At 34.8% G+C, this 144,179-nt stretch overlaps 1 protein-coding gene and 1 pseudogene across 2 annotated transcripts; one reads left to right on the plus strand and one right to left on the minus strand.

Moving 5' to 3' along the window:
- The first annotated feature begins 15,114 nt into the window (after nt 1-15,114).
- On the plus strand, nt 15,115-15,870 carry LOC308617939 (phosphomannomutase 2-like; annotated as a pseudogene). Its single transcript has one exon. The product of its transcript is annotated as a phosphomannomutase 2-like (transcript).
- A 25,996-nt stretch (nt 15,871-41,866) lies between these two features.
- On the minus strand, nt 41,867-116,696 carry BCHE (butyrylcholinesterase; the record flags this gene model as incomplete). The annotated part of the gene is made up of 4 exons (XM_081234671.1): nt 41,867-42,474; nt 48,713-48,879; nt 108,886-110,410; nt 116,582-116,696. 4 exons carry the CDS (start codon nt 116,694-116,696, stop codon nt 42,350-42,352), a joined length of 1,932 nt encoding a protein of 643 aa, XP_081090797.1. The 3' UTR covers nt 41,867-42,349.
- Nucleotides 116,697-144,179: the final 27,483 nt, after the last annotated feature.

Consider the following 144,179-nt stretch of genomic DNA (forward strand, 5'->3'; position numbering starts at 1 on the left):
AGAAATTTTTTTAGTTTAGTTTAGTTTTGTTTTGTTTTGTTTTGTTTTTTGCAGTACGTGGGCCTCTCACTGTTGTGGCCTCTCCCATTGTGGAGCACAGGCTCCGGATGTGCAGGCTCAGTGCCATGGCTTATGGGCCCAGCCGCTCTGCAGCACGTGGGATCTTCCCTGACCAGGGCATGAACCCGTGTCCCCTGCATCGGCAGGCAGACTCTCAACCATGGTGCCACCAGGGAAGCCCTAGTATATTTTTATATGTAGCCATTATGGTCTCATAATTCTGCAGGTTTCTTCTTATTGTTATTATAATTATTACAAGTTGCTGTCACTTGACATTTTCTGTACTAAAAAAATATTTTTAAAACAAAATCACAATTAAGATGACATTAGGAGCCTCTCCTCCTATGAACAGAGCTCTCTGTAAATAAAAATAGAAAGAATAAATACCACTGTGGAACAACTTACCACTTCTAAATGATCTGTTATTTGTGTTATCTCATTTAATCATCATAAGATAACTGTAAGCGAGGTATTAAGATGAGGAAACAAATGGCTAGAGAAATAAAGCATTTACCTGCTATCACATGGTTACAGAGCAGTGGACACAGCATTCAAATCCAGGTGTCTGTCTTGTTTCAACATCTGATTTAATTCTTACTATATTTGTCTTTATTTCAAGGAGAATTTGAGTTATCTATAGCTGAGGTTATGTGTAATTGAGACAAGAAAATGTTTATTTCATTTTAAGAAAGATCTTCCAGTAGCATTGAGGTATCATCAAATGTTCTTCAGGGAAATAAAATGCTCTGTGTTGGAAACACATGGCAAACACATCCACAGACTTTGTAGTAAGTGCAGCAGAAATTAGGGAAGTTGCAAATTATATTTTTAGAAGTGCACTTGTGACAGATAAGATTCCTGAAGACTAGAAAATGGTTGTCATAACACACTTATCAGAAAGTCATTAAGTGATGACAAGTATAGGAATAGAAAATTGGTTGGCTTAACATAAATTATGGGGGAAACTATATCAGAAAATCAAGTATGGAGAATAAATGCTTACAAAGATATGCCACATTCAAAATGAAAAATAAAATTGCTTCAGTATTGCTTCAATAACTTATTTTTGTTATCATTGTAAGACAGTACTTTCAGTCACCTGTGGGATATACATTTATACCTGTACTAGTTTCCCACTTAAAACCATGAACTTGTAGTTTCCAATATAGCAAACGTGGTAATGGCTCAAAATAAAGAAGCATATATGGATATCAGTAGTGATGTTCAACTTGAATACATTAGTGTAGCTTCGTGCTTGGTCTTTTCACAAATATGTTTGACTATCCAGTTATATAATAAGGAAGTGCTAGATGTATACATTAATTATTGCTGCATATCCAACCACCCCAAACTCAATGGCTTAACACAAAAAATACTTATTCTCATGCCTCTGTGGATTTCTAGAGTTTGATAATATAGACTATGCTTTGCTTCAAGCTGTTGGTCTGATTAAGCTTAACTGACAGCTCTGCTTTAAGCATGTTCATCTGGGATCCAGGCTGTAGAGATGGTAGCTACTGAAATATGTTGGCTAATTCTAGGTGTCAACTGGACTTGGCTTAGTGTACCCAGATATTTGGCCAGTACTATTCTGAGTGTGTCTGTAATAGTGTTTTCAGATGAGATTAACATTTGAATCAATAGACTGGCTAAAGCAGATTGCATTCCCTAATGTGAGTGGCCTTCACCCAGTCAGCTGGAGATCTGGTAATAACAGAAAGGCATACTTGCAGGTAAGAAGGAACTCCTCTCCCTGACTACCGTGAGCCAGGACTTGGGTCTTTTCTTGTGTTTGGACTCCAACTGAAACGTAGATTCTTCTTGAATCTTAAAACTGTTGACTTTCAGATTTCAGGTCTTGGGATTTCTCAGTCTTCATAATCATATGAGCCAATTCCTTGTAATATACATTATATATTATATAGTAAGGAATGATAATATGTAATATGTAATGATGTTATATAATATATATTAAATATAATATTATATTGTCTTTATACATATAAATAATATACATGTATCTTATTGATTCTATTTCTCTGGAGAGCCCTGAATAATATAACCAAGGAATATCTTCTGAAGAAAAGAAGAACTTTCTTAAGCCTTAGCTCATTGATACTTTCATTTGTATTCTATTAGCCAGAACAATCAGACGTACAAAAGTCATGTCCTAAAGTCAGGGAAGAAGAGAAGGACACTATACTCACTATGTGGCCATGGCAAGGATGAAGATTTGGGGCCATCCATTCATTATACTTCAATATAGCCAAAATTTTAACATGAGGATCCATGAGCATTGATATAATGTCTACTTTTTAGCCTTTCTGCTAATCAAGATAATAAAACTGCTCACCTGTGGAATATATTTCCATTACATAAAGTGTAAGGATCAGACATACAATTTAGAAAATTGTGTTATAAATACGATCCCTCTCCAGTATTTAGAAGGTACTCTAGAAAGTAAACTGACAAAAATATAACTGTAAAATTAAGAGGTATTAGCTGCTTTAGAGGATTAAAATATTTTGCATTTGGTTTTGGTTTTACTAGATATGGTCATTAAACCTGGAAATTTTAATTTTGCCTTCACTGTCACTCACTCCTAAAACCTCAAAATATACATGATGGAAATGCTCCAACTGAAAGATACAGACAATTAGAAAGAGAGAGGGAGAAAGGAGGGGAGAGAGAGAAAGAAAGAGAGGTATTGAGAAAGTACGCAATTTTTCAAAAATTATAGTTTATATTCTCAAAAAGAACAAATATTGCATACAGAAGCAAGGAGTGTGATATCACAATAAATCACAGTAAATAAATAAATAAATAAAAGCATTTAGAGAACAAGAAAGATCTTAGGATTTACAATATCATGGCAGAAATATAAAATTTAATAGACTGAGAAAATAATTTGAACAGACTTTCTGTAAAGTAGAACAACAACAAAAAGAGATGGAAAGTAGGATGTTAGAAAAATTAAAGCATTGACCCAGGATGTCTGATATCCAATATTAATCTATTAAGATTTCCAGAAGGCAGAAACATAAAAAAACAGAAGTCATCATTCAATAAATAATACAAGAATTCTGCCGCTACTCTCCCCAAATCCTCCGAACTGAAAAAAAAGGAATTTTATCAAACTTTTAAGGTAAGAATATGGCCATGCTATTTAAAATGTTCCACAATGCAAAATAGAAAGGGAAATTTAAAAATAAATTGTTTTAATGAAAAAAACCCACACTATACCTAATAATGATTTTTTTTTTTTTAAAAAAGGAAAACATTGATTTACAATAGGCACAAGTATCATGAGTCAGTTGGGCTGAAGTATGTGTGTAGGAATAAAACATTAAAGTCTCTGAGGTGAAGGAAGCATGTATTATTGTGTACTTAAAAAAATGACAGTGTTAATATAGCAAAGACAGGACGGATGGATAACTGATATAAGAAAAGGCTGGAGAAATAAGCAGAGTAGAAAATGTAAAATCTTCTGGGCTTGTTGAGAAAGTTGTCATTAAATACAATAGGATGGCATGAGAGTGTTTTAAGAGTGGAAAGAACTGATCAGATGTGTTTAATTATGAAGTATGTTCAATTATAATAATTTCACCAATTTTGCAATCTTGAAGAATCCTTTTGGTGTCTAATCATGGGTCACAGAGAAAATGCATACTTGCTCATGATAATGAATCTGATAATGGACAATGAGAGTTAAGTTACATATAAACAGAACAGGTGATAACCTATATTATATAATTTCATAGACAAATAGAAACTACTTACCTAAAATATTACATTACTTCATTTATTTACTGATACTTATAATGTATTCAACATGGCACACATATGAAAGTATCATCTTATTCTTCCAATCTCCCCACCCCAATACCCCAATATGGCTTTAGAAGAGACAATACTTGTTTTCAATTTATACTAAAGAGAAAAAGACTATAAAAAGCCTTTAGATTGTTTTATCAAAGTCGACCAGGGATTGAACTCATGCCCCCTACAGTGGATGCGCAGAGTCTTAACCACTGGGCTGCCAGGGAATTCCCTCAAGGTCCTTTTTTTGAGTCAGTTTTCCAAACCTTTCTTTTAAAGGTCTGGTTCTTGCTTACATTTCCAGGCTTATCTTTTGCCTTTTTATCTTTATACATCATGGTCTTTTGCTACAGCAATTTTTTTGCTTTCATAGGAACTTGAATGTCAATTACTCTTTATATATTGTGAGTTGTTTGGGGTCAGAGATAATAACTTTTTATGTTATGGTTATTTATGAGATATATGTCCAACATATTTCTTTGTCAGATACTATGCTGCAGACCAGGGACAAACATATATTATATGGTTTTGTCTTGGTTCTAGTAGTACTGTTCTATAGCAAGTGCTAAATATATATTTCTTGACTGTGTTATTAAGAAAATACTGTGTTATTAAGAAAAGAAATACCAAATAAATATTTTTTGAATGAATTTTACTCTCAATTTTCTTTTTATCATTTAAAGCTTAAGTTTGAATAGATAGAGCTGTATTCACAGACAAAACTTTATTTGATAGCTCTTTCTTATCAGGAAATATCTCTATATTAGGCAGAATTTTGTCCCCATGGCATTTGGCCCTAGTGTTACATCAAAGAATACATTATATTACATGGCAAAAAAGACACTGGAGCTGTAATTAAGGTTACTAATCAGTTGAGTTTAAGATAGAAAGATTATTTGGGATTATCCAGGTAGGCACAATGCAATCACATGAGCCCTTAAAAGCAGAAAAGCAAGTCAGAGAAATGTGGATAAAGGGTAAATCAGAGAGATTTGAAGCATGAGAAAGACTTTGCCTCTTACTGTTGGCTTGAAGATGGAGGGAACCACATGGTAAACATGAGAAGGAAATAAATTCTGCCAATAATTACTAATCTTGAAAAAAGACCCCAAGCCCTAGGTTGAATTGCAGCCCTGCTGACATTTTGCTCTTGGCCTTGTAACACACTGAACTGAGATTTCACCTATGTCATGCCAGACTTTTGACCTACCAAAACTGTGATATGATAAATGAGTGTAGTTACAAGCTGCTATATTTGCAACTGGTTATGTAGCAATAGAAATCTAATTTACTATCTAAATTGATGTTCATTGCTATTGTGTTTTTAGTTCCCATGACAACACTTTAATGTTAAGAGATTTAATCACATAGAAAAACCACACATGTAATTAAATTTAATTGTGTGTTTAATAAATTTTAAATATGACACCATTTTTACTTTCAGTGAAAGCATAGTCAATGTATGGGCAGTATACAGATTTGCATCTGTTTCTGAAGAGATTTTGTGTTATATTAGAAAAAGCACTGGAAGAGCAACCAAAATAGCTGATATCAAGTGCAATACTGGCCACTTGAGCCTACAAAAATCTCATTTTCTCTGTAAGTAATATTTCTCATATTTAAAGTGGGGGTCATGTCAGCTCTCTCCCCTCTCACGGGGTTGTGAAATTCTAATGAAATAAGATGTATAAATACACTTTGTAAAACATAAAACATAATGCAAATGTGACTTATGATTATTATTAGACTACTGCTAAGTAGTCTAAGTGAAATATTCATGTTTATGTTTTCTTAGTGCAGATTAGTTTCCATAATTGCATAGTAATTAGGCTTATAATCAATGTAGCCTTCTCAAAAAAGTAAATGGATCAATGAATGGATAGATGGATAGATTGTCAAAGGTATATGCACTTAGATTTTTTTAGAAAAAATATTGTGCTCTAAGGAAGCTTTAAAATGTATTTAGAAAACTCCTCTTTCTGCATAAATTATTTTAGAGGGTTAATATAATTGGAAATGTTTCATCTCACTAAATGTCACCATATAATTTATATACATTTTTTAAAGCAAAGTTGCTCAAGCAGCAAATTCAAAGAACAGGAATCTTTATATTATATATGTGGCATTATTAATTTTGCAGCATCTCCAGGAGATGCTAAAAATAGTATGTCATTAAATCATAGGTGTATATAGAGTTTTTTCTAAGGTCTAGCTACTCACAAGTCTAAGCTCACAAAGAAAATATAAAGGCATTAAAAACTCATTAATATAAATAATAGAGTGAGCAAAACAGATATTGCCTTAGGCAGGACATTTATTGGTCAATAACTCTTTATTAGTTGTCTATGTTATCATCTCTTTATTTTAACCCTTCCCTTCTTATCCTTTGATCTGGTAATTCCTTTTTACACCATGGACCCTTGTGTTATTTTCTGGCAAGGAAACTGACATAGAAAAGATTCAACATAATTAATCTACACTTAAAGGTTTTCACTATATCTTTATTAATACTGAATGTTTAAATTAAATAGTTTTTTTCTTTTTCAATGATTTTCAAACTATGACTATAATGTGCTTTTCTTTATATTTATGCTTACTGGATTTATTGAACTTCTTTTATCCTTAGGTTCATAGTTTTCATCAAACTAGGATATTCCTTGGCCATAATTTCTTAAAATATTTTTTCTTCTACCTTCAGTCCTTATTCCCTTTGTGCTTCATTCTATTACTGTGTTCAAGCACACTGATCTTTTCTTCTGTGGCATCTAATCTTCTGTTAACATGAACCAGTGTACTATTTATTTCAAATATTGTTTTGTACATCTAAAAGATTTATGGACTTATTTTTTAGAAGCTTTGGTCTTTTTTGCTATCTTCTAGTTCCCTCCTCATCATATTCATAGTTTTGTTTATATTCTGAGCATCTGGGACATATATATTAGGTATTTTAATACATTGTCCACTAATTCCTTCATCTCTGTCATTTCTGCATCTCTTTCTTTTGATTCATTTTTCTGCTGATTAGCAACCATATTTTCTTCCTGCCTATTTGCATACCTAGTATTGTTGTATTAGATCTTAGAAATTATGATTTTTACATTGTGGAGTGATGGATTTTCTTTTATTTCTTTAATAAGTTTTGGATTTTTCTCTGTCATGTAGGTAAGCTACTTTTTTGATCCTTTTGGGACAGCCATTAAGCCTTGTGAGGGTGAGTTTAGAGGAGTCTTTACAGCTAATTTGACCCAACTTCTAAAGTGATACCCATGTGTGAACTATCTCTTATGCCCCGTAAAGTAAAATGCATTTCTGCATTTGTATTTTTGAGCTCTAGGATTTGTTTAGATTGGTATTACCCCAGCCACCTCACGGAATATCACCCTATTCATATTCAGACAAGTAATAAGGTAAATATGCAAGAAAACCTCTCTGTAGTCCTCTGAAGCTCTCTCTCTGTGCTGTCAACTCCTCCCCCATATTCTTTCAGACACATTGAGCCTCCTCTACCTCCTTCCACCCCAACCGCTGGCTCTTCAGCTGGTTGAGATTACTTGGCTTTGTTTGGTTTCTCTTTCCCTGCACCACAGCCTGGAAACTGACTTCAGAAAGTAATCCATGTTAAGCATAAGGCTGGTTTATTTGTTTTCTTTCTCTCAAGGATCACAGTCCTGTTCTGGCTGTTTTCTGATGTCTGAAACCTGTATATATATATATGTGTGTGTGTGTGTGTGTGTATATATATATATATATATATATATATATATATATATATACACATACATGTATATATATATATGTTTTTATAGCTGTTTAAAGAAGCAGAGCTATTCTTAGAGCAGTGCTTTATGGGCAGAAGTGGAAATACGCTTGAAGTCATTAAAATTTTTTTTCTATTTCTTTCACTGAAAAGGCCCAGAAATAATGATACATCATAAACACAAGGATACCCAGCATCCAGATCCTTGTTTTAAAATACTATTAATCACTGAGATGAAACAAAACCCCTTATGGCTGACTTCCAATTTCCAATTGACTGATTACAGATATGGGACAGGAAAAGTAAGAGATGAGGCTGGAAATTCTTATTACACTGGCAAGTAAAAAATGCTAAAAAAAATGATGACAGTATGTCAAAATTTTAAAGGTGTCTGAACAGCTCATATATCAAACATTTCAAGAATGCCAGTGAAAAAGAGATGGGCTAATGTTTTAGGAGTAAAGGTTTTTCTCAAATTATAGAATGACTTTGACATTGTAGGAAAAAATGAATAAATATAGATTCACTTTAACAAAGCCTAAAATAAAAACCTTCACAAGATAAAGAGATCCACCAATAATTTAACTGCCTGGTAGAAAAAATTCAACATTCTTCTGATGAGGATAACAAAATTAAGATTTTCTTCAATATAGCATCTATAAAGTTTTATATATAGTTAAAATTTTAGACATGTGAAGAGGCAGTAAATTTGAATCCATAATAAAAGGAGAAAGCAAGTGAATAGAAAAAGATACTCAGATGGCACATTTGTTGGAAATAGCAGCCAAAGTCTTCGAAATTACTATTAAAAATATGTTAAATAATTTACAGTAAAAGATGAATAGAATGGTAAAGATATAAGTAATCTTAGGACAGATTGAAATCTCTTTGAAAAGTACCAAAAATAAATCTGAGAACTAAAATGATACAATATTTGAAATAAAATTATTAGATGGGAATAATAATAATACAGAGAAAAGAATCATTGTACTTGAAGACCAGTAAATAGAAACTATTCAATCTAATCTGAAGCACAGATAAAAAATATATATATATTAAAAAATAAACAGAGCCACAAAGACAAGGGGATGATAAAAACAGTCTAAAATACATGTAATTGTTGTCCCAGGAGGAGGAGCAATACTGGGAAAGAAAAAATATTAACAGTGACTAAAAATTTTAGTAGATTTTTAAAAAATCAATCCACAGAGCCAAGAAAAAAGGAAATTCCAACCTGGACAAATACAATAAAAACCACACCAGGTCTCAGTATGTTCAAACTGCTAAAAATGAGATATAAAGAGAACATCTTGAAAGCAACCAGTTAAAAAAGAGAGAGAGAAAAAAAGAAAAAAGGGAGAGAGAGAGAGAGAGAGAGAGAGAGAGCAAGCAATGCATAAAGTAGAGAAGAATAAACAGGACAGCTAATTTCTCAGAAGAAGTAATGGAGGGCAAAAGGCAATGAAATGACATCTTTAAAGTGCTTAAGAAAACAAAAAGTGCCCTCCCATCAGGAAACTTGCTCAAGCCTCTTAGATAGCCTCATCCACCAGAGGGCAGAAAGAAGAAGCAAGAAGACTTACAATCCTGCAGCCTGTGGAACAAAAACCACATTCACAGAAAGACAGACAAGATGAAAAGCCAAAGGGCTATGTACCAGACGAAGGACCAAGATAAAACCCCAGAATAACAACTAAATGAAGTGGAGATAGGCAACCTTCCAGAAAAAGAATTCAGAAAAATGATTGTGAAAACTATCTACAACCTCAGAAAAAGAATGGAGGCAAAGATTAAGAAGATGCAAGAAATGTTTAACAAAGACCTAGAAGAATTAAAGAACAAACAGAGATGAACAACACAATAACTGAAATGAAAACTGCACTGGAAGGAATCAGTAGCAGAATAACTGAGGCAGAAGAACAGATAAGTGACCTGGAAGACAAAATGGTGGAATTTACTGTTGTGGAAAAGAATAAAGAAAAAAGAATGAAACGAAATGAAGACAGTCTAAGAGACCTCTGGTACAACATTAAATGCAACAACATTCGCATTATAGGGGCCCCAGAAGGCAAAGAGAGAGAGAAAGGACCCGAGAAAATATTTGAAGAGATTATAGTTGAAAACTTCCCTAACATGGGAAAGGAAACAGCCACCTAAGTCCAGGAAGTGCAGAGAGTTTCATACAGGATAATCCCAAGGAGAAACATGCTGAGACACATAGTAATCAAATTGGCAAAAATTAAAGACAAAGAAAAATTATTGAAAGCAACAAGGGAAAAATGACAAATAACATACAAAGGAACTCCCATAAGGCTAACAGCTAATTTCTCAGGAGAAACTCTGCAAGCCAGAAGGGAGAGACAAGATATACTTAAAGTGATGAAAGGGAAAAACCTACAACCAAGATTACCCTACCCAGCAAGGATCTCATTCAGATTTGATGGAGAAATCAAAGGGTTTACAGACAAGCAAAAGCTAAGAGAATTCAGCACCAGCAAACCAGCTCTAAAACAAATGCTAAAGGAACTTCTCTAAGTGGGAAAAAAAGAGAAGAAAAGGACCTACAAAAACAAACCCAAAAACAATTAAGAAAATGGTAATAGGACATACATAACAATAATTACCTTAAAGGTGAATGGATTAACTGCTCCAACCAAAAGACACAGACTTACTGAATGGATACAAAAACAAGATCCATATATAGGCTGTCTACAAGAGACCCACTTCAGACCTAGGGACACATACAGACTGAAAGTGAGGGGATGTCAAAAGGTATTCCATGTAAATGGAAATCAAAAGAAAGTTGGAGTAGCAATACTCATATCAGATGAAACAGACTTTAAAATGAATAATGTTACAAGAGACAAGGAAGGACACTACATAATCATCAAAGGATCAATCCAAGAAGAAGATATAACAATTATAAATATATATGCACTCAACATAGGTGCACCTCAATACATAAGGCAACTGCTAACAGCTATAAAAGAGGAAAATGACATTAACACAATAATAGAGGGGGACTTTAACACCTCACTTACACCAATGGACAGATCATCCAAAATGAAAATAAATAAGGAAACAGAAGCTTTAAAAGACACAATAGACCAGATAGATTTAACTGATACTTATAGGACATTCCAGCCCAAAACAGTAGAATACACTTTCTTCTCAAGTGAGTGTGGAACATTCTGCAGGATAGATCACACCTTGGATCACAAATCAAGCCTCAGTAAATTTAAGAAAATTTAAATCATATCAAATATCTTTACTAAACTAACTGCAACATTATGAGATTAGAAATCAATTATGGGCTTCCCTGGTGGCGCAGTTGTTGAGAGTCCGCCTGCCGATGAAGGGGACGGGAGATCATGCACCAGTCTGGGAGGAACCCATATTCCATGGAGCCTCTGGACCCATGAGCCATGGTCACTGGGCCTGCATGTCTGGAGCCTGTGTTCTGCAGCGGGAGAGGCCACAGCAGTGAGAGGTCGGCGTACCGGAAAAAAAAAAAAAAGAAATCAATTACAAGCTAAAAAACGTAAAAAACACAAACACATGTAGGCTAAAAAATACATTACTAAATAACCAAGACATCCCTGAAGACATCAAAGAGGAAATCAAAAAACATCTAGAGACAAATGACAATGGAAACATGATGATCCAAAACATATGGGATACAGCAAAAGATGTTCTAAGGGAAGTTTAGAGCTATACAAGCCTACCTCAAAAAACATGAAAAATCTCAAATAAACAATCTAACCTTACACCTAAAGGAACTAGAGAAAGAAGTAAAAACAAAACTGAAAGTTAGCAGAAGGAAGTATATCATAAAGATCAGAGTGGGAATAAATGAAATAGAAACAAAGAAAACAATAGCAAAGATCAATAAAACTAAAATCTGGTTCTTTGAGAAGATAAACAAGATTCATAAACCATTAGATAAACTCATCAAGAAAATGAGGGAGAGGACTCAAATCAATAAAATTAGAAATGAAAAAGGAAAAGTTACAACAGAGACCACATAATTAGTAGTCTCTCCTAAGAGACTACTACAAGAAAGTCTATGCCAATAAAATGGACAACCTGGAAGAAATGGAAAAATTCTTAGAAAGGTAAACCTTCCAAGACTGAACCAGGAAGAAATAGAAAATATGAGCTAACCAATAACAAATAATGAAACTGAAACTGTGATTAAAGTTCTTCCAACAAACAAAAGTCCAGGACCAGATGGCTTCACAGGCGAATTCTACAAAACATTTAGAGAAGAGCTACCAACCATCCTGCTCAAACTCTTCCAATTAATTGCAGAGGAAGGAACACTCCCAAATGCATTCTATGAGGCCACCATCACCCTGATACCAAAACCAGACAAAGATACTACAAAAAAAGAAAATTACAGACCAATATCACTGATGAATATAGATGCAAAAATCCTCAACAAAATACTAGCAAACAGAATCCAACAACACATTAAAAGAATAATACACCATGATAAAGTGGGATTTATCCCAGGGATGCAAGGATTCTTCGATATACACAAATAAATCAACGTGATACGGCATATTAACAAACTGACAGATAACAACCATATGATCATCTCAATAGATGCAGAAAAAGCATTTGAAAATATTCAACACCTATTTATGATAAAAACTCTCCAGAAAGTTGACATAGAGGGAAACTACCTCAACGTAATAAAGGCCATATATAACAAACATATAGCAAACCTCATTCTCACTAGTGAAAAACTGAAAGCATTTCCTCTAAGATCAGGAACAAGACAAGGATGTCCACTCTCACCACTATTATTCAGCATAGTTTTGGAAGTCCTAGCCATGGAAATCAGAGAAGAAAAAGAAAGAAAAGTAATACAAATTGGAAAAGAAGAAGTAAATCTGTCACTGTTTGCAGATGACATGATACTATACATAGAGAATCCTAAAGATGCCACCAGAAAACTACTAGAGCTAATCAATGAATTTGGTAATTTGCAGGATACAAAATTAATGCACAGAAGTCTCTTGCATTCCTATACACTAATGATGAAAAATCTGAAAGAGAAATTAAGGAAACACTCCCATTTACCATTGCAACAAAAAGAATAAAATACGTAGGAATAAATCTACTTAGGGAGACAAAAGAACTGTATGCAGAAAACTATAAGACACTGATGAAAGAAATTAAAGATGATACCAACAGATGGAGAGATATGCCATGTTCTTGGATTGGAAAAATCAATATTGTAAAAATGCCTATACTACACAAAGCAATCTACAGATTTAATGCAATCCCTATCAAATCACCAATAGCATTTTTTACAGAAGTAGAACAAAAAATCTTAAAATTTGTATGGAGACACAGAAGACCCTGAATAGCCAAAGCAGTCTTGAGGGAAAAAATGGAGCTGGAGGAATCAGACTTCCTGACTTCAGACTATACTACAAAGCTATAGTAAACAAGACAATATGGTACTGGCACAAAAACAGAAACATACATCAAAGGAACAAGATAGAAAGCCCAGAGATAAACCCACATACCTATGGTCAACTAATCTATGACAAAGGGGGCAAGGATATTCAATGGAGAAAAGACAATCTCTTCAATAAGTGGTGCTGGGAAAACTGGACAGCTACATGTAAAAGAATGAAATTAGAACACTCCCTAACACCATACACAAATATAAATTCAAAATGGATTAGAGACCTAAATGTAAGATGGAACACTATAAAACTCTTAGAGGAAAACATAGGAAGAACACTCTTTGACATAAATCACAGCAAGATCTTTTTTGATCCACCTCCTAGAGTAATGGAAATTAAAACAAAAATTAAGAAATGGGACCTAATGAAACTTCAAAGCTTTTGCACAGCAAAGAAAACCATCAACAAGACCAGAAGATACCCTCAGAATGGGAGAAAATATTTGCAAATGAATCAGCCGACCAAAGATTAATCTCCAAAATATATAAACAGCACATGCAGCTCAATATTAAAAAAAAAAAAAAAAACAACCTAATCCAAAAATAGGAAGAAGACCTAAATAGTCATTTCTCCAAAGAAGACATACCGATGGCCAAGAAGTACATGAAAATCTGCTCAACATCACTAATTATTAGAGAAATGCAAATCAAAAGTACAATGAGGTATCAACTCACACCAGTTAGAATGGGTATCATCAGAAAATCTACAAACAACAAATGCTGGAGAGGGTGTGGAGAAAAGAGAACCCTTTTGCACTGTTGGAGAGAATGTAAATTGATACAGCCATTATGGAGAACAGTATGGAAGTTCCTTAAAAAACTATAAATGGAATTACCATATGATGCAACAATCCCACTACTGGGCATATACCCAGAGAAAACCATAATTCAAAAAGACGCATGCACCCCAATATTCATTCCAGTACTATTTACTATTGTAAATAGTCATTTACAATGGAAGCAACCGAAATGCCTATTGACAGATGAATGGATAAAGAAGATGTGGTACATATATACAATGGAATATTACTCAGCCATAAAAAGGAATGAGATTGGGTCATTTGTAGAGATGTGGATGGATCTAGAGACTGTCATACAGAGTGAAGTAAGTCAGAAAGAGAAAACCAAGTATCGTATATTAACGCATATATGTGGAACCTAGAAAAATGGTACAGATTAACTCGTTTGCAGGGCAGAAATTGAAACACAGATGTAGAGAACAAATGTATGGACACCAAGGGGGGAAAGCGGCGGGGCTGTGGGGTGTGTGTGTGATGAATTGGGCGATTGGAATTCACAAGTATACACAGATGTGTATAAAGTTGATGACTTTAAGAACCTGCTGTATAAAAAAATAAATTAAAAAAGGGATAAAATTTAAAAAAGAAAACAAAGTACATTTACCCTTATTTTTAGGAAATGCAAATTAAACTAATATTAGTGGATAGAGGGTCATCATGTCTGCAACTTACTCTCAAATGGTCCCAAGAAAAAGAAACAGGTACATATAGCAGATAACGCACATATGGTAAAATGTTAACCTTTGGGGAATCTGGGTGAAGGATATATAAAAATTCTTTGTACTACCTTTGAAAGTTTTCTGTACACAGTACAAAGTTAGAAAAAAGGAAAAAAACTGTACATTTACCTAGAATTTTATATCCAGTGAAGGTATTCTTCAAAAAGGAAGCCAAATAAACTTTCAGAAAAACAAAACCAAAGAAAATCTAGGACTAACAGAGCAGAGTTGCAAGGGTCACCACAGGAAGTGAATCCAGCTGAAGAAAATGAGACTGGAAATAATTCTTGCCTTATATGAAGTGGTATGATGTTAATTCAAGGTAGGTGAAAAGTTAAGGAAGCATATTGTAATCCCTAAAAAAATCACTATAAAACTAATTGAAACAGTGAATAATAAAATTCTATGTAGGAGATCAAATAGAATACTAAAAACAGTCAATTATTTTCATTATTTTAACAGAAAGTAGGGGAGGGGATGGAAACTAGGGACTTGAGGGCTCCTGGCCCAATGTTCTGCCTCCTTGGTGTGGACTGGACCCTGCTGGCCCCTCAGCAGAAAATTACTAAAGAAATAAATGGCATTCTACAAAAATTGAGGCAGAAGATCAAAATCTGAGTCGTAGGCGGGTTGAATTTCAATATAGTGCAGGTGAAGCTGGGAAATGATATGGTTAAAAAATATAATTATGTGTTTCCAGGAAATGGCTTGGTAGCATACAAAGATGGGCAACTCTTATATAAACAGATTATTCAAGGTCACCTTGGTAAGGCCCTAATCCAAGATTTAATCAATGACTGTCTGAGCTACATTGTAGAAACCAAACTCCTGAAGTAGAAGGGGTGCTTTCATTGAAATTCTAAATGGGTTGTGAATTCATCCTCTATTGAAAGAATCTGCAGCCCCAAAGAACACATGGAGTTCTATACACATTATAAAGAAAGAAAATATAAGACAAAAATGTGTAGCAGATCTGTGGAAAGCATTTGCAAATAAAGGCCTCACCTTTTCTGTAGGAGGCCAGATCAGCTTTGAGGTCTTTCGGGATAGATAGAGCAAGAGGTATTGCCTGGGACATGTGGAAAATCATGGTTATAAGACCATTTCTCTCTTTGGAGACAAAACTGTGGCAGGTGGGAACGACCATGAGATCTTCACAGACCTGGGAACTGCAGGCCACATGAGTCTATGCCTGAGGACACAGGCAAGATCTGTGAAGAGCTCTTGTACTAATGGTCATTTTCCCTGTGGGAAGAAGAAGGAGCTAATGAGCCTGACAGGGTCATTTGGTGGCCAAAGCCAAGGTCTCCCCTTCATATGCCCACACGACCCAGCCCAGGCCAGGCTCTCCGCAGGGTTCAGTCATCTCATAGGGTCCTGACAGTGATATCCTCATGCAGCAGAGAAATCTCCTCTATCCCCAAACACATGAGGCCTTCCACCTCCAATGCCAGAAGAGAGAAGAAAAGACTTGTCAAGAATGGAACAAAGGAATAACCCCACCAATAGACTTATCCCCCAACTTCATATTTGTAATCACAGTATGCCTGGGCTTTTGGGAAACTTCCTATCATTCTAGAAAGATAGAGAAAGAACAAATGTGCTGGGACCCTCCCTCTTCATGGGTCCTGTGATAAATGTAACAGATATTTATGTTTGGGCCCCCTGCATCAATAACAGAAAGGGGGATTTGTGATGAGAAAGAAAGGACAGTACAATTACAATGATTCAACCCTGGGACAAAAGTCTAGAAACACTTTCTGAAATGAAGCTCCCTCCCGAGCGCCAGTTTGATGGGGCTTTGAAACTGAGAAGAATGTGATCACTGTGGTGGTATTCAGTTAAATGACTGTACAATCTTTCTTTTCCAATCCTGCTTCCTGTTTATGAGATGCAGACCTCAGTACGGTCTGCTGACAGATGACTGGCCAAGTGACCAATGACCACAAGTAGTTTGCACTCAGCTCTTCCAGAAGGCAGATCAGCTCTGTATTCACTACACCTTGAATACCCTGGCTGGTTCTCGGTAACCATGGAGATGGGAGGAAATAGAAACCAACAACCCCTGGTTAGAGAACTGGCACCAGCAGAACAGTCCTTCCCTTGGATGTAGGTTCTGATCCCAGGTCTGGAGAAACTAACTTGGGATGTTAAATTTTACTAAAAGTATCTTCTTATTGGACCTGGCTGGCTTCCCAAAGGCATTATTTGCCTCTAGTTTCTCAGGTAAGAGCTTAGATTATTCATAGGAATAGGAGCTGCACGTTATCTCTCTGCAGACATTTTAATAAAAGTTGTCCACCCAGGCCCTCACCTAGACTTTGACTTAAGGGGTAAGAGCAACTGAGGTTGGGACCCTCTCTCCTCCCTTCCACAAGGGAGTTCTGCAAGTTCTTTGTGAAACTGGAGGCAGCTCAACGCCCTAGTTCAGAACACAGCTGAAGAGAGCTCGCAAGGTAATTGTTCACACATCACTTTTCAGTATTTGGCAATGTTGAGACCCCCAAACCCTGCACAGATAGGTGCTGGGGTCAGCTTTAGTCTACAGCGTGGCCTCTACTGGGAGTCACCTACCTGAATCCTGGGCCAGGGGGAGCCCTGTGCTCTGCCTCCCCTGCCTCCCAGCCCCCAAACAGTTGCTTGCATCAGATAAACCTGGTTCCCTCCAAACCTGCTGGCTGCTCAGTCTTCTCTTAGCTCAGGATTGGGTTGGGAGAACAAAAGAAGAAATGCTGGCCTATGAAGTCTGCCCGACTCAACCACTCTGTTTACTACACACAGGACTGTCGTTTCTCAGTGATTCCCAGGCATGACCATCCAGTGGTATCTTTCCTTGTAGAATTTTGCAAATGATACTGCAATGACCTTTCAAAGTGAAAAGTAGCAAATTAAAGTGATTTTGTTTTTTCCTAAAAACAAGCAAAACAAAATAAAAAGGCAGTGAAGGCTAAGCAAAGGACAAAGAATAGATGATAAAAAATAGGACAGGGCTTCCCTGGTGGCGCAGTGGTTGAGAGTCCGCCTACCGATGCAGGGGACATGGGTTCGTGCCCTGGTCTGGGAGGATCCCACATGCCGTGGAGCAGCTGGGCCCGTGAGCCATGGCCACTGGGCCTGCGCATCCAGAGCCTGTGCTCCGCAATGGGAGAGGCCACAACAGTGAGAGACCCAGGTACCGCAAAAAAAAAAAAAAAAAAAAAAAAAAAAAAAGAATAGGACAAATAGCAAGAAGGTACAGTTAAACCCCCAAATATCAATAATTATACTAAATATAAGTGGACATAATGCTCCTATTAAGGGTCAGAGATTGTTAAACCAGATAAATAAGGAAAACTCTGTCTATATGCAGTATACAGGAGATGAGGTTTTTGTTTTGTTTTGTTTTGTTTTTTTTTTGCGGTATGTGGGCCTCTCACTGTTGTGGCCTCTCCCACTGCAGAGCACAGGCTCCGGACACGCAGGCTCAACGGCCATGGCTCATGGGCCAAGCCGCTCCGCGGCATGTGGGATCTTCCCAGACCGGGGCACGAACTGTGTCCCCTGCATCGGCAGGCGGACTCTCAACCACTGCGCCACCAGGGAAGCCCCAAGAGATGAGTTTTAAACACAGTAAAGTTGAAAGTAAAAACATTGGAAAAGTTATACTATGTAAATGCAGCGAACTAAAACTGACATGACTATACTTATATCAGATAAAGTAGACTTCAGGACATGGGGTATTTCCAGGTATAATGAATATTCATAATGGTAAGAGAGTCAATTTAACAAGAGGATCTAAAAATATTAAATTGTATGTACCTAATAACAGAGCTCAACAAAATATAAATAATAACTGTCAGAACTAAAGAGAGAACTAGAGAAATCCATCATTATTGTTGAGCATACTGTAGGATTTTATTTACATACATTTCTAGAACACAAAATACTAATCTAATCTGAGGCAAATCTCATTAATCGTTGATCATGGTGTGGATTTGATTGTAAAAGGACAAATTATATTTTCTCAGGGTGTTGAAGATACTTTCTTTCTTGATCAGGATCGTGGTTTCACAGCAGTACACATTTGTCAAACTCTTCAGGCCATACACCTGTGCTTTTTATTGTATGTAAATTCTTTCTCAACAAAACCTCAAATCAATGCCCAATATTTTCCGTAATGCCCTTTTGTCACTTACCACATTTAATATTGGATTTTCTACACATTTAAATATGTTATTTTCCCTATTGGAATTACAGAGTCCTGCCTGAGTTGTTTATTTACCTTAGCAATTTTGCAGCACTTTTCCCAATTTGGATAATCAATAAATACCAATTGAGCAAAAAAATATGAATTATAAATATTGAATCCAGTATTTTAAATTGGATTAAGTTTATTTTATATTGTAGAGCAGGGGTTAGCCAATGCTGCCCAATGGGCTAAATTGGGTGCACTGCTTGTTTATGCATGGCCCTCAACCTAGGAATGGTGTTTACATTGTAAATGAAAAAAAAAAAATCAGGGCTTCCTTGGTGGTGCAGTGGTTGAGAATCTGCCTGCCAATGCAGGGGACACGGGTTCGAGCCCTGGTCTGGGAGAATCCCACATGCTGCGGTGCAACTAGGCCCGTGAGCCACAACTACTGAGCCTGCGCATCTGGAGCTTGTGCTCAACAACAAGAGAGGCTGCGACAGTGAGAGGCCTGCGCACTGCGATGAAGAGTGGTCCCCACTCACCACAAATAGAGAAAGCCCACGCACATAAACGAAGACCCAGCACAGCCAAAAATAAATAAATAAATAAATAAAATTTAACAAAAATCAGAAGAAAAAAATATTATGTGATAAATGAAAAATGATATGAAATTCAAACTTCACAAAATATAAATGGAGTTTTATTGCAACAAAGGAAAGTAAAAAGATGAGAAAAGACATACCAGGCAAACACTGAGCATGATGAAAAGCTGATATGGTTTTACTAGTATCAAATAAAGGAGGCTTTGGGGGCACAGGGTATTACCAAATATAACTGAGGAGAATTTACAAAGGTAAAAGGTGAAATAGAGATTTTTACTGCGCTGACATAGAGCCCAGGAATCTGAATTGTACCAAGCCCTCTGTAACAAAACCTGCTGTAGAGTAACTGGAATAACAAAATAATCCTTAGTCATGAGCCATATAAATAATCAGCTATTTCACAAGATACAAAATAACAGATGGGGTCACACAGATTTAGTGAGAGGAGTGCAAGTGATTATGTAGGCTACAGGAGAGGATACAATTTGGAAGGCTGTGAGATAAGGAGATAACTGGTTTCTGCCTACACAGTTTCAGCAGCTTTGCAAAGATGAGATTTATAAATACTTTATAAATTAAAGAAATTAACTGCAGCATCACTAAACTGAAAGTACCACCTACGCCACTTGCACAGTTTTCTATTAATAGTGAGTGAAGCATTATCTGCCACGGCCTTGGAATAAATTATTATGGAATTAGAGCTTGCAGAGATGAGCTATTGCCTCTCATATACACATTATTGTAGCAAGAAAATACCATATTTGGAGTCAATCTCTTGGAGAGTCCAAAAGCTACACACATTTACATTGACATAAGAGCTTAGACTTACAGTCTTATTAATGTTTTACAGAATGGGGTGGAGAAGATAAAATGGATAGTAATTTAAATGAAGATGAGATGGTTCTTCAGTACTTCTTAATCCTTTTGGTGTCTCAGCTACTTCTAAGAGTACAAGAAGGCATTCCTTGTTTTAAGAAGAAACACATCATTCTATAGCATTATTTATTAAGGAGGGAATAAATTCAGTATTAACTACATGAAAGATTATAGTTAGAAAATAGTTGAGGTCCACATTTAATAAATTGTCATATAACTCTATAATGTGGGTATAAAGAGGTTTCTGATCAGGATCATCTACCTATAGTTAATAGAATAATTATAACTCTTACTGGCAAATAACAAACACATTGGGACTTGCTTCATCAAAAAGGAACATTTATTAGCAGAGTAGAATATAAGGGTAATTCACAGGTCACAAGGGCCTCATGTGGCCAAACCTCAGGAAAAGAACTGGAACCACCAGTATGACTGTCATTAGAGCTTTCTCAGTAATGGTCACTTTGGGCTGTTTCCTTGTTCAGTCTTGCTGCTGAATAAGCTCCTCTCATACCTGAAAATGGCTACTGTTAGCTTTCAAGTTTAGAATCCTTATTGTGGAGGGATGCCATGAAAAAGTTAAATGTCTGGATGCCTTGCTAAGGAACTATTTGGTCTAGTTGGTGTCAGTACCTCTCCTAGTCTAACCACAATGGGTCCTGCTACTGTGTCCAGAGAAAGAGGTCTCACTATTCCAACCTGACAAGTTATCACTAGTCAATCCAGAAAATATAGTAATAGGGCTAGATTGACAAGATATCATTTGTCTAAAAAATGCCCTCATCCATAAAAACAATGTTTGATTTTCATTTATTGCCCTCAACCCACCAACCTGGGAAGCTATTGAGAAAATGAGGATAAGAAGATGAGCTTAATATGAGTCCATGCTGTTTTAAAATTAGAATATAGATGCATTTGTCAGAATTCATTGAAAGGATACTAAGGGTTTATGCATTTAAGGTATATAAATTTTACCTCAACAGCAATAACAAAAAAGCACTAGAAATAAATATTGAACTCTGGTTAATAATATGCCTGTTGAGATATTTGTGGAACCATACTGATGTCTGTAACTTTGTTTGAAATGCATCAAAAAATAATATACATGGATCAATGGCTAGAAGGATGTGTAGATGAATATAGACAAATAGGTCTATGATAAAGAAAATATAGTGAAATGTTAATTGCAGCACTGACATAGTATATATATGAATTTTTACAGAAAAATTCTTTCTACGTTTTTGTATGTTTGAAAATTATCCAAATGAAATATTGGAAAAAAAAACTAAATGAATCAGCACTTCCTCACATAATGCATTCTCAGTTAGTATTTCTATACACTTGAGAATCTAGAACAATCTCTATGCCTACTACTTTAGATAGTATTTTACATTGGTTTAAACTCATTTGCCTTTGGAGTTTCTAAGTTCAACGTGTACCTTTCTCACTGATTATAGTGGGTCATCTTAAACATTCCTTTCAAGTTTTTAATTCCACAATGAAGAGTTATGCATTTTTAAATACAAAAGAGCAAAATCTGAAAATATAAATTATCTATATACTCACTACTCAGAGATATGTGATTATGTTCTTCTAGAATTTGTTTTAATAAATGCCCTTTTAAAAGTTGGAGAGACTAAAGTAAATATATGGGAAGCATGTATTATCTTTGCCATTTAATAGATCTGGCCAGAAACACTGCTTTTTAAAATCTGAATTTATCATTTCCCACCTGAAACTTGTCATGACAAATATTTGTTTTTATCCTTCAATCCTTTCTCATTGACCTAGTCCATGGGTATTTTATGTTCTATTGATTTTCTCAGCTAGTACAGTATTCTACATGTAGTTCATAATACAATATTATTGGATTGTACTGTCTCAATAGCTTAAGTACTAAGATGTTTATCAAGTACTGCCTAATAAGCACCACTATGAATTATGCCACAAAAATAATATAAAGGGAGTAAAACTTATTTTAAAAAATAGAATTATGCCACAGAAATAAAATAAAGTGAGTAAAACTTATTTAAAAAAATATTAAACAGGTCATTTTGTTGAATGGTTAAGACAGGTAACTAACTACCTTGAGCCCCAGTTCTAGAACATTAACAGTTTCAAAGGAAGTAAAATAAGATACTTGTAGCACTTCCTCCACTGCACGTCACATGCTCAGTAAATCTAAGTGGGAATTGCCATTAGTATAAATTTGCATATTATTTAAATTTGCATATTATTAGCATATTCACAGACTAAAATATGCTAAAAATGTCTGTACTTAAAAGAGGTTTCAATATTTTCCCATAAGTATTTTTTACATTATTGATATTTTTATTAAGCCCGTTTTCATTGATAATGCAGCCCAACTTTAGCTTAGACAAGTTATGACAGCACACAGTCTGAATTTTTTGATTCTCAGTAATTGAGATTTTGTTATTTAAGAATCTAAGATAATGAACCTCACTTAATGTTTTAGAGTCTTTGGGACGACATCATTCTTTTATCTCTATACTGGACTAGTGACTCTGGTACTTCATTCGTGTGTAATGCATCACTAAAAACAGTAAAATCTTTGTTCCTCAAATGATACAATATTATTTATGTTTTCTCTTTGAATTAAAGTTTTTCCATTTGTCACAAAACAGCCGTTACTAATCTGTTCAAATCATTCGTATAATTCTCACTTTCCGTCCATGTTTGCTATATTTTTTCAATCAAAAAGAAGAAAAAATTATCGATTAATTTTGCTGTCCTCCTTACCTGATGGAATTTCCCTTCCAATTCCCCTTATGTGAGTCAACTGACATGTGGCAAATACCCTCCTCACAGATGGATGGGTAATAGCAATTGCACAGTTGCTGAATTTTGCAACACAGGTTCTTGGATGGGCTCTGCTTGCCTGCCAGCAATATACAGATCTTGGCAGTCCCCACACAGTTGTAAAAAGAAGCAGAGGAAGAGCACACACTCATTCAGCTGGCACTCATCCTTTTCTGCACTGAGGCCCACAGTTGAGCCATACTCACTGCTTTCATTGCCTCTTAGCCCCTGAATCACTGTCAGATTCTTGACCTAAATCTGAGACTTGCAAGGAAACCATTTGTGTTTAATTACAAATGTGCAAATTTAACATAGAAATAATGTGTTCCTTCATGCAATACTTACTACCAACAAACGAGTGGGAACTGAGAAACTTGAAGATAGTATTTTTTCTTCCTAATATAAAATGGAATGTTTCTACAACAGAAATAAAAATACATTTAAAGTGAGGTTTTCTTTAATAAAAAATCATATATTTGCTATTGTTTCTAAATTAAACATTTGATTTTCCAAACATTCCTTGGTCTTATGTACTCGAAGATGTACATAGAGAGAATGATTGCTATTTATATATGTGGGTGGGTTTAAAATACAACTTGTGAGCTGTTTTTCAGCATGAGAATGTAAGAAAATTTGTCTGTAGTGAGAATTTATGCACTGGGCAAGTTTCCAGAAATCTTAGTACAAATTAGAGACAGACTCACACTTGAGGAACACATGGTAGAGTTGATGAAAATGTTAGTGTGATACCTTCTTCTAAAAAGAAGGAATAAAATGAAATGATACTTGTGGGGGAGTGGCAGTTGTGCCTGATAAGGGCCAAGGAAAGCAATAGAAACAAACTGATATATACTTGGGACTTATAGGATGTGTAATACTTCTTTAGGAACGTGTGCAGATGTAGATAGTTTGGACAAAGGGAAATGGAAGAGTAGGTTTGTTTTGGAAAATGGGATTTACATGTGTTTGTTAGGATTAACTAGAGATGTGGTTCCAGAGATCCTCTTGGATCAGAAATGAAGAAATAATAATTTTTTCTAAGGATTATGAGGTTTATTTAAACATAGGCAGTGTGAATGATATGTCATAAAGAACACCTGATTTACACCCTCAACTAATGAACTGGCTCCACTTCTTGAGTTTCCTGATCTCAGCTGCCCCATCTCACCTCACCATAATACACTGAGTTAATCAAAACAAAAATCTTAGATTCACTCTTAAGTCTTCCTTTTTCTTCATACCCCATATTCAATCCATTAAAAAGCTCTGATGTTTTCACCTTCAAAGCGTATTCCACCTTCTCATCCAAACTTTCAAGCCATAATCTTTTCTTGTCTGCAGTATTTTAATAGCCTCCTTATTGGTCTCCCTGCTTCTGTTTGGGGCACCTTTCCCAGGGATCTTTGCCACACAGAAGTCACAATGATCTTTCAAAATCTAAATCAGATCATGTCATTCCTCCACTTATTACTGTTCTAATAGCTCTCCATTGAATTTATAATAAAATGCAAAGACCTAATGCTCTTATATGACCCTACATGATTCAACTTCATCTCCTGTGGCTTATGATATTCTTCCTAAATTCTAATCTTTTCCTCAAACACAATAAGCTTATTATGGCCTTGGGGTCTTTGCAGTAACCTAGAATGCTCTTCCTCAGACATCTGTGTGATGATCTCATTCTTGTTATTTTCATCTCAGATTTAGATCACTGACTTGGGGGGCCATTTGTGACCATTCAGCCTAAGTCATCCTCCAGGCATACGGTATCAAAATGCTCCTCTAAATAAGACCTTCTGAGTAGTTGGAAACATAAATAAGGAACTTGAAACAGAATGGAAATCAAAGCACTGCTTTTTTTTTTTTCGCCATGAAACACTTTAATTCTTTTGCTTTATATATTTATATTTTTGCTTCACAATGGTGTATTAGTTTCTCCTTTATAACAAAGTGAATCAGTTATACAAATACATCTGTTCCCAAATCCCTTCCCTCTTGTGTCTCCCTCCCTCCCACCCTCCCTATCCCACCGCTCAAGGCAGTCACAAAGCACCAAGCTGATCTCCCTCTGCTATGTGGCCACTTCCCACTAGCTATCTAGCTTACGTTTGGTAGTGTATATATGTCCATGCCTCTCTCACGCTTTGTCACAGCTTACCCTTCCCCCTCCCCATATCCTCAAGTACATTCCCAAGTAGGTCTGTGTCTTTATTCCTGTTTTACCCCTAGGTTCTTCATGACATTTTTTTTTTCTTAATTCCACATATATGTGTTAGCATATGGTATTTCTCTTTCTCTTTCTGACTTACTTCACTCTGTATGACAGACTCTAGGTCTATCTACTTCATTACAAATAGCTCAATTTCGTTTCTTTTTAGGGCTGAGTAATATCCCATTGTATATATGTGCCACATCTTCTTTATCCTTTCATCGGATGGTGGCCACTTAGGTTGTTTCCATCTCTGGGCTATTGTAAATAGAGCTGCAATGAACATTTTGGTACATGACTCTTTTTGAATTATGGTTTTCTCAGGGTATATGCCCAGTAGCGGGATTGCTGGGTCATATGGTAGTTCTATTTGTAGTATTTTAAGGAACCTCCATACGGTTCTCCATAGTTGCTGTATCAATTCACATTCTCACCAGCAGTGCAACAGTGTTCCCTTTTCTCCACACCCTCTCCAGCATTTATTGTTTCTAGATTTTCTGATGATAGCCATTCTGACTGGTGTGAGATGATATCTCATTGTAGTTTTGATTTGCATTTCTCTAATGATTAATGATGTTGAGCATTCTTTCATGTGTTTGTTGGCAGTCTGTATATCTTCCTTGGAAAAATGCCTATTTAAGTCTTCTGCCCATTTTTGGATTGGGTTGTTTGTTTTTTTTGCTATTGAGCTGCATGAGCTGCTTATAAATTTTGGAGATAAATCCTTTGTCAGTTGCTTCATTTGCAAATATTTTCTCCCATTCTCAGGGTTGTCTTTTCATCTTGTTTATGATTTCCTTTGCTGTGCAAAAGCTTTGAAGATTCATTATGTCCCATTTGTTTCTTTTTGTTTTTATTTCCATTTCTCTAGGAGGTGGGTCAAAAAGGATCTTGCTGTGATTTATGTCATGGAGTGTTCTATGTTTTCCTCTAAGAGTTTGATAGCTTCTGGCCTTACATTTAGGTCTTTAATCCATTTGGAGCTTATTTTTGTGTATGGTGTTAGGGAGTGATCTAATCTCATACTTTTACATGTACCTGTCCAGTTTTCCCAGGACCACTTATCGAAGAGGTTCTCCTTTCTCCACTGTACATTCCTGCCTCCTTTATCAAAGATAAAGTGACCATATGTGCATGGGTTTATCTCTGGGCTTTTTATCGTGTTCCATTGATCTATCTTTCTGTTTTTGTGCCAGTACCATACTGTCTTCATTACTGTAGCTTTGTAGTATAGTCTGAAGTCAGGGAGCCTGATGCCTCCAGCTCCGTTTTTCTTTCTCAAGATTGCTTTGGCTATTTGGGGTCTTTTGTGTTTCCATAAAAATTGTGAAATTTTTTGTTCTAGTTCTGTGAAAAATGCCCTTGGTAGTTTGATAGGGATTGCATTGAATCTGTAGATTGCTTTGGGTAGTAGGGTCATTTTCACAATGTTGATTCTTCCAATCCAAGAACATGGTATATCTCTCCATCTATTTGTATCATCTTTAATTTCTTTCATCAGTGTCTTATAATTTTCTGCATACAGGTCTTTTGTCTCCTTAGGTAGGTTTATTCCTAGATATTTTATTCTTTTTGTTGCAGTGGTAAATGGGAGTGTTTTCTTGATTTCACTTTCAGATTTTTCATCTTTAGTGTACAGGAATGCCAGAGATTTCTGTGCATTAATTTTGTATCCTGCTACTTTACCAAATTCATTGATTACCTCTAGGAGTTTTCTGGTAGCATCTTTAGGATTCTCTATGTATAGTATCATGTCATCTGCAAACAGTGACAGCTTTATTTCTTTTCTGATTTGGATTCCTTTTATTTCCTTTTCTTCTCTGATGACTGTGGCTAAAACTTCCAAAACTATGTTGAATAATAGTGGTGAGAGTGGGCAGCCTTGTCTTGTTCCTGATCTTAGTGGAAATGGTTTCAGTTTTTCACCATTGAGGACGATGTTGGCTGTGGGTTTGTCATATATGGCCTTAATTATGTCTAGGAAAGTTCCCTCTATGCCTACTTTCTGCAGGGTTTTTATCATAAATGGGTGTTGAATTTTTTCAAAAGCTTTCTCTGCATCTATTGAGATGATCATATTGTTTTTCTCCTTCAATTTGTTAATATGGTGTATCACATTGATTGATTTGCGCATATTGAAGAATCCTTGCATTCCTGGAATAAATCCCACTTGATCATGGTGTATGATCCTTTTAATGTGTTGTTGGATTCTGTTTGCTAGCATTTTGTTGAGGATTTTTGCATCTATGTTCATCAGTGATATTGGCCTGTAGTTTTCTTTCTTTGTGACATCTTTGTCTGGTTTTGGTATCAAAGTGATTGTGGCCTCGTAGAATGAGTTTGGGAGTGTTCCTCTCTCTGCTATATTTTGGAAGAGTTTGAGAAGGATAGGTGTTAGCTCTTCTCTAAATGTTTGATAGAATTCACCTGTGAAGCCATCTGGTCCTGGGCTTTTGTTTGTTGGAAGATTTTTTATCACAGTTTCAATTTCATTGCTTGTGATTGGTCTGTTCATATTTTCTATTTCTTCCTATTCAGTCTTGGCAGGTTGTGCATTTCTAAGAATTTGTCCATTTCTTCCAGGTTGTCCATTTTATTGGCATAGAGTTGCTTGTAGTAATCTCTCATGATCTTTTGTATTTCTGCAATGTCAGTTGTTACTTCTCCTTTTTCATTTCTAATTCTATTGATTTGAGTCTTCTCCCTCTTTTTCTTGATGAGTCTGGCTAATGGTTTATCAATTTTGTTTATCTTCTCAAAGAACCAGCTTTTAGTTTTATTGATCTTTGCTATTGTTTCCTTCATTTATTTTTCATTTAATTCTGATCTGATTTTTATGATTTCTTTCCTCCTGCTAACTTTGGGGGTGTTTTGTTCTTCTTTGTCTAATTGCTTTAGGTGCAAGATCATGGTGTTTACTCGAGATGTTTCCTGTTTCTTAAGGTGGGATTGTATTGCTATAAACTTCCCTCTTAGAACTGCTTTTGCTGCATCCCATAGGTTTTGGGTTGTCGTGTCTCCATTGTCATTTGTTTCTAGGTATTTTTTTATTTCCTCTTTGATTTCTTCAGTGATCACTTCATTATTAAGTACTGTATTGTTTAGCCTACATGTGTTTGTATTTTTTACAGATCTTTTCCTGTAATTGATGTCTAGTCTCATAGCATTGTGGTCAGAAAAGATACTTGATACAATTTCAATTTTCTTAAATTTACCAAGGGTTGATTTGTGACTCAAGATATCATCTACCCTGGAGAATGTTCCATGAGCACTTGAGAAAAATGTGTATTCTGTTGTTTTTGGATGAAATGTCCTATAAATATCAATTAAGTCCATCTTGTTTAATGTATCATTTAAAGCTTGTGTTTTCTTATTTATTTTCATTTTGGATGATCTGTCCATTGGTGAAAGTGGGGTGTTTAAGTCCCCTACTATGAATGTGTTACTGTCGATTTCCCCTCCAGATTTGGGGATCAGAACCCGACTCCCTTTCGATTGGCTGTGGGCAACATAGGCCATCACCCGTCCCTTCGGAACAGTGCTCGCTCATCTCTCAGGACCAACTGACCCATGTTCAACTGCTGTTCACATGGAATCCTTCTCCACTTCGGCCTTCAAAGTTCTCATTTGAATATTTGCTACTACCACCAAGATCTGCCTCTGCGGCGGCTCCACCTGGGCCCACGCCCTAGACTTCAAGGCTCACTGCAGCGGCCCTCCTACTCGTCACGGCATAGCATCCACGGGGGGTGGGGGTGTCCCACGGCGGGTGGCATCGGCGAGCGGCAGTGGTGCAACCTCGGCGAGCACCACCACTGCCACGCACACATGCTCACGTGCTCACTCGCTCGCTCCCGTCCCTCTTGCGCTCGCTCGCTCCTGTCCCTCTCGCGCTCTCTCCGACTGCTGGCAATGGCCGAGTATGGGCCCGACGCTCCAGCGCCATCCATTTTCAGGGTTAGTTGATTCGGCAGGTGAGTTGTTACACACGCCTTAGCGGATTCCGACTTCCATGGCCACCGTCCTGTTAATGCACTGCTTCTTGATGGAGAAAGTTTTGCTGTATAGCAAAAAATAGTATCTTATGTATAAGAGTCATACTTGCTTTATTCAGAAACTGTAGAAGTGAGTATGGTAAACATTCTAAGAAAAAGTGGCTTTATTTTGATCAGAAAACAGACCTGATTATCTGACAAAGAATCTTCCTGGGCATGGTATTATGATTATTTTGCTTTTTGTTAACCTCCTCTTCTATCTTATCAACAGAAAAAGGGAGGAAGGGAATGTATAAGGGTAATAGAAGGTCAAAGAAATTCTCTCTGGGCGTGGTTGTTATTCAAATTTTGATGCTTCTTTTCCTTTATCTTTTAAGGGGGTGAAATGACCTGGGTTTTGGGCAAGTCTTCACATCCGTTTCATCTGTTCCAAAAACCCAGGATATAGGTACATTCTGATACTGATTGAAGCAAACTGTAAGTGCTCATTTTGGAAATTAAAGACTATAAATTGTATTTTCATTTAAAGAGTCCTATTGGCTATATATATATATATATATTTTTTTTTTTCCTGTAAAAGAATCAATGTCTTGGTTGAGATCCCAGAGTTCTGCACTGTGGAGTGTGGAAGAGCCATTTTGGCCTGGAAATGTTAAGGGCAGGTGTTACCAGTTATCCATAGACATTGAAGGACTTTAGTAAATTTCTTTGCCAAATGTATAATTTTGAATAACACTGCCTTCATGGATCCTCCAAAATGAGTTAGCAGCAAAATACTGCTCTAAGTAGTTGAAGGTGAAACCGAGTGAATCCCTGTGTAGCTTCCAGCCATGGAGGCCTTTTGACCCCCATTTCTTATAGGCAAGACTCCAGCCTTCATGACCTTCCCTGAGTTCCAAAAGGTGGATTCAAGCAGTTACTAATCAAGGTGGGGAGCAGCCAAGAAACCACCTGAGTCAAGAATGAAGGGGCCAGAGAAGCTCATCAAGATTTCAAGACCAAAGGCCACCTGAGATGAGATTAAAGGAGTGCAGGCCCTACACACACCCTAATCTTGTCAGAGACTTCACCTTTGAATTATTGTTATAAAACCCCTCATCAAATTCTTTGGGGTTGAGAAACATAGTTTTTTGAGACAGAAACCCCTGATGTGTCTCCCTTTTCCTGGCAAGGTAATAAAGCTATCCTTTCCTATTTCACCTAAAACTCTGTCTCTGAGATTTGATTTGACACCAGCATACAGAGACGTCGAGCTTTTGGTAACAAAGATATCAACATGTTTGATGGAATTATTTAGCATCATCCATTATATTGCAGAAAAATGCCTGTCAAAAGCAACAGTATGGGTGTTCAGTCATTGTTATATTTTTTTCCCTGCATATAATTTAACAGGTTTGGCTGCCTTTTTACAATTATGTGTTATTATTTGTTTTGAATAGGTAATATATGCCCATGCTACAAAATATAAAAGGCACTCAAAGACAGAACATGACAAATAATTCTCAGTCTGACATTTCTATCACAGTCATCTAGTTCCTTCCCCAGAGGTATTCACTGCTATAGTATTTTTAATATGTGTTTCCAGAGAGAATCTATGTATATCTAAGCATAGATACCAAACATATTGTTTTTAAATAGAAATAATAATGTAACCAAAGGTGGGGTCCAGCTGCTCACCACTCAAAAGCTAATAAAGAGGCCAGGTTGGTGGAAAAGATAGTTTTCTTTATTTTGGATGCCAACAACCAGGGGGAGGGTGGACGCCTGTCCAGGGGCCCACTCCCCACCCTCTCCCCTGACAATCAGTGGGAAAGAGCTTTTATAGACAGAAGGAGGGGGTTACAGGCAGAAACAATACAGTCAGCTCTGACAGTCATCTTGAAATTGGTCATCAGTGGTCTGACCAGTGTCAATTTGATTGTTTTAAGTACAGTTAGTCTTCAGTTCCAGGGTTGGTTTGTTCCCATTTCTTTGAGGCCAGTTCTCAGAATTATGGCAGCTTATGTCATGGCTATCAGCCTGGTCATCACATAGTTGACTCCTTTCACCTGATGGGGGTTTCAGAATCTATAAGACAGCTCACAGGATATGGCTCAGAATATTATCTGTAGCCCTTGAGGAGGAACTAAATGTCCTTGACTATGCTCAATGACTAAATTATTATTATTGGTCTCTGACTGTTTTCCTTTGTTTCTGCATTTTCTCATTTGTCTGATTAAACTTATTCTTTGGAAAAAGTTTTTCCACAGTCAAAAGGCAGGCTGAGGGCATGGGGTGGGGGGGGGGGCAAGGGCCATAGGGTCCTGCTCTGTTTCAATAACACATCTTTAATATTATTCATATTGATATCTTTCAATTAAAAGAATCTTCGAGATTTTTCTATATCAACACATAAGGAGTCAATTACCTCATCCAACTGCTGCCTGGTATTCCATTTTCTGAATAAACCAAATTAGCTTTAACACCTTCCTATTAGTGGACATTTATGTTGTTTTCTAATCTTTCTCACAAAGAAGAATTTTTTTAAAGTCTTGGAGAAGTCCTAGGATACTGTACTACTCTAACATTTTTTCTCCCTGAGAAATAGTGTCCTTATTCAATTTATAGGCAAAAAGTTTATATTTAACATACTTTTTTTCCCTGAATTACATCATCAATTCCTTTTTGTCCTCCTATTTCAGTTTTCACAGTTAGCAAGTTAATTGTGTTGTATCTCCTTCTTCAATCGTTCCTATTCATCTTTGTCTTTTTTTACTCCTGCTTTTCTTTTCTTTTATTTTGTTTATTTTTCAATCCTGTCATATTGTCAGTGTGTTTTCACCCAGGATCATTCTCTTTTATGATGTTCTTAATATGGGCATCATACCTGAGATTTTATCTTTTCCTCCTTCTGTCTTGTGCTTTGCTGACTCATGTGTTGTATCTCTGTTACCTATGACATCTTTCCTGAATTCTTTTATCTCTGCTTTGAACTATTTGTTATATAATTACTTATTAAGATTTTTTAGTTTAATAATAATATATTTGGTCACAATTTTTATCTGCTCCAAGAATTTTTTTTTCATAGTGAGTGTTTTTTGTCCATCCTTTATTTTCCTGATTTTTTTTTCTTTTGATTCTAGCATTTTCCTGTAAATCCTGTGCTGGTTTTGATCTTGAGTGGCCTTGGCCTGCATTGGCTTGAAGCAGGATGTTGGTTCCCAGCCAGAGATTGAAGTCAGGACATGGCACTAGACTACTGGCTAGTGACAAGTCCCTGGCCCTGTGTCTTTGTAAAAATGAATTCCCACAAAGACAGAAAGTAGTGAAACAAGTAAAGTGTTTATTAGGAGAAAAAAGAGTACGTGTCAATAAGCACACAGGGGTGAGCTTAGAGAGAGGTCTTGCCCTCATGGTAGTTTGAATCACTTATATGGGACATTTCTTCTGGCCAATCATCTTGCTTTGCCTGGTTCTGAGTCCGTATTTAGTATATCTCATGGTCCTTCCCTGTGTGCCTGCACATCTCTTAGCCCAGATGGATTATAATGAAAAGGCTTATGGGTAGGCTGACATCACTGTCCACAGGAGACAAGCTCCAGCTGCTCATCCTGGGGCCCATCTATCTCCTGCCTCAGTTTCATAATTTCAGTGTGTTCAGTTTTGGGACTAAGAATTTGCAGAAATTTTGCATGAGGCAAGAATTTTTCTTAGAACTTACTGAAATAGGTCATTATTTCCTTAGTTTATTACTGAAAAATATTATCATATTTAAAATACATTTTGATATTTAATTATGGCATCTACAATCTCTTAGCTTAGTGGTCCCTATTTGTTCATCTTGAGTGTTATTTTTTAAATTAATTAATTTATTTTTGGCTGGGTTGGGTCTTCGTTGCTGCGTGCAGGCTTTCTCTAGTTGCGGTGAGCAGGGGTTACTCTTCATTGTAGTGTGCAGGCCTCTCATTGCTGTGGCTTCTCTTGTTGTGGAGCATGGGCTCTAGGCATGCAGGCTTCAGTAGTTGTGGCACGTGGGCTAGTAGTTGTGGCTCACAGGCTCTAGAGTGCAGACTCAGTAGTTGTGGTGCACGGGCTTAGTTCCTCCACAGTATGTGGGATCTTCCTGGACCAGGGCTTGAACCCGTGTCCCCTGCATTGGAAGGTGGATTCTTAACCACTGTGCCACCAGGGAAGCCCTTGAGTGCTATTTTAAAACAATAAAAAGAAGAAGCATTTGGTGAATTTACTATGCCTGAGCCGCGAGTTGATTTATTCCATCTCAGGGTTACCAGCACCATGTCTCTTGACTTAATCGAAAAAAAAAAAAAATCTCAGTGAAAAATGAAGGAGTCTTTAAATGTTGCTGAACATATAGGCATACTATATAAGGTATATCTGACAGTTATTGAGCTTCTATTACAACAAAAATAAAATTAATGGTGGAAGTGCTACTCAAAATGAAAACTAGTGCTGTGATCCAGTAAAAATAGTTTTACAGTTCTTGTGACTATTATTTGAAACATTTTCAGTAGTCTTTTCTACAGAAAAATGAATACCAATAGTGTGATCATCAGTTGATATCACTATAGCTGAGTTATTTGCTCTTGAGTGATATATCTCTTTGAGTTTCTGATGTAAGATTTCTGACACACTGATTTACAGGTTTTGAGGATGTAGTTTTTTTTTTTTCCTCTTCTTTTTCCAGCATAGGAATTTCTGCACAAATGTCACACATAATTCCAACCTATACCCCTTTACTTTTTTAGTATTAAAAAAAATCTTTAAAAATTCAGGTCAGCAGCATTTAGACTAACATTTTAACTAATCATATTTCTAGTACTGAAGACTGAGCCAGACAAAGACCAAACGGACCTCTGAAGGGGAATATTGGTGTATCCCATTACCAAGCAAGGCTGAAAAAATGTAAAATAAAGCCAACAGGAAAAATGAAGAATAAACTGAAATAGGACATTGCTAAGGCAGTTTTCTGTCTATCACACCTATCTTGGAGTGGAATCCAGATAAATATCCCTTCCGTGGAAGGGCCCTCCACTAGAATTACCTCTTAGAACCTACCAGATATTGGATTTCCCCACTGATAAATTAAAATTATATTAAATATAATCTTTCTTCTCTTCCTTTGCCTGTATCTGGAGAACTAGACCAGAAACCCCCACCTATTTCTGCCAAAATTTATTTCAACATTTATATCACATAACACTGTGTTAGACCTATGGAAAGTTAATTCATCTGAAAGGATGAATTATCTTTCCATAAGTAAAGCTAGCCTGCTTTTGAAATTCTGCTAGTGCAGAAATAAAAGAAAATTTTAGAGTATTTATAAACATATAAAATTTATTTTTGAAAGATCAAAGGAATAGTTATACTTATGCAATTGCAACAATGAATTATAAAGAGAGTATAAGTTGAAATAAGAAAAACTATATGAGATGCAAAAAATTATAAAATTTAATAAAAATAATTGTGGTAATAAAAATAATGGATTAGTTACAGAAGACAAATCTGGGAGGAAGAGCAAACACCAGAAGGAAATTTTCCCAAATCAGAGTATTTCTAAGGAAAGGAATAAAGAAAAATTAAAGCGAGAGTAAAGGGGGACAGATTCAGGTAATTTGACTCATGTATAATAGTACTATGGGAGGCGAGAATGGAGCAGACAGAGCAGAAATCACAGAAAGATATACACATGAAAACTTTCACCAAATTAAGATGTATATTAACTGGCAGATTGAAAGTAGCTTTGAAATCCTAGGAAAAATTATGTTAGATAAATAATACTTAGATATATCTTGGTGAAATTTTATTTTATGTATTAGTTTCTTATGGCTGCTGTAATACAGTAAAACAAACTTAATGGTTTAAACAATGGTAATTTATTCTTTCACAGTTCTGGAGATTAGAAATTTTAAATGGGTTTCATTGTGTCAAAACCAAGGTGTCAGCAGGGCCACCTTCCCTCCATAGGCTCCAGGGAAGAATTTGTTCTTTGTCTCTTCTACTTTTGGTGGTCACTGGCATTCCTTGGCTTGTGGCTGCATAACTTTAAACTCTGGCTCTGTGGTTACATTGCCTTCTCTGCTGTGTGTCAAATCTCCCTCTGCCTCTCTCTTATAAGGATACATGTTATTGCATTTACTGCTCACCTAGATAATCCAATATTATCTACTTCTCTCAAGATCTTCAACTTAATCACTTCTACAAAATTATTGTATGCAATATAAGGCAACTGTTACAAGTTCCAAGGATTAGAAAATGGCTGTCTTTTGGGCTTTCATTATTTAGTGTGTGAGATCTAAGTATGTTTGCATGTATGTGGTAATTCTAGCAAGCACCCAAACAAAAGATATAGATTATATGCGTAAAAACAAAACTCTAGTTGCTCATAGACTTTCATTCTGTAGAGAATTCTATGGAGTTGAGAAAAATATTTTTAAATGGTGATATTATAAATTCAATAAAATAATCATTTACTTGTGAGGACACCAAAAGATTTTCTCAACTATAAAAAAACTTGGTTTATTTCTCCTGAGGAAAAAAAATTGTTGAATTACAGATGAATGGGAGATGAATCAAGGTTAGAAACTTAAGGATAGGGAAGTCATTTTATAAAATTGACAGACTTAAACGTCAAATTAAGTCTCAGGGCTGGAGCGCTGGCTTGGCTCAGTCCAGATTAACACACACTCTCTAGGTAATCTTCAGTCCTATGGCTTTATATACTATCTTTAGGCTGGAAACAACTTAATTCATATCTCTAATTTAGACACCTCCCCACTACTCTACTCTCATTTAACAAAGTGTTCTCTTGGTTTCTTTCTTAGAGACCACATAGGCATCTGAAACCTAGCATGCCCTGAACCAAACTCTTGTTTCTCTGTTTAGATCTGTTTCTCTATTTAGACCTACAGCTTTCCCTGTCTCAGAATATGATAAATCCATTTAAGCAGAAAATCTTGTAAAAATCATTATTTACTCCTCTCTATCTTTTGGCAAATCTTGTTGGCTATGGCTTAGAAATATAATAAATATAATACCTATTACTTCTCGACAGGTACTAACTAAGCTCCAGCCATTCTTTTCTCTTGCCTGGAATAATTAAACAGCTTTCTTTGTGCCAATTCTTGCCTTTGTATAGTCTAGCCTCCAAGGAACTAGAGTACTCCTGCTAAAATAAAGGATGATCATGATTATGTTACTCATCTGCTCAAAGACCTGCAATGGTTTCCTATCTGCCCTTCTCCTCACTTCCCACCCCATTTCCTACCACTTTCCTCTATTTCCTTCAGCAGTTTAGGTTTCTTGCCTGTTCCCTAAACACAGTAAGTGAGACGATCTCCCCAGGGCCTTCTCATTTGTTCCCTCTGCCTGAACTTAAGTGGGACAGTGTCCCCAAACATTCCAATACTCAATTTCTTTAGGTAGGATCCAAGCCAGACTCAATTTACTAAAACTGACATGCCTTGGAGGGATAAAGTAATGTGATAAATCAAATACTTTTCATTAAGACATTAGCATAGGATAGTTGGAATTTTTGTTCTTCCAAGGGATAGTGAGTCAAAAAGAGGTTGAAAAGATGATTGAAAGACACCCTAGAAAAAGTTAGAATGTTTTTCAGGCATTGAAAAATATACATGAAAAAGTAGAATTCCATATAGCAGTGCCAACGAATGATCAAGAACCTTAGGTGCTCTGGAATTTGAGGCATTCCTCTGTAGCCTTCAATCTACTCTAAGATAAGAAAATTGCTGCTTCTCTAACTGGCTGTAACATGAGGTGACCTGAGAGGAAAGACATGGTATTCACTCTCTGTCTTTGAAAACTTCAAAAATCTTAAAAGAAGGACTAGTGTTCTGTTAGAATTCTCACTTAATATTTTGCACATGACTTCAAAGAGACAACTCCAAAGGAGATTATTAAAACTTTATCTTTCATGGTTATGTGAAAATGTGAATTCACTTACCAAAGAGAATATTACACACTTACTTGGTTTAAAATTGAAATGTCACAGCAGATGTTAGCATTTGAGTTTTTTGCTCACTTATTACCTTGCACAAAGATAGTAACTTCAAAATTAGCATATTACAATGTTGTAATACAACGATAGCACATTTCAACTAAAGAAAACCAGTAGAATATCTTTAAAGGCAGTGGGGGGGAGGAAGAGTCCTCTTAGACTAAAAATGTCATTTTGTGCCTGGGACCATAGACTAAAGACTCATTTCCACTGATGTGGTGAAAAATAACAACTAATCCAAGTTTTGTTCCTCCTGTGGAAACTGTCTTTAAGAAAAATAATATAAAATTACCTAGAGTGCCTTCAAAGGGGTCCTTCCAAGTAGGATTCCTGAAGTTTAAGCTATTCTTCATGATAATTTTTTTCTGAGAAAATGCTATTTTTTTTGTTCCCAAAGGCCTAACAGCATAATGAAATTTGCATTATAGATGTATATGCAATCTTTTATATCACCAGTGATTCCTAGACCACTCTACAAGAATCTGCATCTAATTTTCTTCTTTTCTTTTTTTTCTTTTGCATTCATGATAAAGAAAAGGAAAGAGGAGAGGAAAGAAGAGAAAAAAAGAAAAAAACACCCTACACGTAAAATGGGAGAATCCATTCGTTTACAGCCATTCTATCAGGAAAAGAGTATGCCCATGGAAATTTAAATTTGATGTGGAAGAGAAGAAAAAAAATACTATGGCACATTAAGAAATGTTAAAAATGAAAAATTCTAAAAACTTGAGATTAACACGAGAATGAAAATTACCATCTGCTTAAAGTGTAAAAGATATTAGAAAAAATTACTAAAAAATAGATAGTCAACACCTCATAAATTCAAGTTTTACTGCCCTCTTCACTAGGGAATCACTCTTTCAAAGGGATATCTGCTGCAAGAAAACATTTGTATTTTCCTGATATGATATTGATAGTAGAATATTAATATAAATGTGAATGTGCCCTAGGCACTTTAAGAAGTGTTGAATTTTGGTTTAGGCTGTGAAAGTAAATATTGCACTGAACAAAGTTCAACAGTCAAGAAGGACTTTATATAAGACTACTGCAATAGGGGAGAGAGAGTGAACTCAACTCCCCTGAAATAAAAGATGTGAATGTTTCTAAGTGTTGAGGTGAGCTAGTGAAAAAGTACTGGAGGACTTTGGGGGAAGGTTGACCAGTGAGCTGTGTCGAGCTTGTAGAGTTATCCTACAGTTTGAAATGTCTTCTCCTGGGATTAAGCCATCTGTGGCTGGTAACTGGCTCCCAAAGTAGTTAGGCTCCTACCTTCCCATCGAGACTGAGAGATGGAGACACTATCTCTTATAATATTTAATTTCAAAGTAATATTTAATTTCAAAGTAATAGATCCTTGAGAAAGACATTTCCTGGGTAGTAAAACTGGCAAGAGGTCAAGAGGTTGGGAGATTTATATACATTTCAAAGGGACAGAGAAAGAATTTACAATTGCAATATTTCTGAAGCAAATTCTCTAAGAACTGGAGGTCAGAGGCCCACAACTGGGAAGAAATCTGTCTAAAAGTTAGTCAAGCTGAGGGGAACAGTAAGGCTATCTTGGTCAAGGCAATGGCTTTGAATTTATATTCCAGGTTGTATTAGGTATACTAATAACCCTCCCTTTGGTTAAAATTGAGAGTGGCTAACCTAGATAGATGATAGATAGACAGATGATGATGATAGATAGATAGATAGATAGATGATAGATCATTCTCTTCATATATTCACTTCAATGATTATAGAATGCTTAACACTGTTACATACACTTTTATAGTTTATTATCCAGATACTTCTTTGATAAGTTTCCCCCCCTTTTCTCCCTGAACCATTGAAGGAAATCAAAAACAATTGAAACAGAATGGAAGGCCTCACTTCAGAAAAACAAGGTAATACAGTAATTACCTCAAGCAAAAGACTTCTGCAAATTCTTCTGAGGAGAAAAAAAAACCTCTTAGTACTCACCTACCTAGTTTAATAATCATTAAGTAATTAATCCCTAACAACATCTTTTTTTGAGCCTGGCAAGAATGATTATTTATCCATATTTTTGAGAGTGCACAAGACAGTCAATACTCTTTACATGAAAAGTGCAATGGAAAACAGGAATTAAAGTTCTGATTCCTTATCTTGAATCTGAATTACTATTATTAACTATTGTAAAGTGAAAAAATTCTGGTTTCTCTCAAACCAAATGATGAACTTCTGTAATAACTGCAGCTACATAAAACACTGTAAAATATTGTATGTATTTTATGTACTCTTTCTAATTTTTCAAACATACCTCTTAAAGCATATATTTATGGTAAAAATGACATCCTGAAAAGATAACTTTCTGGTGTGGAGGTCATAGAAAAAAAGTGTGCATGCCAAATTTATTTTACACGTTCAGTAATATCTGTTACAGTTCCTTGTTCAGAGAAAAACAATTAGGTCCTCAGATATCAATATCAAGTACATTTCTTTCTCATGCCAAACTGCAAGTTTTATAGATATCTGCTTGTGAGTAAAAAATGGTATGAATATTCCCCCACTTGCTGAAATTAGAATCACCTGGGAAACTTAAAAATACTGATGTCTAGGTTCTACTCCTAGAGATTCTAATGTGTAGTCAAGGTTGAAAGTTAAGAATCACTGAGTTAAATACCCAAACACCAATGTGAAATTATCTACTATACAGATCTGCAATTCCCTTTCTCATCACCTCTTCTGCCCTGAAATTCTCAAGTATTTAGGATGGCCCATTTGATGGTTCTCCTCCTCCTCCACCCTTGCCCCAAACCTTTTTCTTCTACTTATTTAATGCTTCTTCCTGGCTCTCTGAGGATTCACAGTGCAATTTTCCTGCTACACAGAGGAACTGAACTTGGCTGTATCTCATCCTCCCATCCATTCACTCAATCAGCAAGCACCTACACAGTGTGATGGCATTTTGCAAGTAGTTCCCAGCTGAGAATCTAGAGATGAATCTCACAATATAAAGGCACTGACAATTAATTGCCTTGGAAATTTGTTTTTTTTTTCACTTTTCAGAGTAACCATAAAGGATTAAATCAGGCCAAGAAAATGGGCAATGTCTGGAGAAGAAAACAGCCTTTTATTTTTGTGAGATAAATGAGTTTTTGTGTTGTGTGTGCATGGTTATTTGTGTTAACATTCACTTCTAAAATCACTTGTCACTCCTACTGTTTTATTATCATCTCATCAATTGATAACTCTAATGATGAGATTTCAGACCAGGGATAAGACAGAGTAAAGCAAAATAAACTCATGGATAAAAGCTTCAGAGTAAGTCAAGAGGTGTTCTAGTTAAAATTCAAGAATGAAGCAATTGGTTGTCCAAGATAGGACAAAGTGGTCCATGGGATCTTTTCATATGACTGGATTTGTCATATGAAGGAAGTTACAGGTATTCTACAAACATTAGTTATGTTTTCCTCATTATTGCTCTCATTAAGAGAACTTTTAAAGAGTCTTTAATGCTGTTGAACAGGCATCATCTAGTTATTTCATATGTAAGAGGGTTCTACATAAAAAGGAGGCTCAAGTGATTCAGAAAACATAATAGATCCTACAAGAATGGTACCTGAAATGAAGATGGTGGTGTAGAATGGAAAGCCAGATAATTTGTCTATCCTCTGTGTGATTTTTTTCTTCATCTCAGGATGAGGGAATAAATATAAAGCGAAATGTCCATTTACAGCAGCACTGAAATGAACTAACTTGGCTTGTATAACAACTCTTTTTAATCAGCTGAATTTTATAAAATGCCCTGATCTTTGAGTGACAATATGATGAGGATGGCAGACCTATATTGGATCTAACTATAGACATACTTATGACCAATGAATAATGAGACTGCATTAACCAACAATCTACAGACCAATAGACTCACTTTATCCTATCCTGAGTGCTAGTTTTCAATGCTTAATTAGCATAATCAACAGTATTGCCCTTTCCTGGGATTTAAAATCCCCTGACTTCTCCCCTTTAGTGAAAGACAATGAATTTATTCATGGGATGTGTTCTCTTGCCATTCAAGTTAGCAAATGCAACTTTGTAATTTTTTAAATTATTAAAACAATATAGTTTGCAGAAAGTGTAATCATTTCTTTTTTGGAATTGAACAATTTCTCTACTAAAATCCTGACATTTCTGGGTCCAGCCAAGGGTTCCCTTATTCCAGATGATACATGACTTCTGAAATTGTTCATTTAGACTTCTGCTCATCCACATTTTTTAATTTTTGAGTTACCGGAAGAGTAATTTACATGTGGGTATGTTTGAGGAGAGTTGGAGAGTGGGGAGGTGAGGAAAAAAAGAGTTGAAAGAATGTGGAATATAATTTGAGGACTCCAAGCTTACATATTTTTAAAAATACAAAATATAAATAATTATATTCTTTTACATTTTGTCTCTTGGTAGTAACATTTTGTTTCTATCATAAGGTGTTTCCAAGGGACCAAGTCTGTTATTTTAAGATTTTTTAAAATAAATAAATTATCTTGCCTTTATATAAAAAAATCAAAGCAGCCAATTATTTTCTGTTTGCTTTAATATATCATATTAACATTAAATGCATAAATTAATTAAAGGAAGTAATATTGTAAATTATAGTATCTAATGTTTCAAGACCTTATCCATTTTTAAAAGATACCTTTTATGAGTAGTATTAAAAATAAAGTTGAGACTGGAAAAAGAACACAGATACTTCTTAGGGAAAAAAAAAAACATCTTAAAGTTATTCAGGAAAGAGAGAGTTTAAAGCTGCAAATTGTTTTAATATGCATATAATTAATTGTGAAACTTTATAATTAATGTTAAATTTAATTAAACTTGTTCTAGCCGTTTGGGTTTTGAAATGCTAGGTACAATACTAAGTGAAAGATGTGAGAAATCAATACTATTCTTCTGGCATTTTTGTTTCAGCTATATAATAGCTTTCTTACCAGGTGTGTAAGAGAGACACAGATACTTTTGCCTTGATCTACAGGAAGAAGAATGTTCTATAAAGGGTAAATCTATTAATTAGAGACCTGCACAGCTTTCTTTCCTGCTAGTGTAGTCATTAAATTGATTTTTCCAGTCCATCATGTAATTGTTCCACCGATGGAATCCTGCTTTCCATTCTCGTTCTGCTTCATCAATATTTCCTGTAAAACATGGAATGAGCTGTATTAATCTAAATTTTAATCATTGTTTACGTTCATTGAAAAATAATTTTGATTTCAGATGCTGTTTTCTCCAAGTACACCGTACAGCGAAGTTTTTTGTTTGTTTGTTTGTTTTTGTGATACGTGAGCCTCTCCCGTTGTGGAGCACAGGCTCCAGACGTGCAGGCTCAGCAGCCGTGGCTCACGGGTCCAGCTGCTCTGCGGCATATGGGATCTTCCCGGACCGGGGCACAAACCCGTGTTCCCTGCATCGGCAGGCAGACTCTCAACCACTGCGCTATCAGGGAAGCTTACAGTGATGTTTTATTCATTATTTATTATCAACTTCTCTCACTACCTGAAAAGATTTCAATATATATGTAAAAAATATATATAACATAAATGCAAAAAAATCAGTTCATGTACTATGTCAAATTATGTTACATTACATATATTTGCTTTAGTTTCTGAGAAGATGTATAAATATTATTCTTCTCTTGACTCTCCTAGGCATAGCAAAAATCTAATTTAATGCATCTCATTTACATATATAATTATATAGTGGAGTATTATTTCTGATAAAAATGTCTATATATGAATATTTATTAATGCATAAGGAGAACTTTGTAATTGGCATTCTGTATAGATTCTACACTCATCATATATCAATATATTTTTATTCCAAACAATTCCTGGTCATTGAAAGCAACTTACTGAAACTATTGTACTATATGATAGAAGTTTATTAATTGCTTTGCAAATTAGAAGGATGATTAAGAAAATCTTCAGCAATTTGCAAAGTATATGTATGTGTCAGGGGAAAGGAGTTTTTATACCAGAAATAATATGAGGCAATGAATTGAAAAGGGTTTATGTACTACAAAAACCTTGAAATCTTGATTTATTTGAAAGTGTATTATATTAAAGAATAAAGTTTGTGAACAATAGAAACTCTTAAATTACAAACTCTTAAAACCATATATTTATGTTCCTAATATAAATTGATATAATAAAGCTAGAAGATAGTTTATTTAAATCTATAGGTATTTTATACATTTGTAGTTCTTTCACTTTTTAAACTTTTAGGATGCTGAGCTATAGTCATTGAATTAAAAACCAAATTTTAAGTGATTTCAACTATTGTGAAAATAAGAACTGACAATTTTTTAATGTATACTTTTCAGTTAGGAATTTTCTAAAATTATAACTTTGTAGGATGTTAATTTGGAGAAGAAAGTTCATGTGATCGCATACTACATTATAAAGTATATGAAAAACTGCCTTAACTCATGTTATCACAATGGAGCACATTCAGTGATTTGTTTTTAATTTATACAAAAATCAAAATATTTAAAACATTTGTACAGCCATTAAGAGATCCCCTGTAATTTAAGATATATTTAGGTCTCAAATGTTTACAATGCTTGGACATTAGATAAATATTTAAGAATTTATACAAAAATGTCCTATTTTTATGTAAAATGCCTTTTAAAAGTCAATGGCTATAATTTTTTGTGAATAAAAGAATTTTTCTAAAGAGTCAAAACCATTAAATGTGGAAGAAAGATGATATCATACCAAATGATCCACTTTTATGTTCTTTTTTTATGATAATTAAATGCTGTTTTAAATGTTAGTTATACAAAATAAGGACTCAATTCTGAAGAAAACAAAATTTTTAATATAACAAATAAATGACTGGTAATTTAGCATTTAGACCATGAATTTGAATATTTAGAGAAAAGATCTTATATCTGATTTTCATTTCCTCTTCATGGAATGATACCAAATCCATTGATTCATATAAATATAAATTTATTTCCTTATGTGTCATAATCAAATATCTATACAATTTAGTTATTAAAATAGTTTACTTTTTAGTGCACAAATGCTCTGTAAACCTGAGTACATTTTTACTTTAGAAGTACTGGACGTTGATTGAGACAATAAAGTTCAAAACATTTAATTATTTTCTAACAGTATCCAAAGGAACTGAATATACCATAAAAAAAAGACAATAAAAAACCTGAGTCTTTTGTCATAAGTCAAAATCAAAATTAGAAGTTTTTCTCCTCCCCCTCCTTCTTTTCTTTCTCCAAAACTGGAACACTACTTAAGTGGCTATAGATTTGTCATCATTGGTTAGATGTAGATCTATTTGTTTTGCTGTTAACAGGGTGCTGCAGTGTGAAATAAAGAAAAGAATATCAGTATAGGCTTTGGAGTGACATGGGTTGAAATTCCAGCTTGATCAATTATGATATTAGTGACATAAAAAAAATTCTTAACTTTTCAAATTAGTTTTCCAAATGTAAATGGAGTTGGTAATCCCTATTTTGCAGTGTTGCCATGAAGGATAAATGATATGGTGTTTACATTGTGAAATCAAGCTATATGCATCTATGGGGAGATCTGGAAATGAAATTACTGCCCTTGTTATAAAAATGTATTCCAAACTTTGCTCTTTATTGATTCAGTGCACAACTAGATCAATACCAGCAGTTCATAAACATATTGACACAACTTTTTCAGGACTTCTGTGACCTTTGTTTTGTCCACATTGTGTCTCATTTGGCGGAAAATTAGTCTCTCTTCCCTACAAAAAGAGGGATAATAATGAAACTGTTTTTTTGTCTTGTCAATTAAAAAAGGGTGAGCAACATTTCACCAGAGCTGAGTATATTTAGCCAAGTCTGAGGAGTTAGGACAGAACATAAGAGAGGTGAGTCAACCCCAAATAGTTATTGGAGATGAAGTTAGAAGACATTACATTGTGGTGCTGAACATTTTGATTAAAAAATAACATATATCCTGTACTTTGAGAGGTCATTAAAAATATCTTCTGTCCTCTTTACTTGTTTATTTTCCTGTTTGTCAACCAATTATTAAAATTGCAAAGGAATTCATAACTATTTATGGAGTAGATCACAAACTTACTAGTTGTCCTTTTATAACTTGGGGTGTATGGTGAGACAGTAGAGTGAACTACGATAAACTCAGACTGGGCTTTCTGAAGACTTCATGTACTTTTACAGTGAAACAAATAGATCATTTAATTTGATTATCAAGTTACCCAAAGCTTTTGTTTATTTGTTCATTTTGTTTTGCTTTTAACAAAGAATGGAAAATTCAAATATGAAATCAGCAAAACTAGCTTGATTTTTTTTCTTCAAACCACCTTTGCACTATCTCATTTTTGTTTGCCATTCTTGCTAAATGATTAGCAAATAGCAGTATATGAGGGTCCAAAGTGACCAATCCAATCAGCTCTTAAATTTATATGTGGTCTTCTTTTGTTGTAGCAAGCAACAACTAAAGAACACTTTGGTTCGTGATTTATTCAACACTTTGATTCATGATGTATTCAAAGGTTAAAGGAGGAACCACTGGATCGGATACTTTTTTTTTACTGGGAAGATGTGAAGGTTAAATATTTTTTCCTTTAAATAAATTTACTTTCTCAATTTTAATGAAAAATATTGACATTTTATTGACATTGAATGCCTCATTTCTCTACTTCCTTTTCTTTTTTCAAATGATTATGAGATATTGTGGAGTTATATTCTTAGTGAAAAATCTGAATTTGATAACAGTTGAAACAAATATTGTATTTTATTTCCTGCAGATATATGCAATAATAGCCTAGGTGTGTGCTGAAATATAGTCTGAAAGTTAAGTGCTAGAATTTGTGTGTTTAAACAAGTCTTAAGGATCATTTTATTTGAGAATGTTTATTGCTCAGATGTAAATAAACAACTGCTCAAATGGTACTTATAAGGTCTATTGGGCTTCCATTGTGAGTGAGGTAAACATTTCTTTTAAGAAATCCAGTCTCTAGTTATTTTTTGAAATTTTCCTTTACTTGTAAAGTTATCTTTTTTTTAAAAAAAGTGATATTTCCATAAAAACTTCAGCCAAGGTCATCTGAATAACTCCAATTTTCAGAACATTGAAAATTAAAATGTTTGAAGTTTTGTGACTTGAAAAATATAAGGTATGGTAAGAACTTTTTTTTTTTTTTTGCCGTACACGGGCCTCTCATTGTTGTGGCCTCTCCTGTTGCGAAGCACAGGCTCCGGATGCACAGGCTCAGCAGCCATGGCTCATGTGCCCAGCCGCTCCGCGGCATGTGGGATCTTCCCGGACTGGGGCATGAACCTGTGTCCCCTGCATTGGCAGGCAGACTCTCAACCACTGCACCACCAGGGAAGCCCAGAACATATTTTCTTAATCTTTTAGTCCCTTTATATCATTTGTTTATAAAACCTAAAAACATGGCATTTCAAACTGGTTCTGTTTAAATGTAAACATTTTTGTTATTAATGAATACATTGTTGATGTTATAACAATTATATCATGCATTTACTTTAAATTTTATTAAATATATTTCATATAACTCCTTTGGGGGAATTATCTGAAAAAATAGTGCTAAAATATGAAATTATGTTTTCAAGACACACTGGAAGTATCCCGGAGCAAGGTATGGTATTTCCATACAGCTCAGTGTTGCTTACGCTAGAAAGTTGTTCAGCCTTGTGTAGGATGGAGCAGAATCTAGCCAAAAATTTAGGAGTTTGTTTATTCAACCTGCTTTATAGTAGTTGAGTATTTAGAGATAGAGATTTTGAAGTACATTTTCAAAAATTGCTGATATTGAAATTTTATTTTACCAACAAATACATCACAGTAGACCATATTTGCTTGAAGAAGAATGACTCAGTTTGATTTATAATAAATTAGTCATTTAAAATTTGCCCTTACCCCACCTTATTTCCCTTCAAATTATGACCCTTTCATTTAAAAATATTTTAAGTAACGATTGAGAATATGTAGTCTGTGATTTGTTAAATGGTACCTCTTCTGGTCTCTAGGCAGATTAGATGCATTACCTCATTACTATTCACACCCAGAGGACACAAGGGCAGCACTGTAGTTCTGCCAAGGGATACAGAATCCCATCTCTGATATATATTGTGCCACAGAGCATTTAATGATACACAGAGAACTGGTCTATCAGTAATGTTTCCCAAACAGATGAGTCCATAATTATAATTTTGGTGAGTAAAATCTGAGAATCAAAAGGCACATTAAACAATCCAATACAACTCTGAGATGTCCATATTTGCCTGAAACTAACCCCTAACTGCTCTAAAGAAGAAACTAAAAACATCTACTGTATTGTGATATCTAGTATGTAGCCTGAAAATTGCGGAATGTTCTGATGAACAGAATGGTAAAGTATAAAGGAAGTAGTTAGCAATGTGTCTGGTGATTGAAAGTCAGTTACTTTTATTGAAAATAGACCTGAGGAGCCACATCAGTTATAAATAGCTGACATAAAAAAAAAGGCATTGAATTGTATATGTATGTCATTTTTCTCACAGAAAATGTGATCATTCATGTTGATCATTCAAGTTTAGCCAAATATCTTCTTTCCAATGAATTCTGAAATAGTAGGATAATCTGAACAATTTTCCTAGTATTTCCTTATACAAATCTAAGTAATCACTTCCTGAAGAGTAGTTAACTAAATTACTACTTTTTTATTGTATTATATAATGTATGTAGGTGGTCTTAAATATCTCCAAGCTTAGAATATTTAGAAATATTTGGATTGTGTTTTTAAATACGTAAATTTTAGAGATTTTTCCCCCTTAGAAATCAAGGGTTCTACTATTTATCACTATTTTTTTCTTATGAGTTATCTATTCTATACATATTAGTGTATATATGTCAATCCCAGCCTCCCAATTCATCCCACCACTACCACCACCCCTGTCACTTTCCCCCCATACGTTTGTTCTCTACATCTGTATCGCTAAATTTGTATTGCCTCTTTTTGAGTATAACTATATAAAATAAACAATTATACATTGTTTATTTTATACATTTATTTTTTTCATTTATCCATTAGTTAATTCCACAAACATTGGCTGAATAGCGAGAGTGCCCAATTTTAGTTCCACTACTAGGTTTCATGTTCCTCTAGGGAAACATTCCTAGTTTTGCTTTCTTTATTTAACAGCTAAGGTGCTGCTTACATAGTAAGCCCTCAAAACATATCTAAACTCGATGGAAGAAGGTTGTTAAAATAATGTACACATTGGAATCAATTAATTGTAAAGTCACAGATGAACATTATCACTCTGTCATGAATAGTCTACCTTTTCCCCCTTTTACATAATCCATAAAGAATTATTTAACCAAATACTAAAACAAAACAAAAAACCACACACACCTGTCATTTCCAAGACTTTGGGAAAAAATAGTGTCCAGAATCGGCATTGTTGAGCACGTAGTTTAGTGTATACTTTTGGTGACTCTGTATTCAAGGTTAAATACTTTTGTTCATTGCTTTTGAAGACAGGCCATCTTGTACTATTGTTTTGGGTCCCATTTGGATTTCTAAAAAATTAAAGATAGGTATTATAGTTCTACTGAAATCAATTATATATATATATATATATATATATATATATATATATATATATATAGTTCTCAAAAACCAATAAGAGCTTTTAAAAAGTCAGAAAAATTGTGGATTTGTTTGATGATGTCAAGCATAAATTAACTGGGTTGAATGTTTTCAGCACCTTGAAGCACTATGTTAGTTAAAATTGTAGGAATTAAAATTTAAAGAAGAACTTATTACACACATTTCTGCTTAACATACAGGGAGAAAAATATATTCTATTCTAGAATGCTTATATTTTCTTCACACTTAAACATGTGTTTAAATTTGGGACTGATTACACATTTCCTTAGTATGTAATAACCTCGTTACCCTAGGGAACTGCCCTCAGTCTCATTATTAAGTTGATCTTTCATTCTTATAGATCTGTTCACTGATTAAAAATCTTTCAATAATTCCCCAGTGAGTTAGTTCAATAAAGGTTAGTGAACATGCTGCCACCCACATTTCCAAACTTACTTTCAGGTATTCTCTTCTTGCGCCAACCAACATGAGTTAGGGACAGTTCCTTAGTGATTCCCTCCTCTATTTTACCTCCTGTCTTTGCCTAGCTATTACTTGTGCTTGGAATTCCTTCATTTTCCAACATCAGGAGTCTAGAACCTTCAGATTCTCTTTTTGTGCTGGTGTTTCCCATATCTTTGTGATTTTTAAATTAATAACACTTGACTATTTTTCAGAAATTTATGATTTTGGGTTCTTTTGTACCTTGTAGGACTCAATAATATATTATTGCCTAGGTCACACAAACAGAAACTCAAAGAGTAAACATTCTGGAAGTGACTCTGTCTAGATAGTCACTGGTGATTCTAAAGATTTTTCTTTAATATATTTGTATGCTATTATTATGAGTCAGACCCTGCCTGGGCTCTAGAAACCCAAATAAATATGGAAAACATAGTTTCTCTCAGGGAATTTACAATCAAGGACATCCATGAAAACAAAGAACCAACAATATATGGTAGACTAAATCAAGCATAAACAAAGGGACAAAAAATTGTCAGAAGAGGGAATTACCTAAAGAAATGCAATTTTAGCTGAAGTAAGGAGAAAAAATAAGGAACTGAACCAGAAAGAGAAGTTTGGAGTGCTAGAGAAAGGGAACAGAATTAACATAGTATAAATAATAAGTGTTCTCTTAGTTCAAATAACAATGAAAAAACTAGTTTTCTTGGATTCTAAGATAGACGAGATCCTTTTAGAATTATAGCTTTAGGATATGTGTTATAACAGTAAGATCTGACAGCCTAGGAAAATGGTTTAGACTTTAGCTTGTAGGCATTTACAATTCTTGAGGGATTCTTTGCTAGATGGTTTATTGTGTACATAACATTTTAGAAATATTGACCCAGAGGTGGTATCTAGAATAATCAAGAAACATAGAAATTAGTCACAGATACTTGTATCATAAAAGGAAGACTGAAGTGATAGGGATAAGTAATTCATTCCTTTCTCTTAGATTCGTCTAACTTAAGCAAAGTCATATAAGAAAATCTCCAGTTGAACTTTTCTAAAAGTTTAGCACACAGAATTCTTCATCATTCAAATACCTTCTGTATATTATTAATGGATAAGAAGTTGGGAGTAGTGATAGCAGATACACATTTTTTTTTGGCCAAAAGCCTGTGAACCCCTAGAATTTGGAAAGCAAAGTAGGCAATCATCCAGCTTGGTTAACTAGAGGCAGATTTTGCCAACAAGAACTTGTGTTGAATAAGTACCATAAATTCCTAATTTATCACAGATGCACGAATATTCAACCATGATTCAGGGGCTGTAGAGATAAACAGCTTCTTGATGAACTAGTTGATTTTATGTAGGAGTTGGATGATTTAATAAGAATTTTTAATAACCAGAGCTATTCAAGCTAAGCCAATATCATAACAGGATTGAAACCTCTTGCTTTAGGGTATTATTTGAAAGAGGTCAGGAAGGAAATTTATCCAGATCACAGATGGCACACTTGTCTAGGTGAATTATGTAGTCTTTTTCTTTTCTTTTAAAGCTTTAGAAAGAACAAGTACAGCTGCTGGAGGCTGGATATTAAACCAGGAGAACCATTGGTCTGATTCGGTACAGTAATTCTTATGTTCCTAAATTGCCCACTTTCCTTCTAATTCCATTCTAATTAACTTATGGCACTATTTTAACTGCACATTTATTTCTGGCTTCTGCAAATGGTGACTTAAACAGAGCTGACTTGTACTTGAGTTCAAGAGTGAAACACTCATGGCACTGCCAGTGTTAATTTAACAAACTTTGTTCTATGAAATAACTCATGACATTCCAAATTGTAATTCAGAGATAATAAAATTCCTTTGCCTATGGATGCAGATATAGTTTTCAAAAAGTGATTGAAATAGCTCTTGAAGTGATTAAGCATTTTACTCTATAATTGAAGAAACCTCCAAAGACTCTAAAACTTAAGCAAAGACATAATTCTCTTCCTATTTGTATCAATTAAACACTTTGTGAAATACAGTAGTATAATTCCCACATACAGAATTCTGAAACACTATATAATTTTAATTCCAAAATCATAAGATAAATTTAAACATCTTGACTTTATTATTTTTCAAAAATATTTTCTATTCTGGTTATAAAATAAAGACCTCAAAGTGATAATACTTAACACTTTCCATGAGATAAAGAAATCTCTTCTCTTTTTGTTACCAGGTTCTTTTCCCAATTTGTGGTATACAAAAGTGGTCTAATGGTCATTCATTTCACTTTTCCTCTGATGTAGGATAGAATAAAATTAAGACATGGCTTATTTAACTAAAAAAGCAGATTACCTTTCAAACTGTATTACAGGAAATTATGTGCTTGTCATTGGTATTTGAGCACAGATTTGATCATTCATTTTATGAAGAAATTCTTTAAAAAGACATTAATTTACTCAGGATGCCTGGTATGAAGAAGTAGAATGCACTCAACTTCATGCCTCAAGTTTTCTTTGAATTACAAATTCCAATATTGCCAACTCAATCCTAATACAGGACTTAAGATTCCCTTTAAGAATTCAGGGACAGTTATTTCTCTCTCTCTCTCTCTCTCTTTTTTTTTCTCATTTGAAGAACTTGTCTTTATTTTTATGGGATTTAAGCAAATATCATAATTGTTAAAGGTGTGCTCCATTTGTTTCTTTAGTTTTTTAAAATTTCCCTGGACCACAGACATCATTTGTTCTTTCTTTCTGGCACAGGCAGCTCACTTTACCTGTCATCTATTCAGTCCCTCTAATGTGGTCAAGTGTAGGCACTGACAATTTTATTTATTTATTTATTTTTGGCTGCATTGGGTCTTCGTTTCTGTGCGCGGGCTTTCTCTAGTTATGGTGACCGAGGGTTACTCTTTCTTACAGTGTGTGGGCTTCTCATTGTGGCAGCTTCTCTTGTTATGGAGCTTGGGCTCTAGGCTGGCAGGCTTCAGTAGTTGTGGCACGTGGGTTCTGTAGTTGTGGCTCGTAGAGCAAAGGCTCAGTAGTTTTTGTGCATGGGCTTAGTTGCTCTGCATCATGTGGGATCTTCCCGGACCAGGGCTTGAACCCATGTCCCCTGCATGGGCAGGTAGATTTTTAACCACTGGGTCACCAGGGAAGCCCAGCACTGACATTTTTAGAAGGTGAAACTTCTAACTATATTTTGTGTTTCCAAACAGTTGTCTTTGGGTCTACCTTCTTCTACTTTGAGATGTGTCCTCCAGAGCTAGGGGTTTCCCTGGGGCCGATTGCCGCACCGCAGGTCTAAGACACAGGTGTCCAGTTGGCTTTATGAATGACGAAAGTGGTTTTGATCTCCTCTTTTAGACACCTGTGTCTCTCTCCCAGCTCCAAATCACATGCCGCCTCTGGGAAGCCTGCCCTACTCTCATTTCCCATCCCATGAGGTGACAGCTCCTGGCCTGCTGTAATTCCTAGGAAGTCCTGGGGAAGCAAACACTGTGTCCTTACGTTGGCGTATCCTGGTAACGTAGCCTGACACTTAGGCAGCACAGGCAAGCTCTGCTGTGACGTCAGATAAGGAATTTCTTTCTGTGTGCCTCGGTTTCCTCATCTGGACCCTGAGATGGGGCCTGACGCTGTGTGTGTTCTGTGGGAGCAGGTGAACCACCTCTTCAGGGTGGGCATTTTCAGATATTTTGACTATGTATTCACTTGTCCTGTTATTTTGGAGGCTCCTTTAGTCCAGAGCTGTCAGTAAATTCCACTTAATCCTCTTATCTTCCTTGATTTCCTTTAAACAGGCATCCTGGGCCCTCTGGTAAGGAGCCAGGCCATAAGAACTGAAGCATTTGGTTGCTTGGGCTTCTGCAAACAAAAACCTCAACAAAGAGTAGCTTAAAAATCAAGATTTCTTTTTTCCTGACACTAAAAGGACCAAAGGAGAACAATTCCCTGTTTGGTCGGGTCAGTGACTTACAAGTATTTGTTACCCAGGATCCAGGTCTTCCCCTCTTCCCACTTGCTTGTTCTCAGTGTGTCTGGGGTCCTTGGGTGGCTTCAGGAATTCTGGGTGTCCTTACTGTATTCATTTCTGTATTGTTTCAGTTATCAATCTCTGCAACTAGTTTTTTTTGTTTGGTTTTTTGTTTGTTTTTTTGTGGTACGCAGGCCTCTCACTGTTGTGGCCTCTGCCGTCGCGGAGCACAGGCTCCGGACATGCAGGCTCAGTGGCCATAGCTCACGGGCCTAGCCACTCTGTGGCAGGTGGGATCTTCCCAGACAGGGGCATGAACGCGTGTCCCCTGCATCGGCAGGTGGACTCTCAAAAACTGCGCCACCAGTGAAGCTCTGCAACTAGTTTTTAGGATGTGTGACTACATCTAACTTTAGTAAGATTCTTGATCCCTAGCTTCAGGGCAGGGTGGCCCAGTGATTCACTGAGTTTATGGATCGTGGGTTTTTCCTTGCAGCTCGAGTCACATTTAACCAAAGCAAATCTGTTTGTGTTACTGTCAAATTCCTATTTTGTAGTTGTTAGCAGTTGCTTTATGTATTGAGGTGCTCCTATGTTGGGTGTATATATATTTATAATTGGTATATCTTCTTCTTGGATCGATCCCTTGATCATTGTGTAATGTCCTTCCTTGTCTCTTGTAACATTATTCATTTTAAAGTCAATTTCATCTGATATGAGTATTGCTACCCCAGCTTTCTTTTGATGTCCATTTGCATGGAATACCTTTTTCCAACCCCTCACTTTCAGTCTGTATGTGTCCCTAGGTCTGAAGTGGGTCTCCTGTAGATAGCATATATATGGGTCTTGTTTTTGTATCCATTCACTGAGCCTGTGTCTTTTGGTTGGAGCATTTAATCCACTCACGTTTAAGGTAATTATTGATATGTGTGTTCCTATTACCATTTTCTTAATTGTTATGGGTTTGTTTTTTGTAGGTCCTTTTCTTTTCTTGTGTTTCCCACATAGAAAAGTTCCTTTAGCATTTGTCGTAAAGCTGGTTTGGTGGTGCTGAATTCTCTTATCTTTTGCTTGTCTGTAAAGCTTTTGATTTCTCTGTCGAATCTAAATGAGATTCTTGCTGGGTAGAGTAATCTTGGTTGTAGTTTCTTCCCTATCATTACTTTAAATATATCATTCCACTGTTTTCTGGTTTGTAGAGTTTCTGCTGAGAAATCAGCTGTTAACCTTCTGGGAGTTCCCTTGTATGTTATTTGTCATTTTTCCCTTGTTGTTCTCAATAATTTTTCTGTCTTTAACTTTTGTCAATTTGATTACTATGTGTCTTGGTGTGTTTCTCCTGCCTGGGACTCTGCCTTTCCCTGGCTTGGGTGGCTATTTCCTTTCCCATGTTAGGGAAGTTTTCAACTCTAATTTCTTCAAAAATTTTCTTGGGTCCTTTCTCTCTCTCTTCTCCTTCTGGGACCCTTATAGTGCTAATGATGTTGTGTTTAATGTTGTCCTGAGGTTTCTTAGGCTGTCTTCATGTATTTTCATTCTTTTTTCTTTATTCTGTTCCACAGCAGTGAATTCCACCATTTTGTCTTCCAGGTCACTTATCTGTTCTTCTGCCTCAGTTATTCTGCTATTGATTCCTTCTAGTGTGTTTTTCGTTTCAGTTATTGTATTGTTCATCTCTTTTTGTTTGTTCTTTAATTCTTCTAGGCCTTTGTTAATCATTTCTTGCATCTTCTCAATCTTTGCCTCCATTCTTTTTCCAGGGTCCTGGATCATCTTCACTATCATTTTTCTGAATTCTTTTTCTGGAATGTTGCCTATTTCCACTTTGTTTAGTTGTTTTTCTGGGGTTTTATCTTATTCCTTCATCTGGTACAAAGTACTCTGCCTTTTTTATTTTGTCTATCCCTCTGTGAATGTGGTTTCCCTTCCACAGTCTTCAGAATTATAATTCTTCTTGCCTCTGCTGTCTGCCCTCTGGTGGATGTGGTTATCTAAGAGGCTTGTCGCACATTGCCACAATTGATACCATGAAGGTAATGTATCTCTGAGGACATCAAAAGTTTCTGTTTGGAACCTTGTCAGTCATAGATTTTGCTCTATGTATCTATTCCTTTCATTCTGAACTATATCTTTTTGCTATATTAAAACTGTTCATTGTAATTATAGCATTTTTCTCAGTTCTGTGAATAATTCTAGTGAATTATCAAATCTGAGGGCATCTGTGGGGACTCTGAACTTGCAAGTGTTGTCAGAAATCTTGGGCCAAACCTGACAGTCTGAAGGATGTGTCTTCACCTTGACTTTGGTTACCTCTGGGTAGTGAAACTCTGCAATATTTGATAGGAAAGAAACTTTTAAGTGAAGAGTTGACAGAGAGCAAGAGTAAGCATGCAATTTTTTTTAAGGGAAGAATATTTTAACAAAAGCAAAAGAAGACCTTCAAGATGGCAGAGGAGCAAGATGTGGAGATCAGCTTCCTCCCTATAAATACATGAAAAACACATTCTTGTGGAACAACTCTTACATAACACCTATTGAACGCTGGTGGAAGACCTCAGACATCCCAAAAGGCAAGAAAATCTCCAAGTAAATGGGTAGATAAAAAGAAAAAAAATAAAGAATAGGGATGGGACCTGCACCTCTGGGAGGGAGTTGTGAAGGAGCAAATATTTCCAGACACTAGATAGCCCCTTCACTGGTGGGATGGGGGATGCATGAGGGGAATCTTTGGAGCCATGAAGGGGAGCACAGCAACAGGGGTGCAGACGGCAAAGCAGAGAGATTCCTGCACAAAGGATATGTGCCAACAAGCACTCACCAACCTGAGAGGCTTGTCTGCTCACCCGCTGGGGTGGGTGGGGGCTGGGAGCTGAAGTTAGGGCTTTAGAGGTCAGACCCCAGGGAGAGGACTGGGGTTGGCGGTATGAAGACACTTTGAAGGGGGTTAGTGCACCACAGCTAGCTGGGAGGGAGTACAGGAAAAAGTCTGGAGCTGCCAAAGAGATGAGACCTTTATTCCAGGGTGCACGAGGAGAAGGGATTCCTTCCCCATGTGCTCACGGAAGCAAAGCACCACCTAAGTGAGATCTAGGTACAGGTGTGAGCTGTGGCTATAAGCTCGGACTACAGAGATGGGCATGAACTGCTAATGCTCCTGCTGCTATAACAGCAGAATACTATGTGAAAGTGGAGGTAACTACCCCAACACCCCCACACACACTGGGAGCCTCTGCAGCACACACTGCCAGGGTCCCATGATACAGGGACAATTTCCCCAGGAGAACACACGGTGTGCCTCAGGCTGTTGCAACGACACACCAGCTGTTGTCGCTGCGGGCTCACCCCACATTCTAATTATGACTACCGTACCCCTGTTCCCCAGCCTGAGTGAGGAAGAGAGCCCTAATCAGCTGCTGCTTTAACCTGCTCCTCTCTGGGTGAAGAACAGACTCCTGAGAGAGGCCAGCACACAGAGGCAGGGCCAAAACCAAAGCTGAACCTCTTTGTGAGCTGTGCAAACAAAGAAGAGAAAGGGAAATTTGTCCATGCAGTCTCAGGAGCAGCAGAAAAGATCCCAACAATCAACTTGATACACTCTGTGTCTGAAGAATACCTCAATTGACAATGAATGTTAACAAAATTGAGGCAGTGGAATTTGGGAGCAACTGTAGATTTGGGGTTTGCTTTTTGTGTCTAATTTCTTTCTGGTTTTATGTTTATCTTAGTTTAGTTTTTAGTGCTTATTATCATTGGTAGAGTTGTTTATTGGTTTGGTTGCTCTCTTCTTTTTGTTTTTTTCTTTTTCCCGTTTTGTTTTAGTGTGTATACATATGCTTCTTTGTGTGATTTTGTCTGTTTAGGTTTGCTTTTACCTTTTGTCCTAGGGTTCAGTCTGTTCACTTTTTTCTTTCTTTCTTCCTTTACTTCTGAACCACATGGGTGGCAGGGTCTTGGTGCTCTGAACAGATGTGGGGCCTGAGCCTCTGAGGTGGGAAGGCCGAGTCCAGGACATTGGACACCAGAAACCTCCCTGCCCCACATAATATCAGTCGGTGAGAGCTCTGCTAGAGATCTTTGTTTCAACACTAAGACCCAGCTCCAGCCAACGGCCAGCAAGCTCCAGTGCTGGATGCCCCATGCCAAACAACTAGCAAGACAGGAACATAAACCCACCCTTTAGCAGACAGGCTGCCTAAAGTCATACTAAGTTCACAGACACTCCAAAACTCACAACCAGACACAATCATTCTCACTAGTAGGACAAGATACAGCCCCACCCACCAGAACAAAGGCACCAACACTTCCACCAGGAAGTCTATACAAGCCACTGAACCAACTTCACCCACTGGGAGCAGACACCAAAAATAAAAGAAACTAAGAACCTACAAACTGTGTAAAGGAGACCCCAAACACAGTAAGTTAAACAAAATGAGAAGACAGAGAAATATGCAGCAGAAAATGGAGGAAGGTAAAAACCTACCAGCCCAAAAAAAGGAAGAGGAAATAGGTAGTATACCTGAAAAAGAATTCATAATAATGATAGTAAATATATCCAAAATCTCAGAAATAGAATGGAGAAAATACAAGAAACTTTTAACAGAGAGCTAGAAGAACTAAACAACAAACAACCAATGATGGACTACACAATAAATGAAATTTAAAATACTCTGGAAGGGGGGCTTCCCTGGTGGCGCAGTGGTTGAGAATCCGCCTGCCGATGCAGGGGACGCAGGTTCGTGCCCCGGTCCGGGAAGGTCCCACATGCCGAGGAGCGGCTGGGCCTGTGAGCCATGGCCACTGAGCCTGTGCGTCCAGAGCCTGTGCTCCGCAACGGGAGAGGCCACAACACTGAGAGGCCCGCGTACCAAAAAAAAAAAAAAAAAAAAAAAAAAAAATACTCTGGAAGGAATCAATAGCAGAAAAACTGAGGCAGAAGTATAGGTAAGTGACCTGGAATATAAAATAGTGGAAATAACTGACACAGAGCAAAATAAAGAAAAATGAATGAAAATAATTGAGGACAGTCTCAGAGACCTCTGGGAGAACATTAAATACACCAATATTCGAATTATTGGGATCTCAGAAGAAGAAGAAGAGAAAAAGAAAGGGTCTGAGAAAATATTTGAAGAGATTATAGTTGAAAACTTCCCTAAAGTGGGAAAGGAAATAGTCAATCAAGTCTAGGAAGTGTAGAGAGTCCCATACAGTAGAAATCCAAGGAGACACATCCAGACACATATTAATCAAACTATCAAAAATTAAATTCAAGAAAAAATATTAAAAGCAGCAAGGGAAAATCAACAAATAACATTCACAGGAAACCCCATAAGGTTAACAGCTGAACTCTGCAGAAAGCATTGGCAAGACATATTTAAAGTGATGAAAGGGAAGAAACTACAACCAAGATTACTCTACCCAGCAAGGATCTCCTTCAGATTCAATGGAGAACTTAAAAGCTTTACAGATGAGAAAAAGTTAAGAGATTTCAGCACCACCAAACCAGCTTTACAACAAATGTTAAAGGAACTTTTCTAGGCAGGAAACACAAGAGAAGGAAAAGACGTACAACAACAAACCCAAAACAATTAAGAAAATGGTAATAGGAAAATATATATCGATAATTACCTTAAATATAAATGGATTAAATGCTCCTACCAAAAGACATAGACTGGCTGAATGGATACAAAGACAAGACCCATATATATGGTGTCTTCAAGAGACTCACTTCAGACCTAGGAACACCTAGAGACTGAAAGTGAGGGGATAGAAAAAGGTATTCCATGCAAATGGAAATCAAAAGAAAACTGGAGTAGCAATTCTCATATAATACAAAATGGACTTAAAAATAAAGACTATTACAAGAGACAAAGAAGGACACTACATAATGATCAAATGATCATTCCAAGAAGAAGATATAACAATTGCAAATATTTAGGCACCCGACATAGGAGCACCTCAAAACATAAGGAAAATGATAACAGCTATAAGAGGGGAAATCAACAGTAAAACAATAATAGTAGGGAATGTTAACACTCCACTTTCACCAACAGACAGATCATCCAAAATGAAAATAAATAAGGAAACACGAGCTTTAAATGACACATTAGAACAGATAGAATTAATTGAAATTTATAGGACATTCCATCCAAAAACAACAGCGTACATTTTCTTCTCAAGTGCTCATGGAACATTCTCAAGAATAGATCATGTTGTGGATCACAAATTAGGCCTTGTTACATTTAAGAAAATTGACATCATATCAAGTATCTTTTCCAACCACAGAGCTATGAGACAAGATGTCAATTACAGGAAAAAAACTGAAAAATACAAACACATGGACGCTAAACAGTACGCTAATAAATAACCAAGAGATCACTGAAAAAAATCAAAAAGAAAATTAAAAAAATACCTAGAAACAAATGACAATAAAAACATGATGACCCAAAACCTATGAAATGCAGCAAAACAGCCTTAAGAGAAAAGTATATAGCAATACAATCTTACCTCAAGAAAAAAGAAATATCTCAAATAAACAACATAACATTACATCTAAAGCAATTAGAGAAATAAAAACAAACAAACAAAAATACCCAAAGTAAGCAGAAGGAAAGAAATCATAAAGATCAGATCAGAAAAAAATGAAAAAGAAATGAAGGAAACAATAGCAATCATCAATAAAACTAAAAGCTGGTTCTTTGAGAAGATAAACAAAATTGATAAACCATTAGGCAGACTCATCAAGAAAAAAAGGGAGAAGACTCATATCAATAGAATTAGAAATGAAAAAGGAGAAGTAACAACTGACACTGCAGAAATACAAAGGATCATGAGAGACTACTACAAGAAACGATATGCCAATAAAATGGACAATCTGTAAGAAATGGACAAATTCTTAGAAAAGTACAACCTTCCAAGACTGAACCAGGAAGAAACAAAAAATATGAACAGACAAATCACAAGCACTGAAGTTGAAACTGTGATAAAAAATTTTCCAACAGACAAAAGTCCAGGACCAGATGGCTTCACAGGAGAAGTCCATCAAACATTTAGAGAAGAGCTAACACCTATCCTTCTCAAACTCTTCCAAATATAGCAGAGGGAAGAAAACTCTATACTCATTCTACAAGGCCACCATCACCCTGATACCAAAACCAGACAAAGATGTTACAAAAAATGAAAACTACAGGCCAATATCACTGGTGAACATAGATGCAAAAATCCTCAACAAAATACTAGCAAACAGAACCAATAGCACATTTAAACGATTATATACCATGACCAAGTGAGGTTTATCCCAGGAATGCAAGGATTCTTCAATATATGCAAATCTATCGATGTGATACACCATATTATCAAATTAAAGAATAAAAACCATATGATAATCTCAATAGATGCAGAAAAAGCTTTTGACAAAATTCACCACCAATTTATGAAAAAAAAACTCTCCAGAAAGTGGGCACAGAGGGAACCTACCTCAACTTAATAAAGGCCATATATGACAAACCCACAGCCAACATCATTCTCAATGGTGAAAGAGTGAAACCATTTCCCCTAAGATCAGGAGAAAGACAAGGTTGCCCACTCTCACCACTATTATTCAACATAGTTTTGGAAGTTTTAGCCAAGGCAATCAGAGAAGAAAAATATATAAAAGGAATTCACATTGGAAAAGAATTAAAACTGTCACTGTTTGCAGATAACATGATATTATACATAAGGAATCCTAATGATGACACCAGAAAAATACTAGAGCTAATCACTGAATTTGGTAAAGTAGATGGATATAAAATTAATGCACAAAAATCTTTTACATTCCTGTACACTAAAAACAAAAAAATCTGAAAGAGAAATTCAGGAAACACTCCCATTTACCACTGCAACAAAAAGAATAAAATACCTAGGAATAAAGCTTCTTAAGGAGACAAAATTCCTGTATTCAGAAAACTATAAGACACTGATGAAAGAAATTAAAGAAGATACAAACAGATGGAGAAATACACTATTTTCTTTCATTGGAAGAATCAACATTGTGAAAATGAATATATGACCCAAAGCAATATATAGATTCAGTGCAAACCCTATCAAACTACCAATGGCATTTTTTACAGAACTAGAACAACAAATTTCACAATTTGTATGGAAACACATAAGACCCTGAATGCCCAAAGAAGTCTTGAGAAAGAAATATGGAGCAGGAGGAATTAGGCTCCCTGACTTCAGTCTATACTGCAAAGCTACAGTAATCAAGACACTATGGTACTGGCACATAAACAGAACTATAGATCAATGGAAAAGGATAGAAAGCCCAGAGATAAGTCTATGTACCTCCGGTCACCTTATCTTTGATAAAGGACCAAGAATATACAATGGGGAAAAGACAGCCTCTTCAATAAGTGGTGCTGGGAAAACTGGACAGCCACATGTAAAAAATGAAATTACAACACTTCCTAACACCATTCACAAAAATAAACTCAAAATTGATTAAAGACCTAAATGTAAGGTTAAACACTAGAAGACTCTTAGAGGAAATATTAGCCAGAACACTCTTTGCCATAAATCACAGCAAGACCCTTTTTGACCTACCTCCTAGAGTAATGTTAATAAAAACAAATGTAAACAAATATGACCTAATGAATCTTAAAAGCTTTTTAAAAGCTACTGTACAGCAAAGAAAACCATAAACAAGATGAAAAGACAATCCTCAGAATGGGAGAAAATATTTGCAAATGAAGCAACTGACAAAGGATTAATATCTAAAATATACAAGCAGCTCATGCAGCTTAATATCAAAAAAAACCACAAACAACCGAGTCCATAAATGCACTGAACACCTAAATAGACATTTCTCCAAAGAAGAGCTACAGATTGCCAATAAACACATGAAAGGATGCTCAACGTCACTAATCATTAGAGAAATGCAAATCAAAACCACAATGAGGTATCACCTCACACTGGTTAGAATGGCCATCATCAAAAGATCTACAAACAATAAATGCTGGAGAGGGTGTGGGGAAAAGGGAACCCTCTTGCACTGTTGGTGGGAATGTAAATTGATACAGCCACTATGGAGAAAACTATGGAGGTTCCTTATAATACTAAAAATAGAACTACCATATGACCCAGCAATTTCACTAATGGGCAAATACCCTGAGAAAACCATAATTCAAAAAGAGACATGTGGGACTTCCCTGGTGGCACAGTGGTTAAGAATATGCCAACCAATTCAGGGGACACGGGTTCGAGCCCTGGTCCAAGAAGATCCCACATGCCATGGAACAACTAAGCCCATGTGCCAGAACTACTGAGCCCACGTGCCACAACTACTGAACCTGCATGCCACAACTGCTGCGGCCTGCATGCCTGGAGCCTGTTCTGTGAACAAAGAGAAGCCACCACAATGAGAAGCCTGCACACCACAACAAATAGTAGCCCCTGCTCGCCACAACTAGAGAAAGCCCATGCACAACAATGAAGAGCCAACACAGCCAAATAAATAAATAAATAAACAAACAAACAAATAAATAAATAAATAAATAAATTTATTTGAAAAAAAAAGAGAGACATGTACCACAATATTCATTGCATCACTATTTACAATAGCCAGGATATGGAAGCAACCTAAGTGTCCATCAACAGATGAATGGATAGGGAAGATGTGGCACATATATACAATGGAATATTACTCGGCCATAAAAAGTAATGAAACTGAGTTATTTGTAGGCAGGTGGCTGGACTTTGAGTCTGTCATACAGAGTGAGGTAAGTCAGAAAGACAAAAACAAATACTGTATGCTAACACATATATATATAGAGAGAGAGAATCTAAAAAAAGTGGTTCTTTTGAATCTAGGGTCAGGACAGGAATAAATACACAGATGTAGAGAATGAACTTGAAGACACATGGATGGGGAGGGGTAAGATGGGATGAATTGAGACAGTAACATGGACATATATGCACTATCAAATGTAAAATAGATAGTTGGAAGCAGCTACATAGCACAGGGAGATCAGATCTTTGCTTTGTAACCACCTAGAGGTGTGGGATAGGGAGGGTGGGAGGATATGCAAGAGGGAGGGGATATGGGGTATGTGTATGCATATAGCTTGTTCACTTTATTATACAGCAGAAACTAACACAACATTGTAAAGCAATTATACTCCAATAAAGATGTTAAAAGAACAAAAAGAAAAAGGAGGAAGCAAAGGCTGGTGAGGCAGGTGTGTGCCTGGAGTTTTCCAAGAATAACAAGTAGGAGAGTGTGGCTCGAATGAAGCCAGCCAAGGAGGGAGTATTGAGAGTTAATATTACTTAGTGACCTGTAGCACCTTATGATTTTTTACATCTACTCTGAATGAGAAAAGAAGCAATTGGAGGGTTTGCACAAAGAAGGATAAGATCTCATTTGTATTTTTTAAAAGATTATTTCTGAGAATTGACTGCAGAGAATCCAAGAGCAGAAGCAAGGCGATTAGTAAGGAGACCACAGGAATAATTTAGGTGAGAGATGATGATTGCTTGTTCCAGGGAAGTAGTAGCAGAAAATGAGAGAAGTGCTCAGAGCTTGCAAATATTTAGAAGGTAGAGCTCTCGCAATTAGCCAATGGATTAGATGTGGAGAGAAGGAGAGCAGTCAAAGATGACTCCAAGGATTCTGGTCTGAGGAATTGGGTGTTCTACCATCTCCTCAGACAGGCCTTCCTTCAACTATAGAAATTTTCACATTTAAAAATTACCACTGCATAGAAAATTATATTTCACAGATGGTAATTACTCTAATTTCAGAAAAAATAATACTCTGAGCTAAATAATGTGAAACTCTGCACCAAATAAAATTTTACTATGACTATAAGACACCATGGGACAGTTTTAACATGTGCCTTACATGTAAACTATTTTTTACCATGATAGTTCAACATTTAAATAAAAATAATTGATAACATAGCATATAGCCTGTGTCTAAAGTGTCCACATTTTAGAAGCGAGATGTGCAGATTTAGTACCCTTAGAAAAAGTCAGAAACCAACTGAGCAAAATTGAGAAAAAGAAAATACAAAGGAGACATTCAGTTAGTGTCACGATTACTAGTGGGAGCAGCTAATGAAACATTTCACAAGTTGCTTCTATTACTTTGACATATTTACATGAAGAACAGGCAAAGCAATATTCATAGAGTGAACAAATTTACTCTTCACATTTAAGCATATAAAGATGAACATGAATTCCTAACAGAATCTGTTTTAGAAAAATATGGAGACACAGGTGAAACAGCAAAGGACAATAAACAGCAAAGGATAAATACAATCTTGTTTCTCCCAAGATCATACTCTCTGCTTTGTCTTGTATACAGGAAACTTCTTAGGATAAATATGGGCATTAAATATATTTTGAATTCCTTCTAGAAGACTGTAATATATTTGTATATTTTTTAATAAAAAAATTTATTGGAGTATAGGTGATTTACAATGTTGTGTTAGTTAATATATTTAGAAAATTGATCGAGTTCCATTACTAATTATGTTTGTGTTCTAAAATCTGAACAGTCTTTGAAACTAACCCAAAGATAGCTTTTTTAAATTAAATAAGTAAATTATAACATTTATTCTTAATTATATAGACCAATGAGTTTAATACCCACTGAATTCTATTAAAATAACTGAATACTAATTCATAAATTAATTACCAGTAATTCAATGATACTGGTTCCATTTTCATCTATAAGGCTGTATCTTAGGCTGATTAGTTTTATAAAACTTCTTATACTGAATGTCATGGTTTTCTACAAGCTTCCAAGATGAATCTTCAACAACAAATGGAATGATTAAACAATTTTTCTTCACAAATATATACACTTATACACACAAACGTATACATTCCTGTTTATCTGGCTCCTGACTCCTGTATATTATCTATATACATATGTGTGTGTGTGTGTATTACACAACTTAAATATTAGGGATACCAAAAACAATTAAGCAAATATCATTTACATAAAAATTTAATCTATATCATAATATCATACAATTGCAATACACTGTAACAGTGCCAAATTATATAAATAACAATGATGTTTTGAGATTTGGAACAAATCACCTTATTTGTTTTTGCATGTTCAGTACCTATCATAAGCCTGAGCAGAAAGTATATGCTCAGTGAATGCTTGTTGAAATAACTAAGTGAATAGCCTTCAGAACTTTGGATATATTTTGAATTAATTCAGTATCAGTTATAAAATATTTTTCACAGTAGTATAAGAAGAGAGTAATTCCCTTTATTCTCATGTGTTAAGGTGAATTAAAATGTCTGGTAAATATTACTATTCTAAGATTAAAAACTTGAAAATGCACATTGATTCTTCAAGTCCTAGAGCAATAATATATTTGACTTCAGAGTCCTACATGAGCTGATGGAGGGTCACAATGTGCATGAGTTTCTCTTAAACATGTTCACAAATTGAATCTCAACTCTTTTCCAAGTCTTCTGTCCTCCATCTAGATGATCTGTATATTTTTAGGAAGGTTTTTATGACTGTACTATTTTCCCCCTGGATGTAATAAGGGCAAAAAAATTAGTTACTAAAACAATATGGAGTGTATAATAATGTAGTTGTGCATAGAAAAATTTTTATAGGTGGATTGTTTGTAATTTAGATTATATTTAATGCAAACGTCTAAATCTAGGTCACTTTTGTTATTTGTTTCCTCCCATCTCCTGACATTTCCATTGCAAACTGTGGAAATGAGAGAAGTAATTATTGAAGAACAATTCCTTAGCTTCGTGAGCTTAAGTTTCCTCCTTACTTCAACAGGTTTGTTTTTCTAGGCAGGAATCTGGGTACCCAGGGGGGCAGGATTGCACTAGTACACTGTAGAAGTTTGAAATAATTCAGAAATTCTCTAGCAATGATTTCTTCTACCTAAATATACTGTATAAGTAGGATCCATGGTCAATTGGTTATTAAATTTTTATTATATCATCATTCCTAACTAGTGGACTGGGATACATTTTCAACTTCACAGAGAAATAGGAATACAGACTTTTATGAGAGAAAGAAGAGAAAAGAGAAGGCAAGGGAAGGGAGAGAATTAAAGAGAAGACTCCCAAAGAAATACATAAATTGTATAATCCTGTTACCAAATTTGTTCAAAAGGCAAAGCACATCAAGGATCCAACTTTCTGGGGGAAAGGAAAAAAAGGGAGGAAGATTTATTTTCACTCAGCACAAATAAAAAGGAACAAATTACATTTTGGTTATATAAATACCATTAGGAAGATGAGATATATTTAGCTGCACATCATCCTCTAACTTTAAAAATAATCAACAACTGTAGTAACTGGAGGCATGTGGAATATGGGATGAGGTTTCAGTGCTAGTAATAAGCAAAGGCCAATTATGATATAGTGCAGATAGATATGTGCTGTGAAAATGGATGCCTGGGAAATAAGAACAAAACATCCGGTCTAAAGGATGATTAATAAAAGTAAAGCTGAACATTTCATATAAGGTGAGACTTCCTGAATGTCCCCTGGTGTCAGTACTTGTCTAATCATTTTTATTTTTTTACTAACACTTAATGAAGAAACTGGCACAGATTATCAGTGTTGTTGAACTTGATAATATTTAAGGGGAATAAAAAGGAGTTAAAAATGTCTTAAACACACACAAGGATGCTTCTCCTTTTAATCCAAATCTAAATGTTCCAACACATTACCACCTTTGCTGAGATGTAGTTTCTTTTTTATCTAAATATATAATTAAAAATCAGGTGCCCACTTTAAAGCACATTTTCTATTATTTTGTAGGAACATTTAAATTGTAATTAGTATTTAAAAGAGGTTTTTGTACTTAACCCAGTCTCCTAAATACTTCACTAAAGTGGTTGGATAGAATCATGCAAATAAATTGATTCCCAGGGCACAGTTTGCATTTAGCAATTAGGTTGCACTGCACATCTCAGTTGTTCATCAGCTGAAAGGGCAAAAGGTTGCCAGACAAAAGATCTCTAAGATCTACACTAGGTGGTTGGTATGATGGATGAACAAAGCTTTCATGGGCTGCAAGATAATTCTTTCTTCTTTCCTCTGCATTGTTTGGACAGAAGGTTTGGCTTAATTAGCTGGAGCGTTAAAGAGGAATACCAGGCAATGTTTAGCCTCCTCCAGCTCTCTAGAAAAATGAACTGGGCTGAATACTTGATTGATTTAAAGAGAAGCAGAAATGTTTCCTCTCTTCCTTCCTTCCTTCTTCCTTCTTTCTTTACCTTATTAGCTTGGCAAGTGCATCCAGATATCCTACCTAATTTCTAAATGTGAAAATGCATTATATTTGTGCCTGTTTCTGTCTTCTAGTGACACTAGAGTAGTTGCTATCATTTGGATGCAAACATAACAATCCCGGAGGGGCTACAGCCCAACAGTCTGTAGAAAGTTCGAATGCACTTTTACATAATGGCACCAGAGCACTTATTTTAATAAGGGTGCAGACTTAATATTAATTATGGATAAGAAAATAATCCCAAACTTAAAACAAATTGGCTTGTCTTTTGAGTCTTCCAAATTCTACCAGTTTTGTTCTTCTTCATGTCGGTTTGCTCTAGTCTGTGCCATAAAGTTGATGGCAGCAAGCCCACAGTTTCAAGAATAAGCCTAGGAAATGCCAAGGAAAAGTCCTGGAAACTTAGTTTTGTAGTAGCTTATGCAAGTCTTAAAATAGCTTGATTTTAAGGGAACACTTGAACATTAGAAGGGACTTGGGAAAGCAAATGCTCTGAGAAAATTACATAAAACATTAATTATTGCAGGTTTTTTTCTTTACTGGAGAGTTTGAGTATATCAAATAATTCTTCCTGAATTCAAACTTATTGTTCTTTATATCACAGTTCACTGGGGGTTCCTTTATTTGAATAATCAACTCCATTAGGCTGGAAAGCTCCATGAGAGTAGATAACATGCCTGTTTGGTTCATTCCTGAAGCCTAGCACAGTCTGTACTCAATAAAATCTGCTTGCTAAAGGTTTTTCCTATCAGAGGGCTTGCTTAAGTAAGTAAATGATTAGACTGATTGTACTGAAACTGATTGTAATCTCCAATGTGCAAAGAAAAGATTTAGGTAATATGATGAATATATTGCAAACTAAAATTATAAAAATATTCACATATATTTGATTTTATTTTACAGGACATTGATTCTAGGGAAAGTAAGGTGAAGGAAACAAATATATCACGTTAAGGTGCAGAGACAGCAGTGACATTATTTTTGGAGAAACAAATATTTTAAGTAAGTTTTGTTGCAATACACATATGTACAGAATAGAGCACCAAATCATGCTTAATGAATTTTCCAAAGTGAGTACCCAAGCATATTGAATTTCTATCATTAAAATGGTTATACACATAAAATAATCTTATTTCGTTTAAGATCAATTTTGTGTAATTTAACTAATCAGTGAAATTCTTTGGCCCCAGTGATATTAAATCTATATTAACATTAGAGAGATAATAACAAATACGTTTTTTTATCTGCCATATAAGATACCATGCCTTTTTCAACAATTCTTCTATCATATTAATTATTTGACCAAAACCTAGTAAATTAAAAATAATATTTTACATTATTTAAACTGTTTTTACTGCTGGCCTCTCACTGTTGTGGCCTCTCCCGTTGTGGAACACAGGCTCCGGACGTGCAGGCTCAGCGGCTATGACTCACGGGCCCAGCCACTCCGCGGCATGTGGGATCTTCCTGGACCAGAGCATGAACCCGTGTCCCCTGCATCGGCAGGCGGACTCTCAACCACTGCACCACCAGCGAAGCCCTAAAACTTTTATGATGTGCCATATAAGACTTCAATTATTTCTCATGAAAGCATTGTATTTTATTAACAGGTAGTTGGATATATTTTATAATCACAGATTTTCTATTCTTAAATTGTTTCAGTTAACTTTTTTCTGGATACTTTTCCTAGCTTTTCAATTAAATAATTTTTATTTTTTTTACTCAGAGATAAATAGTATGACCTTTAAATAAAGTTGAATTTGAGATAATGTTGTTTAATGTCCTATTCAGTCTTTCATTGTCTCTAGAATATCCGCTTAAAGCTCTTCTAGCTTGTTTGTTCACTTTCTATAATGGGATGTGTGCCACATTCTGGACAAGGTCATTCCAATTCCTGACAACCTTATTCATCATTCACTCTAGTTGATCAAACAGATCTGTATTAAGACTCTACTAGAATTCCAGGCACTAGAGCTATTGTTTACTTTTTCTCAAAGAGAAATAGTTTTGAGGTTTTTTTATACTAAGCTAAAATGATCTCTATGAATTTTACCTAAATGTTCTCTGCTTTGTGCCCACATAAAATATATTAAAACTCTCTTTATGACAAATTTTTTGTTTTACTTGAAGCCAGATACCTCAACCCCTCACTCAAACACCTCTTTTGGTCTACCAGACTAAAGATAACCTCTTGGTTCATGAGAAAATCAGGTTATTCTTATTTGGAGATGTATCATATGATAGCCAGGATTCTGTTAATTTTTTTTAAATCCACAATAAAATATCAAACATGTTTTTTTCAGGAAGTTGTTTGTTACTCACTTATTGAATTTTATTGCCTTGTGTGTGCCAGGAACTCCATGGACAGAGCAGTGACAGAGCTGTTAAGGGCCCTGGTCACAGACTTCCATCAATTTAATGAGTGGAGATAGACAACAAATAAAGTAATATCATTAAAAATTCAGGTAGTTATTTTATCTATGAAGACAAGACAAGCAATATAACCAAATATCTTTCAAGAACATGTGATAATTCAGAGCTGGCTATTGAGTCATAGAAAGGAATTGTGAGAGGAACTAAGGAAGGATAATGAAAGTGAACCTTACTTCCTGCACTGGTTCTTGGTTACAGCTTTCTGGCTTTTATCAAGAAAGAGAAATGCGAGAAGGAGTGGACTTTGCAGCTCTCATAGATGCTAAATACAGCCCAAGCAATTCCTTCTGGACTCTTCTTTAGTGACAATGATGAATGTGACTTCTAAATGACTTGTGAATTGCAGCTAAGTCAGTCACAGGACTCTACTTCTTATGTCTAAGGCAGACGGACCATAATAAAAACTAAAGAGATAGTTATTTTACCCTGGGAAATGTGATTTAATAACTTGTGAATTTAAAAGAAGTGTTCCTTGGACACTATTTCATGAATTTTATGCAAAAATATTGAGGTAATGAAAAATTAATCTTTTTAATTAAATTGTATTCTGTCTTATGATTAGGGCTATAGATATATTTATCTTGTTATGATCAGATATATTTTCAACATTTTATGACTATAGAATTATGAAATGAAATATAAATTATGAAATATAATATAAATATGATTTTTGGAATTAGAAATATTAAAATGTCCTTAATCTGAGAGGTGGGATAAACATTTATTTTCTACATAGAGAATGGTAGATTTTTAAAGAAGATAAGGAGTATTTCTGCCAACAATATATTCCTCTTATGTTTCAAAGGTTTGTTTTATTTTTGGTTTTTTTGATACAACGGGTTCTAAAGTGTTATTGCAGGTGTCATAATTTAAAAATAGCTTTAATATCATAAAATGAAGCAGAATAAGTATTTGTTATAAATGTTATTGGTTGTGTGACCTTGGGCAATTTGCCTAAATTCTCCAATCATTAGTTGATTTGTAATATAGGAATATTAATGCATTTTACATAGTGTGATTGTAAACTAAATATGAAATATCTATACAGAATGTTTAGAGCCATTCCTGGATATGAATAAAATATTTAGCAAATGGAAGCTATGATGATGAACAGGAAGATAGTGATAGTGGTGACAACACTGTCCTGTAATCACTGGAGCTATTCTAGCAGCTGTTTGCTGACTTCCCACAGTAGGATCCACATTACTCACTGCACAAAGTTTGACAATAAAGATGTGAGATAGATTTTATTTGGGAAATAGAGACAAAGAAGAATTAATTACCTTGGCAACTCTGTGGTAAACATGGGCTTCAAAAATCAAGTATGTGTTTGTCTAAAGGCCATGCTATTTCTGATGCATCACTGTTTGTTAGAAGTTTAATAAAAAAGCAAGGCTTTGTGTGTGTGTGTGTGGAGGTGAAAGAAAAACGAAGAAATCCATACTAAAGTGTGTGTTTAGATTTTTAACCTTTAACGTCATTTATTTCAATATTTTCAGGATTAAAAACTAATTAAAATAAAAGTATTGCATCTTTTAAATGTGTTCATACTTTTAAACATTATCATCCCAAGTCTTTTTTGGAAAATACATTCTTTTGGACATTCATGTACCAGTAATTTATATTATCCATACAAAGATGACAGTGTTATACATGAGACAGCTTTTAATTTAAATGTATATTTATTTTATGCTGTGTCTCTTTTGGTACTACCATCATTTTCTCTTACATTTTTAGCGTTTTTTGTTGGTATAGTTTGAAAAGAAGTATTTTAGGTGTTTCTGCTTCCTATGCTGTAAATCAGTGATTCTCAATAGGAAGGGAAATAAGAGTAAAAGAAAATGGTGATGATTAGGGGACGCGTCCATTTAGGGGTCTACCAAACTTATTTGCAGGACTTTTTAAAATTGCACATACTTACCTGGAAACTTTGATGAAGATGTATGTCTTATTCTCTACCTTTAAAATCACTGTCATTGTGACTCAATATTCCAAAGGCAAGTAAGACCTTGTTATTCAAAGGTTTGTAATTAGTAAAAAAAAAACAAAAACAAAAAAAACAACGAAATTGTCTTTCAGATTCTGGGTTCTCCGGCTGAAACTTTTTGTAAGGTTCATTCCCCAGGCTCAAATTTTCTTTGTGACTCTCTCCACTCCCTTAACGAACTTACCCACTCTCATTTTAATTATTCTTGTCTATGGTGAACTTGACTGCCTCTCTCCACATTCTTATCCACAGCATCTTGCTGGACCCTAGAGATGAAATCCCAGCCACTTGTATATATACCTATGTTTAGCATTCTGCTTCCCTGTTCAGCTCAGTGAGACCACAATATATTTAACCTCCACAAAAGTGCACACTTCTGTGTTCTCCCATTCAATGGATACCCTCAACCTGCTCCCAGTATCACATTACATCCTGAAGGGATGCATGATATTTGATTTATAATCACAGGCCTTGTGCTCAGACTCTACTACTAAAAATAGGGTAAACTTGCATGAAGTTATTCAACTTCTTAGGGACTATTTATCCATACATTTTTAATCGATTGTATCAAGGAGACCAAAGTGACTGGAGTATAGTGAGCAGGGAGAGAATTTTAACAGAAATAGGCAAAGAACATGCCATATATGTTCTTTTAGATAATGATAAAATTTGGATTTTATTCTAGATAAACTAAGAAATCACTGGAGAGTTATTATCTCGGCAGTGATAAGATCTGGCTTACATCTTGAAAAATTAATTGCAACCATAGTGCAGAGAATAAACTACAGAGAGACAATCGTGGAACCAGGGAGACTGGCTATTGTAGTAAACTAGAAGATACCTTCCTGGCATAGATTAGATTTGTAACTGAGGATAGTAAGATCTGTTATTTTTTGAAATATTTTGAAGATTGAGCTACTAGAATTTGCTGATATGATATGGAGGGAGTAAGGATTCAAATATAGCAAAGGTTTGGGTTTTGAGAAACTTGTAAATATAGGAGACATTTACAGAGATAAAAAAAAAATTCATGAGTGGGCTTCCCTGGTGGTGCAGTGGTTGAGAGTCCGCCTGCCGATGCAGGGGACATGGGCTCGTGCCCCGGTCTGGGAAGATCCCACATCCGCAGCTGGGCCCGTGAGCCATGGCTGATGAGCCTGCATGTCTGGAGCCTGTGCTCTGCAACAGGGGAGGCCACAGCAGTGAGAGGCCCGCATACCGCAAAAAAATAATAAGAATAATAATAAAAATTAATGAGTATATATATATGGTGTTTAACATCATAGAAATAAGATGAGATTACTTAGGGAAGCATATAGGAAAACAGAAGGGAAGATAACTGAAACTTAAGCTCTGGAAAGCTTTAGATGTAGGGAAGATAAGAATAATTCATTTAATTATTTATCTATTCACTTTACTGAGTAATTATTCATTGACTATCTATTATGTGCCCAACAATGTTGTAGGTACTGGATAATACAGTTCTGAACAAGATAAACAAAACCCCTTTTTCTTCTGGAGCTTATATTTTGGTGAGAGAGAGAGAGAGAGAGAGAGAGGGAGGGAGAGATGATGTATAATATCAACCAGTTAAATAATACATGCTTAGGGGACAAAAGAAGCAGAGAAGGAAAATGTTTAGCATGTAGAAAGCTGAAAATGTAATAAGGTGACCAGGAAACTCTTTACCAAGAAGGTGATTTTGGATCAACCTGAAGAAAATGATAGATATATTCATGTACTAATCTAGAGAAGGAGGCAAAGAAACCAGTGAAAGAGACTCAGTGCAAAAGTTCTGACTATACATAGTGTAGGAGTGTGCCAGTAAGTTCAAGAAACAGCAGGGACACCAGTGTGGCTGGTGTGGAATGGAGGTGGTTAAGGCAGAGGAGATGAAGTCAGAGAAGAGATTGTTTAAGGGGCCTATAAATCATTGTACAAGATTTCATTTTACTCCGAGTGAGATGAAAGCAAATGAAGGATTTTTAACAAAGAAATGACATGACCTGACAAACTTAATAGCTCCTTTTGGCTGCTGTGTTGAGAACAGATGGAAGTTGAACAAACACAGAAAATAGACACCAGACAGGAGGCTAGTACAAAAATACATGCGGGAGATGATGTTGGTTGGAACCTAAGAAGTCACAGTGGAAGTGGCCAAAACTGGTTAAATTCTGGGTATTTTCCAACTTATTCTATTTATTTGTTTGTTTTATGCTACAGTGCAGGCATCACATTCTTCACCTAAGGAATTCAGTATGTATATTCCTCCCCTCAAATAAAGCATATTCCTAATTATCCAAAATAACATCATACTTAACAAATTAAACAATGATTTCTTAATATAACCTAATGCCCAGACTATATTTATGATTATTTTAGATTAAAAGATACATAATGGATATTAACAATTGTAAGCAACATGTACTCTTGAAGAGATTTCTTTTTTTAATTTAATTTAATTTTTTTATACAGCAGGTTCTTATTAGTTATCCATTTTATACATATCAGTGTATACATGTCAATCCCAATCTCCCAATTCATTACACCACCACCCCCCATGCCGCTTTCCCCCTTTGGTGTCCATACATTTGTTCTCTACATCTGTGTCTCAATTTCTGTCTTACAAAACGGTTCATCTGTACCATTTTTCTAGGTTCCACATATATGCGTTAATATATGATATTGTTTTTTCTCTTTCTGACTTACTTCACTCTGTATGACAGTCTCTACATCCATCCACGTCTCTACAAATGACCCAATTTCCTTCCTTCTTATGGGTGAGTAATATCTATTGTATATATGTACCACATCTTTTTATCTATTCATCTGTCGATGGGCATTTAGGTTGCTTCCATGACCTGGATATTGTAAATAGTGCCACAATGAACATTGGGGTGCATATGTCTTTTTGAATTATGGTTTTCTCTGGGTATATGCCAAGTAGTGGGACTGATGGATCACATGGCAATTCTATTTTTAGTTTTTTAAGGAACCTCCATACTGTTCTCCATAATGGCTATATCAATTTACGTTCCCATGAACAGTGCAAGAGGGTTCCATTTTCTCCACACCCTCTCCAGCATTTGTTGTTTTTAGATTTCCTGATGATGCCCATTCTAACTGGTGTGAGGTGATACCTCATGGTAGTTTTGATTGGCATTTCACTAATAATTAGTGATGTTGAGCAGGTTTTCATGTGCTTTTTGGTGATTGGTATGTCTTCTTTTGAGAAATGTCAATTTAGGTCTTTTACCCATTTTAGATTGGGTTGTTTGTTTTTTTGACATTGAGCTGCATGAGCTGTTTATATATTTTTTAGATTAATGCTTTGTCTCTTGATTCGTTTGCAAATATTTTCTTCCATTCTGAGGGTGTCTTTTGGTCTTGTTTGGAGATTCCTTTCCTTTGCAAAAGCTTTTAACTTTCATTAGGTCCCATTTGTTTATTTTAGTTTTTATTTCCATTACTCTAGGAGGTGGATCAAAAAAGATCTTGCTGTGATTTGTGTCAAATAGTATTCTTCCTATGTTTTCCTCTAAGAGTTTTATGGTGTCCAGTCTTACATTAAGGTCTCTAATCCATTTTGAGCTTATTTTTGTGTATGGTGCTAGGGAGTGTTATAATTTCATTCTTTTACATGTAGCTGTCCAGTTTTCCCAGCACAACTTATTGAACAGGCTGTCTTTTCTCCATTGTATATCCTTACTTTCTTTGTCATAGATTAGGTGACCAAATGTGTGTGGGTTTACCTCTGGGCTATATATCCTGTTATTTTGATCTATATCTCTGTTTTTGTGCCAGTACCATATTGCCTTGATTACTGTAGCTTTGCAGTATAGTCTGAAGTCAGGGAGTCTGATTCCTCCAGCTCCATTTTTCTTCCCTCAAGACTGCTTTGGCTACTTGGGGTCTTTTGTGTCTCCATACAAATTTTAATATTTTTTGTTCCAGTTCCGTAAAAAATGCCATTGGTAATTTGAGAGGGATTGCATTGAATATGTAGATTGCTTTGTGTAGTACAGTCATTTTCACAATGTTCATTCTTCCAATCAAAGAACATGGTATATCTCTCCATCAGTTTGTGTCATCTTTAATTTATTTCATTAGTGTCTTATAGTTTTTGCATACAGGTCTTTTGTTTCCCTAGGTAGATTTATTCTTAAGTATTTTATTCTTTTTGTTGCAGTGATAACTGGGAGTGTTTCCTTCCATTTCTCTTTCAGATTTTTCATCATTAGTGTATAGGAATGCAAGAGATTTCTGTGCATTAATTTTGTATTCTGAAACTTTACCAAATTCATTGATTAGCTCTAGTAGTTTTCTGGTGGCATCTTTAGGATTCTCTATGTATAGGCATCATGTCTTCTGCAAACAGTGACAGTTTTGCTTCTTCTTTTCCAATTTGTATTCCTTTTATTACTTTTTCTTCTCTGATTGCCATGGCTAGGACTTCCAAAACTATGCTGAATAATAGTGGTGAGAGTGGGCAACCTTGTCTTATTCCTGATCTTAGAGGAAATGCTTTCAGTTTTTCAACATTGAGAATGATGTTGGCTGTGGGTTTGTCATATATGGCCTTTATTATGTTGAGGTAAGTTCCCTCTATGCTCACTTTCTGGGGAGTTTTTATCATAAATGGGTGTTGAATTTTGTCAAAAGTTATTTCTGAATCTATTGAGATGATCATATGTTTTTTCTTCTACAATTTGTTAATATGCTGTATCACATTGATTCATTTGCATATATTGAAGAATCCTTGGATCCCTGGGATAAATCCTACTTGATCATGGTGTATGATCCTTTTAATGTGTTGTTGGATTCAGTTTGCTAGTATTTGGATGAGGATATTTGCATCTATATTCATTAGTGATATTGGTCTGTAATTTTCTCTTTTTGCAGTATCTTTGTCTGGAATTGGTATCAGGGTGATGGTGTCCTCATAGAATGAGTTGGGGAGTGTTCCTTCCTTTGCAATTTATTGGAAGAGTTTGAGCAGGATGGGTGGTAGCTCTTCTCTAAATGTTTGATAGAATTCACCTGTGAAGCCATCTGGTCCTGGACTTTTGTTTGTTGGAAGATGTTTAATGACAGCTTCAATTTCATTACTTGTGATTTGTCTGTTCATATTTTCTATGTCTTCCTGGTTCAGTCTTGGAAGTTTATACCTTTCTAAGAATTTGTCCATTTCTTCCAGGTTGTCCATTTTATTGGCATAGATTTGCTTGTAGTAGTATCTTAGGATGCTTGGTATTTCTGTGGTGTCTGCTGTAACTTCCAGTTTCTCTTTTGTAGTTTTATTGATTTCAGTCCTCTCCCTCTTTTTCTTGATGTGTGTGGCTAATGGTTTATCAATTTTATCATTTCAAAGAACTGGCTTTTAGTTTTATTGATGTTTGCTATTGTTTCCTTTGTTTCTGTTTCATTTATTTCTGCCCTGATCTTTATGATTTCTTTCCTTCTACTAACTTTCGGTTTTGTTTGTTCTTCTTTCTCTAGTTCCTTTATGTGTAATGTTAAATTGTTTATTTGAGAGTTTTCACGTTTCTTGAGGTAGGATTGTATTGTTATAAACTTCCCTCTTAGAACTGCTTTTGCTGCATCCCATAGGTTTTGGATTGTTGTGTTTTCATTATTTGTCTCTAGATATTTTTTGATTTCCTCTTTGATTTCTTCTGTGATATCTTGGTTATTTAGTAATGTATTGGTTAGCCACCATGTGTTTGTGTTTTTTACATTTTTCCCTTTAATTTATTTCTAATCTCATAGCATTGTGGTTAGAAAAGATGCTTGATATGATTTCAATTTTCTTAAATTTACTGAGGCTTGATTTGTGAGCTAAGATGTGATCTATCCTGGAGAATGTTCTGTGTGCACTTGAGAAGAAAGTTTAATCTGCTGTTTTTGGATGGAATGTCCTATAAATATCAATTAAATCTGTCTGGTCTGTTGTGTCATTTAAAGCTTGTGTTTCCTTAATAATTTTCTGTTTGGATGATCCATCCATTGGTGTAAGTGAGGTGTTAAAGTCCCCTGCTAGTATTGTGTTACTGTTGATTTCCTCTTTTATAGCTGTTAGCAGTTGCCTTATGTATTAAGGTGCTCCTATGTTGGGAGCATATATATTTATAATTGTTATATCTTCTTCTTGGATTGATCCCTTGATGATTATGTAGTGTCCTTCCTTGTCTCTTGTAACATTCTTCATCTTAAAGTCTATTTAATCTGATATGAGTATTGCTACTCCAGCTTTCTTTTGATTTTCTTTTTCATGGAATATCTTTTTCCATCCGCTCCTCTCTGAAGTGGGTCTCTTGTAGACAACATATATATGGGTCTTGTTTTGTTCAGTGAGCCTGTTTCTTTTGGTTGGAGCATTTAATCCATTCACGTTTAAGGTACTTATTGATATGTATGTTCCTATTACCATTTTCTTAATTGTTTTGGGTTTGTTTTTGTAGGTCTTTTTCTTCTCTTTTGTTTCCCACTTAGAGAAGTTCCTTTAGCATTTGTTGTAGAGCTGGTTTGGTGGTGCTGATTTCTCTTAGCTTTTGCTCATCTGTAAAGCTTTTGATTTCTCCATCAAATCTGAATGAGATGCTTGATGGGTAGAGTAATGTTGGTTGTAGGTTCTTCCCTTTCTTCACTTTAAATATGTCATGCCATTCCTTCTGGCTTGTAGAGCTTCTGCTGAGAAATCAGCTGTTAACCTTAGGCGAGTTCCCTTATATATTATTTGTCATTTTTCCCTTGCTGCTTTCAGTAGTTTTTCTTTTTCTTTAATTTTTGCCAATTTGATTACTATGTGTCTCAGCGTGTTTCTCCTTGGGTTTATCCTCCCTGGGACTCTCTGTGCTTTCTCGACTTTGGTGGCTATTCCTTTCCCATGTTAAGGAAGTTTTCTACTATAATCTCTTCAAATATTTTCTCAGGTCCTTTCTCTCTCTCTTCTCCTTCTGCGACCCCTAAAATGTGAATATTGTTACATTTAATGTTTTCCCAGAAGTCTCTTAGGCTGTCTTCATTTCTTTTCATTATTTTTTCCTTATTCTGTTCCGCAGCAGTGAATTCCACCATTCTGTCTTCCAGGTCACTTATCCGTTCTTCTGCCTCAGTTATTCTGCTATTGATTCCTTCTAGTGTATTATTCATTTCAATTATTGTATTGTTCATCTTTGTTTATTTGTTTTTTAATTCTTCTTGGTCTTTGTTGAACATTTCTTGCATCTACTCAATGATGCCTCCATTCTTTTTCTGAGGTCCTGGATCATCTTCACTATCATTATTCTGAACTCTTTTTCTGGAAGGTTGCTTATCTCCACTTCTTCTGATTGTTTTTCTGGGGTTTTATCTTGTTCCTTCATCTTGTACATAGCCCTCTGCCTTTTCATCTTGTCTGTCTTTCTGTGAATGTGGTTTTTGTCCACAGGCTGCAGGATTGTAGTTATTCTTGCTTTTGCTGTCTGTCCTCTGGTGGATGAGGCTATCTAAGAGTCTTGAGCAAGTTTCCTAATGGGAGGGACTGGTGGTGGGTAGAGCCAGCTGTTGCTGTGGTGGGCAGAGCTCAGTAAAACTTTTTTGCATTTGTCTGCTGATGGGTGGGGCTGGTTTCCTTCCCTGTTAGTTTTTTGGCCTGAGGTGACCCAACACTGCAGCCTACCTGGGCTCTTTAGTGGGAGGGCCCATGCCAAGGAGTACTTCCCCAAATTTCTGCTGCCAGTGTCCTTGTCCTCACGGTGAGATACAGCTACCTTCTATCTCTGCAGGAGATCGTCCAACACTAACAGGTAGGTCTGGTTCAGTCTCCTATGGGGTCACTGCTCCTTTTCCTGGGTTGTAGTGTGCACACTACTTTGTGTGTGCCCTCCAAGACTGGAGTCTCCATTTCCCTCAATCCTGTTGAATCTTGCAATCACATCCCACTAGCCTTCAAACTTTGATTCTCTAGGAATTCTTCCTCCTGTTGCCAGAACCCCAGGTTGGGAAGCCTGATGTGGGGCTCAGAACCTTCACCCCACTGGGTAGACTTCTGTGGTATAAGTGTTCTCCAGTTTGTGAGTCACCCACCCAGCAGTTATATGATTTGATTTAATTGTGATTGCACCCCTCCTACTGTCTCATTGTGGCTTCTCCTTTGTCTTTGGATGTGGGGTATCTTTTTTGGTGTGTTCCAGTGTCTTCCTGTCGATGATTTTTCAGCAGTTAGCTTTGATTCTGGTGTTCTTGCAAAAGGGAGTGAGAGCACATCCTTCTACTCTGTCATCTTGAACCAATCTTCTTGAAGAGAATTCTGATTTCTTACTTTTTTGAAGGTCAAGTTGACATAATTTACTGATGAACTGGACGTGAGGAATGATAAAAAGGGAGATAGCAACACTGATGTTGAAGTTTGGAGCATAAGCAAGTGGAAGAATGGAGTTGTTTTTAACTGAAATGGGAAAGAAAGCCTGTGAGGAATATATTAAACCCAATTATGGCTATAAATGTTTGTGACAGTAGATATCTAAGTGGATGTGTACATTAAGTCCAGGGTTTCAGGGAGAGGTCTGGGCTGCAGATATAACTTTGGAAGTCATCAGCATGTTGATGGTAGTTAAAATTGTGAAACTAGGTTGGATCCCCTATGGAATAAATATGTAGAGAAAAGAGAACATGTCCAAGAACTGAGTTTTGGAACACTGCAACATTTAGAGATGAGAAGAGGAAATACCAAAGGAGGCTAAAATAGCAGTTTTGGAAAGGTTAGACATAACCTGGTGATTTCTGGGTTTCCAAGACCTAACTGAAGATGTTTCAAGGAAGAGAGGATGCAAAATATGTTGAACATTGATGACAGGTTAAATAAGAATATTGAGAAATGACTATATGACTTAGAAATATGGAAGTAACTGCCAACCGTTATGAGAGTAATCAACATGAGGTGACTGGGATACTGAAATAGTGTAAATATAGAATGAGAGGATAGAAGTAAGCAATTGGTAGTGTAACTCATTTAGAGGGTTTTGTTGTCCAAGAGAATAGGAATGTGAGGAAGTAGCTATTGAACAATGTGTGATCTTTTTTAAACATTAGATGTACTACTATATATTAGTAAACTAATGGGAATGATTCAGTAGAGAGGAAAAAATGATGATGAAGGAGAAAAGAAAAATAAATTTAAAAGCTAAGTTCTTGCATAGTCATGCATTGGGTCTGCATAATCCCACCCACGGTTAGAGATGAGAGATAAAATATACACTGTAGAAGGAGGAAGGTAAAGTAGTTAGGTGTGGATTTTGATAGGTTGATTGGTGAGCTGATTGAGTCTGGGCTTTTTTTTTTTTAATGTAAAATGAAAGTTTATAACAGAAAGTGGGTCTGGAGGAGGAATTTTTAAGCTTTGAAGAGAGAGAAGATATAAATGTTATTTAGAATATTGGGGGAAATGAATTGGTGAGGGACACAACACTGGGCAACATTAAAGACCTTGAGGTTAAGGTCTTGAATTCATTAGTAAGGTGTGTGTGTGTGTGTGTGTGTGTGTGTGTGTGTGTGTGTGAGAGAGAGAGAGAGAGAGAGAGAGAGAGATAAAGATTCAGGGAGAGAAGTCAAAACATTGGATAGATTATTAGTATGAATGCTAAAATAATTAAAAGTGCTTACATGATTTATAGTAGAGAGAAGAAAAGTAAGTTAGATGCTAAAAATTTCTATAAAATTTCAATAAAATTCATTTCATTGAATGAATAGGATTCACCAGGATTTAAGCAGATGACTATAGCAAAAATGGGGAGTGCATAGTATAGTCTGATGTAGTCTGACAGCACCTGTTTCATGTGAACTGGAATATTCTGAGGGAGAAGGGAGGAACAATGTTTTGAAAATGGTAACCACTACTCAAATATATATATATATATATATATATATATATATATATATATATATATATATACACACAAATCTATGGTACAAGAATAGTGAAATAAAAACAGCCATCAATTGAATGGACTGAAGGTGAAATAGAATCTTTAGGATCAGCCATACATCACTTAAAGTAAGAGTTAAGGAAATATTCAGAAGTTGAAACTGTTGTGGTTAGATTTGAATCCCAGAAGGAACAGTTGATGGGTTTTCGAGGTTTGAAAAAGGTAGTAATATGATTAGTATTTTTTTTCAGTATAGATATTATCAAAACTTTAGACAAACTATGATCTATCATATTTTTCTAAAGAAGTTATTACTTTTTTTTTTGGTTGGTGGAGTGGAGATAGTAACTCAACTAGTACATAATTTTCATTTTTTCATATTTTTGAGGTAAATATTACTGACAAACAAAAAAAAATGTTATATTATGTTCCTCACATTAATTTATTAAGATTTTCCAGCATCTGTTTCTTTGAAAAAATAAGCTTAGAACAAAAATCCTGCAGATTAGGGTAAATTATAGTTGAATTACAATGTTTGTCTACCTTTCTGACATCATACAAGATTCTTTTTTTTAAGAATTTTGTTCCAATTTCTCATGATAAAAGCCATTTTTAAAGTAAAGCAACTTTTTTTTTTTTTTTTTTGCGTTACACGGGTCTTTCACTGTTGTGGCCTCTCCCATTACGGAGCACAGGCTCCGGATGTGCAGGCTCAGCGGCCATGGCTAACGGGCCTAACTGCTCCACAGCATGTGGGATCTTCCTGGACTGGGGCACGAACCCATGTCCGCTGCATAGGCAGGTGGACTATCAACCACTGCGCCACCAGGGAAGCCCCAAAGTAAAGTAACATTTTTTAGAAGCTTGTTTGTCCAATAACTTTCCTTATTGGAAAGAAAATAGAGTTGAAATTCTCCCTACATGGAGCACAATATTATTTTAATACACTTAAAATAGTTACAGTTGTTTTTAATAACCAGTTAACACTGTAGTGGACACTGAGATATTCATTTTAAAAATGATTGAGATCAAAATAGAGAAATTTGATTAGAATTTGAAAAATAAAAAGTATTTTCCTCACATTGAAATTTGTATGATTAAGGTTTTGTTGAGTTGGATTTCATTAAGAAAAACTGACCACCAAGTAGTATAGTCTTGCTTATTTTAAATAATATTAAGTATTCTGACACCAGCTATTGAGAAAGCAATGATAGATATGTCAGATGACATTTATGAATTCATAAACACTGATGAAAAATAGATTTTAAGGAATTTTTTTGGACTTGTCAAATACATATCTAATCTTTGTATACTAGTTACATACATTATAAGGAAACAATGAAAAAAGTTTGCTATTTTTTAAAGTAATTTTTGGTATGTTTAATTTCTAATACTCCAGTGACATTTTATGAAAAATTGTTGCATAATCAATCCACTGTGATAAGATTGTCTTTAGGAAATATCTTCTATTTGAATTACATACCAATTTTGTCTTCTATAAACATAATAAATAAATATTTAATTTTAAAGCCTATGACTATATTGTTGTTACTTTATTTCTGCTATAACTTAAGAAGGCCAATTTTGAAAGCATTTAGCTTGCTATGAATATTCTTCCAAAATGCCATTTATATCTACAAAACAGAGGTATATACTACAGAAAAATGCTGAGTATAATCTTATCTGTGGGTAAGTTAACAAAGTGAAATGTAGGGGAAAAAATCAATTATGGAGTGGCATATTACAGTTATTTATTCCTTTTGACCTTATATATATTATTTCATCACTAAGAAAGTCAAAGACTATTTTTACCTTTTATATTTAAGAGTAGACAATCCATAAGTATTTCTCAAGATATTTTGAAATTATTTCCTTTTATGATAAATGGGTGTCCATAATATTATTTAGTACTTAGCTTATGGAAGACAAAACTGTTATGAACTTTCATTTTTCTATATTTTCAGTAAAAATGTTTATCCTTTATTTTCTGTGGACTATTTTGAAGCTTGGATGGACAACATTAAGCCAATATACATTAAAATATTGAAGTTAAGGTACAAAAAAAAAAAACTAAACCCAATTTCCATGTAGTTTCTATTTAAAAATTTTATGAGTTTTTCAACTTTTATGATAACACATCAAACTTCTGCCAAATTTGAATGTTTGTAGGTCTCCTGTGTGACATAACAGCTTAAATACAGGATACTTTTATTTTATTTTTATATGATAACAATTTAGAATGAATGAGTATAGTTAAAGAATTTTTGGCATTCAAGATGCATTAAAATATGTTACTTGCCTTTATATATGTCTATATAATTGTACATGCTTAACTGTTTAGATCCATTGCTCATACTTAGCATAAATTTATTAGTGATACCTTAAAACAAGTATGTTTTGGGTATATTCCCCTCTAACTAATCTCACTCATATTGCTATGCATTTTTATAATCTGAGAGTAGCATATTTTCATATTTACAGTACCTTCCAAAGTAGAGAACATAATATAATAATGTACACAAGTTACCTAAGAGAAGTGACACAGTTTTTATGATTAACTTGTAATATTTAGTAAAAGTTGACTTTAGCATGTTTAGTAAAGCCTGGCCCTTAATTAAATTTCCTTCACTGTCAAAATTTCAAAAACACTGTGTTGTCTAGATAAGAATTATATTATTATCATAATTTATTGGAAAATGCCCCTATTTCTTCAGTATTTTATAGAGGTCAGTAGAGTTTTACTCATTCTTAGGAGGATTTTTAATGTTTATGATTATTACTAATATTAAAAATTGTCATTCTTAATCATGCCTACTATGTGATAAACATTGTAATAGGTAATTTAAATTCATTCTCTATTTTCACACTAATTATAGAATTTGAGATTTATTTTGGTGACAAAAGTAACAAGTTTTAGGTAGGCTGTATTCTTGCTAACTGAATTTTTTAAAAATGTATATTCATTAATGGATGGATGGATAAAGAAGTTTTGGTATATATATATATACAATGGGATATTATTCAACAATAAAATAAGAGAAAATACTACCATTTGCAATGATATGGGCAGACCTTTAAGGCATTATGCTCAGTGAAATAAGTTAGAGAAAGAAAAATACTGTATATGATCTCACTTATACGTGGAATCCAAAAACAAAAACATACCAAACTCATAGAAAAAGAGAACAGATTTGTGGTTACCAGAGGTGGAGGGTGGGAAGGGGGAATTGGAGGAAGGTGGTCAAAAGGAACAAACTAGATTAGTACAAGGGATGTAATGCACAACATGATGGCCGCTGTATGATATGTAGGAAAGTTCTTAAGAGAACAGATACGAAGAGTTATCATTACAAGGAGAATTTTTCCTTTTCATTTATTATATCTATATGAGATAATGGATGTTAACTAAATCTATTGTGGTAATAATTTCACAATATATATAAATCAAACCATAATGCTGTATACCTTAAACTTACACAGTTATGTATGTCAATTATTTCTCAATAAAACTGGGAAAAGTAATTAGGTTTGTTATCTATAGTTATACTCAGTATGAGCTAGGGATAATATTTTTCTGTTTAATTTGTGATTTTCAAGTAGCAGGTTCAAATTCATAGACAAGATGTTTATGACAGTTTTCCATATTGTCTCTACAAGGAAGATTATATCCACATAAAATATCTTGATATACACTATGTATAGTGTCCTGGAAGAATGCAGATTCTGGGACATACACTTCCTTCATTTAGTGTACTAACGTATTTTAAGGGATTCACTGAATACTTTACATAGCTTTATCACTTTATAACATTTGTTCTTATTTTGTCCTTGGGTGTATTATTTTGTTACCAGCTTTCCACTCAGAGGCTAGGCTGTGATATTGGGACAAACACCACTAGTCACAATGCCACTAGAAATAAGGATGCTTATTAAGGAATAAGGATGTACATCAGCTGTGCTTTGAAGACAATCTGGAGAATCAAGTTCCTCCATTTGAAATTAATAACAAGTTATTTGACATTGGTTTCCTTAGCAGTCCTTGAGGTAAGCTGTTATCTCTTAAAAAAAAATTTTTTTTTTTGTTCTTCAGTATAACATTAAATGAAGAATTGGTGTGGTGCTTTCAACTCAAAGATCAAACTGTGGCAAGATCAGAACATAAGACTGAGGGGAAACTTCTGCACAAACAGAAACATCTGATTCAGGACTAATACATTAAAACTCTGATTAAAACATGTGGTTGAATGAATTATCCTTTGATTTTTTTGTTTTTTTTTTTTACATTTTACTTGAGTTATATATTAAATTGACCAAAGTTTATTTCATAACGATGATAAAAATGAAGCTGCAGTACACAATTGATAGCTGAAGTAGACACAATAAATCTTTAATTTTTTAAATCAGCCATGAAAACAGCAGCAATGTTAAATTTTAACTAGTAGAATATGACAACCTGAGAAATGAAACAATCTGGCTCAAAAGTGGAAGCCTCAAACTGCAAAATAATCTGAAGTGGAGGGATTTAGATCTCCATTTAAGAGGCAGTTACAAACCTCACAGAAGAGGTGAAATTAGAAATGATTCTTCACATGCAAGTGGAGGTCTAGTTCTTCTTCTAACTAAATTTCCATTTAATACCAAAGGACAAGAGTCTGAAACAAAAGTGAAGGCACACCTACCTATATATTCATGAATAGGAGCCCCACCTGTGTGCAAATGTGCTTGACAGAGGGCTGTAAATGTGAAGAGAAATTCAAGAATGAAGGATAAATTGAAAAGTAATAAAATTATTTTAAACATGAGAGGCTTTTGTATGAATAGACAATGGTAATGTTCTGGGAATAAATGAATTATCTGCATCTACCAAAAAACACAAAACTCAACTGACAGTAGAAATTAATTTGATTTGCTCTTCAAAAATTCTATTTTTGGATTTCTATTTTCAGCATTAAAATTTTAATTTCTAAATTTGAAATAGAGACAATTTAGTCTGATAATTTAGACTTCTTGTTTCCTCAATGAGATGGTAGGACACATGGATAGCCACTGTTACCTTCCTAGTGCATAGAGTTTCAGCTTAAGCACAGAATTTTCTGTGAGTAAGTACTGGATATAGTAGGGATTAAAAAATAATAGTAAACATAGTAAAATCTAGAGTGGCAAGGTGGCTACATGATCTAGTGGGGAAAAAAATGGGCTTTGGCGTCAGAAAGACTTGGGTCAGAAGCCCATTACAAACCATGTCTAACCTTCGATTTTGCCCAATTTTATTCACCCTATCTCTTCATCTAACTAGGAGAGATAATACCTTCTAAGCAAATTTGTTGTCAAAATTAAATTAAATGCATTAATATACATAAGCACACTTAGTCCAAAGCTAGAAACTTGATAAATATCTTTTCTATTTTTTTTCTTTCTTTTCTCTCCTTCTCATCCATCATTCTCTAGAGATTCTTTTTATTTAGATCAGTTCAAGAGTTCAAAATATCTGCAGTACAGACAGATTCTGTGAGTACAGACTTTCTGCAGGTTCTGTGAGTACAGACTTTCAAGAACAGATAAGGGACCACCTCATTCTATCAGGAACAAACAGAAAATTATATAAGTAAATATTTTTAGTCTTTATCCGTTCTTAACACTTTGGTACTAACTCTGAAATACATAATTTTATCAATAGTTAAACAGTTTGATGAGATAAAAATATACTGTAACATCCTTGTTCAAAGTTTTCTTAGATATAAATCCATAACTGGATAAAAATTGTACCTCATAAGTCTTTTATATTTTTGTGGATCTACCACAAGACTTAAAAGACAAAAGTATTATATTTATCGCTGTTTATATTCTATGTTTAGGTTTAAGGCATTAAATATGCTCTTAGTGGCATGATAACCTAACCATTTGTTTTACATGCTAGACATAAGAAAACTATAAAACCACAGTATTATGGTTTCAAATAAATGGAAAGTTCAATTTTTAAACTGTGCTTAAAATTGACATTTCTAATTTTGTGAATTTTTAAATTCAACTCTTGCATTCTAGTTATAACTTAACTGTTATAGGGTGCCAGAGAAGTAAAATGAAAATGAAATATTTTACATACATTTTTCATGTTTTTTGCTAGTTACTAATGATGTCATTAATATTTATTTGAGCTATCTTTAATGTGGTATCTTCCCATGGTGAAAAATGTTTAAATAATATTCTATAGAAAGAGATGTAATACTGTGGCTAGGCATACACCCTGATAGTGTATGGGTGTGAAGGGGGAAACTTACTTAATATACCTTCTTTAATATGGAAGTATGTATATTCTAGATATTAAGGGATATGCTCCAAAGCATTGTACATTGGCATTAGTTCTTCTCAGTTTTTTCTAACCCCTTTCTCTGTTGTTTATCATTTCAAGCTAGTAAAAATGTTTAGTATGCCCTTCATAATGTCATAGGGTTTCCACAATTCTCTAGTTGCTCAACCATCTTTACTTTCGTTCCATAATGGTCTTCTGCATACATTTTTGTTTTTTTTTTTGGTCAGGATTACGGTTCAAAACTTTTTAACCCAGGGAAAAATGGTATAAAGAGAAGCTACTGTGGATTAAACCACACAAACTACAGAATTATAATAAATCAATGTTCTGTGGCATGTTGTTAAACAAGAAATAAGTTCACTTTAACTATCTACTAATATTTTTTAAATACTTTTAAAAATTAAATAAAATACCTCAATATGTAGCTGGAATCTTTTTGATGTTGAACTAATTTTTATATTATTTTCAATATTAAATTATCAAATATTTTTGTTCATTTTCTTACAATCATCTTTTATTCTCTTGTTTTTCTTCTTTACTGAATAATTTTCAGTTCTTTAATCACTAAAGATTGAAGATCAATTTTGACTTTTCATCACCTTATTATCTTCCACTTGTGGATATCTGATTATGTTTATATCTAGAGCAGGTTTACAATGGGAGAATTTACATATGATGTACCAATATTTTATAAAGTCAAAACTACTTTACAAGATAAAGGTTATTGATCCTTAACTACGTTGAAAAGTTGGTTGAGCATATTCTGTTAAAACCTTAATTGATCCACCATTTAGATTCACTTATTGACACCAAAATCTTTCTCTAGTCCAAAAACTGGAGACAAATGTTAAAACACAATGTTGAAATAATTTCTAGGCCTAAGATGGAACTGCTCCTGCCTGAGGTGCTATATCAGCAAACCCAAACTTTGAAAACTTTTGTACTCCTGTAAATGTTCTGTTTTACCAGAAAAGTAGTACAGTTGACCCTTGAACAGCATGGATTTGAACTGCTTAGGTCCACTTATATGCATATTTTTCTCAATAATAAATACTACAGTACTACACGATCCTCCGTTGTTTGAATCTGAGGCCATGGAATATGTATACGGAGGCCAACTATAAATTATACTGGATTTTCAACTTCACAGGAGTGTGGGTGTCCCTAATCCCAGCATTGTTCAAGGATCAACTGTACATCCAGTCAGTCAATCCCCAAACATCAAGTCAACGCTCGGTTCTATACTTATTTCCTTATCCTTGATCTTTAATTAAGTCACACATGCAACGCCAGCAAGTCCTGTCCTGTCTCTTCTTACTGCTTCTAAAGTCTATAAAACTCGCTCCTGTCCAAACATGACTCAGGAAGAGTGCTATGCTTCTTGTGAAACACTGTATTCCTCCAGTCCATAGACTGTTTTCCCTTGAATAAAACACCAAACACGATACTAAGTTGTTTTATTTTTGTTGTTTGACAACAATGAATATAAATTTATGTTTTAAGCAAATGTTCTGTAAAAGTTTCCACATAAGAAAGAGCAATTGTAAAGATGAGGTTCAATTTCATATTTAGAAGTTAATAATTTTTCTCACTTTAAAATTACTTATTCATTACATATAAATGATCTCCATTGTACTCATGGTAGAAAAAGAATGTAATTAATTAAAGATATAAACCATCCAATGTTGCTCTATATTATAATTTAGGTAGAGATTAAAAAACCTATATTAATTTACACTTAGTTCATTAGAAGCCCAAGTAACTAATAGAATGTCTGAACCTCAAGTTGATGGAGAAGACAAGATTAGGACTTGTACATCTTTGAATTTTAATTATTTTTATAGTTGTTAGGTTTCTTTAACTTCCACAGTGGTTACTTTGTAATAACCCCCCTTATATTACAAGGTCTGAGTAATTTATTTTCTAATAACTCAAATTGATAAGTAGATAGAACATTGTAAATAATTTTGGGGGGTAATAACTTAAAAATGAAATCTGAGATTGCAGTCTAGTGTTATAAATAGAATTAGTTTGAAGAATCTACAAATAACATATTTTCTGGTTTATGTTATTTTTCCCTCATTCTTTATTTCACAGTTTATTAATATGATTCAGAAGTCTCTATGGACACATTTTATGAAACATTCATTTCCCAGAGGTTAACTTTTCTTAAGCAGAAAAGAAAACAAAACAAAAATCCAAAAATAAACAATGAAATAAACTCAAATGCATATTCAGAGCTTTAGAGATTTAGGCTGAGGGAGAAGGAAACCTTATTTCTATTATAATGCTAATATTTAGACCAACTTTTGCCCTTATGATGTTGAGCTTTACTTTCCTCAGCTCACTTAACACTTAATGGAAACCCTAAATATGCAGACTGAGTCATGCAGTAAACCCAGAGCCAACCTTGAGGAATACAGTCAGGAAAGTAGAAATGCAGTGAGTCCTTTTGAAACTGGAGGGAATGGGGCAGTGCACAACATTTAAAAGAATGACATAGCTGTAAGAGCACAACAGAAACTGGTTAGAACCAACTAGGTCCAAGATGACAGACAAATGACTTCCACTAGACCTTGAGCATGGTAAATGACACACCCACAGGCACCATGACAGTTCCAAGGCCGACCACAAAAGGTCAAAAAGTGGGCAGTGACCTAACTCCTGGAAATCCCCACCCCTTCCCCAAAATAGCTGGAATACTCCTCCTACTCATTAGCCTATGAAATTAACCACCCCTATAAAAACTGACAACCCCCATACCCTGGTGCCTCTCCTGCCTTTTGAGATGGTCCATACTCAGTCTGTGGAGTGTTTCTTTCTAAATAAATCCACTTCTTGCCTATCACTTTGCCTCTCGCTGAATACATTCTGTGCTGAGACACAAAGAACATGAGCCTCAGTAAGTCCAGACACCAAGTGAGTGAATGTAATTAAAAGACTGTGGGTTCAAGTCCCAGTCTGGGTTTTGGCTGGGTTCGAGTCCTGGCATGTGGATTCAAGTCCCAATCTCAGTTGCATGGTTTCACCTTGATAGCCTCATTCTCCAGTCCCTGGTGGCCTGATCCAGTTGTGAGAAGGAGTTCTCACTTCAGTGTCCGTTTTTTATTCTATTCTTCTTCCTACCAATCTGTGGGCCTGATACTGAGAGGGACCCTGTGGGGCTCCTGGGCACAAAAGCCTTTCTGTTTCCCCTATTTCTTGGTTACAGGAAATAGGCTTCATTCAGACACTATGACCTTCCCTGAGTTCCAATGAGCAGGTTTAAACAGTTGCTAAATAGGGAAGGGAGGGGATATGGAGACAATGGAGGAACAGTCAAAAGAAACAATGGTGTAGCCTTGGGGCAAAGTCCTGGTTCTCCTTCAAGGGATATACATAACATACTTTGAGCTGTTTTGCAGATACTGAAACTCCCACCAGGTGGGAGAAGATAATGGTATGCTGCCCACAGCCATGTAGACCCCAGACCAGTTGAAACCAAGAGATTGATGATGCGTACTCCCATTTACTTCACCATCAACCAGTCAGAAGAATGTCCACGAGCTTATCACATCCTTTTTGAACCATTGCTATAAAACTTCTTACTGCCTCTCCAAGTTGGGACACACGGTTTTGAGGGCATTAGCCCACTGTGGCCCCCTTTTCCTGGCAAAGCAATAAAGCTATTCTTTTCTACTTCCTCCAAAACTGTCTCTCCAAGATTTAATTTGTTGTCCGCGTACAGAGGCCGGATTCGGCTTCAGGCCCTTCACTGAACTTCCCTCCAATACTTTTTCAGCTTTTGCCAAACTTTGTTCCTGGAGGCTACTTCACATTCACTGTAGGCCGTCTGACTTCAAGTTAGGGTTACCAGATTTAGTACAAACAAAACTAAACTAAACAGAACCCCACGTTAATAGTGAATTTTAGCTAAACAAGTAATTTATCGATTTATTTTTTGTTTAAGCATGCCCCATGCAGACTTATGAGACATACTTATACTAAAAAAAAAAAAAAAAAAAAAAAAAAAATCTGTTTAGCTGACCTAAACAATATGTAACTAATCAACTAGGTATCCTGTTCATTATCCATCAACCCTCCTTGCAGTATGTGTCTGGAAATATGTCAGATATTTTACATGCGGTTTCTCAAATTTTCATGATAGCCAGGAGACAGGTATTAGCATTCCCATATTAAAGATAAGGAAACTAAGGGCAGAAAAGATTCAATTATTTGCTCTTTCCCTTTGCCATTGGTATACAAAAATTCTAATAGAGAGGGGACAAAGTACGGGAAAGAAGTACCTGGGTTCTTCCATCAGAACACAGGGCTCAAGCTGGAGCTCTGGTTTTTACTAATACATGTGGAATTTTGAGCAGCTTAAGTTCTTTAAATACCCTCAGTATCCGTGTCACCACATGTTGATGATGATCATACTTCCTTAGAAAGTTGTCTGTCCTAATGAAAGTGAAGTCCTGAGCAGAGAACGAGCACATGTTAGCAATTAATACATTTTAACTGATGTTATTATTAATATGAATTGTTAATCCAAATGCTACCTGGTCAGTACTTTCTTAAGAATATTCAAACCACAACAATAGCCTAAATTATTATATATAGGTCATGTGTGAGTCATATTCCTTAAGGGCTCAGTTATTTTTATTGTAACCACATTAATTTTATTTTAACAAATTAATTTTCCTAACAGATATTGCATAATACTTCCTTGAATCTTAAAAGATACATGGAAGACACTACATACCATGTTTTGTGGACTCAGGGTCAATATTTTGTCACTATTTAACAGGAGGTTGTGCATCAGAGGTTACTGCCCCTCCCCCACCCACAGCTGCTTGTCTGGCTGTTAGTCTGTGACCTCTCAGTTCTGTTGTAAAGTTGCTTGCTTCCTGCCCTAGCTCTCAGAAATCTGCTGCTTCTGATTGTGTCTCATCTTAAAAAAATAGAGAAATAATTCTTTCAGAATTTAGGGCACATTATAAGTCCATAGGTTCCAAAGGATGAAATACCTTTTCTGTGGAATTAATATCAAAGAAATATTTCATGACAGACTTTTTTTGACGTTCAGAATATTTGGGTGGTGGTTTTATTTTCCCTTTGCTTCCCATCTCTTGATTCCCTTAGTTTGTGCTCTTCAAAATCCAAGTTACTGACAGCCTGATTTCTAACCAAAGGGTTTTCATTGTATTTAGATGAATTGTATTCTAAAAAGAAAATAAATAAGTGAATAAATTTAGGTAGATGATTATGATGCTGACACAAAACCATTATTAGTCAAATTAATCACTATACCATTCCCATCAGCACACAAGCCTGTTGCAACATCTCCCATGAAAAAGAAAAAAACAATCAAAAAAACCTCCTGCTCTCCTGTTCCCATATCCCCTGGGGTTCAATTCCCCTGTTCCACTTAAAAGTAAAGCTCTTTGAAAAAGATGATTCAAATTGCAATTTCTAATTATTTTCCTCTCATTCTCCTTTGAATTGCCATTAAGGTTTTAGTTCCTATCACTCCATCAAAATATCAGGTATCTTTGCCACCAATAACCTCCACAGTTCCAAACCCACGAACCTTTATATACAGTTTTCCTTATACTTATCCTATATTTGATACAGATAATCACTCCCTCCTTGAAATGCTTTCTTCATTTGGTCTTGGGAGATATTTTGTTCTCCTAGTTGGCCTTCTAACTCATTGGCTAAACATTCTATTCTCTCTGCTGGTTACCCTTCCTTCTCCAAATCTCTAACCTTGAAGAATTCAGACATCTGCCTCCGTAAATGATATAGTCCTTTCTCACGACTTTTAAATACCATTTTCATGTTGTTAGATACCAAATTTATATCTCCAGCTTCTACCTCTCCCTTGAATTTCAGACTTCAGTATTAGAATAGCTATTGTATTGCTCCAAGTGTCTACAGAATAGGCAGCTTAAATTTAAAATGTTTAAATCAGCACTTTTGATTACACAGTCACAACCATTATCCTACCGTAGTCATCCCTATCCCATAAATTGGCACCTCTATTCTTCTGGTGGCTCAGGTCAAAAAGCTTGGTGCATCCTCTTCTCCACTTGCTCTCTCATATCCCACATCCAATCTATCAGCAAATCCTGTCAGATCTTCTTTCAAAGTATATCCTGACCATTCCTTTCCAGTTATACCTAATTCAAGACACCACCTGGATTGCTATAATAGCCTCCTAGCTCCTTTCTCTGACTCACTCTTATTTACTTACCAGTCAGAGAGATGAGATGCTTATAAAGTTTGAGTCAAATTATTGCCATTCGATTGCCCCAAATGTTCCACGGCTTACTGTTTCACTCAGAATAGATTCCAGAAAACGTATCTAAGCCCCAAATCTTATATAGCTTGACCCTCTGTGTTTCTCTGACTTTGCCTTTTACCACTTACCTCTCACATACACTCGCTGTCTTGCTGTTCCTGCAAAATCCTAAATATTTCAGTCTTAGGGCACGTCCTTGCTGCTTTCTCTCCTGAGAAAACTTTTTCCCAAGATATCGACACAACATTTTTCTCTGGATATCCACATGATTAACTCTGTCATTTCGCTCTAATATAACTCTGTGAGAGGCTTTTCACGGCAACCCTACAAATAGTGTCACATTCCACTCACTTCAGGCTCTATGTCCCTAAATATGCTTAATATTTTTTTCAGAGCTCTGACCACTATAAGACATATTATACATTTGTTTATTGTTTTTTTTTTTTTTTTCATCTACAAATTGTAAGGCCCCTGAAGGTAGAAACTTTCTCTGGGATTTTATTTTTCCCCCTCCAATGTTTTCCTTTTCTTTTTTTTTTTTTTTTCTTTCTTTCCCTCAGTATATTTTGATTACTGCTGTATTCACATCACCTAAGTAATACTTGGTGCATACAGGCTTTCAAATATATTTGTTGAGTGACTAAATGGAAGAATGAATAAACAAATCATCATATTCCATGACCCATCTAAAGAAACATTATTAATTTGTGATTAGAAAGTGCTTTATAAAAGATGTGAGTTTTAATTACAAGGAGCTTCATAAAATGTGTAATTTTTCCTATTTCCAGAAACATTATCAAATCAGCAAGAGCCTGATTGGCATTGTGGCTTTTAAGAAAAACATAAATTCTAACACCTGTGATATCATTGGGTTATTATTTGGTTTATAATGGTTTATCAGATAAAATATATTTTGTAATTAATAATTCTAATCATAAAACAAATATTATTTATATATCAATCCTTAGAGAATGATACACCAAAAGTAATTCAATTTAATTTGTAAGATAAAGATTCACTTGCTTTTACATAACAGAGGTCTGTGGACAAGAGAATATTAACATTTCATGTATAATAAATCAATAGATTATCCTATCAGGTTAATAGTACCTATCATTCTAATGTGAAGATGTCCAGGAGAGATACTAACATACAGAAAAGTTTAAAAATTGGAGTTATGCTTTTTACCTCTGATCTTGAGTGTTATTGATTGGGAAGGAAAATTGGAACAAAAACAATTTCTTGGAACTTAATATAACCAACCACATTTTAATCATATCTGATTATGGAACAGTCAGAAAAATATAGTATTTTAAACAGAAAAAAATATTTAAAGTCACATTTTGGTTACTGCATTTTGTTATTTTGAGGTTATTATTTTGTATCTGGCAAGTCTTTTGAAGTATTGCATTTATGTGTATATTCCTGAAAATATGATGCTGACTTTTAAAATATAATTGATGATTAATTCTAATTTCAGATTGAACTTAAGATTTACAGGCAGACTGGGTGTTATAATTTTTCCAAATACAGAAAAAACTTTGGGCAAACATAGAAAACAAATCACATTAAGCTATTTCCAAGTAAATTGATGCTATAAATACGATTTTCTATGTTTTAATGAGATCCCTTATATCCCAAAAACATTAGTTTTCCCCTACTTCACTGTGAAGAGTATTTCAAAACACTTAGTCAAATATATTTTAGTATAGCTATCTTTGTAAAGGTAGTAGCCTTTTGGGGAATCTGGTTTCTCCTCATTCCACTGTCACTGATGGTAAGATATTGCCGCACTCTTATATGGTTTTGCAAGTAATCTTATGTACATTTTAAATTGTCCTGTAACATAATTCTTTTTTTTCATATAAGTTACACTGATGCATATGTATTTTTTTCACTTACATTTATATTCTATTTGTTAAACTAAGGTATTTTACAGGAACACTGCAGCCAACATTTATTGTTTTATTCCTTACTAAATCCTCACCTAATTCCTAAGGGGGAAAAAAGAATTTGAAGCGATAGAACATTGATGCATTGGTGCAGTCATGATAACAATAAAATAAATCGCAGGGGATTTGAACCCTAACCCTTTTGTGAAGTCATCAAAATGTTCCAGTTAGGTTAATTATGATAATGTACCACAAATAATTATAGAATCAGAGAGTAAGGACTTTTTCCCTCACTCTGGAAACCACATGAACTATTATCTGTCAAAAAATCTAATTATAAGCCTGATAATAATTGGACTAGATGGCCAGATGACAGTCTTTCATAAACTTAAATTTGTCTCTGTATGTCATGATGTCTAATTTTAGTCTATGCTCTGCCCTTACCTCTGTAACATTAACCAGGCAGGTATCAGCATGCTAACATGTTAAAATTATAAGTTTGCAACCAAATGCATTTCCTAAGCATATTTAATGACTGCTTTCATAATAATTCATGGTGAAGACAGCCTAGAGAATGGATAATAGAAGGAAATGAAAGTTAATCGTCTTGAGTCATAGCTAATCTTTGTTCTTCCCCTATTAGCTCCAATTCACTTTTCCTCTATAGACCACACTCTTCTCATCAGAAAATGTTAAATAGTGTCATCATTTCAGCAAATTTTCATTCTAATTATAGCATCCATATACTTCATACCTTGTCAGTATAATGGTACTGTTCTCTTTAAAACTATCTTTAACTGCTACCCTTTTGGTATATTTAAGACATCTCTTATTAAAAGGTATGTCATAATTAAGTCCTAGAATATTTATTTTTACTTGAAAAACATAATAAAAATAAATTCAAGTGTAATTTGAAAATTAATTTATTGGTGAAGGGATACAAACTCTATAAAATGAGAACAGACACATGCTAAGTTCCTATACAGAAATTTAGAATAAAGGGGCACCAGTTCTCCAATAATATTTTCTTTAACTTTTCTTCAGTTTTTCTATTACCTTTTAAAAACATAAAATGATTCCAGGAGATGAAAATAAAAGAACACACAAAGAAAATATACTTGTTTGAAAATTAAGTGGGGTTGAAATGTTATTTCAATCACTTTATTTTTTCTGTCATATATAAGTAAACACAATAGAAATATAGCTATTAAACACTATATATTAAATAAAGTTCACATTATAAATATTAGAAAATACATTATTATTAAGTTCACTCCTACTAGTAAAATGAAGTTATAGCAATACATATGAAACACCCATCATATATATATCTGGAATATAACAATAAAGTTCATTATTTTAGAAATCTGGCAAATCTGTAATTTCTAATTATTGCAATTATAATTAATTACACAGAAGCAGGCCTATTTTAAATTCTCCCAATTATTCAAAGTAATCTTGTGCACTAAGGAATAATGACTTAGCATTTCATTTAATGTCACTTACTTTCCAGTACAAATGTCAAGAACTGTTCATATTTATTTTTTACAGATCAGTGAACCAAGGGACTGAAAGTTTAGTAATATATTTTTGTTCCTATTTAATAAGTTGTTCCTCACACTGTAAGGGAATAAATAATAAATAAATAAAACAAACAAGGATAGCAGCAGGTATACTGATATGAAGTTACTAAAAATACTTTGTTAAGTAACTTTTTGGTTTCATGACATCAAAATAGGACAAAATAAAAGTGCCTTGTGTTATATCATTTATTTCTGGCAAAAAAAGTATTAGGAAACAGTAACAAATTCAGAGCTGTTCTGAATAAATGAATTCGCACCAAAAAGACAGAAGCAAGTAAATTGCCTCAATTTTGCAGTTTACCTTTATTTCTTTGAAAATTTGATTAATGTTGAGTCAGGAAGTTAAACAACTGTACATTCTTGGGAGGAAGCCAAGTTTAATTTTAGATAAGAATAAATTGAAGTAGTTTATGCCTGGTAGGGGCAAAACTGAATTTGTTTAATGGAAAGGAGGAATGCAGTTTCCTGTCAATGATAAGGTTTATTTCAACGTGTCAATAGGGTTGTATATTTATAGTCCCATTTTTCAGATAAGGAAAAACAGTAAGGAATTTTAAGTAACTTGCCTAAGGTTATATTATATACAAAGGATCTGTAGAAAGATTAACACTGGACACATCAGGGCTATCACTTATGATGGGGAAGACTGTGTAACTGCACTGTGAATAGCTCTCCTTGAGGTTGTGCCCTGGAGGAGCTCTGAAAATAGCACCCAGAGAGGACATAGCAAACCAAAGATGCTCTGCAACAGCAGGAGGTAACTGGAGTTGTCCTGGAATAATGATCCTCTATCTGACGTTATGCTACTAATTGTATTTTGGCTTATTTTCCTGCTTTAGCTGTTCTGCTCTATCTGACAAATCAAGTTTGATTTCACCAATTTCCTGTATCACTGAGGTAGTGCTGAAAATATGTCATTAAGTGCTGGTTAATTTAATCTATTGGTCATCAAGCTATTGACTGGATGAATAATTGATGGATATATATGTTATATTGATATTTCAACAACTCCTATTATAGGATATTGGATATAATGCACATATGGACCTGTCTGCTATTTGGATATGGGTTTCATTCATTTTTAGAGATGGGACTGAGGGAAAAGCAGAAGCAAGCAAAGTACAAATAGGTGGAAATTCCAACTAACAAAGGCATAAATACATTGTGGCTTCTACTTTACAAGGACTCTCAAAGACTGCAACTAAAGACACTAAATTTGAATACCATTTAGTGCTTTCACAGAATAATGTTTTCTTTATTTTTGCAAGAAGTCAAATTAAAAAGGTTTTGTTTTCTAATATATCTTGGAAATTGACAAGATCTTTTAAAGTAACTGAAAAAAATGAATTTCATGGAACTGAATGAGAAATGTAAGGTTAAGATTCTCTTAAAATACAAATGGGAGAGAGGTTGGGCTTTCAGCTTCATCCATGATGGAGTGATAGAAACTGGATTAACTCTCCTACCCAAAACAATTATATACTAGACCAAAAACAAACAAACCAAAACAAAAAGACAATGAGTTTCAGGAACTGGATAACAGACAGCATAAATCTATGATGTTTGAGAAAAGGGGAAGTTCAAGATGAGTCCACATTTACTGTGGTTATTCACATAAGGATAAATTATTGTCCAAGATGCAAGGAGCTTGAGACTAAGCAGAGTACAGTAGGTTCACTGAGGTTAAAAGAGAGAAATAAGAGTTCTAGGATACAGAAGAAATTAGAATCTGTGGGACAGGTCTCCCTGCAGATCTTTGGCTGAGTCTTGGGCTAAATATGTGCAAGATGAGAGTATGAGAGGTTAAACAGAGAGAAGATGCTGCAGGGCTGAGAGCAGAAAAGAGATGGAAAAACCGGAGAGAGAAATACTATTATAATGTTGTCAACATTTCTGTTTTCATCTCATTAATACCTCATTAATACTCAGTCTAGCTGAGTGGAAAGTTATAACTTGGGAGTAAAGAGACTCAGTCTATCTCCATCCTAATAGATACTTAAACCAAGTAACTGTAATATCCTCAGTGACAACGGACATTGGAGTTTAAGTCCTGCCAAGTTAGAGGGACTATAAAATATCTTGGGCCTTTCATGGATTCACTCTAACAAAATATAAAACCAAGCCTATACACATTTGAGAAAAATTCAAGTTTATACACATCCTTTAATTGAACTGCCTAGTAAAATTAAAAACAAACAAGCAAACATTATTCCATGGAAGCATACATTATTCAGAGGAGGCTAAAATAATATAGAATTTCTACTCATATTATCCACAAAGTCTAGTACAAACTTGAAAATTTCTAGACATGCAAAGAAATAGGAAAATAGAAAATGAACCCATGAAACAGATATTGGATGAGCAAACAAAACCTTAAGGCAGCTATTTTAAGTATGTTCAAGAACTTAAAGAATAATATTTTTAAATAGAAAACAGGGAGGAACTCAGAAAAATAATGAAACTACTGGAAAAAATTAGATCTGAACACTAATGGGTGAAATAAAAAAATCATTGGGTAAGTTCAACCACAGATTGAAGAAGATAGAAGAGTCACTGAGCTTGCAGAGAAACCAATTTAAAAATGTACCTAATGTGAAAAACAGAAACAAAACTGAAGAAAAGGGAAGAAAAGAAATGAAACTGAGTTATTTATAGTGAGGTGGATGGACCTAGAGTCTGTCATACAAGTGAAGTAAGTCAGAAAGAGAAAAACAAATACCGTATGCTAATGCATATATACGGAATATAAAAAAAACGGTACTGATGAACCTAGTGGCAGGATAGGAATAAAGACACAGACATAGAGAATGGACTTGAGGACATGTAGGGGGAAGGGGAAAAGCTGGAATGAAGTAAGAGAGTAGCATTGACATGTATACACTACCAAATGCAAAATGGATGGCTAGTGGGAAATTACTGCATAGCACAGGGAGATCAGCTCAATGTTTTGTGATGACCTAAAGAGGTAGCATAGGGAGGATGGGAGGAAGGCTCAAGAAGGAGGGGATATAGGGATATATGTATGTATATGGCTGATTCACTTTGTTGTACAACAGAAACTAACACAGTATTGTGAAACAATTATACTCCAATAAAGATATATTAAAAATAAATAAATAAATACAATAGAAAACAAAATGTATCTAATTTGAAAAACAGAAGCAAAACTGCAGAAAAGGGAACAGAGCCTTAGAGACCTGTGGAACAAAATTCAATAGTCTAGTGCATGTATATTGGGAGTTTGTGAAGGAGATAAGAGTGAGAATGGGGCAGAAAGAATATTTGATGGAATACTGACACAAAATTTCTCAAATGTGACATTGAAAATCACCAGGAAGAATCTTAGTAAACACTAGGCCAAAACAAAACAAAATGCTTAACCAAAGAAATCGCACTTGGAAACATGATGAACAATTGAAACCAAAGGTAAACAGAAAATTTTGAAATCAACCAGAGGAAATATTGTTTTTTAATTGTATACAGGGGACAATCATATGAATAAAGGCTCACTTTACATCAGAACTGAAGAGATAAGAAGAAAATGAAACACATCTTTAAACTGATAAAAGAAAAAAAGATCAAACCAGAATTCTATCTTCTTAAAAAATATATCATTCAATTGAAGCAAAATAAAGGTATTTCCAGATTTTAAAAAGCTGAGGAAATTTGTAACTAGCCAAGCTGCCAATGAGAAATCCTAAAGGATATTCTTCAGCACAAAGGGAAATGATGTCAGATGAGAGCTAGAATCCACAAGAAAGAGTAAAGAACACTGGAAATTGTATATACATGAGCAAACATAAAATAATATTTTTTTCTTTTCTTTTATGAATTTATCTTAATATAATTGATCATTTAAAGCAAATAAAATTTTATGAGGGATTTTATATTATACATTTTATAAACATATGACAGCAATATAAAAAATGGAGTACAATAAATGAAACTATACGGTTAGTTTCTTACATTTGTGAAGTAGTAAGAGTGAAATGGAAAATAGGAAGCATGCATTGTTTAGAAAGTGGGAAATGTCAATGGCAAAGTGCTAAGTGGTTCAGTATTAACTCTAAGTATTTAGTTATAAGTTAAAGAAACAATTGTTAGCATTAAGAAAAATACTGGTGAAAAAATTAAAGGCAAACTAAAACTTCTGTTTAAAAATAAAATCAGGGCTTCCCTGGTGGCGCAGTGGTTGAGAGTCCACCTGCCGATGCAGGGGACACAGGTTCATGCCCCAGTCCGGGAAGATCCCACATGCCATGAAGCAGTTGAGCCCATGAGCCATGGCCGATGAGCCTGCATGTCTGGAGCCTGTGCTCCACAATGGGAGAGGCCACAACAGTGAGAGGCCCGCATACCACACACACAAAAAAATAATAAAAATAAATAAAAATAAAATCAAATAAAGCATTAAACTAATGCAGAAAAAAAGCTGAAAAGGAGCAATAAGAAGGATGGATTAAAAATAGCAAGTTGGGGGCTTCCCTGGTGGCACAGTGGTTGAGAGTCCGCCTGCCGATGCAGGGGACATGGGTTCGTGCCCCAGTCCGGGAGGGTCCCACATGCCACGGAGTGGCTGGGCCCGTGAGCCGTGGCTGCTGGGCCTGCGCATCCGGAGCCTGTGCTCCACAATGGGAGAGGCCACAGCAGTGAGAGGCCCACATATTGCAAATATATATATATATATATATATATATATATATATAGCAAGGTGGTACCAGAAAACTACTAGAGCTAATCAATGAATTTGGTAAAGTTGCAGGATACAAAATTAATGCACAGAAATCTCTTACATTCCTATACACTAATGATGAAAATTCTGAAAGTGAAATTAAGGAAACACTCCCACTTACCATTGCAACAAAAAGAATAAAATACCTAGGAATAAGCTTACCTAGGGAGACAAAAGACCTGTATGCAGAAAATTATAAGATACTGATGAAGGAAATTAAAGATGATACCAACAGATGGAGAGATATACTATGTGTTTGGATTGGAAGAAACAATATTGTGAAAAATGACTATACTATCCAAAGCAATCTACAGATTCAATGTAATCCCTATCAAATTACAAATGTCATTTTTTATGGAACTAGAACAAAAAATCTTAAAATTTCTATGGAGACACAAAAGACCTCGAATAGCCAAAGCAGTCTTGAGGGAAAAGAATGGAACTGGAGGAATCAGACTCCCTGACTTCAGAATATACTACAAAGCTATAGTAATCAAGACAATATGGTACTGGCACAAAAACAGAAACATAGATCAATAGAACAAGATACAAAGCCCAGAGATAAACCCACGTACCTATGGTCAACTAATCTATGACAAAGGAGGCAAGGATATACAATGGAGAAAATACAGTCTCTTCAATAAGTGGTGCTGGGAAAACTGGACAGTTACATGTAAAAGAATGAAATTATAACACTCCCTAACACCATACACAAAAATAAACTCAAAATGGATTCGAGACCGAAATGTAAGGCCAGACATTATCAAACTCTTAGAGGAAAACATAGGAAGAACCCTCTTTGACATAAATCACAGCAAGATCTTTTTTCATCTACCTCCTAGAGAAATGGAAATAAGAACTAAAATAAACAAATGGGACCTAATGAAACTTCAAAGCTTTTGCACAGCAAAGGAAATCATAAACAAGACAAAAAGACAACCCTCAGAATGGGACAAAATATCTGCAAATGAAGCAATGGACAAAGGATTAATCCCCAAAATACAGAAACAGCTCATGCAGCTCAATATAAAAAAAAAACAAACAACCCAATCCAAAAATGGGCAGAAGACCTAAACAGATATTTCTCCAAAGAAGACATAAAGATGACCAAGAAGCACATGAAAAGCTGCTCCACATCATTAATTATTAGAGAAATGCAAATCACAACTACAATGAGGTATCACCTCACACCAGATAGAATGGGCATCAACAGAAAATCTACAAACAACAGATTCTGGAGAGGGTGTGGAGAAAAGGGAACCGTCTTGCACTGCTTGTGGGAATGTAAATTGATACGGCCATTATGAAGAACAGTATGGAAGTTCCTTAAAAATCTAAAAGTAGAATTACCATATGATCCAGCAATCCTACTACTGAGCATATACCCAGAGAAAAACATAATTCAAAAAGACACATGCATCCCAATGTTCATTGCAGCACTATTTACAATAGCCAGGTCATGGAAACAACCTAAATGCCCATTGACAGATGAATGGATAAAGAAGGTGTGGTGTATATATACAATGGAATATTACTCGGCCATAACAAGGAACAAAATTGGGTCATTTGTTGAGACGTGGGTGGATCTAGAGACTGTCATACAGAGTGAAGTAAGTCAGAAAGATAAAAGCGAATATTGTATATTAATTCATATATGTGGAACCTAGAAAAATGGTACAGATGAACCAGTTTGCAGGGCAGAAATTGAGACACAGATGTAGAGAACAAACGTATGGACACCAAGTGGAGAAAGCGGAAGGGGGTGGGAATGGTGGTGTGATGAATTAGGCGATTGGGATTGACATGTATACACTGATGTGTATAAAATTGATGACTAATAAGAACCTGCTGTATAAAAATATAAATAAAATAAAATTCAACAATTCAAAAAAAAGAAAAAAATAATAGCAAGGTGTTAGATTTAAACAAAAACATATAGACAATTACATTAAATATCAAATGGGTTAATCACACCAACTGTAAGAAGGGTTTTAGTTATTTATTTATTTAATAGGTGGGTTGGAGTAAAAGGATGGTACAAAATATATTATGCAAATGTAAGCATGGGAAACTTGATGTATCTATCTTAATATTAGGCAAAGTCAAGTTCAGGACAGAGACATTTCATAATGATAAACAGTCAATTAATCAGGCCTACATAATCCTAAAAGTACATGGAATTAATAGTATAGATTTAAAATATTAAAAGGAAAGTTAGCAGAACTAAATGGAGAAATAAATAATACCATAGTTATAGTCCAAGGTGTTAATACCCTTCTCTCAGTATTTAAAACAAGTAGGCAAAAAATATTAGTAAGACTATTAGAAGACCTGAGCAACCATGAACTAATTAATTTACAGAACACACCATACCAAATAATTGAAGAACACACATTCTTTTCAAGAGCACATACAATAATCACCTATAAGGATCATATGCTGGGTCATAAAATAATTCTCAATATATTTCAAAGGGAAAAATCTTACAGAGTATAATCTCTTACTAGAACTGAATTCAATTAGAAATCCACAACAAGATATCTAGAAATTACCCAAATAGCTGGAAGGTAAACAATAGACTACTAAACAACCCATTGGCAAAATAAAATATCACAAAGGAAAATTCAAAATTATTTTGAACTTAATCCTAATGAGAAATACAATATATACTAAACTTATTACTTAAGGAGAAAAATCCATTAAAACATTTTATGAACCACGAACTGTAAAACTCATTTTCCTGGATGATTATTACAATGCTCAGTTCTACTTTTTTACTTTCTTGATGTGTCATTTTGGGGTTATATGGAAGTAAAATCCTGCAGTTTCCCAGTCTTGGCATTACTGACCTTTGGAATGAATAATTCGCTGTTGTGGGGGGCTGTCATGTGCATTTTAAGATGTTTAGCAGCACCCCTGGCCTCTACTTTGTTAGTAGTACCCCAAATCCAGGCATTGCTAAATGTCCCCGGTATGGGGAGTAGAGGGGAAATAAGGGGGAGAATCTCCCTGGAATGAGAACATCAAACATCATGTTTGTGGTCAAATAAATATGGGTGGATTTCCAAACCTAATGCTTAAACCAACTTTGTTTCCATGGAGTTTATTTAATCATTCTAAACTTCTGTATTTATTCATAGGTATACTTTGAAAACAGATAGTGTACACCAGGAGATTAAAATTATGTTTGCCATCAAGTCAAATCTCAATGCATATTACATGTTATTATCTGCTCAACTGTGCAAACATGGACTCTAAAGAAACTCACCGACTGAAATGACATCTTGTTATAGCTGAACTTCTTTAAAAAGTTTAGTTTTTATGGTTTATAATCTTGTTTATATGAATTTATCATTATAATTAAAATGTGTCAACCTTTATTTATTTCCCATTAAAATATGCTAATCATAGAAGATTAGGATTAAACAATCTATTATTCTATTAATTGTCAAATATTCTCTTCTTTGACCTGTTGCTATCTGTGTACCATAAATATGACCTTTACCACATCTGGTTCTCAGTGTTCCCAATTGTGAAATAAGAAAATATAAATTACTTGATGATTTAAACATGCAAAGTGGGCTTCCCTGGTGGCGCAGTGGTTGAGAGTCCGCCTGCCGATGCAGGGGACACGGGTTCGTGCCCCTATCCCGGAAGATCCCACATGCCGCGCAGCGGCTGGGCCCGCGAGCCATGGCCGCGGAGCCTGTGTGTCCGGAGCCTGTGCTCCGCAACGGGAGAGGCCACAGCAGTGAGAGGCCCGCGTACAGCAAAAAAAAAAAAAAAAAAAAAAAAAAAAAAAACATGCAAAGTATGAAGTCCTTTAAAAATTTACAGGCATCAATAATTTGAAGAAATATTGATATTTCCCTTAAATTCCCTTAATATTCCCCTTAAGTTATTTATAATCTCTAGAATTGCCAGAAAGAATTAAAAATATATTCAGATGATTTAATATGGATAGAGCCTTGAGGGAGAGAACAGAATGAAATATACATAATTCTAATGCAACTCTAGAAATAAGATGATCCTTCTTAAGCAGAAATTTAGACTGATGTTGAGAAGGTGTAAGATATTGCACAGCTACAGATAATATAATAACAGATAATATAATAGCCTACATATCTTGAAAAAAAATTTTTTTACCCATACTAGCTTTTACCTGCTTTTATTGAGTCATTAACCACATATTTGCAAAATGTGACATATACTAATGTCAGTACTTTAATGAGTATCTAATAAAACCACAGGTTCTCTTTCAAGAAGCTAGTTCTTAGTCTGGTTTAGGAGGCTCAGAATACAATGAAAGATAGGATTTAGACACGTGACAGTCAATGGCTTCTGTGAGAGTGAAAAAGAGGTCTGAAGGAATTACAACTCTAGGAATTAAATATACATTGTATGAAACATGTAGTCAGTCAAAACTTTAACAAAATAGTAGGACTTGTGTCATTAAAAAGGAGAAAGGTAAATGTTCTAAGCAGGGCACATAGCAAGAACAAGGCTCTAAGGTGTAGTTAAGCTTGAAATCTTTGGTATTCATGAGATAACTCATCTACCAAGCAACAAGGTGTTGGGGAGTACGGGTTGCAAAGAGATTATAGAAGCCTCTTAATGCCACATGGAAGAGTTTTAGCTTTATACACAGTAAATAAGTATCAAAAAATTTGAGATGAATTATATCATACAAGTACTTTGTAGAAAGATACATACAGTAACATGGAGTACAATGAATTCCAAATGGAGGTTGGGAAAGAAAACCAGGAAGCAAAATTATTCTCAACATTCTTTTCAATTGTAAAACACAGGATGACAAATTGGATTAATGCATCAATCAATTTGTGAGTTCCTGTAAGCACTTTTCAAAAAAAGAGATGCCCAAATTTCTATTCTTTTATTATTCTCATTGATACAAATTATTCCAATGTATAAAATTCAATTTGGGGTTACAAACAGTAAAAAAAAAAAAAAAAAAAAAAACATTTTTTACACACACAAAATATTTAAAAAAATAGAATATATATTCAAAGAGATTATTTTGTTCTGACTATTGAAGACATACTATCACAATATTTATAATATATGAGGGAAAATATGTTCTTCTGTAACATCTCTGATTATGTAATGTCATCTATATGACTACTCAAGTGTAAGACAGCTTAACTGAACAAGATGACTCTTGTAGCTCTCATTCAACACAGGTTACCTAAAGGCTCTGAACAAACATATTAGGGAATAAAAAACGTTGATAAAATGGCAAATTCTGTATTTTGAATAATCTGAGGGCCAACCTTATCACCATCTTGCCCTTTGATTTTCCTAAGCAGGGATGTATTTCTTTGTGTATCAGGTAACAATGTACTACTGCTTAAGAGCATGAGAAAAAGAGAGATATTCCTAATCTTTCTTAAACCTGTGAACACTATAAACTTTCAGGCTTAATAACATGTCACAGTAATTTTAGTTCTCAAGGTAAACATCTATTTCCGTACAAACTTTGGTGAACATTGTTAAAGTACTTTGAAGTACTTTGGAAATGAAATCAGAAAATATTTTTCATAAAAGTTATTTGATTATTTCTCTTAAGCACTCTGATGCAAGGAACTGAAATGCATCACATAATAAAAAACAAAACCAGGGCTTCCCTGGTGGCTCAGTGGTTAAGAATTCACCTGCCAATGAAGGAGACACAGGTTCAAACCCTGGTCCGGGAAGATCCCACATGCTGCAGAGCAGCTAGGCCCGGGGGCTACAACTACTGAGCCTGCGTTCTAGGGCCCGCAAGCCACAGCTACTGAGCCCATGCAGCACAACTACTGAAGTCTGCATGCCTAGAGCCTGTGCTCCACAACAAGAGAAGCCACTGCAATGAGGAGCCTGTCAACACAACTAGAGAAAGCCCACACACAGCAACGAAGACCCAACACAGCCAAAAATAAATAAGTAAAATAAATAAAATTTAAAAAACAAACAAACAAAGAAAAAACCCAGCTTAAGGTATGAAGAGAATAAATAATCAAAATGTTTCTGTACCTTTAATGAAGTCTACACTGGAGACCAAGCAAAGTTAAGCAAAACAAAGCAAAGCCAAACAAGAACAACAACAAAAATTGGCACTTACCCATATTTTGCAAAATTTGCCCAGCGTTTCATAATGGATCTACTCAAAATTTCCTCAGCTTTTGTGTAATTAACTCTTCTTTCCAGAGGTAAACCGAAGACAAATTCAATCTCATAACCATGCATCACTCCCATCCATTCTGGCCAAGGGAGTTTGGAGGATCGGTGTTCAAAATAGTAGAAAAAGGCATTGTTTCCCATATCTGAGAACTTTTTGGTGAACTCCAAGGCAGGGCATATGATATTATAATCCCCAACAACATCATCCAAGGCCTCACGGTAGTTTTCAGCTCTCTGATCATCTAACCGGTCCATGTAGTGGAAGAGGATCGATTCCTTTCCAAATTCACTCAATCCCGGAAAAAATATTTTTAAACCTTCTTGAAATTCTTTTCTAGTTATAATACTATTGTTATCTTTGCTGAAACCAGGAGCACCATATACTAAAAATGCTGTCCCTTCATCTTTGTTAACACCCACCAAGATCTGGGTTTTCTTGAACTGTCCAAGTTGGAGTAGTGTGTCTGGCATGTCAGTGAGAAAATCACCATCCACAGTTGGACCAAAGTTTACTGACAAGAGCGTACCATAAGGGACAACAAATACTTCATTCAGAAGAATTTCCTGGGGATCTTTATTTCGAAGACATTTGATTATCTCAGTCTCATTTTCCCTAGAGCAACCAATAAATTTAGCTAAAGTCAATGTTCTGTTCCTAGCTTCATGAAGAGATGTCACTACCCAAGGGGAATTAGAGGATCCACTTTGCAGAATGGTTCTGGTAAACAATGGGTGGCTTCTAGGAGAAAGTAAATGAAGGCTGACTGAAGCTGCTCCTGCACTTTCTCCAAAGAGAGTTACACTCTTAGGATTTCCACCAAAGGCTGCTATATTGTTTTGGACCCACTGAAGGGCCAACTGTTGATCAAATAAGCCTGTGTTTCCTGGCGCCTCAGGATTTCCCGGTAAAGCTAAGAATCCTAGGGCACCCACCCTATAGTTCATTGAAACCACAATAACTCTTTCAGCCCGTGCCAGAAACTTGCCATCATAAACATGCAAAGATGATGTCCCAGTCTGAAAGCCACCACCATAGATCCATATCATTACAGTAGCATTTTTTGGTTTAGGTGCTGGAATCCACACATTCAGATATAAACAGTCTTCACTGAGGTCAGTGTTTGGGTTCCACATCTCTGATCCAAGGAAGCCTGGGAAACTTTGATCTGTGTTCTGATAGCAAGAATTTGCATATTTTGTGGCATTCCAAATATTGGGCCACTTGGTCAAGGACTGTGGCTTTTTGAATCGAAGTCTACCAACAGGTGGCTGTGCATAGGGGATTCCAAGAAAGGCTGTTACTGTGCCACCAAGAACTGGCAAGTTCATCCCTCTGACTTTTCCATTCTTGGTGGTAATTATGATGTCTTCTTCAGTGTGTGACTTCCCATAGAGCACCCAGAGCAGAAGAAACCGCAAGAGAAATCTAATGTATATGATTGTACCCTTGCTCTGCATATTGGTTTCTGCAAGAGAGATAAGTGGGAAGTTTTAACAGCCTCATGTATCTAGTATTATATTTTATTGATGATAATTAACTAAAATTTAGTAGTTCTTATCAATCCTATAAATTACGAAAACTAATAAATCTGTTACTGCTATAAAGACACATAAAAAAACATAGAAAATGGTTGGAGATATTTCAGTTTTCAATTTAGAAATAAATGAGTGAAATGGAAAAGGAGAAATTATTTCAATTTTGAAAGATCTGTTTTCAAATCTCTGTAGGAAAGATGTAGTTTTTTAAGGAGGAAATTTGTCCAAGGCATTAGTGTATATACATATATATATATATATATATATATATATATATATATATATATATATATATATATATATATATATATACTTATTTACCATACACAGCACCACCAAAGGTGGCATTAAGTGGTAGTCTACTTAATGATAGATGTAATAGATTAAATTTTTACCCTAGTTAGAAGAGAAAATACAAGCTTATATATTCTCTGAAATATATACAGTTCTAATCATGCCTGGCTGGCTCTTGACAGTAGGTTAAGAAACTTTAAGGATCCTCAGACTTCTATAACTGCTTTTTTCTGTTTCCATGGTCCCTTCTGTGGTCCTTTTTGCCTAGTGGTTTCTTCCTCTGTATAATTGTAGCCTGTGGTCAGAAGAGAATTTGGACAAGCAATTCACAGAATGTGAAGTAACAAAAAAATACAGTAGTTGCCATTTTTCCTACAAATTGTGAAAACTAACAAATCTGCTACCACTATAAAGGCCTACGGGGAAAACTGGAAAGGGAAGACTGGATATATACCAATTCCTCTGAAACCGAATAACCATGAAGGGCTTTTGTACCTGAATTATATTGTCAATGGAGATAACGTTAGATGTGGGAGAAGAAACTGACTTAGAAGAAATTTTACACTCAGGGATTACTCAACGCATGTCTGTTAATTTGTTAATTGATTAAAGCATGTGCAACTAGGGAGGTTAAATGTATTAGCATGGTCAGATTTACTTGTATTTTGATAGTGGACACGATGAGTGAAATAAAAGGATTAAAACAGAAAGTACTGGGAAAAGTTGGGGAAGCAAAAGTAATCTTTGAGACCTATAAAATAACTGTTTGGCATTTTATTAAATAATATTTATTAATGATATGAAGAGAACATTTGGGGAAATCAAATTTTCATTAAAAATTCATAATGCATACTTGAGTTTCTTTTAAATAAAAAAAAAAATAAATCAGATTCTGAAACTCCAAGTGGCAAAGAGGGACAGAAAAATGTAATGCAGATATCATTTGAAAGAACTAACATCTTTATATAACTGAAAGAAAAAAGAAAACCTGATTAAAACTGTCAAATACAAACACTGATTCTCATCCACATAACAATAGCAAAGGTCCATACATGTACAAAATATTTTTATTATGTTTTGATAGTGTAATAATAAGTCCAACCTATGTGTCCAAGAAGCTAATCCTGTGAGCATTGAGAACTTGTATTAGTCTTTTTATTCTACTTTTTTTTTTTTTTTTTTTTTTTTTTTTCCCTTGCTGTACGCGGGCCTCTCACTGCTGTGGCCTCTCCCGTTGCGGAGCACAGGCTCCGGACACACAGGCTCCGCGGCCATGGCTCGCGGGCCCAGCCGCTGCGCGGCATGTGGGATCTTCCGGGATAGGGGCACGAACCCGTGTCCCCTGCATCGGCAGGCGGACTCTCAACCACTGCGCCACCAGGGAAGCCCTATTCTACTTTTTAAATTACATTGTCTTAGAAGGCAGAGATTAAGGCACTATCTATGGTGATAAGTGTCTCAGATCTATGATCCTCACTGTAATCAGCCTCATTCACCACTGCTCATAGGACAGCTAGTGATCAACAAGTATTTTTTGATCCCCCCAAATATCTGAATAAACTAGTCCATTGTGTATACTATTTTGTTCAATGTCTAATATTTATAGATATATCTCCATCTATACCTCTATCTCTGTCTCTATTTCTGCCTCTATCTTTGTCTGTGTTTATGGCTGTGTCTATATCTATATATTTATATCTAACTCTACTGACGTCCATGTTTATGCATATATATATATATATATATATATATATATACATATATATTTATACATAATGATTGTTATAAGGTTTAAAAAAATCAAGCCATGAGATTAAATTTTATGCTCTCAATTTTGATACAACTGAATTTGTGCTAATACCAATAAAATATATTATTGAAGTATATAATATTTTAACACTATGTATATACTATTATAAAATTTAGTTATTATTATAATCATAACAAAAATGCAATTTATCTTCTAAAAATAATAAGTAAATAAAAGTCATAATAATATAAAGTTTCCTTGTAAAGTTGACACTTACGAATAAAATTTTATATTTCTGAGAGTTAGGAGTTTTAGAGACACTGCTACCACATACCACAGTTATGTGTTTTTTTTTTTTCTTCCTTCTGATAATTCCTAAGACATTTCTTCTAAATAAATGGAGGAGGGCATTTGGAAGAAAGAAAAGTGCTGTGATAGATTTTTTTTTTTCATTTTTAAAAACTTGTTTTAGAAAGGAAAAGGAATTAAGATACAAAGCTGGTTTATTCTAAGTTGCATTTCAACAGATAGATTGCAGCATCTTTGGATGGACTCATTCTTGCCTTTGGCCTAGCTCAATCAATGTCTTCTGAGTCTAATAAAGACAATCATTTTTTGGGGGGGTTTTATATAAATCTTATTTTGTCTTTTAAACCATAAAACAAATCCTAATAATTTTTGCTGTCTGACAATTTTCAAACTTTCATTATATTATTTATTAATTTTATTGCATAGCAAATATAAAATTACTACCAAAATTTTGGTTTTGTATGTAATTAATAAATATAATAATTTTCATTGCATGTGTTATGAAAGGCTGCTATAACATCTAAAAGTTTGTACTATCATCCCCATGTCATTTAGTTTGATTTATACTACTACATCTTGTATGTTTTTATTTATATTTTGTGCTGAGTAGAACTTAATGTTATATAATATGATTTATATGAATAATAATCTTGCTTTTTCAACAATGATATCTGTGAGTCATCACCTTGATATTAGTAATACAAGTACTTACACCTTGTAATTGTAAATAATGTAATTAGTAACATCCAAAAAATCATTGTAAGCCTGTGTTTATTGCAAGGATGGCAATATAATTCCAATTCACTTTCATGGTGAATTATTATTAATATTATTAAATCTAGGTTTTAATAAGAAAATTTGCTTATGTTCACATACTCATTGTTAGCATACTCATTGTTAGCATAGGCTAATTTATATATATATATATATATATATATATATATATATATATATATGTATATATATATATATATTTAGCTGCAGTACTTTATTTAAGTAAACATTATTTTGTTCTTTTCATAACCTGGTATTCTCTAGTCTCACATGTTGCACTGTGGTTTTACCATTAAGAGATGTTTATGTTTTTAATATATGCTATCACATGATTAAACAATCAAAAGAGAGACAAATAAAGGAAACTAAGAAATGTTATTACTCTATATCTTTAAGTCTTTACTAATAATTAAAATATTCAATACAATTTCATTTATTTCCTCCTATACTTTCTGGTGCAAATTGACTACTGGCACATTAAATAATTTAAACTCTGAGAACACATAACATGTTTATCATAAAGAATGGGGTAAAGTTTTATACCAAGGGCAACTAAATATCTGGATTTAGATCAATTAACTTATTGTAATAATCTTTAATATTTGATTAAAAGAAGGAGGTTTTGTTTGGAATTGCAAAAGAGAATGGATGGGAGTGGGAAGAGAGAAAAACCTGAAAGACAATTGATACTATAGTGTTCCAAGTTTATTAAATGCTCCAGAATATCAAAATCTCCTGGCAATTTTGGGAAAATATTCTAAACTTAAAAATAATTAAAAATTAAAAAATGGTAAAAAATAATTTCCTTCTTTTTGCATTCTTAATTCAATTTTGAAAGTATTGAAATTCCTTGACTGATTTTTAAAACATATAAAGTTATGCTATAGATATGGGTGCAAGCAAGTTATTGATATAAAGAACTATTTATTTGCCATATATTTGCCATAATTGGATATCAATCAAATTTTGAAAATAATTGGCCAGTCAAGGACTTCTTAAAGGATGGTCATGCAAAAATTGATAATAGTTTTCTCTGAATGTAATTTTCCTGTCTTTTAAAAAGTTTTATTAGAATATATATTTCTATATAAAAATGGACTGTTAAAATGGTGGGGAAAGAGCCATCTAGAAAATATGATCTAGAACAAGTGCCACTAAAATGTATTTAGTTCAATTAAAACAACTGAGCCTTTATACCAAACTTAAAGAGCTTGTTTTGTTGTAGGCTAAGTGAAGTGGGGAACTGAGGAAGTCTGTTTATAAATAGACTATACCACTGTCTTTCAGGGATCCTTCAGATACCCAGTAGGCACTAAAAGGATGTGTATACATAGAAGACACTATATTAGGTATGAGAAACAGATCTGTAACTGTCCTCAATCAGGAAGAACATCCACAAACTTTTCATTGTGTGAACAATTTGAGCAATTAATATTACAGAGATATCTTGGATCTTCTTTGAAAGTTCAATCTGTTCTTAGGTTGACATCTATTCAATTATAATTCTCCAACGTTTGAAACAGTTTAGTTTTGATAAGAATAAGCAGATTTTGGCATGAAAGCATTAAAATGAAGACAGCATACAATTTAAGTATATATTATTAATTGTTACCAAGAAATAAATCAAAGCACAAACTAAATTTGTAACTAAGATATCATTTGCTAAGACATTATTAGCTTATTATTATTAGCTTATATATTACTTTTATTATATTATATTATTAGCTTATATTCTAAAAACTGAAATGTGGAGTAGATCCCAAATATTTTCTTACAATTAAAGAAACAGGACATTAAAAATGAACAGCAACAGGTCTAGGAGAATAAAACAAAACTTTGCAAATCCAATTAGAAATTTAATTTGCTTCCAAAACGTCACGTTATTTCAAATACACAGAGAATTCTAAACATGTCATTTAAAGTAATAGTCACTCTTTAAAAGCGCATGCTTATCCTTAAACAAAGTAACTATTTATATAAGTGAAATGTAATATTTATCATAGGTATGAGATAGCTTATATTATGGAAGCATTACACAGCCTAGTGACAGTAACTCCTAATTGAGTTTATTATCATGCAATATCTTCATAAAAATTTGGAAGAGATAACTTTAATTTTTTTAATTACAAATAGAAATCATAAATAATGAAATAATTTTGCTCACATTTCAGTTTACTTTTAATCATGCATATATTTTATACTCAATGCTTAATCCTCTGGTTAAACAAGAACTGACATCAAAATAAAGGTAGAGTTACAAAATCATAGGATGAGCAGAAAGTCTATATTAGCTTATTATTTCCATAATAATAAAATGATAGCAAATGTAAAATATTTTGCTATAAACACACATATTAAAAGAAAGAGAACAAACAGGGCAATTGGGACAAAAGTTTGTAAATCAAATTGGGAAATAGCTTTTTCCTTTCACAGAAAAGAAACTTAGACTTTTCCTTTGTCAATTGATATTGTTAAAGTTTCAGATGGCAAAATGTTAAGTACCCTGTAGAGCCAGACAATAACTATTCATTTCAAACCACTTTAAAAAAAGAAAAAACTAGAGAGTAAGACTGGTAAAAAAAAAAAAAACACTTTTGTTACTCTTTTAAAGAGAAATTCACTAAACAGTGCATTTAAGGGTAAAACACAGCATAAAGTGTTTTCCCTTAGAGGGTGCATTGGGGACATATATTACAGTGATTCCACAAGTGCTACGGTCCTTTATACAAAGTTGAATAAATTCATTATTTCCTTAGCAGTTAAATGGCCGCAGTCTGCGTTCCCTGAATAATCAATCGGAAGATTTGATGTATGTGGCTGCTCCCTTACTTCATGTGTCCCATTTGCAATGACTTTCTCCCACAGAGCACCAAAGGGGCACAGCAAACATGTGAAGGGATCCGTTCCTCCCACAGAACGAGCTTCACAGTAACTTGCATCTCTAACAGGAAGATGTAAATTCAGAGCAACTTACCCGACTCACTGCAATGAAGATGATAAAGTTTGCAAGGAATGGAAATCGTATAATACTTCAGGGAAATGCAGTAAGCAGCTTCTGCTCCAGCCTGTAAATTGGACTGCACTGACATTACAATCAACTGTTACTGACAAAGCTCGCGAGAGTTGGCAGCGGCAACTTGATCTAGAGGCAGCCAATCTTTACTTTCTGACATCTGTTCAGAGGCTAATTGTATGAATGCAATAGTGATTCATTTACAGAAGTATTACAGGAGTCATGCTTTACGATTGCAGCCGCTCATCTAACAGTGAAGAAAAAAAAGACACAGAGCTTCATTAACAGACGCTGAAATTGAACAGCAAACACACAGGTTATTTTTGTTTGTTTGTTTTCTTAAACAGTACCAGAACTTTTAAGATTTTTTTTCTCCTTTAAGGAATATACATGTTTCTTATGCTTGTTTTGATTTAAAGATATACATGTTGCTTTAAAGAAATGCTGTTATTGAAATCTTTGTACCTTCAATCCGTGGCAATCATGGAGCTATAAAGGACTGTAAAAGATTAAATAGGAAACTAATTACTCTGTAGATAAAGCTATGAGAATCAAAAGACTAGTTATATAAATGAATGAATGTCTCTGATATGTACGTCCTTCCAGCTCCCACACCCCAACACTCATTTAAGTCATGCAGATCTTAGCGTTGGTAATTTCCTAATCGGGGACCCTGCAAGCAGTCAAGTGTAATGAGAAGCCCCAGATTTTCTGGTTGAGACAAGGAAAATAAAATGCAATAAACAATCAGCACTAAACTTTATGGAAAAACACATTTGTCAGCTGAAAGGATGTATTTATGTCTTTCAACCTTATCTTCTTTGACTTAGATATTTGGGAAAATGAAAAGACAAAATACAAAAAAAAAACTTATAAACTGCTTAATGCCTGACTTCTCAATGCAGTTATATTCTTTATCTCCCTCAAATGATCACTTTCACTTTTAAATCTCTCATTTTGGAGCTTACTATGGACTAATCAGTAGGCATGTAATTGTGGATAAGCCCATTTAAAAAAAAAAAAAACAACATGGTGTTTAAAATTTCAAACATGCAGATGTAAGAACTGTCATTTTTTATTAACACTACTCTGTGCCAGTCATTATAATTGACAGTTTACATAAATTATTTTATTTTACTCCAACAAAATATATGAATTAATATATGAATTAATATGAATTCCAGTGTATGAATAAATATTATTAATCACATTTTCAGATGAGGACACTAAGGCTTTTAAAGATCAGAAACTTGGCTATATATATCCTACCACTAGTAGGGGTTGGAATCAGAATTTTAACCTAGATTTTTCTGATGTAGTTCCATGTCAACTGTTTCCAAGATAATAACCACTTTGGTCTTTTAAAATTATCTTTTCTGGGAAAATTTCTGCTTAGGAGGTATTTATTAGACAACGAATTTCACAATCACAATGATTTATATTGTATTTAGAATATAGTTTATGTAATGACAGCCTAGCAACACAAAAGTTACAGAGTATATGGTCTATCTAAAAGGAGAAAAAGATTTTTTCGAAGATGGTACACTGACAATCATGCAGTGGATAGTAACGTGATGGTGTTTCTGTTTGAAATGTAGTCATTCTGGTGGCCCATGGGGAAGAGAGTTCATTGGTTTAATATGTGATTTTTTTTAATCCAAATGTCAAAATTCTTCTCTCCAACACAGCTCCACTGCACTGTTCTCTGCGCTGGCATATGGTTGGTCTTATTCTCAAATCCTGCAATTATACCATAATTTGTTGCACCATTTGTTACTTATATGATGAGAATAATAATTTGCATACACTACTATTTGTAAACACTATTCTAAGCCTTTGATACATTAATTCTTTTAAAACTCAAAATCATTTTTAAGTAAGTACTATTATTATCCCTATGTTATGGTTGAGGAAATTTATCCACAAAGTGTTTTAGTAACTTACTAAAAATCATACAGGTAATAAAAGTATTTTCTAATTTTTTAAATGTAAACACTTGCAATTGGCATTTTTGCAACTTTTGCTTGTTTTCTTAATTTATTTTCCCAGAAGTGGAATAACTGAACTTAACTAGTAGAATGTGGATTTTTTGTTTGTTTTTGCAATTTTATGAGGTTCTCAATAGACTGTGGAATGAGAAGAGTTTTCCAACAGTTCTGGCAAAAGGGAAAATGTTCTTAATAGCAATAAATCTGAACAAGTCTCTGGAGCCAAGAGACTAGACATTCATACCTGGATGTGGAAGGTGAGGTATTTAAAGGTAGATTTCTTGACAAATTTTAAAAGTGCCCAGCCCTGCAAGCAAAAAGAATTCTTTAAGAGTATGGCAACACTTAATATTGGAAGTGCCTGCAGGCAGTAGCCATCAGTAAATGATAACACAAAGATCTCTTGGAGTTAAGGGAGAGTGAATGACATGGAGTGTGAAGTAGCCCTGTGTAATTTAGACCAGGATATAGGTATTTTGTGTAAAAAGTTCTGGAAAGAGGTTTATAAGCCCAAACAATTTGGTTACAGTCTAGATCACTAGACTCTAAGCAGATAATTAAAATCAATAACAAGGTACATCTTCTGAGGAAATATGGTACCAAGCCCAATTTTCAAAGACAAAAGAATCAAAGTAAGGAAATAAACTCTGAAACTAAATTACTCAGGGCTTGAGAAAAGAAGGAAGGAGAAACTCACTTTTTAAACATGAAAAAAGAGACAGAGAAGAAGAGCCCTTCTTTGTTTAAAATCTAATTTATTGAATAAGCTTAAATTTACTCTTACCAAGCACTTGATTAATCTTGGAATTCTACTCTCAGAAAAAAAGTCTACATTAGCATGCCACCAAATCAATCTTGGGGCTCTTTAAAAATCCTGGAGTGGGATATTTAAACTAGCCTCCTATGTTAGACTGATTTGGGAAGTTCACAGGCCACACTGAGAGGCAAAATCCTGGGGACTGGCTCATCAGGAAATTGTTATCGTATCATGTTTATGGTTTATCTTTTTTCTCCTATTTACTCATGTGCAATTTTGCCCTCTACTTTAGCTAATTTGGAAATGCATCAAATATAATATTTTGTAGTCTACTTTCATATAACTAATGCTATCAAATATTTTTCTTCAACTTAATTTCATTACCTGTATATTAATCATTTTTTATGAATGTACTATAATTTATCTAACTCTTTTTGTTGTTGTTGTTGTAAAGGTAGATGGCTTTAAACTGATCATGGAAATAGTAATACAAAAATGGGTGTAACAATTGTAGATATTTTTACACATTTCTGATCTTTTTATGGAATAATTAAATCAGAATTGTTCAAAAGTTATGTACACTTTTATAGCTAAGACACATACCACTAACTACTTCCACAAAATATTATCAATTTGTATTCTCACTGTCAATCTAATGTGTCTCCTTTATGCTCAAAAGACAGTTGACTATCATATATTTTCCTATTTTTCCATTTTGCTTGATAAAATATGACTTTATGTTTAATTTATTTGCTATTATTGTGATCAACTATATTTTCATGTGTTTATCAGTTTCCTGAAATATAACATTTTAATTTAGATATAATTTCAAATTATGGAAAACTTTCAAAACACTGTAAAGAACTCTCATTGACCCAGATTCACCACATGTTAATATTTTGACCCATTTTTAATATCATGTTCTCTTTCTTCATGAAAATGTGTATGATAATATATGTATGTACATATATGTGACCATTATTTTTTCTGAGTTATTTCGGTGTTATTTGCAGGCATCATGCTCCTGTATCCTTAACCATTCCTTTAAGATCTATGGAAATCCACCTGCTATAGATATAAGTGAATTTAATCAGCAGTCTGATAACTAGACTACAAAACTTAACAGCCCTGTTACTGAGGGATAATTCTAATTTAGAGAAGAAGGACAGCAAATATATGTAGAAGGAATAATATGTTAGGAGTGAAAATTTAACAAACCGTGATGAAAATTGGATTGGGCAAGAATAAACAACTGGTATTAAAATCATTAAGTGTATGATTGATGGAGAACTAGGTATTTGATATTCCTCAGAAATCACACATATTACATTCAGAACTTCAGAACTTAAGTGGACAGTCAAATTTGTATCATGTATGGTGTGGTCTATGGAATATTAGGCATACAACAGGACCTATACCATCTGAAATTTTTTAAATTGAATTACATTTTTTATCAGCAAACTTTAAAACTTGACTTACACTTTATGTGAAATAAAGAAAATAAATGAACAAAATAAATTTTATCACAATAAAGTAATCAGACAGCTCCTGAAATTGGGACATTCTGACCTGGTCATTTCAACAAAACAGTGAAGAAAGTTTTTATACAAGACTGGACAAGAGGTAAGGGACATTATCAGATTCAGTGCATGGTGCAGATTAGGAATGGGTTTGTATATCAGAAAGGATATTTTGGAGGTCAGTTTGGAAATCTGAATAATTTCTGGCTATTAGATTAGATGAGAATAACTGTGGTGAAAACTCATGATTAAAAGAATTACGTAGCAGGACACTATGAAAAACGTGATTCCATTGTGGTGTGTGTGCATGCACACACACACAGAGAAAGATTTGGAAGGGTATGCATTAGAATATTAATGGTGGTTATTACTGCATAGTGAGTGTATAGAATATTTTTAAATGTTTCATCTCTATTTTCCAATTTTCTGTAATGCAAATGTACTGTTCCTATCATCGTAATTTATATATATCAAAATAGAAAGTCAAATTTAAATAAATAACAGTCAAATTTTTCACTCTGCACTTCATTTCCAGGTGATCTAACGAGATTTTTATCTTGTGTTAATTGTTTCAGAGTATTGGGAAGCAGCAGAGCCCCCCACTTGATAATACTGAAATGATATACACTTCATGGCAAAACAAGTTAAGGACAATTAAAAAAAAAAGACAAGTTGCAGTTTGAAGGAGCTGGAGCAAAGAGATTTTAGGTTGAGGTGAGGTAAATAAGATGAGAGGCAGAAACAAGATAAAGGAAAGGGAGTGAGTTGGGGAGCCACCATAAAGAGTAGAAATGTGGAGGAGTTATATGCATAGGAAAGACTTTGAGGAAGGTAGATATTTGTGGTGAGGTGTAAATCCCTCCTGTGAATCCTCAAATTTTTGGTAGAGACTAACATTGTTTTTTAATGGTTCTGGAGCAAGTTGTGTGTGTGTATGTGTGTGTGTGTGTGTGTAGAACTAGAGATTATGCTAGCTCGGACTTAGGAAGAAAGACAGATATATATATAGAATATAAAATAAAATAGTTATGCTATGATATTTGTTAGGTGGGAAATTGTAACATTTTGCTTTCTTCCTCTATTTCTATAATTTGAAAAACTTCCTAATCTGCATGTAACATATTTAAGTTAAAAAATAAGCTTTTTATTAAACAATTTTGATCATTCTAAGAGCACATTTTGGAGTCATCCATGACTTCTGAGACAAGAGTTGAAAAAGAGCAACAGGTGGCACCTTCCCCAGAATGGTCTTGCCTTCATTCCCAAGGTAACCTCATCTCAGTTTTCTTTTTCCTGACAATCTTGTTGTATGTCTTCTTTCCCTTTATCCCCCTTTGCAATATTTCCAGATACCTCTCTTTCTGCTTTTTCTTTGAAACTTTATTTCTCTAGGATGATGTTGCAAATGCCAAAATTCAAATCTTGTTTTTAGAGAGAGTAGGGAGAAATAGTGTCAAAACCCACAAGACCGGGTTTCCCTGGTGGTGCAGTGGTTAAGAATCCGCCTGCCAATGCAGGGGACACGGGTTCGAGCCTTTGTCCGGGAAGATCCCACATGCCACGGAGTGGCTGGGCCTGTGAGCCATGGCCACTGAGCCTGCACATCCGGAGCCTGTGTTCCACAGCGGGAGAGGCCACAACAGTGAGAGGCCCACGTACTGCAAAAAACAAAACAAAACAAAACAAAACAAACAAACAAAAAAAACAAAGCCACAAGGCAGAAACTCTGAACTGCTGACATTCACCTCTGTTTTGCAAGTGGATTACGAATGTAATGCCAAATATTCTGACTAATTAGCTAAGCACTGGATTGCCAGTACATTACTGTAGTTACTAAATATAATCAGGAAACTAGTAATTAATCTTGCTATGTCAGTATAATCTGTATCTTAATATTGTTTTTGAGTCTGTTCATATTTGGTGACCATATTCACAGAATGATTTTATCATACAAAGGAATTTTATTCGGAGTATATTCCTAAGTATGGAGAGATTTGTTTTGCTGGCCAGGAGAACACTTATATCAAAATAATTTGCTGCCTCCAAGTAATGATTCTACCATTGATTTCCTCCTTAAACCCATCAGATGGTACTTTAGTTCTCTGTATAATCATTCTGATGTCAGATTTCTGGCTCTGTTTAAAAGATCAACATGACATAAGTAGATAAGTGCTACAAATCCCAAGAAACATGACTTTTAAGCACAACCTATTTGTAGGCCTTGCAAAGTATTCTTCTACAAATAGATATACATATCTAAATTAATTTTATCCAGTAATTCTTAAAATTATGGATGCATAAGCTTATGTAAGCCATATAGGTGGAAACAGAAAAGACATTAGGAGCCTTCAAGAGAGAATATGTATTTTTGTCTTGCATATTTCATTAAATTTGGGGGAAAAATCACATGAAGTAATGTCTGGAAAAGCATGTAATAAATTATAATATTATTGCATAGCTCTATTGTATAGTTTATAAATATAAATAACCAGAAAATATTTTGATTTCTATTTTTAATCATTCTCTGTTTCCCAAAGCGCAATAAAATTGTATCACCAACAGTGATTAGGCTCCAGCTCTTCTTACTTGGTCTTAGAGAAATAAGAAATGCCCCTAGGTCTGTTATCATAGCCTATCAGTGGAGGATTTTCAAAAGCATCAACGTCAAAGTATAAAAGCAAACATAAGTACATTTAAGGGCAGCCACAACAATCTTAAAGAAGGATGGCCATATCCCAAGAATACATTACTTTTGAAGCAAAAATGTGAAAATAAAAGGATAGATGTTTAGTCCTATTTCTATTTCTCCTACTTTTGATCTCATCACTCAAATAAATAGTCATTTTTAAGTGAATGTTATACTCTGATTACTTCAGTTAAATTCAACTGAATAGGCCAGGGTAAATGGTCTGAGAAAAAAGAGAGGGGATGCTTTTCAAGTAAATACCTTACTGTACTTCTTTAAGTGCTAATTTTCTCGCATCACCCTCCTATATTTGTTTATAACGTGGACAATCATTTGTATATCTTTGTATTGACAGCACCTTGCAAATTGCTTGGCACATAGTAGATTATAAAACTTTGTCAGTTGTTTGAATATATAAATAAATGTACAAAACATGTAGATTGTTTTTCTCAAATACTGTTTTATTAATACAGTGTGCCTATTCCTCTAAGAGTTTCATTGTTAGACATAGGAAGTACACTTTTTTATATAAATTTATTTTATGTATTTATTTTTGGCTGTGTTGGGTCTTTGTTGCTGCGTGCGGGCTTTCTCTAGTTGCGGCGAGCAGGGGCTACTCTTCATTGCGGTGCACAGGCTTCTCATTTCAGTGGCTTCTCTCCTTGCGGAGCACAGGCTCTAGACACGCAGGCTTCAGTAGTTGTGGTGCATGGGCTCAGTAGTTGTGGTTTGTGGGCTCTAGAGCACAGGCTCAGTAGCTGTGGCACATGGGCTTAGTTGCTCCACGGCCTGTGGGATCTTCCCGGACCAGGGATCGAACCTGTCCCCTGCACTGGCAGGCGGATTCTTAACCACTGCATCACCAGGGAAGTCCCTACACTTAAAAAAAGATGTTTCTTATCATTGGGGATATTTTTTGAAGCCATTCATTTATTATAGGTGGTTACCTACTACAGGGATTTGCCAGTATCTTTCCCCATGGTATTTTCTGAACCAGTTCTATTCCAGCTGGATACACCAATGAATCAATTTATATGAAAGTTAGACATGTCTCTTTTGTCTAATGAACACAGTAGAAGGTCTGAAATATCAAATTCAGGAAGATGTGCTTGAACTAGTCACACACATTCCTAAGGTGGGTTATGCTGGTTGTTGTAGTCATGAAATACAATGACAAAGACACTTCCTGGGATGTATAGGTACACCATGATTATAGTTCATATGGATTAGTGATTATAATTGAAATCAACACCTTACTATTCTTGCATCAAGGAAGATTTATGTAAAATTTCACCACAGCCATGGTTAACAACAGCCAATTATTTAGGATATTTTGAAAGAAAACCATTAGCAGTATTTTGAGAACATTTTGATAGGAACTTAAGTTTTTACTTGAATTTTACAATATTTAATGAGACTCAGCTTTCTCAAATTGCAGACCTGTACTTCCTTTGTCTGGGACACTCCTGGTATATGCTTGTTTTCTCTGCATGATTATTAATAGTGCTGCCATTATGCTCAGAAATTTAAAGACAAATTATAGAGACCCCTACTGACAGACGAAAATGGGTCCATGAGAAACGTTGTACATGTACCTAAGTAATAAAGGACATATATTAATTCAGAGTTTTCAGTACATTGTTTTATGTAATGACATAGCTGGTAATGACATATATATTCCATCCAACTAAAGAATGGTATCCTTTCTTATGAGGTCCCTCTATAAACAAAGCAAGATCTTCGAAGTTTTATTGGAGTAATTACTATTCATCTTGTTTTCTTCGATGCATTGCCAAGGCATTTCTTCACCATTAGGATAAGCCTGGCATACGAAAGATTTATTGACTGTATAGTCTAGACTGTGACACCATGATGAACACAAACCCTGCTTCTTGCCACTCACACTTCGCCTTACAGTGTTACTGCTGTGCTTAGCAACAGAATGCCAGATGGCACAGAGACATCAATTGATTAGTGCTCAAGAACAATGTCACCTACAGAACAGACTACAGACAAATTGACAAAGACAGTGCTGTGTTTTCAGGCCTAAATGAAGAAGCCCTTTAAATAGGTTTATGGCTGCATTTTAACAACGTGTGCTGTTTGGAAGCTTTTGTTTGTAGGGTAAGGCTACAATCTTAATTATATAATTATGCATGTTTTGCTGAAGTCTGTTCTTTAGTGCTTCATCCTTTTAACTTGTCTAGAAAGATAATATAACATATAAAAGCTCTTTGTTGTCTGCCATTGAAAATCCAAAATAATCCAAACTCTCTTTTTTAATGCATCCTTAGTCCCCTTTTTGTGATAATCAGTTAACATTTTAAACTCAGGCCAGAGAGAATGGCCAAAGAAGAATTGCCTGAAGAATTCTGGAATTCACAATCTGTCACCATGAGTGCTCTGGTCCCAAAGAATGTCTTTTATGAGCATGTTTTTTTTTTTGTCTGTTTGTTTGTTTTAAATAAATTACTTTTATTTTTTAATTTTATTTTTTAACATCTTTATTGGAATATAATTGCCTTACAAAGTTAGTTTCTGCTTTTCTAACAAAGTGAATCAGCTATATGTATACATATAACCCCATATCCCCTCCCTCTTCTGCCTCCTTTGCACCATCCCTATCTCACACCTCTAGGTGGTCACAGAGCACCAAGCTGATCTCCCTGTGCTATGTAGCTGCTTCCCACTAACTATCTATTTTATATTTGGTAGTGTGTATAAGTCCATGCCACTCTCATTTCGTCCCAGCTTACCCTTCCCCCTCCCCATGTCCTCAAGTCCATTCTCTACATCTGTGTGTTTATTTGTGTCCTGCCCTAGGTTGATCAAAACAATTTTTATTTTTATATTCCATATATATTTGTTAGTATACGGTATTTATTTTTCTCTTTCTGACTTGCTTCACTTTGTATGAGACTCTAGGTCCATCCACCTCACTACAAATAACTCAATTTCATTTCTTTTTAATATTCCATTGTATATATGTGCCACATCTTCTTTACCCATTCATCTGTCGATGGATATCTAGGTAGCTTCCATGTCCTGGCTATTGAAATAATGCTGCAATAAACATTGTGGTACATATCTCTTTGAATTATGGTTTTCTCAGGGTATATGTCCAGTAGTGGGATTGCTGGGTCATATGATAGTTCTATTTTTAATATTTTAAGGAACGTCCATACTGTTCTCTATAGTGGCTGTATTAATCTACATTCCCACCAACAGTGCAAGAGGATTCCCTTTTCTCCAAACCCTCTCCAGCATTTATTGTTTGTAGATATTTTGATGATGACCGTTCTAACTGGTGGGAAGTGATACATCATTGTGGTTTTGATTTGAAATTCTCTAATGATTAGTGATGTTGAGCATCCTTTCATACATTTGTTGGCAATCTGTAAATCTTCTTTGGAGAAACGTCTATTTAGGTCTCCTGACCATTTTTGGATTGGGTTGTTTGTTTATTTGATATTGAGCTGAATGAGCTGCTTGTATATTTTTGAGATTAATCCTTTGTCAGCTGCTTTGTTTGCAAATATTTTCTCCCATTCTGAGGATTGTCTTTTCTACTTGTTGATGGTTTTCTTTGCTATGCAAAAGCTTTTAAGTTTTGTTAGGTACCACATGTTAATTTTTGTTTTTATTTCCATTTTTCTAGGAGGTGGGTCAAAAAAGGATCTTGCTGTGATTTATGACATAGAGTGTTCTGCCTATGTTTTCCTCTAAGAGTTTTATAGTGTCTGGCCTTATATTTACGTCTTTAATCAATTTGGATTAGATTTTTGTGTATGGTGTTAGAAAGTGTTCTAATTGCATTCGTTTGCATGTAGCTGTCCAGTTCTCACAGTATCACTTATTGAAGTTCTCCATTATATATTCTTGCTACCTTTATCAAAGATAAGATGTTACCATATGTGCATGGGTTTATCCTTGGGCTTTCTATCCTGTTCCATTGATCAATATTTCTGGTTTTGTACCAGTACCATAGTGTCTTGATTACTATAGCTTTGTAGTATAGTCTGAGGTTAGGGAGCCTCATTCCTCCAGCTCTGTTTTTCTTTCTCAAGATTGCTTTGGCTATTCGGGGTCTTTTGTGTTTCCATACAAATTGTGAAATTTTTGTTCTAGCTCTGTGAAAAATGTCAGTGGTAGTTTGGTAGGGATTTTATTGAATCTGTAGATTGCTTTGAGTCATATAATCATTTTCATAATGTGTATTCTTCCAGTCCAGAACATGGTAAATCTCTCCATCTGTTTGTATCATCTTTAATTTCTTCATCACTGTCTTATAGTTTTCTGCATACAGGTCTTTTGTCTCCTTAGGTAGGTTTATTCCTAGGTATTTTATTCTTCTTGTTGCAATGGTAAGTGAGAGTGTTTCCTTAATTTCTCTTTAATAATTTTTGTCATTAGTGTATAGGAATGCAAGAGATTTCTGTGCATTAATTTTTTATCCTGCTACTTTACCAAATTCATTGATTAGCTCTAATAGTTATCTCGTAACATCTTTAGGATTCTCTATGTATGGTATCATGTCATTGGCAAACAGTGACAGTTTTACTTCTTCTTTTCCAATTTGGATTCCTTTTATTTCTTTTTCTTCTCTGATTGTCATGGCTAAAACTTCCAAAATTATGTTGAATAATAGTGGTGAGAGTGGGCAACCTTGTGTTATTCCTGATCTTAGAGGAAATGGTTTCAATTTTTCACCATTGAGAATGATGTTAGCTGCGCGATTGTCATATATGGCCTTTATTATGTTAAGGTAGGTTCCCTTTGTGCCTACTTTCTGGAGAGTTTTTATCATGAATGGAGTTGAATTTTGTCAAAAGATTTTTCTGTATCTATTGAGATTATCATATGGTTTTCATCCTTCAGTTTGTCAATATGGTCTATCACATTGATTGATTTGCGTATATTGAAGAATCCTTGCGTTCCTTGGATAAACCCTACTTGATCATAGTGTATGATCCTTTTAATGTGCTGTTTGGTTCTGTTTGCTATTATTTTGTTGAGGATTTTTGCATCTATGTTCATCAGTGATATTGGTCTGTAGTTTTCTTTCTTTGTGACATCTTTGTTTGGTTTTAGTATCAGAGTGATGGTGACCTCGTAGAATGGGTTTAAGAGTGTTCCTCCCTCTGCTATATTTTGGAAGAGTTTGAGAAGGATAGGTGTTAGCTCTTCTCTAAATGTTTGATAGAATTCACCTGTGAAGCCATCTGGTCCTGGGCTTTTGTTTGTTGGAAGATTTTTAATCACAGTTTCAATTTCAGTGCTTGTGATTGTTCTGTTCATATTTTCTTTTTCTTCCTGGTTCAGTCTTGGAAGGTTGTGGTTTTCTAAGAATTTGTCCATTTCTCCCAGTTTGTCCATTTTATTGGCATAGAGCTGCTTATAGTAATCTCTCATGATCTTTTGTATTTCTGAAATGTCAGTTGTTACTTCTCCTTTTTCATTTCTAATTCTATTGATTTGAGTCTCCTCACTATTTTCTTGATGAGCCTGGTTAATGGTTTATCAACTTGGTTTATTTTCTCAAAGAACCATCTTTTATTTAATTGATCATTGTTATCATTTCCTTCATTTCTTTTTCATTTATTCCTTATCTGTTCTTTATGATTTCTTTCCTTCTGCTAACATTTGGTTTTTTTGTGTTGTTTTTGTTCTTCTTCTTTCTCTAATTGCTTTAAGTGTAAGGTTAGGTTGTTATTTGAGACTTTTCTTGTTTCTTGAGATAAGATTGTATTGCTATAAGCTTCCCTCTTTAAACTGCTTTTGCTGCATTTCATAGGTTTGGGGTCATCGTCTTTTCATTGTCATTTATTTCTAGGTATTTTTTTTGATTTTCTCTTTGATTTCTTCAGTGATCTCTTGGTTCTTTAGTAGTGTATTGCTTAGCCTCCATGTGTTTGTATTTTTACATTATTTTCATGTAACTTATGGTTAGTCTCATAGTGTGGTGTTCAGAAAAAATACTTGATGCAATTTCAATTTTCTCAAATTTATGAGGCTTGATTTGTGACCCAAGATATGATCTATCCTGGAGAATCTTCCAGGAGCACTTGAGAAGAAAGTGTATTGTGTTGTTTTTGGATGGAATGTCCTATAAATATCAATTATGTCCGTCTTGTCTAATGTATCATTTAAAGCTTATGTTTCCTTATTTATGTTCATTTTGGATGACGTGTCCATTGGTGAAAGTGGGGTGTTAAAAGTCCCCTACTATTATTGTGTTACAGTCGATTTCCCCTTGTATGGCTGTTAGCATTTGCTTTTTTATTGAGGTGCTCCTATGTTGTGTGCATAATATTTACAATGTTACATCTTCTTCTTAGATTGATCCCTTGATCATTATGTAGTGTCCTACTTTGTCTCTTTATTAACCTTTATTTTAATGTCTATTTTGTCTGATATGAGAATTGCTACTCCAGCTTTCTTTTGATTTCCGTTTGCATGGAATATCTTTTTCTATCCCCTCACTGTTAGTCTGTATGTGTCCCTAGGTCTACAGTGGGTCTCTTGTAGACAGTAGATATATGGGTCTTGTTTTTGTATCCATTCAGCCAGTCTATGACTTTTGGCTGAAGCATTTAATCCATTTACATTTAAGGTAATTATCATTATGTATGTTCCTATTACCATTTTCTTAATAGTTTTGGGTTAGTTTTTGTAGGTCTTTTCCTTCTCTTGTGTTTCTTGCCTAGAGAAGTTCCTTTAGCATTTGTTAGAGAGGTAGTTTGGTGGTGCTGAATTCTCTTAACTTCTGCTTTTCTGTAAATGTTTTAATTTCTCCATGTAATCTGAATGACATCCTTGCTGTGTAGAATAATCTTGGTTGTCAATTTCTCACTTTCATCACTTTAAATATGCCCTACCACTCCCTTCTGGCTTTCAGAGTTTCTGCTGAAAGATGAGCTGTTAACCTTATGGGGATTCCCTTGTATATAATTTGTTGTTTTTCCCTTGCTGCTTTTAATATTTTTTCTTTGTATTTAATTTTTGATAATTTGATTAATATGTGTCTTGGTGTTTTTCTCCTTGGATTTATCCTGTATGGGATTCTTTGTGCTTCCTGGGCTTGAGTGAGTATATCTTTTCCCATGTTAAGGAAGTTTTCAACTACAGTGTCTGCAAAGGTTTTCTCAGACCCTTTCTTTTTCTCTTTTTCTTCTGGGACCCCTATAATTCCAATGTTCATGTTTTTAATGTTGTCCCAGAGGTCTCTGAGGCTGTCCTCAATTCGTTTCATTATTTTATCTTTATTCTGCTCTGTGGCAGTTATTTCCACTATTTTATCTTCCAGGTCACTTATCCATTCTTCTGCCTCAGTTATTTTGCTATTGATTCCTTTAAAAGAATTTTTAACTTCATTTATTGTGTTGTTCATCATTGTTTTTTGCTCTTTAGTTCTTTATGTCCTTGTTAAACGTTTCTTCTGTTTTCTCCATTCTATTTACAAGATTTTGGATCATCTTTACTATCATTACCCTGAATTTGTTTTCACGTAGACTGCTTATTTTCTCTTCATTTGTTTGGTCTGGTGGGTTTTTACATTGCTCCTTCATCTGATGCATTTTTCTCTGTCTTCTCATTTTGTTTAACTTACTGTGATTGGGGTCTCCTTTTTGCAGGCTGCAGGTTCATAGTTTCCATTGATTTGGGTGTCTTCCCCCAGTAGGTGAGGTTGGTTCAGTGGCTTGTGTAGGCTTCCTGGTGGAGGGGACTGGTGTCTGTTTTCTGGTGGATGAGGCTGAATCTTTTCTTTCTGGTGGGCAGGGCCACATCCGGTGGTGTATTTTGGAGTGTCTTTGAACTTGGTCTGACTTTAGGCAGCCTCTCTGCTAATGAGTGGGTTTGTGTTCCTGTCTTGCTAGCTGTTTGGCATGGGGCATACAGCACTGGAGCTTGCTGGCCATTGAGTGGAAGTGGGCCTTTGTGTTGAGGTGGAGATCTCTGGGAAAGCTCTTGCTGTTTGATATTACATGGGGTTGGGAGGTCTTTGGCAGTCCAATATCCTGGACTTGGCTCTCCCACCTCAGAGGCTCAGGTTCGACACCTGGCTGGAGCACCAATACCCTGTCAGCCACTCGTCTCTGCCCTGCTCCCCCACAAGTATTTTCACAATGTGGGGACCAACTCGGCCTCCAACTTCCATTTCCTCAGGACTGGGGTTCTTCCAGGAGCTCCAGCATCTCAGCAGCACAGCTCTCACACCTGCTGCCACTCATGCCTAGTAATTTTGCTTTTATAGAAGCATTTATTATCTAATTTGACATCATTTTATGTAGCATATCTTGAACCATTTGCACTCAGTCCTTGGCTACAAGCTGTTTTGGTCTTAGAAGTGGATGCCAATATTTGAAACACACACATGCCAGTTTACTCAGGTTAGTTTTGGTAAATAAGTCATACTGATTTATCAAAAATATTCCTGGAAATTTCTTGACTGCAATAGCTTCATCTCAAATTTATCTGAAGTGATACTAGTATGATAGTGAAAATCTTACTTCAACAAATGCAGTTTATTGCTGCTTTTATACATGCATGGATTGCCTGTAACTGTTGTTTCAGATAAAGTTTGCATTTACTTAAGTGCCAATATAATATTTCTTTGGACACAAAATTGATCTACTTATCTAAGATGTTACCAAAGTGCCTCACTTGCTGTAGAGAGGGCTTTACTTGGATGATCTAAGATTTTTGGAAAAGAGAATCCCATAGATTCTGACTCCTTCTGTGTTTAGTTACATATTTTAACTCTGACAATATAACTTGATTATCTATAGCCGATCTCATTGTCTCTTGGAGCATATATTCCTGCTGATGATAGTGACATGGCAGTGGACTCTGCATTTGTTTATTAAATTTGATATCTTGTGTTTGAAAATAGTTCCTTTCACTTAATTACTCTGTCAGTATAAACTTTGAGCATATTATCAGGGTTACATCTGCTTCAAAATTTCTTACCATGACTTTCTAGTTTGATCCCTTGGTTCAAAGTGAAGCTTTCTAATCTCAGTGGAAGGCATTGTCCATAAGCATCTCACTATTCATTGTCCTCGCTGAACTCTTCCCTGAAAGTCATTCCTGAAGTGTTGTAGACTCAGGAGCACCTGGTTCAGCCTGGTTTTAGACCATCAGGATGGTACTCATATTGGTGACTGGGTGCTCCCACTGCCTCAGGTTCCCAGATTCTGTTGCTCCCTTCTTCTAAGTTTTGGTCCTTTGCAGATCACAGGTCCTCAGCATGGCTACATGCTCTAAGAATGATGAAGAGCTTCTGTAGCTCATGTCTTCTTCAGGCAAGGTCTCAGTTAGGTCCCTGTGCACCATCTTCAACTCTCCTGCCTATGCATGTCCAGTTGCTACTTCTCCTTTTCTGTGGTTATAAAGTGCCTCAGAGACCAGGTCTTTTCTTTCAGTTTGCTCTTTCCTATGTCTTGCAATTATTTTATTTTTCCCCACCCCAAGGTGTCCCTTATCTGATACCTACTCAATATCTTTAATTTTCTTTTTTTGCAGTGTCTGTGTCTGGTTTTGATATCAGGGTGATGGTGGCCTCATAGAATGAGTTTAGGAGTGTTCCTTATTCTGCAATATTTTGGAAGAGTTTGAGAAGAATGGGTGTTAGCTGTTCTCTAAATGTTTGATAGAATTCACCTGTGAAGCCATCTAGTCCTGTGCTTTTCTTTGTTGGAAGATTTTTAATCACAGTTTCAATTTCAGTACTTGTGATTGGTCTGTTCATATTTTCTATTTCTTCCTGGTTCAGTCTTGGAAGGTTATACCTTTCTAAGAATCTGTCCATTTCTTCCAGGTTGTCCATTTTAATGGCATAGATTTGCTTGTAGTAGTCTCTTATGATGCTTTGTATTTCTGTGATGTCCATTGTAACGTCTCCTTTTTCATTTCTAATTTTACTGATTTGAGTCCTTTCCCTCTTTTTCTTGATGAGTCTGGCTAAAGGTTTATAAATTTTGTTTATCTTCTCAAAGAACCAGCTTTTAGTTTTATTAATCTTTGCTATTGTTTTCTTTGTTTCTATTTCATTTATTTCTGATCTGAGCTTTATGATTTCTTTCCTTCTACTAACTTTTGATTTTGTTTGTTCTGCTTTCTCTAGTTCCTTTAGGTATAGTGTTAGATTGTTTATTTGACATTTTTCTTGTTTCTTGAGGTAGGACTGTATTGCTATAAACTTCCCTCTTAGAACAGCTTTTGTTGCATCCCACAGGTTTTGGATGGTTGTGTTTTCATTGTCATTTGCCTCTAAGTATTTTTTGATTTCCTCTTTGATTTCTTCAGTGATCTCTTGGTTATTTAGTAATGTATTCCTTGGCCCCCATGTGTTTGTGTTTTTTATGGTTTTTTCCATGTAATTTATTTCTAATCTCATAGTTTTGTGGTCAGAAAAGATGATGGATATGATTTCAGTTTTCTTAAATTTACTAAGGCTTGATTTGTGATCCAAGATGTGATCTATCCTGGAGAATGTTCCGTGTGCATTTGAGAAGAATGTGCAATCTGCTGTTTTTGGATGGAATGTCATATAAATATCAATTAAATCTATCTGGTCTATTGTGTCATTTAAAGCTTGTGTTTCCTTATTAATCTTCTGTTTGGATGATCTGTCCATTGGTGTAAGTGTGGTGTTATAGTCCCCCACTATTACTGTGTTACTGTCAATTTCCTCTTTTATAGCTGTTAGCAGTTGCCTTATGTATTGAGGTGCTCCTATGTTGGATGCATATATATTTATAATTGTTATATCTTCTTCTTGGATTGATCCCTTGATAATTATGTAGTGTCCTTCCTTGTCTCTTATAATATTTTTTACTTTAAAGTCCATTTTATCTGATATGAGTATTGCCACTCCAGCTTTCTTCTGATTTCTATTTGCATGGAATATCTTTTTCCATCCTCTCACTTTCAGTCTGTATGTGTCCCTAGGTCTGAAGTGGGTATCTTGTAGGCAGCATATATATACGTCTTGTTTTTGTATCCATTCTGTAAGCCTGTATCTTTTGGTTGGAGCATTTATTCCATTCACATTTAAGGTAATTTTCAATATACATGTTCCTATTATGATTTTCTTAATTGTTTTGGGTTTGTCTTGTAAGTCCTTTTCTTCTCCTGTGTTTCCCACCTAGATAAGTTCCTGTAGCATTTACTGTAGAGCTGGTTAGGTGGTGTTGAATTCTCTTATCTTTTGCTTGTCTGTAAAGCTTTTGATTTCTCTATCGAATCTGAATGAGATCCTTGCTGGGTAGAGTCATCTTTGTTGTAGGTTCTTCCCTTTCATCACTTTAAATATATCTTACCACTCCCTTCTGACTTGTAGAATTTCTGCTGAGAAATCAGCTGTTAACCTTATGGGAGTTCCTTTATATGTTCTTTGTAATTTTTCCTTTGTTGCTTTTAATAATTTTTCTTTGTCTTTAATTTTTGTCAGTTTGATTACTCTGTGTCTTGGCCTGGTTCCCCTTGTGTTTATCCTCCCTGGGACTCTCTGTGCTTCCTAGACTTGGGTGGCTATTTCCTTTCCCATGTTAGGGAAGTTTTCGACTATAATCTCTTCAAATATTTTTTCAGGTCCTTTCCCTCTCTCTTCTCCTGGGACAATATATTGCGAATGTTGTTGTGTTTAATGTTGTCCTAGAGGTATCTTAGGCTGTCTTCATTTCTTTTTTTTTCATTTTTCTTTATTCTGTTCTACAGCAGTGAATTCCACCATTCTGTATTCCAGGGCACTTATCTGTTCTTCTGCCTCAGTTATTCTGCTATTGCTTCCTTCTAGTGTATTTTTCATTTCAGTTATTGTATTGTTCATCTATGTCTATTTGTTCTTTAATTCTTCTAGGTGTTTGTTCTTTGATTCTTCAGGTCTTTGTTAAACATTTCTTGCATCTTCTCAAGCTTTGCCTTCATTTTTTGTCCATGGTCCTGTATCATCTTCACTATCATTATTCTGAATTCTTTTTCTGACAGGTTGCTTATCTCCACTTCATTTAATCGTTTCTCTGGGGGTTTATCTTGTTCCTTCATCTGGTACAAAGTCCTCTGCCTTTTCATTTTGTCTATCTTTCTGTGAATGCGGTTTTCATTCCACAGGCTACAGAATTGTAGTTCTTCTTGCTTCTGTTGTCTGCCCTCTCTCAATATCTTAACAAGTCTTTTATTCTCTATATTTATGTTCCTGTCACTGCTCACACGTTTGTTTCCTTTCTGAGTCACAATAAACTGTCCTCATATCATGTATATACTATGCCTGGTCTAGACTTGGCTTTGGCAAAAACCTGCTCAGACTGCTAAATTTTATCTTGATATATATTTTTTAAAGTTTCTAAAATGTAGAAAAAATTATTAAAAAGTCTATTACCTTCCATTAGACTAAAAGATTGTTTAATTTGAAACCCAAAATTGATCAATAAATACTTTATTTAAGCTGTATTTGACTTCCTCTGATACAATGTATTCCATTATTTCAATGGGTATGGGAGCCAGCGTATACCTGAGATTATCAGGAATAGAAGTCTTTTGCTTTCATCTGCAAAAATATTATCTCAGTTTCATCCTACCTAAGTAAAACATTGATTCCTGAAAAAGACACTTATTCTTAGGTAAGGATGCCATTTCTTCCTAGAAGTTGAAAGCCAAATAGTCTCAGACTTGATTTTTCTGTCATTTGTCATCTAACATCTGAGTACTAGAGGACACTATGTCTTACCCTAGAACAGTGGTTCTCAAAATAACTGTGCATCACAATTACCAGAAGGGCTTGTTGAAGAACTACACCCAGAGTTTTCAATTCAGAAGGTCTGCGGTGGTTCCAAGAATGTTCATGTCCTCCACTAGTAGCTTTGCCACCAGCATAGGCAAATCTTTCTTTGAGCAGTCATGCACCACTCTCCATCGAAGTCACAATTGCATCTAATTCAAAAGAGATGCAGGTGTCCTCAGTCCCTAAATAATAAGACCCTTTTCTGGCTGCTCAAGACATCTCCAAAGTGACTTAGTGTTCTCATTACCAGCTGCACATTTTCCTGCTGGCCTGGATATAAAGACCAGTCTTTTTGTACAAAGTCCAAGCTCTTCAAATATTCTCTCAGCCACAACATTTAGGGATTTTGTTGTGGAAATTTGTATTCTGTACCTGAAAAGAGATTCTATATTTTGAAAGTTTAAAACCCAAGAAAGAAGTTTAAAGGTTATTTTCTATGTCCTCCCTTCTTTCTTTCTTTTTTTTTTTTTGAAAAACCTATTTCTTCCTTGGTATGATATATTTTCCCTAAAGTGTTGGTCATGATCTTTGGTTCAAATGACTAGAATTCTCTTTATTTTATTTTATTTTTCTAAAGATTAGTAATGACTCTGTGGTATGGATATAAATCCCCATGAGTAACAGGTCTGGTTTATACCTCTGTAGTCTAGTAGCTAAGGTCTATGTCTTATGTATCATTCTAATTTTGTAAATTATCTGGTGTTATTCAAAAGGCTTACAAGAGGACTTGATGTAAATATTGGAACACCCACATTGGTCATTTTGACTGGAGCTCTGCAAAATCTTACAGCAATGGTGAGAATCCTTCTTTGTGATGATTCATGAGCAACCCATAGGAAATTGTTGAGGAAGGCCCTTGCCAGAAATGATGAGAAGCATGACCTACATGACTACTCAGACCAGCAATGTGAGGCACATGATCATGTGGGGACTGATGTGACTCAAACATTGGCCTGGATCCCACATAGCTCTGTGATGGTGTGACCCATGCTAGCCAGGCTTGTGATGTTGTGTTTGCTTCTCCATACACCACCTCCATAAGTCTCACCTCTGATTACAGTTTTCAGTATCTTCTTCTAAACCCCATTCCATGCCAGATGAACTGCATCTTCCCTGGGCCAAGTCATATGTTTTCCTCTATCATTTATCTAATTCTTGTTGTGACATAAGCTTATATTCTGCTATAAGAGCCTTCAACTTTTGCTCTTCAAGGATGTTTTATTCTCTTATTTTATTCTCTTATTTTATTAAAGCTCAACTTTAATAAAACAAAAAACTTGACTTTAAAATAGACTCTCAAAATCTATATTGTAAGGATATTTTTCTTTTTTTTTTCTTTTTATATTCCTCTCATATAAACTTAAAAAATTTTGAGACAGTGTGCATAACCCAGGTGTACTTTGGACCTTGTGTAAGAAAGGCACCATGACCTTAGGCATAGGCTGCAGGCACCTTGATTCATTGTTATAATTGCAGATAAAGAATAATCAAAGCATAATAATTAGTATAAAAATGCAAAAAGCGGTATTCGGTAAACAGTGCTCCATATCAGATACAGTATACAATCTCCCAAGCAGATACCACCCTCACAGTTGTAAGAACTTGACAGTCAGACTGCCTCCTTCTGTGATAGATGCAGGGGCTCATTGATCATTCTAGTCCCAATGTTTAACACAGTGATTTGAATATGAAATATCTTAGTTTATTTTAGCTGAATAGGTTAACAGAAGAGGGAGGTGTATATACTAGGTCATTCTGGTGGTCACTTTAGGTTTTTACATTTATATGGAAACTGGCCATAATCTCAGGTGTTGTGGGTTAATTTATGTCAGATCATCTTAAAGTTTTGAAACTTTGGTTTCTTTACACACTTAAAAATTACTGAAGATTCCAAATAGCTTTTTTAAAATAGATTTTATGTATTTATGTATTTATTTATTTATTGGCTGTGTTGGATCCTCGTTGCTGTGTGCAGGCTTTCTCAGGTTGTGGTGAGTGCGGTCTACTCTTCGTTGTGGTGTGAGGGCTTCTCATTGTGGTGGCTTCTCTTGTTGCGGAGCACAGGCTCTAGGCATGCAGGCTTCAGTAGTTGTGGCTCACAGGCTCTAGAGTGCAGTCTCAGTAGTTGTGGCACACAGGCTTAGCTGTTCCGCGACATGTGGGATCTTCCTGGACCAGGGCTCGAACCTATGTCTCCTGCATTGGCAGGTGGATTCTTAACTACTGTGCCACCTAGGAAGTCCCCCAAATAGCTTTTTAATGAGTTATATGTATTAATATTTACAGTGTTAGAAGTTAAAACAGAGGATTTTAAAAATATTTATTTATTTAAAATAGTAATAAACCCACTACATGTTAACTTAAATATATTTTTAAGCAAAATAACTTGATTTTTGAAATCACAAAACAATTTAGTCAGAAGAGTAGCATTAACATTAAAAAAAACTTTTAAATGTCTCTCTTAATAGCAGACAATTGGATTCTCATATCTGCTTCCACATTCAATCTGTTGTGATATCACATGTCATGTAGGCTCTGGAAAACTCCACTGTACACTTGTGAGAAAACAGGTGTGAAAAATATGCATGAGGTCTCAGTGTTATGAAAATAGTTTTAACTTTACAGATCCCTCTAAAGGGACTTATAGAAATGAAGGGATCCCTAATCCATATTTTGAAAACTGTTGGCTTGAGTATTTCTTTATAGTTTCCTTGTTTTGTTGTAGCCATTAAACACAACACCTCAACATAAGAAAAATAAGTAAAAGTAAAGAGTAAAGAGAGAAAAATGTTTTAAAATTCAGGGAAAAACGGATCTGTCTCTTTATGTCTACTTAGTTCATCTCCTCATAAATTTTTATTTATATTTAAAATTTATTTCTTAACCAAAGCATATTTAACTTGATGTATAAACTCAAGGAAGAAAATAAAATAGCTTCCACATTTTCTATTGACTCAGTAAGGGATTACAATATTGCTCTTAATCAGAAAATAACAATTTCTATAGTTCACATAAGAAAAATCAAAATATTGTAGAATTTCTAAGTTCCAGTTTTAATACTATCAGTTTGTTTCAATGAAAGTCCCTGATAATATATAAACTTTTTATCATAGAAACATAAAATTTACTGTACATCAACCAAATTTAGACCTTGTTTAGGCAACTCTCAAATGTGCCTAGGCAAAAAGTGAAAGACAAGTGTCACATAATCGGGCTTGTACTTTGTCATCATTGGTTTATAGATTTAAAGTTCAATAATGACTGCCAATATAATAAATATGTGGATAGATGAGAATTTCTTTTGGATAATTTAGAAAAAACAATCCAAAATGACGTTAAAATAATTAGTACTATATGTGCATATTCCTTGAATTTTTAGAAAGTGTGTTTATATTTTCATGGTGGTGTGTGTAAGAGAGGCACACACAAAACCAGAAAGACACGGGACAGAAAGTAAAAAGAGGTGAATTAGGCCCTCAAATATGCTAGGACCTTGTGTTTTTCTCCATGTATAAATCAGTGAAACTCAGAATTTGTGTTTGGAGCTGAGACTCAGACATCCAACTCTTAGAGACTTACATATTTCATATTAGAGAACCAAGAAAGAGATTGTTATGACCCATGTTTCTGCCAGTTATTTGTACTAATATTATGTCAAGTGATTTATCTGCCTTCCTTGGGAATCATCACTCAACATTTCAAATCACTAGCTCCATTAATATCATCTTAAAGTCCTTTACAACTCAAGTTATTTAGCTTTGTGCCTTTGGAATAAAATATTTTTTTCCTGAATGGCCCATTTTACCTGCTATTCTGTAACCTGCATTTCAAGGAGAATTAATACAGAATCATAATTCATATATCTTGATATCAGCATTTTATTTTTCACTTGAAACAATATTTTCTCTGTATAACAAAATGAAGTTTTTCTACTGACAGCCTGGAGAGCTCTGTGGTTGAAAATAAAAATCATATTTAGATCTGGAAATCTAGTTTTGTAAATACCTTTAAGCCCAGAGTATTTTCAACTCCTTTTATTAAAATGAATAAACTCTAAATCAATCTTTCCCATCCAAAGTTTTCTTAGAAATATTTTACCTTAAGTAAATATAAATAAATAAATTGATTTCATAGGAAATACATCACCCTTAAAGCAAAACAGCATCAATAAATTTTACTACAAGCAACCTCACCGTGAAAACGTCTTTACAACAGAAGGCTCTGTCATTCTCTGAATGTGCAAGTAGTATGTGACCATGAACATCTTATAATAAGCATCTGTGCAAAGTTTCCAGATTCATGCCATGATTCCTACATATTGGATAATTTATCATAGTGCCATCTGTTTAAAAAACATATTTGCCAACGTGGATGGATGATCAAGAAAATAAATTATTTTGTGTCTTCATGTAAATTCTTTTGATGATATATTCATGTGAATTCTGCATAGATCGTTAGCTTTTAAAGGCAAAATAACATGCAAAGATGGACTAACCATTGAAAATAAATATAATTTCAATCAAACAATACCTCTTAACTATAATAATAAAGTATTAGTTGTTCTGGTCAGTTCATGAAAAAAATAACAAATTGGTAATTTGAGGGGAAAAAATCTGTGTTTCTAGATTTTTTTCTCTCCACCATTTTTACTGGTATCATATGGACTTAAAACTTATTTCCTTAGAAACAGAGTGTGTATATATGGTTATTAATTTCTATATAATTACAACTATTTCCTCTTAGTACTTATGAAAGATTATATTGTAAGTGATCAACAATTGAAGTAGAATACAGCTCATTCAAGCTCTTATACCTCTGAGAAAATGAACTTAAATTGTAGCGCATAGAAATCCTGTCTACAAAGGATTTTGAAGTCATGTGATCCAGTTCCTTCAATTTGTGGCTGGGAAAATTGCTATTCAGCGTGGTTTAAGTATTCATTGTGACAGAGTGTTGTTATTATCAAGGTTTTCCAGAGAAATAGAACCATTAAGAGATATACACATATATGGAGAATTTATTTTAAGGACTGGGTTCGTATGATTGTGGAAATGCAAGTCTAAAATCCACAGGAGAGGTGGGCAGGCTGGAGACCCAGGGAAGAATTGAAATCCGACTTCAAAAGCTGTCTGCTGACAGAATTTCTTCTTGCTTAGGGGTCAGTCTTTGTTCCTCTAAGGTCTTCGGCTGATTGAATGAGGCTTACTCACATTATAAGGATAATCTGCTTTTCTTAATTCCAATGATTTATATGTTAATCTAATCCAAAAAACGTTTTCACAGAAAACTCTAGAATAATATTTGGCCAAATATCTGGGCACCATGGCCAAACCAAGTTGACACATAATAACTAACCATCACACTATTGTAGATACTGCACCTTCAATGTTCTATTAACAGTGTTTGGAGAACTGTTTGGATTTTTACATATTTCCTCTCACAAGTATTCGTTACACATCACCCTCTCTTTAAGGAATTTGGTATGAAATTGCATTACAAAGTATGTTTCTAAAAAATATAATAAGTATATGATGTCACTATCAACTGAACTAAGATGGCTATTTAAGCTAAACAGCCAGTTAAAAAATGTTATGTAAATACTAAATAATACATTTGTCTAGAATTTTTACACTGCTTATAAAACTTATATGTGATCTTAACTCTAGATCTATTTTGAAAGATAAAAAACGTAGTTTATTAGAGTAAGAGTATTACTAAAACATTTGCAAAACAAATCACAAGGGTTGAAAGGACACTTCTTGAATAGACTTGACAATAAAATATTTTAATTAAAGGTACATGTCAGCCCTTAACATGCTATTCTTTTGTATCCAGGAGTCTTTATTTCTGCCATCTCTTTTCTGCTTTTCAACTAATGCTTATTCTGTAAAATAAAACTTAACCGTCTCCTGCTCTTCTTATTTTCTGGTGGCTCCTTCCCCCATATCTAGAGCAACTTGTGTGTATTTCAATCTTGCCAATCTCCTGTGACATAGTTTGCAAGTTTAAGTGAATCAGTATTTACTTTCTACAACGAATATTCTAACTGGAATTCTAACTGGAAATATGAAATAAAACCTTTCAACATTTTAGGATGATCCTTGAAAATTTTATTAACTGAAGTAGATATAATTCAATTTTCTGATAAGAATAAGTATAGATTTCACTATGACAATTATATTTGTTAATGTTTCTTTTCTTTCTTCAATAAAAAATTAATGTCTATCCAATGTTACATTTTAAGATTTAATATAAAAATTTCTTTTAAGGTTTTCTCATTAACTAATAGTTGAAGCATGTGGCTACTGATCTCAACATTAATTTTTATCAAGAATAAATAAAACTTATTTGGGCTACATAATATTTATTCCTCTAGTTATGAAATATTTGATGAAAGGTATTGTGTCTTATTCACCTCTTTATCAGGGGTACATGTCATATCTTATCACAGGTATTACCCAATACTTGTTATTTTAAAAACACTAAATAAATCATATACACTATTTGACTTGTATTAGGGAAACTTGATTTTGGATTTCTACCAAGGATAATTATAATAAAATTGCAAATTTATTTTTCTATGCCCTTAACACCATTTTTAAACACCCATTTGTTACTGACACATTTTTATATTCCACCAAATTCAGAGACTTTATGCTATCTTTATTTCTTCCCATTAGAAAGAGTTCTGATTTAAATATCTTTCATTAGAGAATGTTATATAACATAAATGGATACATCACCAAAGATTTTTTTTTTTTAAAGTATAAGTAACATAGAAATATCAACACAACTTGGTAGGAGTAAATGTAGTAAATTCATATTGATTATAAACTGCTACATTTGACATTTAGGTACCATTTATTTTGAAATTATAATGTTAATAAAATATTAATACTGTATATGTTGATAGAGTTGAATATTATAGTAAACACATCCATTTATGCTCTTGAACTTGATCATTTTCCCCAAAATTTTGAGGCATTTAGGGCACTACTTAGTGTTAACTGTATGAAAAAAATCTAATTGTCTCAATTCAATTTTCAAGCAGGATCACCAAGGTCATGACATCTCTTAGTTTAGGAACTGGCAGTTGTCTAATCCTGGCATAGGAAAATGTGGCTGAGAAAGTAGGGGAAATACTGTCATTTGGTAAAAGTCATGGGTGGGGCTGTAGGCGTGACAGTATCCTTTGTGTTTCTGCATGGGGAAACTACCAAGGGTTGCAAATTCAGTGTATTTATGAGTTATCTATTGTTGTATAGGAAAACACCACAAACTTAGAGGCTTAAAATAACACAAAGTTATTATCTCAAAGTTTCTGTAGGTCAGGAGTCTGGGCCCAGTTTAGCTGCCATATTTGCTTATAATTGTATAATAATTAAATATTGCAGACTCTAAAAATAGAGCTACCATATGATCCAACAATCCCACTCCTGGGCATATATCTGGAGAAAACCATAATTTGAAAAGATACATGCAACCCAATGTTCACTGCAGCACTATTTAAATAGCCAGGACATGGAAGCAACCTAAATGTCCATCGACGGAGGATTGGATAAAGAAGATATGGTACATATATACAATGGAATATTAAAAAGAACAAAATAATGCCATTTGCAGCAACTTGGATGGACCTAGAGATTGTCATACTGAGTGACATAAGTCAGAGAAGGACAAATATCATATGATATCGCTTATATGTGGAGTCTAAAAACATGGTACAAATGAACTTATCTACAAAACAGAAATAGAGTTACAGATATAGAAAACAATCTTATGGTTACCAGGGGGGAAGCGGGGGAGGGATAAACTGGGAGATTG

The sequence above is a fragment of the Mesoplodon bidens genome, assembly GCF_964165515.1.
Source record: "Mesoplodon bidens genome assembly, chromosome: 5".
NCBI lineage: Eukaryota > Metazoa > Chordata > Mammalia > Artiodactyla > Ziphiidae > Mesoplodon > Mesoplodon bidens.